Source organism: Paramormyrops kingsleyae, chromosome 20, assembly GCF_048594095.1.
Source record: "Paramormyrops kingsleyae isolate MSU_618 chromosome 20, PKINGS_0.4, whole genome shotgun sequence".
Classification (NCBI taxonomy): domain Eukaryota; kingdom Metazoa; phylum Chordata; class Actinopteri; order Osteoglossiformes; family Mormyridae; genus Paramormyrops; species Paramormyrops kingsleyae.
The window spans coordinates 489,445-633,623 of record NC_132816.1 but is presented as its reverse complement, the minus strand read 5'-3'; the positions used below and the strand labels follow the sequence as shown (position 1 = coordinate 633,623).

Sequence of the window (144,179 nt, the reverse complement as noted above, 5' to 3'; positions counted from 1 at the left end):
GTGTGGTGTTTTGTCTGCATCCACCGGGTGCCGAGCAGGGGACTGAGCAGGGGGGGTTGGTGCGTTAAGGTCCCAAACACTGGGTCTGAGTGGGTGGGTTACCTGATGGAGTGTGAGCGTACGCTGTACCGTGGTAAGGTCCGTGGCTTTGGAGAATCTGTAGAAAAGGGCTCGGAGAGAGCGATGCTGTGTCTGGTGCGGTACCGTGGTAAGGTCCCATGGCTTTGGATAATCCGCAAAGGACTCGGAGAGAGCGATGCCGGAGAGCTGAGAGTTGTGCTGCGCAAGACTGAAAGAAACCCTGTGAGAATGAACAAGTTGGAGCTAAGAATGAGAGGAGGAGCTGGGTCTGACGCTATCCTCCAATGAACGCTTAGCGGCAGTTTGTGTGTGTGTGTGTGTGTGTGTGTGTGTGTGTGTGTGTGTGTGTGTGTGTGTGTGTGTGTGTGTGTGTGTGTGTGTGTGTGCGTGTGTGTGTGTGTGCGTGAAAGCCGACACCCCCCTGCAGCAGTAGCAGTTTGGCCTTGTGTTTTTCCTCATGCAACCTATGTACATCCCGATAGGTCAAATCCCGGTCAAACTGTAATTTGGGCCACACATCAAGTGTGACATTTTGTATTTCAGTAAATTTTGTTTGAAATTTTGTCTTTTCCCCCCGACTCCCCGCCACACATCAAGTTTGACATTTTGTATTTCAGTAAATTTTGTCTTTTCCCCCCGACTCCCCCCATACCGTCTGCGCAGTTAAAACGTACATCGAAATAGACAACAGATAAAACTTGACAGGACGTATATTTCTCCTTAAATAAATCCTAAAAAGTAACCAACCGCTGAAATTTTTAGTATGCCGAGCAGGGTTTCCCTCCTTTGGTAGACACAAGTACCCCACACCCAGTATCATCAAGGCATTGCCCTACTGGAAAGAGAAAACTACACGGGACCTGCATATAGTGAGTATATTATTTCTTTTATACGTATAATAAAAACGCTATTCATTAAAAATAACTTATTCTAATAATAGGTATTCTCTGTTTTTTCTATGTACAAGAGAGACGGCGTGGACCGGTCAAGAGAAAATCTACGCAAGACCTGAATCAGCAGGAATGGACGGAACAACACCCCCCTCCTATACCTGAAGCGCTATTAAATGAAATAGACAACATCAACAACGCTAATAATGATGAAAATGATGCGGTTTACTTTGCTCAACATGACTCGCCACCCGCAGCGTCTGGTGAAGCGACGGCCCAAGAGCCCTGTTTGCTACCATCCTTAGAGACATTATTAATAACCTTCCTGTGCTGTTAGGGTCGGCACCGACCCGTTTTTTAAGTTTAACATGCATAAAAGCACCACATACATTTGTGCATACTCTTAAAACAAAAGGCTCCATATTGAACCTTTTAGATTGGTACATATATGACACTCCTTGGACATTCTCAATTAAAAGAAATGGCACCTTTTTGAAGGCAATGGTTATATTTCCTCTGCTTAGAACCCCTATAGTTCTATATAGCACCCCAAGACCCCTTTTTTCTAAATATATACTGCATCAAAGCTTTTTGACTTTGTCAGGAATCTCTATTTAAACTAAATAAATTAAAACAAAATCAAGGTAAGGCATCCCCACACATGTAAGGTAAGATAAGACCAGTTCAGTTTATTTATATAATTCTCTAGAGGTTTATTTTATCATTATTTTTTATTGAAAACGAGAGGAATGCTGTCAAAAGAAAGGTCCACAAAGCCACACCAAAAATATTAAAACCAATATTTTCATGGATAAGGAAGCCTAACAAGGTAACCAAGAAGTAAGAAACAAATTGGATGATAAATAACTGTTTTGAGGGTATCTTATGGCTGATGTAAGACACGTGCTGCTTGACACCGACCCGTCTAACATAAGAGACAGGAACAGAAAGCTAACATAGGCCGAAGGTTAAGCGTGTTAAATGAAAGGCAGCGGGATAATTCCCCATAATGCCGCACTATAACAAAATCAAACGCGACGTGAAAATGTTTAATAGACCTCAATAAAAATGTCAGGGACGTCTACGACAAACGCAGATTGTTGACTAGTGGGGAAACTGCCTTTTGGATACCGAACTGTAAAAACTAGCAGCATCGCAAAAAGGGTGTTGTAAGTCTTTAAAAATATTTCATCGAATGAATTTGTTAGTGTAACATGAAAGTTTTTTCAAAGTAAGATGTACAGATGTTTTAAAATGTAACATATGAAAGTTTTTTCAAAGTAAGATGTAGGCCTACAGATGTTTTAAAATGTAATATGAAAGTTTTTCAAAGTAAGATGTACAGATGTTTTAAAATGTAACATGAAAGTTTTTCAAAGTAAGATGTACAGATGTTTTAAAAAATGTAACATGAAAGTTTTTCAAAGTAAGATGTACAGATGCTTTAAAAATGTTCGGGTGTTTTATTTTCTAGACGCGTTGTACAAAAAAACGTTTTGTTATGTGTACGCAGCGCAAGCATGTTTGTACAAAGTTTTATGCATTCATTTTGCGAATCAGTTTTGAAATCTAATATGAACGTGGCTTTTATTTTACAAAAACAAAGTTGCAAAAAATTTGTAGGCTCTTTATCAAAGCAGATTTTGTTAATATAACATAAAGTTTTTTTTTTTTATTATTTTCAAAGTTGCACAAGGGTTTTAAGTACACGTGTGTTTTATTTTTCAAACTTGTACAAAAACGTGTGTGTACATTTATCAAATAAGTTTTAAAATGTAACATGTACAGGTATTTTATTATTCAAAATAAAAGTTGTACATACATTTTGTTATACGTATGCAGCACGGTCATGTTTTTAAAATGTACTAATTTTTGCGGGGTGGTGGGAACCTCTCGTGGAATCTATCAATCTTTAGCAGCTTTTGAACCCTGAGCCACACGGGGACTGGGGCTTTTAACCGTGAGACTCGACACCTACACATTAGATCCGTACTTCAGCAATGGTTCCCATGTACCCAGTGTAGGGTCAGGTCCATCGCAAGACAATGTCTCCGCCGTGAGAGAACGATCCACCAGCATTGTGTGTATCAACGAATCTGTAACCATTCTTTCCATTTATTATATGCTGAGTTTTCCAAAATTGTTTTTTAGCTGAAGCATAAAAAGCTGTAACTTCGAGTGCACCTGGTTTAATAGCATTTTATTTATAACAGTAGGAGCTTGTAAACTGCATTTAGCGGTCGCATTAAAACACATTAAAAACTTTAAAGAATAAAGCCTTAGTTATTTTTAATAAAGACGGCTTTCTAGTAAATGGTTTTCCTACAAGGTGATCCCGTGGCCTATACTTAAGACATCCGGGCGCCTGATTTGAGATGTTTACTGAGGACGGTATGTTAAGTTAACAGTAGTGACTGAGTTTTTTTTGCACTATTTGTTTATTGTTTGTTGTGTGTTCTACAGCTGTCATCGCCGTGGATCGGCTCTACGTGGATGGACAGCTCTACCGCGACCCTAACATCACTCCCTGGTTATATTAACGCCACCCCAGATAAGAACCTGTTATATTTTTCTTCTTTTCCCAAATCCTCTTCTGTTTAATCTAGCTTATACATGTTAATTCGCTAATTTAATGTTATGTCATAACAAATACACTGCCTTCAGTCTCCGCAGCGCTTCAGTCCTAACAATGTTTTCGTTTCTATGTTTCTTACTTACACCCTTACTCGCGTGCCCCTTTGTATGTCTTTTTCACTTCTCCCTGCTTTCCCTGCACCGATCACCTGCTTTAAATTTCTACTCAATCACACACAACACCCTCGATTTTTACACATCTGCACGACATGATAATGTACATATGTACTTAGCTTCACCACAACCACTCCGACCTTATAGTGCACACAGACATATAGGATACACACGCACACAAGCGCTCACACGCTCGTTCGTATCTGACTCATTTGCACGTGCAATATTAGCTACACACACATGTCTATGGGCACACTAAGGTTTGTCTCATGGAATGTGCATGGAGCTGGCTCCAGAGAGAAGAGGTTAAAAATATTTAGCCAGCTTAAAAAACTACAGGCAGACGTTGTTTTATTACAAGAGACTCATAGACCTGCCACAGCTACAGATGAACTTAAAACACCTGAGTTTCCTAATGTGTTCTCAGCCTGTTATAACTCTAGGCAAAGGGGAGTAGCAATTTTAATACATAAAAATGTTAATTTCACATTACTCAACACAATTATAGATCCAGAAGGTAGATTTATAATCATTAAATTGTCTATACTTAACAAGAAGTTATGTATTGTTAGTATATATGGTCCAAATGTTGATAACCCTTCATTCTTCCACGTTTTCTTTACCGCACTCTCTGAACACCTAGATAGCGCACTCGTTCTTGGGGGCGATCTCAATTTCGCACTAAATAAAGAAATGGATAGGCTCAGTACAGCTGCTCAGCGCAATTGGGAATCCATAAATATAGTTAAGCAGTACATGAGTGACTATGGTCTTCGTGATGCATGGCGTTCTCTTCACCCCAACCGTAGGGAATATACTTTCTTCTCACACGTCCATCACTCTTACTCTCGTCTGGATTATTTCCTAATCAGTAGCTCACTGCTGAGTGACATTTCAGACACTGAGATACACCCTATAGCTGTCAGCGATCATGCTCCTGTATCTTTAACCCTAATAAATAAGAAAGCCATTCCACCAATTAGAAACTGGAGATTTAATACATCATTGCTTAAAGATGGAGATTTTATTAACTATTTCAAAAAAGAGTGGGCTTTATATTTAGACTATAATGACCTGCCTGGAACATCAGCATCTGTTCTCTGGGAAGCAGGCAAAGCTGTGATGAGAGGTAAAATAATCTCATTCTCATCGCATAAAAAGAAAAGAGAAAACAAGTATATTCAGGAATTAGAAGAAAACATCAAATCCTTAGAAGAAGCTTATGTATCATCCCAGGAACAGGAAATGCTGAATAAAATACGTAAAGCAAAATTAGAATTAAATGAAATTATTCATAAAAAAACACAATTCTTAGCACAAAGACTTCGCTGGCAAAATTATGAATATGGTAATAAATCAGGTAGATTTTTAGCTAACCAGTTAAAAATAAATAAAGAAAAAACAACTATATGTGCTGTTAAAGACTCAACTGGGGATACAGTATATGACCCTGATAGAATAAACAACACTTTCAGGGACTTTTACAAATCTTTATACTTACCACAGATAAACCCATCTAAAGACGAAATTGATCAGTTTCTTGATAGTATAACCCTTCCGAAATTATCAGATAATCAAACGATAGAACTGGATTCTCTGCTGACACCAGGTGAACTCCAGGAAGCTTTGAACAGTATGCCCAATAATAAGGCTCCAGGCCCAGATGGATTTCCAGTAGAATTCTATAAAGAATTCTGGACAATTCTGTCACCAACATTCTACAGAATGTTGCAGGAAACCAAGGAAAATGGTAGACTACCACCAAATATGAATTCTGCCAACATTAGTCTCTTGCTAAAACCAGGCAAAGACCCTATATTGCCTACCAGCTATCGTCCAATATCACTTATTAATGTTGACCTTAAAATAATCTGCAAAGCTCTCTCAAAAAGAATAGAGAAGATAACCCCTCACATAATTCATCCTGACCAAACTGGTTTCATAAAAGGGAGGCACTCATCAACAAACACACGTAGATTACTCAATCTGATAGACTATTCGTGCAATAAAAACCTTCAAATCATAATATTGTCTCTAGATGCAGAAAAAGCATTCGATAGAGTTAGTTGGAGTTTTTTATTTGCAACATTACACAAATTTGGTTTTGGAACCTCTTTCATAAACTGGTTAAAAATATTATATAGTTCCCCAACAGCATGTGTTAGGACAAATGACCAAACATCCTCTAGCTTCTGTCTCAAGAGGGGCACCAGGCAGGGTTGCCCTCTGTCCCCCTCACTGTTTGCAATTTTTATTGAACCACTAGCAGCAGCAATTAGACAGGCTATAGTGATTAAAGGCATCAAATGCAAGAATGTGGAACATAAGGTCAGTCTTTATGCGGATGATGTGTTACTTTTTCTCCAGCATTCACAAACCACTCTCTCTGAGGTAATTACATTAATAAACTCTTTCTCAAGAGTCTCAGATTATTCAATAAACTGGTTAAAATCTACAGTTCTTCCAATTAACTGCTCCTTTCAGAACTCTTCCTCCACTCCACTGCAATCTGGGGATATTAAATATTTAGGTATTAATGTTTCACCTCGGCTGGCAGACTTAACTAAATTAAACCACATCCCACTTTTAAAGAAGGTAGAGGATGAGATGGTTAGATGGAAGTCCCTGCCCATATCACTCATGGGAAGGGTTGCATCAATAAAAATGATGGTGTTACCAAGAATTAATTATTTATTTGCAATGATTCCAAGTAAACCATCACCTGACTGGTTTAGATCTCTGGACTCCGCCATCTCTAAATTCCTTTGGAAAGATAAACCACCGCGTATTAGCCTAAAAACGCTGCAAAGGACCAAGGACAAAGGAGGACTAGATCTGCCTAACTTTCACCACTACTTCTTAGCCAACAGGCTTCAAAACATCTCAGGATGGCTAAAACATACCTTCTTAGATGAACCTTGGCTAGACGTAGAACAGGCTCTATGCAATAACATAGACATTTCGGATCTACCATTCATTAGCTCAAACATTAAACGACATGAATGCTTCAAAAGCATCAGTATCAGCTCTTCTCTGACAGCATGGTGGGAGTTTCTTAAAATGACTGAGTCTTCATTAATCCCATGCAAACGTACTCCCATCTGGAACAACCCTGACATACTACTAAACAATAATATCATAAATTTCCCGGATTGGAGTTGTAAAGGTATTAAATACTTGGAACATATATTTGAAGAAATAGACTTTATCCCCTTTGACTTATTAGTTAAAAGACATGGGATTAACAAGAATAGATTTTTAGAATATCAACAAGTTAAATCTATAGTAAAAAGGAAATTCAAGTCTACTCAAATCAAATTACAAATACCACCAAGGGTGGCAGAATTCCTTAATCTCAAAACCCCCAAATTACTGTCTAAAATATACAGGACACTTTCTAAAATGGATGATTCAATATCCCTTCCTATTGCAAAATGGGAGGCAGATTTATCAATCAGCTGGAACCACAATTTCTGGTCTAAGACATGCTTAAAAACCTTTGAACTGATTAGAAGTCCCAATTTACAATTAATACAATACAAAATCCTGCATAGAGTGCACTATACAGGGCATCGGATGTTCAGGATGGGTTTTACATCTTCTAACAACTGCTCACACTGTCAAGGGGATACACCTGACAATTACATCCATGCTCTTTGGTTCTGTCCACCTGTTCAGATGTTTTGGCGCAGGATTTGTGAGGACTTATCAAAGTGTCTGAAATGTACCATTCCAGCCTCTCCTTCAGTCTGCTTGTTGGGTGACTTAGATGGTGTCACTACCGACATTAACACAACCCACATGGCTTTCACCGCTTTATGCATTGCTAAGAAGACTGTCCTCATGAACTGGAAAAATAAAAATAACCTTAATATCAACCAATATAGAGAGAGTTTGCTGGACCATACTAGTCTTGATACAGCTTCTGCCGCCACATTAGACCAATCTCTCTGGGCTCCTTTGATCAGCTCCATCACCTAGTGGCGGTGGGGGGTCGCAGGTTTGTCCCGCTTCGGTCTTTGTTGTTGGTGTGGGGGGGGGCCTATGGGCTTGGGGTGTCTGGGGGTTCCCTGGGGGGGGGGGGGGTTTCTGGGGGGGTTCGGCGCTGGGACTGCGGTCCTGGCCTGGATGGGGCTTTGGTGGCTCTTGGGTGGCGTCTTTCTGGTGGCTGCATGCAGCGCTGCTGGGGTAGCCTGTGCCGGCGGACGTAGGGTACCAGCCTGGCGGCCGTGCTGCTCCTGGGTGGGTCCGGGGCGGGCTTGGGGTTCTGGGGGCGCTCTGCCTCCGGGCTGGGGTTCCGGCTGGGCTGGGGGGGCTTGGGTCCTGGTGGGTGGGTCGCCGGGGTGTGGGCTGGCGCGTGCACTGGGGCCCGGCCCCGGCGCGGGGACCTTCGGCGCATTGGAGGGGCTGGGGGCCTCTTTAGCTGGTGGGGAGGTTGTTACCATCTGCCCGCAGGTGGTCCCTGCCTTAGGGGTATCCACTCTGCGGGGGTGGGGGGGAATCCAATAGAGTAGGAGAATGGACCAAACCTGGGTGTCTGTTGTCTTATGTAGTCTGGGAGTTGACTGAATGGTGGGGTGGGTGTAGTTTTTCCCTCTGTGGTGGGGTCTGGTTGGCTGCCCCGGGCTCTGTGGTGCCCGGTGGTGCCGCTGCTCTGGGCCCCCGGACTGGATGGGCCTCGGCTCTCCCGCCCTGGGTGGATTTCGGGGAACGGGGGTGCTTATGGGGGTCAGCGGGGGGGCTGGCTCCAGAGGGGGGGTACTTTGCCCCCCCCGATCCTTTCCTCCCCATCCCTAAATGCTTCCCTCCTCCCGCTCCGTCACCCCAACACACATATAGGGCTTTGAGGTGCAGGTGCGTCGCTGGGATGCAGGGGATTCCTCCTCTGTCCTCCCGTGGCCACCTGTGTCTCAATCACACATCACAACTTAGACACTCTCATTACTTACTCTCTCATGACACATACATTTAGGGCCTTGGGGGTGGGCACAAGGAATGGCGTCCAGAGGGCGGTCTGTTCATTCAGCCTTACCTCTGGTGCCAGTGCCCACTTCTCAATTTTAAGTTGCATATAGACATTGAGGGTTCTGGGGAGGGGCCGAGCTGACACCAGCTGCTGATTGGCAGAGGGTGGTTAGCACCATGCCCTTCCCCTGTTTTAAAGCACTTTAGAACAACACGCACCAACACCACATATGAGCGGGCGGAGGGAAGCATGGGGTCTTTTCACACCCCCGTTCTCTGTTCACCATCTGGGGCCGGGGGCTGGGAGGAGCTGGCCGTCCGGTCGGGGTCTGGGCTGGTGGGCTTCTCGGCTGCTGTGGGGTCCGGGGTGGTCTTCTTGTCCCCATGCCAGAGGAAAAAAGGGATCCATCTCCGAGGTCTGGTGGCGGATTGCCCCTCTGGGGGCGGTGGTGCCTAGATCTCGGAGTATAGAGTATATATGGGGAGTGTGAGTGTGTGTACGGCGTTCATTTCTGTGTCTTCATGTTGGGCGAATGGGTGAATATTTGTTTATGTGTGCATGAGGGTGGGAACGTATGCTTGTGTATGTGTGTGCCTGTCTGTCTATACGTATGTGTCAGGTTGGGTCTTAGACTCCACCTGAAATAACATCTCAGGCTCTATTACCCCCCGCCACACTCCCTGCTGGTGGATGAGGCCCCCGGCCGCCGATGCGTTGGTGGTTCTCGATGTCTGGGGCTGGATGCTCTGGTGTGTGCTGGCTCACTCTCGGCGGTTGCCTGCCGGGGCCTGGCCCTTCCGGCTCTGTCGGGGCCCTGGCTGGGGGGTGGGGGGTCCCTTGGATCTCTGGGCCCGGGGTCCGGTCTGCCCTGGTGTGGCCGGCCGCCGGCGGGGCCTGCGTGCTCGTCGCCACGGCCCCCTGGGGCTCCTGTGATGTGGCTGCCGGATGGCCCCCCTCCGGAGCGCTCCTCTGCCCTTTTCTCGGTGGGGGCTGCAATTGTCCCTGCGTTGGTCCTCCTGGGGTTCCCGTGCCCTGGGGGGCCTCTGGATATCTGGGGCCCGGGTCTCCCCCGTGTCGACTTCATGTCCTGGGTGGGCGGGGCTGTGGCTCCCCACACACACTACTAGACAATTACTTGGAGAAACCTTAGGAACACCAGCGCGCTGACACACAGGTGTGCACACAGGTGCTCACGGACACGTGCTCACGGACACACACTGTCTTGATCGGCTGTTGTTTCTGGGCATGGGTTGTAAGGCTGGTTGTGTGTGCTGTTCAACAACATTTAACGTTTGATGGTCGTTGTGATTAGTACAGATGTTGTATGTTGTCTTTCTCTTTTCAACAGACATGGAAGCAGATTATCTGTTTTGTTTTTTTTCTTGGTGTTTTTGTTTTTTTTTGTTTTTCTTTTGTTTTTTTTTTTTTCTGTTTTCTTTCCATTCCTCTCTCTCCCTCTCTCTCTCTTCCCTCCTTCTCCTTTGTCCCCCCCCCCCTCCTTCTTTTGAGGAAGTAAATAAAAATATAAAATAAAATAAAAAATAAATAAATAAATAAATAATAATTTAAAAAAAAAAAAAAAAAAAAAAAAATAGATACAGTCCCCCGCAGAGGGGGGGTGGAGGAGGGAATATATTAAAAAAAAAAAAAAAAAAAAAAAAAAAAAAGAGAATGTCCAAGGAGTGTCATATATGTACCAATCTAAAAGGTTCAATATGGAGCCTTTTGTTTTAAGAGTATGCACAAATGTATGTGGTGCTTTTATGCATGTTAAACTTAAAAAACGGGTCGGTGCCGACCCTAACAGCACAGGAAGGTTATTAATAATGTCTCTAAGGATAGTAGCAAACAGGGCTCTTGGGCCGTCGCTTCACCAGACGCTGCGGGTGGCGAGTCATGTTGAGCAAAGTAAACCGCATCATTTTCATCATTATTAGCGTTGTTGATGTTGTCTATTTCATTTAATAGCGCTTCAGGTATAGGAGGGGGGTGTTGTTCCGTCCATTCCTGCTGATTCAGGTCTTGCGTAGATTTTCTCTTGACCGGTCCACGCCGTCTCTCTTGTACATAGAAAAAACAGAGAATACCTATTATTAGAATAAGTTATTTTTAATGAATAGCGTTTTTATTATACGTATAAAAGAAATAATATACTCACTATATGCAGGTCCCGTGTAGTTTTCTCTTTCCAGTAGGGCAATGCCTTGATGATACTGGGTGTGGGGTACTTGTGTCTACCAAAGGAGGGAAACCCTGCTCGGCATACTAAAAATTTCAGCGGTTGGTTACTTTTTAGGATTTATTTAAGGAGAAATATACGTCCTGTCAAGTTTTATCTGTTGTCTATTTCGATGTACGTTTTAACTGCGCAGACAGTATGGGGGGAGTCGGGGGGAAAAGACAAAATTTACTGAAATACAAAATGTCAAACTTGATGTGTGGCGGGGAGTCGGGGGGAAAAGACAAAATTTCAAACAAAATTTACTGAAATACAAAATGTCACACTTGATGTGTGGCCCAAATTACAGTTTGACCGGGATTTGACATATCGGGATGTACATAGGTTGCATGAGGAAAAACACAAGGCCAAACTGCTACTGCTGCAGGGGGGTGTCGGCTTTCACGCACACACACACACACACACACACACACACACACACACACACACACACACACACACACACACCCAAACTGCCGCTAAGCGTTCATTGGAGGATAGCGTCAGACCCAGCTCCTCCTCTCATTCTTAGCTCCAACTTGTTCATTCTCACAGGGTTTCTTTCAGTCTCGCGCAGCACAACTCTCAGCTCTCCGGCATCGCTCTCTCCGAGTCCTTTGCGGATTATCCAAAGCCATGGGACCTTACCACGGTACCGCACCAGACACAGCATCGCTCTCTCCGAGCCCTTTTCTACAGATTCTCCAAAGCCACGGACCTTACCACGGTACAGCGTACGCTCACACTCCATCAGGTAACCCACCCACTCAGACCCAGTGTTTGGGACCTTAACGCACCAACCCCCCCTGCATGCAGACAAAACACCACACTCATAAGCACTCTACTCAATATAAAATAATAATAATAATTAAATAATAATAAATGATTAATTAATAATAAATAAATATTATAATAATAAATAAATAAAAAAACCTCTCCCAACGTCACAGCCAGGACGGAACCGCCCATCCAGTGAACTTTTGACCCGTGACCTTTATGACCTTTGGGTCATAAATCTTTTTGAAAGAAGCGGCATTCTCCATCTCTCTCCCCCCCAATCCCACTTTAGAGCTGCTGTTAGACAAGGCACATGTGGCAAGTTTGGGGACATATTCACGCTGAGCCGGCAGATTAGCATTGGGGGGCAGGTGTAGCTCAGTATTCTGTGCCTTCCAGCTGAAGGGTGTTGGTTCAAATCCCAGGCCGAGCAGAGTATCTTCACCTTTAGGTCCCTGAGCGAGGCCCTTAAGACCTTATTGCTCCAGGAACTGTCTGATTCTGCTTTCTCAACAATGTACACTGCTTTTGATAAAAATGTCATCTTATTGTTAAAAGAAATAAAACAAATAGTAAGTGATTATTAAGACATTGGAAACTGAGCGGCGTGTATGATCACATTCATATCTGTTTTACAGTTGCTGTTTCCCCTCCAAAATGGAGGATGGACAGTTCCGGAATGTAGATGATATTGCGGAATTGATCGCTGCAAAAGTGAGATAGTTTCCACCTCCCTGTTCTGCATCAGTAAATCAAGATGCCATGTTTATAGGCCATGTTAACGACCGTGAGGTCGCCTTCTCTTCCCCAGTGAGCTCCTCGCAGGATCCTGGAGCGGCGAGATAAGGTGGGAACGCCAAAAGAGAGGGAACAGACCCCCCCTTCAGCTGTGCGGGCCGTTAAAAACCCAGAATGCTCTGCTCATAGCGGCAGCTTGTTGCTATGCAGGCCGCTGTCCCTCGTGTCCAGTCCACTGATGGATGACCTGTTTCCCGAGCGCTAACCTCCTCCCCAGTTTCTCCACCCCCCCCCCCACCGAATGCTTTATGATTACTTGCTCCCTGACCACCTATTACCCACAGCCATCCAGCCATCGCCCATGGCAATGTGCTACCCATCACCTGTGGCAACACACCACCTCGGTGAGGGGTCCCTCCCCCTGCCTCGCTTTCTGTATTTAACAGGTGGTCTGTGCAATGCGGAGAGACCACGTGCTGATTCCTATCAGCATGAAGCGTGCTGATCTTCGTTACCCATCAGCCTTTGCTGCAAGGTCAGGATGCATACCAAGGAGCAGAAAAAGGAACCGTGACAGAGCGAGTGATTCAGCAGGAGCGTGAGGGCATCCCTGTGCGCTCATGGGGGGGAAGAGGCTTGTTCTCAGAGAACTTCCTGTTTCCTCTCCAGCTGCTCTGCTTTTCCAAGGCCATGATAAGGCACCTGCATGAACAAGGCGTCTCATGGGGAGAGCCAGCCACAGACGCACAAAGTGCTGATGGAGGTGCTCGAGGGGAGCTGCCAGGAGCGTGCAGAGCTGCGAGAAGAACAGGCAGTCAAGCTTGAGAGGAAAGTCAATAACGTCCCTCCCCATACTGTCCTTTCCCAGATACATCACTTCCCTACGCACGTACTCATACCTGCCCCCCCAGACGAGGTTGAAAACGTCTCTCGTCAGGCCTCTGTGCATGAAGCTGGGCAAAGGGTACACATGTGCAAGGTAGAGCAGGGTGGGAAGAATATCCACTTTTAAGGCCAAAACCGTATACCTTGGAAGGACAGGGACCTGGACTTCCAGAGTCTGATTTTCCGCCTGGCGATCGCCAACCGCTCCTCCCAGTTCAAATGGGCGGCACCATCCGAGAGAAAGTTGACCCCCAACACTTTGAGAGGTCCGTCACAGAGGGTGAGACCACCTGCGACGTCCTCCCTCGCCTTCCAGCTGCCAAAATACTTGGCCACCGACTTACTGAGGTTGAGCGTCGCGCCGGAGGCCCTACCGAACGCATGAACAAGGCTCATGGCATGACCGAGAGACTGATCCAAGCAGAAGAAAAGGGTGGTGTCGTCTGCGTACTGGGTCAGTTTAACAGTTTTCCCCCGACTTCCTGGGATAAGAAGGCCATCGACCCTGGAGTGGGCGCGAATGGCGCACGCCAGTGGCTCTATATAGAGCGCGTAGAGGAGGGGTGAGAGGGGACATCCCTGCCTCACTCCACTCAGCTGGGGCACCAAGTCACTCAGGAAGCCATTGATAACAACATGGCTCCCAACTTCGTTATACAAAGTGTGTAACCACCCCAGGTAATTGGGTCCAAAGCCAAACTTACCCAATACTTGAAACAGGAAGCGGTGATCTACCCGGTCGAAGGCTTTCTCCTGATCCAAGCTGACCAGCAGGAGAGGGAGGGTCCTGTCCTCCACCCAGGCGATGGCGTCGCGGATGAGATGGAGGTTCCACATCGCCGACCGACCCGGTACTCCACACGTCTGATCGCTATGAACCAGATGAGCCATGGCCTTCTTCAGGCGTTCGGTAAGGGTCTTTGCGATGAGCTTTGTGTCTACACAAAGCATGGTCAGGGGCCTCCAGTTGCCAAGGTTGGCCCGATCGCCCTTCTTGTGCAACAAAGAAAGGACCCCTGACCTCATGCTCCTAGTGAGCTGAACGTCCTCTACAACCTGCAGTAATTCCAGCCTGAGGACATCCCAGTGACGGTCACCAGTCCCTGAGGCACCAGTTTGATTGATTGATTGATTGATTGATTCTTTTATTGCTGTTGCAATTCACCATGTCACTAGTCACAAGTACCAGCGAAAAGCAGGACATCAACCCGACCATACATACGCAAACATTATAGGGGGGCAGACAGGTCAGGAAGACAGGGGACTGTAGGAAAACTCAGAGAAACAGATTACGTGAGGAGAGTGGAGGTGAATAAAAAAAACAGCCCCCAGACTGTACTCTAGTAGGGAGTACAATATAGGAACAGAAAAAAACACCTCAGCAGTAAGCACATAGTCACCACATCTCACAACACTAAAGTCGGGAATTGCAACAGGGGAGGGGAATGGGGAGGTGGAGGTAGTCCAGCATAGACAAACAGCCGTCCGTTCCTGCAGCCAGACGGCGCTGTACAACCGCTCGTTCACGCTGGGGGTATGAAGCGGCGAAGGCGTGGGATGGGGGTAGGGTGTCCTTGTGGTTGGGGGAGAGGAATGCAAGAGAGTCTCACTGCCTTGTTCTTCAGGGGGAGTTGTTGAGTTCAGCAGAGGCCTTGGCCAAGGCCCTTGCTGATTAGGGGGGAGCCAAAAGCAGATAGAATGGGGTTGTTTGGGTTTTCAGGCGAGAAACTGTAATTTCGCAGCTCCTCTAATGTCCATGCTGGTCTCCGCCATCCAAATCCTTTGCAGAGCCGTGAGCCTCTCCGTGATGTTATCAAATCTGCGGTCCATAATCACGGTGATGTTATTAAATCTGCGGTCATTAGAGACAGTGATGTTATCCAGTTTGCGATCTATAGCCATAGTCTGGGCGCCAACAGCTCTGCCAAGTCTGTCAATCATCCCGGCCAGCCTAGTTGGGCTTTGAGCGGCTGTCACCGTTTTCTTCAATTTCCGATAAGTCAGGGCAATGCCTAATCTAATCAGCATCAGACCTGTAATCATGGTTCCGAATAGGTAAATGTCTTCCTTGTCCTCCACGGAAAGAGCTGCCAGACACACGACCCTCCACTTCTCCCATCCGTCCATCGTGTAGCCAGCTGCGTATGTTCCTGCAGGACAGTCAGGTTCCCCTGAACCTGGGCTTCTCGTCGAGAAGATGGTGTCAATTGCGTTGAGAGACCAGTTGATCAAATCCATGCCACTGGCTTCGCTGTCTGTTCTGAATTCTGGTGACACCCTATGTGAGAGCAGAACCCCATCGCACTGTCGGGTCAAGTTCATGTGAGCACATGGGGAGCAGAACTGGTTCTCGCTCAAAGAATTTTCTTCCACTGTTGATTGTCCTGTATTATTTATTGTTGCTGTCTACTAATGTATAAATGTTTTTTTGCTGTCTAAATGCATGTATTCAAGAGAGCAGGAGGGCATCATCATCAGTGATGACGAGGACACTGCCTTCTTGATTATGTTAGACCTGCCCTATAGCCAGGGAAGGATCGATGAGGTAGGACTTTGCTGGCATTCACAGGGCCTGTTAATGCAACCCTCCCTGTCACCATGTTGGTTGGGCTGCTCCAGGCTGTGTTATCTAGCCCCGATCACTGTTCCCTGTACCCAGGCTCCACTGGATTTGCAGACATGAGCTACTGCCCTCACCAATGAGTGCTTGAGGCTCTGGAAGATCCAGCTACTACCCACTGGAATATGAGAAAAATTAGTGAGTCTGCAATCCCGCCCCTCCATGAGGGGGTTTTTTATTGGTCGGTGATTAAAGGCAGGCCTGTCTCAATAGCTGTGGAAATGATCCTCTGTCATGGCCTGTTAGGTCTGTTGGGCATTTTGCTAGTGATGGAAAGTATGGCTTTGACACCCTTTGAGTGGGAAAACTCCTACTCTCAATCAAATATATGATCAACAGCACACTCTGTGGTTATGCACTTTCAAATTTCTTTGTAAGTATAGTTTTTTCATATCTTCCCCCAGGAAAATCCTGAGTGTCTTATTTGCAGAATGGATTTGTCTGAATATAGTGGAGAAATTGCCCTGCATAACCTCAGGAGAGCCAGCCTCTACCTCATTGCACATCTATCTAGACAGTTTTTTCAAAGAAATTTGGCTGCAGCATTGGAGTGATGTGAGTGTGACCTCAGCAAGCCAGACTAAATGGATGTGAATCATACAGGAGAAGAATATATACATCAGAATCAGCTTTTATTGCCATTCAAAGCACTTGACATGATAAGAACTAAACACAGTTTCTCAGGTCTAAACTATAAATAGATAAAAATACAATACTAGAACAAAATATCTAAACTGGGTAAAAAAACCTCTGAAGTAAAAAAGTAATGTATAATATTGCAAATTGTATGGCAGAACAGCAGCGACTTAATGTGATCAGTGCAAGTTGCAAGGGTAAGTGACAGAGTGACATCAAGGCATGTTACTACAGTGAAAGATGTTCAGTTCATTTGGGTGGTGGAGCAGTTTAACAGTCTAACTGCAGTCTTAACATTACATCTTAGCAATGAAACACAGTCAGTCTGAAAAAGTGAAAAAAAACTTACATGCTACAGCACTTATGGCGTATAAAATGTTATACTAGACCTAATATGTAAACTTTTATGGAGGGCTGACACACACGGGAAACTCCTGTATCTTTTACCTTCAAAAAACAAAACTTTATTAACACTTTTCTACATCGGCTTAGCTCACAGCTGCTTCCCTTCGGTCATCAACACAAACTCATTTACATATGTACAGTTGACAACTGAGAGCACATTTTTCATTTATGCTAACAGACTTTCATGTTTTTGTATGAATTAAACATTTTATGTTTATAAACCACACTTTTCTGCAAATTAGATTTTGTTAAATATTGTACTATATATTCTGCAAATCGGCCTGCACTATTACAACACACTGCCCTTTCTCCAATCTGTATCTTTCAGCCTGAAGTTATTCTCAGTCACATCAAAATGTTTTGGGGTAGTTAAAGACTTTTTTATTTTGCAAATTGGGTAATCTGGGAAATCTGGGAGAGTTTTTCATCTTCAGCTGTATGATTCATGGGTTCTATGCAGAGATAAATTGGTGATCTTGTTATAGTGCAAGAAAGCAGAGGTAAATTGAATATGAAAGATATTTAAACCCTTTCAATCTGACAGTTTAAACACAATGTGCTGAGACATAATACAGTACATAGACAGAAATCTGTTATACGATGGATTCATTGCTCCCACCCCCAACGGCTGGATGGAAATCCAGCCACTTTCTTGAGGATGATGGCCAGTACTGGCATGACAGAGCTTGCGGTGTGGACCTTTTGTGCTTTCTTCAGGTCTTCAGGTGGTTCTTCACCAGTGTTTTGTCAATTAACCCTCCAGAGGGCTTGACAGCTAACCCCAGCGTCCTGGGGCAGCCCCCTCGGCCCCTCAGGCTCCACAGCCACTGCTCAAGGTGATTTCTCTCTATCTGGTTGGTTGTTCCAGCGCTCACAGCGCTTTAGCCACAGCCACCTAGATGCGGTCTCAGCTCGTTTAGTGATGTTTGACACTAGACGTCTTCTGTTGAGACCTCTGATGTCAAGCCTGGACAGGGCAGTCCAAAGAGACTGCCCGGGGAATCCTCGGCAGCCTACCTCTACTGGCAAATTCCAAGAACACCATCCCACCTGTTGACATTCGTGGATGAGGGCCTGGTACTTCCCAAGCTTTCTCTCATGGTCCTCCATCCTCTCCTCCCATGGCACAGTCAGCTCAAGAAGAACCACTTGTTTAGTTGTTCTGGACCACAGGACTATGTCTGGTCTGAGAGTTATAATCTCCTCTGGAAACTTAAGTTGTTTCCCGAGGTCAACCCTCATGTCCCAGTCAGCAGCAGATGTTAAAATTCCTGTGGCCATTGATGTTGTATTAGAGCTCTTCCTTGCCTTAACTAACCTAATGAGGCTGGGTGCTGTCGACCCTCAGATGTTGTGGGCCTTCCTTCTCTCCTCCTCCAGACCTGTGGCCAGCTCAGCCAATATCTGATCCTGCCTCCATCTGAACTTGCCGTCTGCCAGACTAACTTGACATAATGACAGCACGTGTTCAAGGCTTGCTGGTCACCCACACAGCTCTCACTCTGGGCTGTAAATCAGCCCCCAACAATGGAGAAATAAAATGAAATATATTTATATGGCAAGTGTTGTATGGACAGAGACGTACAGTAATGGATTTTGGGTAAGCAATGAATGTGGTATAATGGATTTTTGGTAAAGTGCTGAATATGCAGCAATGAATTTTTGTTAGTTGAAGATTTATTGCAGTTATGACTTCAGTACAGAGAGAGGGAATGTTATCTCATTTAGAAAATCCAGATGTAAGCCCTTTGTCACTAGTGTTATACCCAACCTGGAGTCACACTCATGTAGCTTAAAGACACAAGATCCTGGGTCTCCAGCTACTGATGGTGAAATGACTGGACTTCCTGTCTGACACCCAAACTTAAAGGGTTTCCTAAGCCACTAGAATTTGAAAAGTAAGTGTGAGTAATAAACTAGTGAGATGGGGTAAATGATGTAACTAGCACGGTGCCTCCACTGAGGAAATATTTTATCAGGGCCCCTGGCATTAATATATATCCCCAGAAATTAGATAATTAAATGTGTAATGACTATGGCTTGTCCTAAATAAAATGACTCGGCAACAATATATGGTTACTTAACATACAAACATTTATTTACTCTTTTCCGTGAGAGCATGTGTATATATTTAAAACAAACAAAAGAAAATAAATAATTAAATATATATAGTTTTACTCCCTGTGCACATACAACTAAAGTGTAACAGTCAAACCCTATAAGATTTTTCCCTGCACTTCAAGGAATGGTTCAAAGCTTCTACAATAATCAAATTTCTGAGTCGTTATATGCCGAATGGTACCAAATATGTAACAAATGTTTACATTTATTGTAACTAGGCTTTACACAGTCAATATGAACACAAATCACAAACTATCCATTTAACTATCACATGAACAGAAATGGTATCATATTAACCCAACCAAGCGCTTGGAATGCAAAGCTAACCACGTTGGGGCCCAGTTGCTGCGTTGGTGCACATGTAGTCTGTCAGTGAGTTTATCGCACTAGTTCACGCAGGTTGCTTTAACACAGTCCCACATCGCCATCCTTCACGGGTTTACGTTCCAATGTCCGAGTACTCAGGCAACCTTGATTGTGGCTGTGCAGTCACGCGCTGATCCGAGCCACGCTGTGGGAAGATGTCCAGGCGAGCTTCGTCGTCATTTTAAGAATTAACAAAAAAAGAAAAAAAAAAAAAAAAGAATACCGAACTACAGTGCATAAGGCAAGTGACCTAAACTTCCAGTCTCTAACTGCACTACAATATTTTGGCCAAACTTGAAAGTAAAGTCTCCAAAACAGTAGTTTGCCGAGCGAGTCCTAAGAGGGTGAGAAAACCATCCTCGCACTCTAATCGTAACCCTCTAAGGGAAAAAAAACAAACAAAAACAGGGCAGTGTGGGAAATTGAGTCCTACTGCTAAATGTAGTGTGACGAAAAGAAATGGTGCAATAAAACATAATTCTAAAGAACCCTACACACTCCCCCCACCAAATCGCAGCATGCCCCCATGCTGGCCTATTCAGTGTCCTAAGTTAGGATTAGGACAGATGATACACTGAGTGCATACGCAGGGTTAGGCAACTTAAGGTAAGTTCCATATAAAGTGTGAGGAATACACCACCATGCATGTGATCTATTAAATTGGTCTGGAAATTGCGTATTGTCAGTGTGAACTAAGTAGACATTACATGACTTTTGGGTCAAAACGGTTTCCCTAGTGGGCTCTCCTAAAGCACCATAAGTAAGCCTTTGCGCGGCTTTTCGTTCTATTCCAGATCTCCTAACTACAGGTGAGTGATCAGTACTTCCTTCACTTAATTGGCCCAAAGAGACATCCTCCAACCTACAATCCTGTTTCATTATCATATCTTTGAGAGCTACCCCATTATCCTCATCTGGTAGTGCTGCGGCAGATTCATACCCTCCGGCCTCAGACTCAGCTGAGTCAGGGTCAGTAATAGGCTCAGACTCTATGACTGACATATCAGCGGTGTGTTCAACCTCTACCCCTGAGAAATCTATGGTAGTCTCTATGGCATGTGGTTCCGCTGTAACTGGAACGGACCCATCCTGCTCTATGAGCACTAATTCCGGAGCGCCCGGTCTGGCAGTCTCAATCACGTCCATATCTCTCAAATAATATCCTAATTCAGACTCTGAGGCTGAGGAACAGAGTTCTCTCTGAGGCTCACCAGACATGGCGTCAGAATTTTGTGAAGCAAAACCATCTCTTTTTTTAGCCTTCCTACGCTTAACAGCTTTTGGGGAACATGTGGCCATTGGCTCACTCTCAGCACTCAGTCTAACTTCTTGTCCCAAAGGCAGAATGTGATTTCGGTGCATCACTTTCACATGTCCACTGCCATCTACTGGTCTCAGTCGATACACAGGGAGACTGGACATCTGGCTCTCAACCACGTAAGGACTTGAGCCCCAGCGATCAGCTAACTTCTGCTTTCCCTTTAGGCCTAAGTTATGAATGAGGACCCTATCTCCAGGATTCAGGCAATAGTAGCGCACTTTCTGATCAAATCTTTCTTTGTTTCCTCGATTCAACCTGGCAGCAGTAAAATGGACTGCATTTATACAGTATAGTGCTTTTCTACTCCGATGAGTACTCAAAGCGCTTTACAATTTATGCCTCACATTCACCCATCCACACACACATTCATACACCAGTGGCGGAGGCTGCCATGCAAGGTGCCAACCTGCACACTGGGAGCAATTTGGGGTTCAGTGTCTTGCGCAAGGACACTTTGATGGGATCAGGAAGAACCAGGGCTCGAACCTGCAACCTTCCAGTTGCCGAACGATAGCACTACCTCCTGTGCCACCATCTTCAGTGCTCTGAGCCAACTCGTATACTGCCTGGAGTTCCTGTCTCATTTTTGACACATACTTGGTATACGAGACTGATGATGTTCCATCTGCAGACACGCCAAAGTAAAAATCCACCGGCAGTCTTGCTTCCCTTCCAAACATAAGGAAGTGAAAATCCGGTGGCTTTGTTTGGAGTACAATTATAGGCATGCACAAGATGGGCTATATGTTGACACCATTTCTGCTATTGACTCGGTTCAGGCATTCCTAACATATCCAAGTGTCCAGTTGGTCAGAGCACCTTTGATCAACTGCTCCATTCACGCTCTATTCATGCCCTCAGCATTAATGCTGCCTTTTAATAGGGCTCGAAGAAGCGGCTTATCCAATCGATACAAGAACACAGACAGCTTTTCTCCATCCTCTTGATAAGTGTGCCTGAACTTGGCTGGCCTTTAAAAATCTGATAATGTCAGCAGCAGGCCCTGTCAAACTTACTGTACAACAATGCGCTGCCTCTTAACTGCATCATTACACTGCCACTCACTCATCATTTGAGTAGCCTGATCCATCCAAGCATCATCACCTAATGGAACAGGTTTCACTCCAGAGAACAACCTCAACTTCTTGTAACTAGGCCCATCACCGGGCCCTTGACAACACTTGTCAACTAGCCTACCAATAGTATTTACTAAATCCATGTTCTGGTCTGGTTTCAGACATGGGTCATTGGAAAGAATGGCCCTGACATCCTTTAAGGGTTTTGCCCTCTTGCTGCAGTATTGTCAACAGTTTTGAGTGGAAATCTGAATCAAGTTCTGGAGTAAGATGTTTAACAACATGCACAGTCCAAGGCCCTGCTTCTCCTTCAATGCCTATTTCTGGGGCCACAGTGCAAGACTCTAAATCAGTACTAGTTTCTACTAGTATGAACAGCCTACATCCAGTAGCGTCTCCACGTATTGTAGTGTGGCCAAAGGCTTTTACTGTGCTCAATACTTTCAACACAGTGTCATCCACTACATCTAAGGGCACGTCACCAACTACAATGTCATGGGAGAGGTTAATATTCTCTTCTCGACTCCACTCAACAGCCTTAGTAAGCACCATTCTGTGTGCAACAAACAACAGTGCCACACAATAAAATAAACTTTATCGTTAACAAACGAGCTTACTAATATAGTAGCAAAAAATACACATCAAATTATCCCAAACTGACAAACAGGAAAGAATCCCAGCGGTGCTTCCAAAACGTAACCCCTTTGTCACTAGTGTTATACCCAACCTGGAGTCACACTCATGTAGCTTAAACACACAAGATCCTGGGTCTCCAGCTGCTGATGGTGAAATGACTGGACTTCCTGTCTGACACCCAAGGGTTTCCGAAGGCACTAGAATTTGAAAAGTAAGTGTGAGTAATAAACTAATGAGAAGGGGTAAATGATGTAACTAGCGTGGTGTCTCCACTGAGGAAGTATTTTACCAGGGCCCCTGGCATTAATATATATCCACAGAAATTAGATAATTAAATGTGTAATGACTATGGCTTGTCCTAAATAAAATGGCTCGGCAACAATATATGGAGAGCTAACATACAAACACTTATTTACTCTTTTCCATGAGAGCGTGTGTATATTTAAAACAAACAAAAGAAAATAAATAATGAAATATAGATTTACTCCCTGTGCACATACAACTAAAATGTAACAGTCAAACCCTGTAAGATTTTTCCCAGTACTTCAAGGAATGGTTCAAAGCTTCCACAATAATCACATTTCTGAGTAGTTATATGCCGAATGGCAGCAAATATGTCACAAATGTTTACATTTTATGTAACTAGGCTTTACTCAAACCAAAAACTATCCATTTAACTATACCTCCAGAAACAGTTAGACTAGTAATTATGCTGATCACTATGAAAAACGCACATATTTCTTCCACACAATCCTCATCACATGAACAGAAATGGTACCATATTAACCCAACCAAGCACTTGGAATGCAAAGCTAACCACGTTGGGGCCCAGTTGCTGCGTTGGTGCACATGTAGTCTGTCAGTGAGTCTACCGCACTAGTTCACGCAGATTGCTTTAACACAGTCCCACATCGCCATCCTGGTTTAAGTTCCAGGGACAGATGAGCTGAGACTGGATCACGCAGGGTAAGTTGGATCAGGGCTGCATAACAGACAGAGAGTTAATGCTCAGTATGTGGCCACATGTGGGAGCAACAATAGCTCACACTGAATGTGAGGTCTGTCTGTGTTTTTATTGAAAGCAAGGCAGGTGCTGGCATTCTTACAAGGGGGAGGCGTGGCGACAGGGGACCAATGGGTCTTGGGCCGCTGACTGGCTGAGGTCCCCAGGAAGGCAGTCTGAGCCCCGGAACACTGGAGAACCCAGACCAGGAAGTAGGGATCCAGAAATGGGGCTGCAACACAGAAACCAGGACACTCACAGATAATCCCAAAAACATGACACCTGTTACACAGCGTGCTGCAACAAAATATAATTATTTACAAATGAGGTTTCCTGGGCAATAAGTGAAAGTATCCATTTTTTGTATCACACATTAATAAGTATCAAACTTTTATTGAAAACTTTTGTGCCTCACCTGTATCATAAAATATTCCCGGCTATATAATGATGCAGCTTGGAACAAGGGCTCCAACGTGAGGTGCAAAACCAAAAGGCAGGACCGTCGTGTCTTTGGTGACCTTCCTGACTTTCGGCACGGCTGACCTGCCTGGCATTAGCATATACAGGAAGGCAACCATTAGCATACATTTGATCTGTACATTTAACTTCCTGTCGTTTTTGCAACCGGCACCTTCAGTCAATTTCATCCACCCATTTTAACCACTTAATATAAAATTTAATATGACATCTTACCCACAGAGGGAGATCCGAGGTCCTGAGGCCTTCCTCTAGGGTCAGAATCACTTGGACCTTCCTGTGGATCAGGGCAGCAACTATTATCCTTATGCTGTCCATCCCACGTTCGCTTTGAGCCTCTTCTTTTGAGAGAGAGAAGGATCAGCATTAATAGCCAGAAGTTTCTGCTCTTAATAGCACAGATGTCTTGATGTTACCATAATTGGTGTCAAAAACCATCATTTCCAAACAAGGTCTTGTGATTTACAGTTAATGTTCTGGAATAGAATACATGTGATGCAAGAATGAACAACCACAAAATACGTGAAATACTCAGTATAGCACATCTGTAGGAGTAATGAATTAAAGCACACGATTAGGCTGTGTGTGCAGGTTTTCATTCTACCCAAGAAGAACCTACTTCTCATTGATCCGGACCTGGGGTCCATCCTGTTCCAGTTCTCTGCCTTGTGCACTGGCTGGAAAACGTAGCAGACAACAGTAAATACTTGACGCTAAGCGTCTCTCTAGGCCTGCTAGACTGAGCTAAGACTTTGACGTCTATCTCTGCTCTCTGTGTTTCAGTAGGATGTAAAAGGCTCATTAATGGCTGAGAGATCCACACAAGACAGCGAACAAGGAACTGGGGGAAATCTCAATGAATCAATGGATGGATTGCAAAATGTACAATGAATACAAAATTGGACTTTTTAAGAATTATTTTATTTAATTTTTTTTTTAATTGCCCACCACCACCCCCCCTCTTCAGAGGACAACTTTATTTTACATTAAATTCAAAAGCAAAGAGTGTTGCTGCTCCGAACTCACCCGTCCCGTGGAGGAAAAAAAAAAAAACAGGGGGGATACAGAAACAACAATCGTAACGAGAACAGACATAAATCACCATGGGGAGAGAAAAGAAAAAAAAAAAAAAAGGAAACAGAGGTATACAGAAAAAAAAAAACTAATAATGTCGGTGGGATGGAGAAAATGAAGTGTAGGGAAATACAGAATACAAACAACCATAAGAAAAATAACACTCATTACAAGGACATCAAACAACAAACATTATAACATCAGTAATAATAATTATAATGAATAATGTGACAAATAGGTATTATATATATATGTAGCATACACACACGTGATCCTACCCTTATACATGTATATTTCAATTCCTATGTCTATAACACACACTAAAAAGTAACAATAATAATGATATTGATCGCTCAACCATTCTTATATGTATGTGTAAGTGTAGGTGTGAACTGATTTGTCATTGGATGTGCTGGCATATGATGCCGTCGGGGGAAGCGACAGCACCCCCCCCCCCCCACAAGGCCGAAGGCGAAGGCAGGAGAAACCAGGCAAACGAGGCCACCCTGCCGTCCCCCCCGCCACAAGGGCCCACGGCCATGTGTCCCGGAGACAACCACCCACCCAACCCAGGAGGCAGCCCGCGAGGGACTAAAGGGGCGCCAACCCCCGTACAGGGAGGCCCGCAGAGGGAGGACAGGCGGCGAGCCCCCCAGCCCCACCCGCAACCCCCCCACCGAGGCAGGCGGGTCCAGGGCCGAAGGGCCCCACCAACCGGAACCACCACCCCCCCCCCCCCCCCGGCAGACGGCCCCCCACACACCGGGGGGGCCCAGCCCCGCCAGCCCGTCCCCCAGCAGGACGGACCGCCGCCCACCGCAGCGACCCGGCACACCTCCCCCCCGACACTGCAGGACGATCCAAGGGGGGCCCATACAAAGAGCCCCCCCCCACCCGGGAGCGAACCCGCGGCGACCGGGGAGCGGCAGACACCCCGCCCAGCCCAAACCGAACCCCCCAATCCGCCTAGCAGGGCCCAGAGTGTCCGAAGATTCCCCGGACTGCCCGCCAGGGCCCCACCACGGCACAGCAGAGCCAAGCACCACCCGGCCGGCGGCCCAAGAGAGGGGGCCGCCCATACCCGCACAGGGCCAGAGACAGAGAGTTAGGGGGGGCCCCTCAGCCCTCATCCCCTCCCCGACCCATGTTGGTGTGAAGTGTGCATGTACATGTGTGAGAGAGTTATGTGTTTATGTCTACAATGCATTAAAATTAGTGGGTGCAGTTCGGGTAAATATTTTAAGAATATTTAAGAAAAGTGCTCAGTGACAACAATTCTAGGAAGACTAATGTAAATTTAAAATTTAAAAACTACAGAAAAACTGGCATTTAGAGCTCATACTTACACTCTGGGCTCCCTGCGTGCTCAGAAGTACAGGGTTCCTGGTTCTGGCCGGTCATCCTGCTGCAGAGCATGCAGGCGATGGGTAGAGCTGATGGCCCCCGGGGCTGCAGAAAGCCCTCCCTGCCGTAGTGCCGCTGAGCCCCGCTGTGATGTTCGGGGCGCTCCCGTTTCCACAGAGAGTGGGAGGGTACGATGGCCATCACCTGCATGGGGACACGGACATACAGGGATCAGATGGCAGAACGTGACTCACTGCGACACCAGCGACACCACTTATGATAACAGTTGTTTGGTATCTGCCCCCAAAGACAACAGTGAGCAAACAGCCCTTAGCTTAGCTTAAGTTACAGTAAGACAGAGAAGGTCATTAATGATGAGAAACCCTTCCCTCTGCTCTGAGATATTTCAAGCCTCATGGTGGCTTAATGGCATTTACTTGTATTAAAGATCAGGCAACATACTGTACCTCCGCACAGCAGCGGCGGCTCACAGCAGTCCTGTACTGCATCCGTGCCCAGAGCTGGTCCTTCTGCTTGATGAAGGTGGGAAACAGACTTCTCCAGTTTTCACCCAAGGCCCAGGGGAAGATCTCGAATCTGTTTCCATCTTCTTCCTCCTCCATCATGTTAGCAAGATAGCTGGGGAGAGGAAGAATTCACTATTCCAAGATCCATTGGCTGGCTGACCTCCAACAATTTCATCCAAGACTTTTCCTCACGCTGATGGAGGAAATTGTTTTTGTTATTATTTTAACATCCATCTATATTGCACACCATAGCATGCCGTCACTTACAGGGCGATGAAGAAGTTCATCCTTGTCTGCTCACTGGGAGTGAAGTAAGCTCTCTTAAAGTAGATGAAGGTCATCGCCAGAAGGTACTGAGGTGAAGAGCAAAGGGATGGAAAAAGTAGTCTCTGCATTGCTTACAGTGATTAATGTAGCAAAACCAATGCATGATAGTTACCTTGTCAGTCATCTTGTAGCAGGCATCCATGCGAAGGAAATGCTGGATCAGGTCATCATCTGAGGGCATCAGGAAATATTATTAGTACTACATACTTTTTTTCTTCAATATTTGAATTCGTCCAGTATACATAAAGCAGGCACATACTGTTCTTGTAATGAAATGCATTTTATTTTGATGTTATATTTTCATTACAAAAAAGCAGTTTAAAAGATCATTTTAAATGGCCGCTTCCTCACGCTGGAATTAATCTAACCCACCTAGCAGTGCGAAGAAAGCAGCCATATCCTGCTGGTCGATGATGATGGCGGGACCCCAACATGGCAGGGATTCCTCTTGCTGCTCCCTGCCGCTGTTGTCCTGTCTGGACGAACCTTGTGCCTCTTGCTGACTGAGGTATCGGCGTCTGAAGTGCGCGTGCCTCACCATCCCTGCGGAGCAGCGCGGAGGCAGTGGGGTAACTCCGCTAGGGGGCGCACTGACAAAGTGTTAGCCGACCTGTGTTCTAATGCCGGCTTGGGTTGTAAAGCAGGTGAGTTACGTGGTGCAGCTAACTGGCTAACATCCCCTATTAAAAATGTTTGTATTTAAATATGAGACAAATATGTTGGGTTTTTTTCTCGCGCTGACTACGCATAATACTATGGCACAGCAAGATACGTAGTAAACCTCGAATTTCGCGCTAATTAAGCTGAACCTTCAGATGAATATTATGGCATTACATAAAGAACACATTGTTGAAACCTTACTTTAACTGCAAGGAGCTTGTTGTGAAAGAATGGTTAGCTGTCTTCTTTCTGGTGGTCTTCCTTGAAGTAAAATAAAAATGACATGAAAACTGTGATAGAACTTTATAAGCAGAGTAATTTTTAAATTAAACACTCGATTTGGATGAAAAGATCAATGACAACTAATATCTGTTTAGTAAAACCTTTAAACACTTTACTCTTTACACTGCATTTTAAAAAAAGAGCAAAATAACGAAGACGGACACCAGGCAGGCGGTAGGAACCAAACCCGTTTGTAGAGTTGATCCCAGCGAAGCGAGGCGGTTTCAGAGATGATTACTGTACCTTTTGCTGATCACAGGGAATCCCGCTCTACCTTACCAATCTGGATCTTCTTCTTGTCGATGTTATTTCGCTCAAATGCTGTTCTCTCTCAATCTCTGTAAACGTCTGCTCAAGTAAACGTCTCCACAGTGCTTTTCGCTACAGTTCAGGTTCGAATCCCGCAGCTGTATCCATGGCAACGGCCCGCGACGCGCTATATATCTTGTGTGTATTATTCAAAAATAAATGATAATAATATTTGTGATCCTGATAGGCTGTTCCCCATATTAGCAATGCGTATTGCTTTTCTATGTCTTAAATGTAGTTTTAAAAATTAAAATCACCTTTTGATGGAATAATTACATCTAATACTAAAGCAAGTCATTGTGGTTACCCTATGTACACGTTTTTGCATTTTAGATATTCAGAGTTTAGATTTTTGATTGACAGATTTATATTTATACAGTTTCATGACGTTTTGAGCACAAAATATAAAGTTAGTAGTAAAGTTAATGCCCTCTAAGTGGATGCAAATTCTTAGCTTTTAAAAATAATAAAATTGAGTATAACAAATGTTGCTGTTTGCTGTAAACAACTGAATAATTTTATATGAATTATAACTTAGGTTTGAGTCTGGATGTATTAATTATACAACAGTCTTGCTATTTGTTGCATAACTTATAAATTCAATTTCTGGATAGACTTTAAACAGCATGTAAAGGAGGTAAAAAGATTTTTTGTTAATGTGTTGCCTGATGGCGCTGTTATCAGACTCTGTTGTGGTAATGGGTGAGGATGCTGTGTTCGTGATCAGAAGGTCACCGATTCAAATTCTGTGGTCGGCAGAGAGATTGTCACATAGCGGGAAGAAAGGAAGCAAAGGCAAAGATGGGGAAAATCAAAAGGGGCTTTATTTAGACAAAACGGCAGGTAAGGTGGAAGGAAAAGGAGCACAGGGGGCCAAAAACAGGGTACGCATGATTAGACTGTAACACAGGGCAAACCAGGGAGCACAAGTAGGCAGCAAGAACATAACATAACATCACACACATAAGAATATAATGAGCAGACTGGGGAGCTCAGGATGAGGAGGCACTTAAATACATCACAGATGAGGGAGTAAACGAGAGGCACCTGGGATCGTCCACACAGGGGCTGAAACGAGAGACAAGGACTGCGGGGTGTCACAGAACCCTCCCCAGCGCATGTACTCCGGGCATGCGAGGTCGGCCGGAGAGGGGATCATTACTAGGCGGACGGATGAGGGAAACTCACACCAGGGAAAAAACGACAGACCAGATGCTAGAATACAAGACCAGAGGGGGACAGGGACCCGGGACCCAGGACAAGAAGATATTTTATTGTCATAGTAAGTGCAATGCATAGTAAATCTTACAATTAAACAGAATCCAAGGCATAAAATAGAATCCGAGAATAAAATATGTACACATACCATGTATACACACAATATATATTTAAAATTTGGTTAGTGAAGAATATAGGTGGAGAGAGACGGAAAGCCTCAATTAATATTAAAAGTGGGCACTGTAAAAGGCCTACTAGGATGTTGGGTTATAGCTCTAGGTGTGTGGAGTTTAGGTCAAGGGAAGTGATGCTATGATTATACAATTCCTTGGTAAGAGCCCACCATGAATATTATGTGCAGGTTTGGTCACCATACCTTAAGAAGGATATTCCTGCCTTGGAAAAGGTGCAACGCAGGGCTACGAGAATGATTCCTGGTCTTAGAGGAATGTCTCATGAGAAGAGGTTAGCTGAGCTGAATCTGTTTAGCCTCGAGCAAAGGAGACTAAGAGGGGACATGATCCAGGTGATATCCGTGGCTATAAGTGGAAATTAGTGGGAGAACATTTTAAAATGAATTTGAAGAAGCACTTCTTTACATGGCGTGTACTTAGAGTATGGAATAGTCTTCCTGCTAGTGTAGCGCAAGCTAAAACCCTGGGTTCCTTTATATCAGAGCTAGATAAGGTTTTAACAACTCTGAGCTATTAGTTAGGTTCTCCCCAAACGTGCTTGATGGGCCTCCTCTCATTTGTAAATTTCTTATGTTCTTATGCTGTAAAATCCAATAAAGGCTATTGAGAAGGGCATTAATACTTTTGGACATGACATTTTTTGCATTCAAATCTAAATAAAACACTTGAAGTGGTGGCAGTGGATTTTACAGTGCTGCAACCAGCTTCTGATGGTTGAGAAAATGTACAAGTAGTGACTAATATGTATAGAAAATTCATTCAGGCTTACTTGACTTAGGATCGGAAGGCAGACACCACTGCAAAAGTCTAAGAGTGGTTTATGAAGTATGGTGTCCCGAAGAGGCTGTACTATGATTAAGGCTGAAATTTAAAAACAAACGTGACTGCAGACTGGGGTGAAAAAGACTCGTATGACACCGTAGAGATCTCAAGGAAATGTAAAAGGTAAAACTGGGCACTTCATGACCTGTTGCGCACGCTTCCAACTGAAAAAAAAAGATGGTGGCCTGAAGATTTGGTCTGAGTTAGCGGATGCATGTAATGTCTTTCCACATTCTATTACAAGGCGTTTGGATAATTTTTTTACTCTTTGGCACGCTGGCACGCTTCCTCATGAATAGTGAACAAGAAAAAGCCATGCACTCTAGAACTAAAGTGAAAGTACTAACCCCTCAGACAGCATTCTCTTCTACCAGCTTCTCCATAGAGATTCCGACACAATCATCAAAGACACAGAACCATGGAAAAATTCCCATGTTCTTTAACTGCTTCATGCTCAGAAGAGAATGCCATACTTCCTCATCATGGCCAGCATGACCAAACACTTTCATAATGCATTTCTCCAATCAGAAACTACAGAAATGATCCCTTAAAGTAGTCTTAAAATAGCAGCTTCATGCTTGCAGACTCCTCTGAAGATTGAAGCAGTTTCATCCACGGTGTCTCTGGTCTTCAACAACGTGACCTGGCTTCATCTTCCTTTGTATATACTGCAGGATGGCCCCATTGAGCCACTCTTGAAAGTTGATATATACTTAAAGAAACTGCGTCAAACGCATTTTATGTGAAGTGGCTTGCATTTTAATTTACTTCAGAAAGACGTGCGTTTATAATTCTCCTCTGCTCTCTGTATCACGCATGGCGGAGTTCCGCCCCAATGTGCGCGTACAGATACGTGCATATACACACAGGTGAGCAGACTCCCACCACCTGAGAGAGAGAGTGCGTCGGAAAATGTCACGTCAACGACCCGGTCAGCAGTGTAAACTGTGAGAGGGACTTCTCAACCATGAACAGGGCAATACATTTGTTTCACAATGGGATTTCTACTTTAAACTATTACTATTTTAAGCTATCAGCTATCACTTTTAAAGTCTAACAGTTAATGTATTTGCAGGTCAAGACAAACATCTGCAAAAGGCTGCAAGGAGACCATCTAGCAGCCTGCATGCGGATCTCAATAAATGGGTCAGATGTTTTTGACTTCCCTTATCTAGAGGCTCTAGAAATGTTCTTCCAGAAGCCCACAAAGATACATTGCAGTAACAAAAGCTGCACACTTTGCGGATAGTTGTCATAAAAAAGAAATGTTTTGATGTTTAGTTCAGTTGTTATATTGACTTCTGTCATTAAAAGAAACGCATGAACACCATGAATCCTGTCGGTGTTTGTCTGCCCCCCCAAAAGTTGTAAACCTGGGTAAAACACTGTTTGGACACATGTTATAGCAATGAATATGACAGCAATGGGGAAAAATCAAGACATTTCAAATCATTAAAAACGGTTCAGTCTTTTTAATCTCATTGATTGCCACTGCCTCAAGAACCAGTAACCAGGCTGAGTAGCGGCAGGTATCGCTGATATGTTGATGGAGAGTCTCAGCCACAGGTGTTAGAATTGTTGATTATATAACAGCCCTTATGAGCAATGGGGCAGATGACAGAAATGAAATAAGGTTGAACAAGCAATAAGCACTTTAATAACATCACCCATACCTGCGCCTACCAAACACCCAAAGATAATTTACATCTACTTCAGAGAACAGTCAACAGCTGCTTCATAACAGTCAATGAGAACCAAGATCTGAAGCTGTCTACTCAGACTTTCCAAAAAAGCACATTGGAATTACCCTAGAATTGGTAGTGTATTTACAGAGGAACGGAACGTTGCGTCCCTGTCAGTTGCTCTGGGGAATCAGGGAAAAGGGACATTTCCACCGTCTCCCTCAGAAGTGATTTGGAGACGAAACGCAACGTACCGTGTCCATCTGCTCAGGTTATTTCTGCTTAATGCAGGTGGGTAGAATGTTGATAAGTTGCTAGTATTTCTCTCATAACTGGGCTCATCCAGACCCCCCAGTCTAACCTCACTCCCTCTCCTGCCTCAGGCTTTGCCCTGAACCTGCCTGGTTTCGATTCCCTCCTTGTCTTCACCCTGTCCTGTCATCTTGCCCTAGTCTGTTCCCCCTGTGGTTTGCACTGATGTCTCTGTTGCTATGCTGGTGGTCCTTCCATGTGTCAGTCCTGTTCCTGTCTTTTTTTCTGCCCAGTCTGTTGTCCTTTCAGTCCTTCGCTCTGCTTCTGTCCATCTCAATGTCCTATCTTGTCCTGTGGTGTCATCTGTTGGGTGTTCTCATTAGTGTCTGCTGTCATCCCTTTGGTGTAATGGTTGCCTGTTCTGTTTGCCTGGTGCTATTCCTAATTCCTTTTGTCTCCCTAGGTCCATGGTCCTGTGAGTCTGCTTGTCTGGTAATCGACCCTGTCCAGTGTCCATGGTCCTGCCCCGTGTCCTGGCCCCATGTGCGCTTCCTCCCGCCTGGAGCTTGTTAGTCTTACCTGCCCTCTTGTTAACCAGTCACAGCTGCCTTGTGTTTGCTCCTTTGTTAGTCATGTATATTAGTGTCTTTTAGTCCTGTGCTCTCTGTTTGGTCACTCTTGTATGTCCACAGCTGTGTACCTGCCTTGTGTACTTCAATAAATACCCCAGCTCAGGGAATTCAGACTGCAGCCTGCCTTTGGGTCGTGCCTTGCTTGCATGTCATGACAGGTTGGACTCATTCAGTTGCATGATTCCAACTGTGTAAGTTGCTGATATGAGCTTTTGGGAAATGTACCCAGGGAACTGCCAGAGTTGGAGAGTGGAGACCTCTTGCATCTGAGCCCCTCCATTAAAGCTTATAATAATATATCTACTTTCTTCTTAATATGTTTACTTATCAACACCGCTGATTTTCAATCATTTTAAAGTTAATTGGGGATATATAATTAACTAGTTCTTTCTGGTTACTGTTAACTTTGCACTGTCTTCTCTTCATTGTGCCTCTTCTGTATCTACAGTATTAGTCTATTGTGGTAGAAAAATTATAAATCAAGGACTTAGAATAAAAGTCTGGACCTCTTAGTTTGGTGAGTAAAGAAAATCTCTTTTATTCCAGCAAGTTCAGCAAAGCGCTCCCATCACACTCTGGCACTTGGTACCAAGTCACACCCGGCACACAGAGCAACCAGTAGATAAAACATAACTCCCAGGACTTCTAAGTCCTGATTGGTCATGAAACATCAACAAACTAAGCTGCGGTGGGCGGCGGCCCGTCCTCCCGGGGGACGGGCTGGGGGGGCTGGGGCTCCCCCGGTGTGTGGGGGGCCGTCCGCCGGGGGGTGGGGGGGGTGGTCCCGGTGGGTGGGGCCCTTCGGCCCTGGACCCGCCTGCCCCGGTGGGGGGGTTGCGGGTGGGGCTGGGGGGCTCGCCGCCCGTCCTCCCTCTGCGGGCCTCCCTGTGCGGGGGTTGGCGCCCCCTTAGTCCCTCGCGGGCTCCCTCTCGGGTTGGGCGGGTGGTTGTCTCTGGGATGCGTGGCTGTGGGCCCTCGTGCCGGGGGGGCAGTAGGGTGGCCTCGGTTGCCTGGTTCTCCTGCCTTCGCCTTGGGCCTGGGGGGGGGGGGGGGGTGCTGCCGCCTCCCCTGACGGCATTAAATGCCAGCACATCCAATGACAAATCAGGTCACACCTACACTTGCACATGCATACAAGACTGGTTGAGCGATCAATATCATTATTATTATTACTTTTTAGGGTATGTTATAGATTTAGGAATTGAAATATACATATATAACGGTACGATTACGGGTGTGTATGCTACATATATATAATACCGATTTGTATTAATTATTATTAGTATCACTGATGTTGTTATAATTCTTGTTGTTTGATGAGTGTTATGTTTCTTATGGTTGTTTGTATTCTGTATTCCCCTATACTTCATCTTTTTTCCATCCCGCCTACATTATTAGTGTTATTATTTCTGTATACCTTTTTTTTTTTTCTTTTCTCTCTCCCCCTCTCCCCATGGTGATTGATGTCTGTTATTGTTACGCTGTTGTTTTTGTACCCCCCCTGTTTTTCTCCTTTTCCACGGTACTGGTGAGTTCGGAGCGGCCACAATCTTTACTCTTGAATGTAATGTAAAATAAAGTTGTCCTCCGAAGAGGGGGGGTGGTGGTGGGCAATAAAAAAAAAACAAACTAAGCTGAAACGTATAACAAACACAATTCTCCTGCTCCATTGGTTCACCTTGGTAGCAAGGTAAAGTCCACCCATTGTACGCAACTTACTGGAGACAGCCTCGGCTTCTAGACTCTACATGAGATATGTATATAGATATTAATTATATGACATTGAATCACTGTTAATGTTTGGGTGTTCCATTGATTAATGATTAACACATTGACATATTGTCCCTGAATCACTGAAAATACATGGTTAACATATGATTAGTATGATGCGATCAAATGCGCAACATATTATATATTGACTACTACTATTCCATTAAGCTATAACTCTTTGTGCACAAGTTGGGGTGGCTTCGAGTCTCTTCCTGCAAGTGGTTTCTCCCCCTCTTTGCTCCACTGTCTGCCTCTCCAAGGTCCAAGCTTCTGCGGAGCCACCTGCAGGCAGCTATTACAAAGTGAGGTCACACAGTATTCAAAACAATCTCTTCTGGCCTAAGGCCTAAGACATAACAGACCCAATATGCCTCCCCTCCCGGGCCTACTAATGTCCAATATTACTTCCACACTATCAGGACAGCTTGCTGACCGGGATCCGCTATAGGAGAGGTAAGAAATTGGTCTTTTTTTTTTTGTTTTTTTTTTTGCATTTTGGACGACGTTGGCACCAAGCAAAAAACTGGCTTTGTCTTAATATTAAGCTAAATATTTTTTGCAATATGGGATTTTGATACATGTATTTAGGTGACCTTCAGTTTATCATATCTTAACTAACTAACTCCAGCTCTGTTTTGGGATTCTGAAATTGCACCGGCGTGCTCTGCTTGCTGCACTGTCCTCTGTTGACTGGTTGCATTAATGACAGATCACAATAAAGGTAGGTTACAATATCTTGGCTGTCAAGTATCCAAATAGCTAGAAATAAACATTGATTTTGTGGATAAATTGATATAGTTTAGATTTTGCCTGTTACGGTGGCAGTTAACACGTTTGTCAAAGTCTGAGACGTCTGTATTCCTGCATGTGCAGTGATTTGATGGCCAGTCACTCTGATACAGATGCAGAGATGAGTGGAAGAATTGGGGAACATAAGAACATAAGAAATTTACAAACGAGAGGAGGCCATTCGGCCCATCAAGCTCGTTTGGGGAGAACTTAGCTAATAGCTCAGAGTTGTTAAAATCTTATCTAGCTCTGATTTAAAGGAACCCATGGTTTTAGCTTCCACTACAATAGCAGGAAGACTATTCCATACTCTGACTACACGCTGTGTAAAGAAGTGCTTCCTCAAATTTGTTTTAAAATGTTCTCCCGCTAATTTCCACTTATGGCCACGAGTTCTAGTATTTAGACTAATATTGAAATAGTCATTTGGCTGAACGGCATCCAGACCCGTTAGAATCTTATAGACCTGAATCATATCCCCCCTTAGTCTCCTTTGCTCAAGGCTGAACAGATTCAGTTCCGCTAACCTCTCCTCGTAAGACATTCCTCTAAGACCAGGAATCATTCTCGTAGCTCTTCGTTGCACCTTTTCTAAGGCAGCAATGTCCTTCTTGAGGTATGGTGACCAAACCTGCACACAGTATTCTAGGTGGGGTCTTACCAAGGAATTATATAAGTGTAACATCACCTCCCTTGGCTTAAACTCCACACATCTAGAGGTATAACCCAACATTCTGTTCGCCTTTTTTATTGCTTCCCCACATTGGCGAGAGTGGGACATGGAAGCATCAACATACATACCGAGATCTTTCTCGTAATCAGCTACCTTTATTTCAGTGGAACCCATAAAATATCTGTACTGTATATTTCTGCTCCCTGCATGGATTACCTTACATTTATCTGTGTTAAATTTCATCTGCCAAGTATCAGCCCATTCGCTAATTAAATCCAGATCCCGTTGGAGCCTCTCTGCTGCTAGATTAGTATCTGCTACCCCGCCCACCTTAGTGTCGTCTGCAAATTTAACCAGTTTACTGTATGTATTCGTGTCAATATCATTAATGTAAATTAGGAACAATAGTGGTCCTAAAATTGAACCCTGCGGTACCCCACTATAAACGGAGGCCCACTGTGACATAGTGCCTCTAATAACTACTCGCTGCTTCCTATCAGTTAGCCAGTTTTTGATCCAAGCTGCCACAGTTCCTAAAATTCCTGCAGCTTTAAGCTTTAACAAGAGCCGTTTGTGGGGGACAACATCAAAGGCTTTCTGGAAATCTAAGTAAATCACATCATAGGCCTTTTTGTGATCAATTTCACTTGTAGCTTCCTCAAAGAACTCAAGCAGATTCGTTAAGCAGGATCTACCTCTCCTAAATCCATGTTGGCTATCCTTTATAATGTTATTTGCATCTAGGTAATCTACCATTTTCACTTGAATTATAGCTTCCATTATTTTTCCAGTAATGCTAGTTAAACTGATTGGCCTATAGTTTGCCGGATTACTTCTATCCCCTTTTTTGAATATGGGTGTTATATTAGCATGCTTCCAATCTGATGGTACCACACCCGCAGATAACGATTTCTGGAATATTAAAGTCAAAGGTTGGCTAATAATATCCCTCATCTCTTTCAAGACTAAAGGTAAGATGCCATCAGGCCCCTGCGATTTATTTATTTTGAGTTTAGCTAGGCTTAGTATCACATCAACCTCAGTTATACATATATTGGTCATAGACGATGCTGTATTCGTATTAATTGGTGGTAAGTTACTTGTGTTCTCTATTGTGAACACCCTTGAAAAATAATCATTAAACTCATTTACCATATCAATTTCGTTATCAATTATAAGGCCCTTACTATCCTGCAAATTAGTGATTTCAGCTTTTAGTGCTCTCTTGGAGTTAAAATATTGGAAGAAACCTTTACTGTCATGCTTAGCCTCCAATGCAATTTTTCTTTCTACATCCCTCTTTGATAGCCTAATGTCATTTTTTAACTCTGCCTGTAGACTTAGATACTCCTGCTTGATTTTGAAATCATTAGTTATTTTCCAGTTGTGGAACAGAGCCCTTTTCCTCCTGACTTTATTCTTAATTTCCTTAGTAAACCACCTTGGTTGTCGTTTCCTAGATTTAGTTTTGCTGGAAACAGGTATGAAGTCCTCTTGCACTTGCAACAATGTGCTTTTGAAAAATTCCCATGCCTCTTCTACTGTTTTGCTATTTAACTCTGTCCAGTTTACAGTTTCTAATTTCCGTCTCATACCATTAAAGTTAGCCTTCCTAACATTGTATACTTTTAATTTAGACTTTGCTCTTTGGACACTAAAATTAACCTCGAATTTAACTATGTTATGATCACTACCGTACAATGGGTCTAAAACCTCTAATTTTCCAATCCTATCCTGGTTATTACAAAAAACGAGATCAAGAAGGGCTTCTCCCCTGGTAGGAGTATTAACAAACTGAGTAAAAAAACAATCCTGTACTAATTCCACCATCTCAAGTTCATTTACAGAAGAGCCAGAGACTGTGTCCCACTGTATCCCAGGTAAATTAAAATCACCCATAACCACCACATCATTTTTATTACTCATAATCCTGATATCATCATATAATATTCTGCTTTCCTCTACAGCTACATTAGGTGCCCTATAACAAACCCCGACAATTAGGCCATTTGAATCTTTAGCATCAAGTTTGATCCATACAGGTTCTGAATTTTTATTTTTATCAGTGAGATCCCTTGCCTGCAAGTTTTCTTTTACGTATACTGCAACACCACCTCCCTTCTTGCCTATCCGGTCTCTACGGAACAACGTATAACCATCCATATTATATTCATCACCATCATTGTCACTCATCCATGTTTCAGTTATTCCTATAATGTCGTAATTGTCTGAAGAAATTAAAGCCTCTAAGTCATTAATTTTGTTTCTAATACTCCTAGCATTCAAATACAGACCACTAATGGTAGGCCTTTTACAGTGTCTACTTTTAATTTTTATTTGGGCTTTCCGTCTCTCCCCACATAAATTCTTAACTGACCTCCCTGCCCCCCCAGTCCCTAGTTTAAACATTCCTCAACTATTCTGCACATACGCCTCCCCAATACACTGGTTCCCCTATGGTTCAGATGCAACCCGTCCGGCTTGAACAGGTCCCACCTGTTCCAGAAGGTCTTCCAGTGCCCCATAAACCTGAACCCCTCTTTCCTACACCACCATTTTAGCCACGCATTTAATCCCCTTATCTCAGCTAATTTTGCCTGACTTGCACGTGGCACGGGAAGTATTCCAGAGAATACCACCGTGGATGTTCTGCTTCTAAGCTTATCCGCGACTTCTATAAATTTATCTTGCAGAACAGCCCTTCTGCCCTTTCCTATGTCATTGGTGCCAACATGCACCACGACCACTGGATCCACCCCGGCTGGGGCCAAAAGCCCCATTGGGACATTGGCTTCAAGAGGTGGAGGAATCCCACACCCCAGTGGCACTGTACCATGCATGTCTGCTGAATGAAAGTGTACTCGTGACAGCTCCAGTGACGGTCACCAGTCCCTGAGGCACCAGTGCCACTGGCTTCGCTGTCTGTTCTGAATTCTGGTGACACCCTATGATGAGAGCATAAGCCCATCGCACTGTCGGGTCAAGTGGCAGAAGTTGTCACTCATGTGGACAGATCCACGCGACGATGTGGAAGCTGCCCCAAGTTCATGTGCTCACATGGGGAGCAGAACTGGTTCTCGCTCAAAGAATTTTCTTCCACTGTTGATTGTCCTGTATTATTTATTGTTGCTGTCTACTAATGTATAAATGTTTTTTTACTGTCTAAATGTTTGTATTAAAGAGAGCAGGAGGGCATCATCATCAGTGATGACGAGGACACTGTTTTCCTGATTATGTTAGACCTGCCCTATAGCCAGGGAAGGATCAATGAGGTAGGACTTTGCTGGCATTCACAGGGCCTGTTAATGCAACCCTCCCTGTCACCATGTTGGTTGGGCTGTTCCAGGCTGTGTTATCTAGCCCCGATCACTGTTCCCTGTACCCAGGCTCTACTTGATTCTCAGTGATGAGCTACTGCCCTCACCAATGAGTGCATGAGCCTCTGGAAGATCCAGCCACTACCCATAGGAATATGAGAAATATGAGTGGGTCTGGAATACCGCCCCTCCATTAGGGTGGCCCTTATTTTTGAAGTATTGAAAACTCTTCCTCTGACCCTGTTATATGTTTCCAAATAATAAAAAAAAAATTCTGGTAAAGTTTGAGGGCAATATACCAATTGTAACAGGTTGCTCAATGGTCAGCTAATCAGTGCTATATGACAAATAGGCCGTGTTAACCACTATAGTCACAATAATGACAATATACAGTATTATAGTGGGAATTACACTTCTGGTCTGTTCAGTATTCATATATTTCATGTAGGGTACCATAGTATAGGCCTACTTTATTGATGATCTCTGTTGGGCCTTGTCTGAGTATATTCATCATCAACCAAAGCCACAGTGAACAAACAAGGCTTACATAAATTAGTACTGAGTCTACTGACTGTATCAAAAGACCTATTTAATGTTGTATTTAGTGTCAGAGCATCTAGTAGGGTTAGCGCTATTTGACATGAAGGTACCGAATGACACCAAGGTCCTAATGGTTGCTGCAATGAATGAAGTTCAAAGTGACAACAGTGCAAAGCAGAAAGCAGTTGTTGATCTCCACTCTGTTGCAAATATGGACCTTCAAGACTTCACAACCAAAAGCACAGTTGAACTCCTAGAAGCCTTGCAAGTTTCGAAAGAATTCTTGAGGACTCCACCATCTACATGGCTAGAAAGAGATGATTTCCAGGATGGAGCAAAAAAAGCTGCTGCTCTCTCTGTAGTGAATGATCATGCAGAAAGAGCAGTAGCCTTGGTGCAAGATTTCAACAAATCAACAAAGAATGAAGAGCAGCTGCAGTACCTGCTACAAGTGATAGCGGATCATCGGAAGCAGTACCCAAATGCCACGAAGACTGCACTAATGAAGACTTGAACTTTGCCAATTGCACATTATAATATATAATTTCTCCAATTTACACTATGTATTAACAGAGACTAATTGTGATTTGTCACTTAGTAGTTTAAAATAAATATGATTCATGTTTCTCAATTTCTCATAGCTATTGGTTTTTGTATCTGTAGAATTATTGCGTGATTGGCCAGCCTTATGTTCCTGGCCTTTGAGCAACCTGTAGAATTTGTTCAAATGTAAAAAAATTTTAGGGGAATTATTTTCAATATAAAAGGAAAGATTCTAGAGGGTCAGAGTAATAAAATTCAAACTTTTATTTTTTTCACTATATAATAAGGGCCACCCTACCCTCCATGAGGGGGCTTTTTATTGGTCGGTGATTAATGGCAGGCCTGTCTCAATAGCTGTGGAAATGATTCTCTGTCATGGCCTGTTAGGTGTTGGGCATTTTGCTAGTGATGGAAAGTTTGGCTTTGACACCCTTGGAGTGGGATAATCCCTGCTGTCAATCAAATATATGATTAACAGCACACTGTGTGGTTATGCACTTTCAAATTTCTTTGTAAGTATAGTTTTTTCATATTTTCCCCCAGGAAAATCCCAAGTGTCTTATTTGCAGAATGGACTTGTCTGAATATAGTGGAGAAACAACCCTGCATAACCTCAGGTGAGCCAGCCTCTACCTCATTGCACATCTATCTAGATAGTGTTTTCAGTCAAATTTGACTGCAGCATTGGAGGGATGTGAGTCTGACCTCAGCAAGCCAGATTAAATGGATGTGAATCATACAGGAGAAGAATATATACATCAGAATCAGCTTTTATTGCCATTTAAAGCACTTGACATGATAAGAACGAAACACAGTTTCTCAGGTCTAAACAATAAATAGATAAAAAGTACAATACTAGAATAAAATATCTAAACTGGGTAAAAATAAAATTAACTAGTATAAAACCTCTGAAGTAAAAAAGTAATGTAACATATTGCATAATTGTATGGCAGAACAGCAGCGACTTTAAGTGATCAGTGCAGTGAAATAATCTGTTTTCCTTACTGAGATGAAAGATATCTGAGTCTCATTTCTTTTACTTTAGTCTGAAACATTTAAGTATAAGAACATAAGAACATAAGAACTATACAAACGAGAGGAGGCCATTCGGCCCATCGAGCTCGCTTGGGGAGAACTTAACTAATAGCTCAGAGTTGTTAAAATCTTATCTAGCTCTGATTTAAAGGAACCCAAGGATTCAGCTTGCACTACGTTATCAGGAAGACTATTCCATACTCTGACTACACGCTGTGTAAAGAAGTGCTTCCTTAAATCCAGTTTGAAATGTTCTCCCGCTAATTTCCACCTATGGCCACGAGTTCTTGTATTTGAACTAATGCTGAAGTAACTATTCGGTTGAACAGCATCCAAACCTGTTAGAATCTTATAGACCTGGATCATGTCCCCCCTCAGTCTCCTTTGCTTGAGGCTGAACAGATTTAGCTCAAATAACCTTTCCTCGTATGACATTCCTCTAAGACCAGGAATCATTCTTGTGGCCCTACGCTGCACCTTTTCTAAGGCCGCTATGTCCTTTTTAAGATATGGTGACCAAACCTGTACACAATATTCTAGGTGAGGTCTCACCAAGGAATTGTATAATCTTAGCATTACCTCCCTTGACTTAAACTCCACACACCTGGAGATGTACCCCAACATCCTATTGGCCTTTTTTATTGCTTCCCCACACTGGCGAGAATGAGACATGGAAGCATCAACATACACACCAAGGTCTTTCTCATAATCAGCTACCTTTATTTCAGTAGGTCCCATAAAATACCTGTACTTTATATTTCTGCTCCCTACATGGAGTACCTTACATTTGTCTATGTTAAATTTCATCTGCCAGGTGTCAGCCCAGTCACTAATTAAATTAAGATCCCGCTGTAGCTGCTGAGCCGCTAGTTCAGTATCTGCTACACCACCCACCTTGGTGTCATCTGCAAATTTCACCAGTTTACTGTATATATTGGTGTCTATATCATTTATGTAAATTAGGAACAAAAGTGGTCCTAAAATTGAACCCTGCGGTACCCCACTATGAACGCAGGCCCACTGTGACATCGAGCCTCTTATAACTACTCGCTGCTTCCTATCCGTTAACCAGTTATCAATCCAAGTCGCTACAGTTCCTAAAATACCTGTCGCTTTGAGTTTAAGTGAGAGCCTCTTGTGGGGAACAACATCAAAAGCCTTTTGGAAATCTAAATAGATGACATCATAGGCCTTCTTATCATCAACTTCCTGAGTAGCTTCCTCAAAAAACTCCAACAGATTTGTTAAACAGGATCTACCTCTCCTAAATCCATGCTGGCTATCCCTCAAAATGTTATTTGAGTCCAGGTAATCTACCATTTTCTCTTTGATTATAGCCTCCATAACTTTACCAGTTATACAAGTTAGACTGATTGGCCTATAGTTTGACAAATTACTTCTATCCCCTTTTTTGAAAATGGGCGTTATGTTGGCATGCTTCCAATCAGAAGGTACCACACCTTCAGATAAGGATTTTTGAAACAGTAATGTTAAGGGTCGGCAAATAATATCCCTCATCTCTTTTAACACTATAGGTAAGATGCCATCAGGGCCCTGTGATTTATTTATTTTGAGCTTAGCTAGGCTTTGCAAAACATCAGCTTCAGTTATATATATATTAGTTATAGACGATGTTGAATTAGTAATAAGAACTGGTAAGTTACTAGTGTCCTCGACAGTGAATACCCGTGCAAAACTATCATTGAACTCATTTACTATGTCAATGTCGTTTTCAATTATAAGACCCTTACTATCCTGCAGATTAGTAATTTCAGCTTTTAGAGCTCTTTTAGAGTTAAAATACTGGAAGAAACTTTTAACGTCATCCTTAGCCTCCAATGCGATCTTCCTTTCGACATTCCTTTTAGCTCGTCTAATGTCATTTTTTAATTCAGCCTGTAGATTTAGATACTCTTGCTTTATTATGTCATCATCAGTTATTTTCCATCTCTGGAACAAAGCCCTTTTCCTCCTTACTTTATACTTTATGTCCCTATTAAACCACCTAGGTTGCAATTTCCTAGATTTATTCTTGCTAGAAACAGGTATGAAGTCCTCTTGTACTTGCAATAATGTGCTTTTAAAAAATTCCCATGCCTCTTCAACAGTTTTGTTATTTAACTCCATCCAGTTCACGGTTTCTAGTTTTAATCTCATACAATTGAAGTTAGCCTTCCTAACATTATATATTTTTGATTTGGACTTTGCTCTTCGGGCACTAAACTTAACCTCAAATTTAACCATGTTATGATCGCTACTGTCAAGTGGTTCTAAAACATCTAATTTACCAATCCTGTCCTGGTTATTAGACAAAACAAGATCAAGAATGGCATCTCCCCTGGTAGGGGTGTTAACAAACTGAGTAAAAAAACAATCCTGTACTAATTCCACCATCTCAAGTTCATTTTCAGAAGAGCCAGCAACAATGTCCCACTGTATCCCCGGTAGATTAAAATCACCCATAACTACCACATCATTTTTATTGCTCATAATCCTAATATCACTGTATAACAATCTGCTTTCCTCAGCAGCTACATTGGGTGCTCTGTAACAAACACCGACAATTAGGCTATTTGAGTTTGTAGCATCTAATTTTACCCATATAGCTTCCGTACTTTTACTTATATCAGTAAGCTCCCTTGCCTGCAAGATTTCCTTTACATATACTGCAACACCACCTCCCTTCTTACCTATACGGTCTTTACGGAACAATGTGTAACCATCCATATTATATTCTTGTCCATCCTTATCACTCAACCACGTTTCAGTTATTGCTATAATATCATAAGAGTCCAATGAGATAAGAGCCTCTAAATCATGAATTTTATTCCTAATACTCCTGGCGTTTAAATACAGACAACAAAGGGTAGGCTTATTACAGTGCCTACTTATAATATGATTTTTTTGGGCTTTCCGTTTCCCCCCAGTTACATACTTAACTAACCTCCCTGCCCCCCCAGTCCCTAGTTTAAACATTCCTCAACTACTCTACAAATACGCCTTCCCAGTACACTGGTTCCCCTCCGGTTCAGATGCAACCCATCCGGCTTGAACAGGTCCCACCTGTTCCAGAAGGTCCTCCAGTGCCCCATAAACCTAAACCCCTCTTTCCTACACCATCCTTTTAGCCACGCATTTAATCTCCTTATCTCAGCTAACTTAGCCTCACTTGCGCGTGGCACGGGGAGTATTTCGGAAAATACCACCATGGACGTTCTGCTTCTAAGCTTATTGGCGACTTCTATAAATTTATCCTGCAGAACAGCCCTTCTACCCTTGCCTATGTCGTTGGTGCCAACATGCACCACGACAACTGGATCCACCCCAGCTGGGGCCAAAAGCTTGTCCACACGATCTGGAAGGTCTCCTACCTGGGCACCAGGCAGGCAAGACACCGTACGGGACCCTCTATCACGCGTGCACACATAACTGTCTACTCCCCTAATAATTGAATCCCCCACTACCACAACCTCCCTCTTTCTGGGGGGAGGGGGCTCCTCAGTGCCCAAGGGCCCACCTGCTTCCCCAGTCCCTTCCGGCTCTAAAGCTGGAAACACCTGAAACCTGTTAGACACAGACACCTCAGGTGATGCCGCCTCTGTAACGTGTGTACGCCTTTTCCTGCGTCTACGACCTACGGTCACCCAGCTCTCTCGACCTCTCTGCTCTTCATTCTCCCTCCCCCCCGTTAGTGGCGTACACACCGTCTCCCTAAACGGCGTATCAACTAGCTCATCTAACTCACTGTTGCATTGGATGCGAGCCAGTTGCTCCTCAAGGTCGCGAACCTTGACCATGAGTGAGTCCACTAGCTTACATCGCTCGCAGATGAAGTCCGACTGGACACTAACGTCCAGAAGGGCAAACATCTTGCAAACGCAACACTGAGCTGGCCCCATAATTAACTAACTCACTATGACCCCGTACTCCCAGCCCAGTAAATTTATATAGTGTATTTAACTATAAAGATTAATTTGCGTAACAATAAATGCAGTAACGTGCGGAGTACACTAAAATAAGTTATTACTTGTGTTAAAACGGAACTTAATTATTATTTTATTAAAAATTTTAAACCTGATAAACTTACTACTACTTACCAGAAGAACTTCTGCCTGAACCAAGTATGAACTAAAAACAAGGCGAAATCGAAGTTGCTCTTGGGAGGTCGAAAAACCACAAAAACCCCCTCACAGCAGGCTACTGCCGGAGCGGGAAAAAAGTGGAAAATGTCCTCCCGGCCCCGACTGGCGACCGAGCAAAGCTCAGGAGCAACTGTCCTTTTCCGACGCTTGGTAGCGATACCGACGTTAGATGTTGTTAGTTATAATCGCCCCGCGGGTGTTCGTTACGGAGTTTAAACGCGGACAGAAAAACGCCGCGCACGCGACACCCGCAGCTCTCCGTCGGTAATAATCGCGCTGTTGATTAACAGACAGGACAGACAAGCACTCACGCTGACCGAAATAAGAACAATAAATAGAAATAAACAGCCACCCACGTAAACAGGTAAAGCACACAAACACTCAAAACACTCCAAAAAAACAATCCCAAACAATCGCTGCAGCTCAACACCACTCTCTCGCAGCAATCCCAGCAATCCTCGCAGCAATCCCAGCAATCCCTGCGCCTCTATCGAGGAACTGAAAAGGAGTATGTGAAAAGGACTTTCATGTTTTTGTATGAATTACACATTTTATGTTTATAAACCACACTTTTTTGCAAATTAGATTTTTTTTTTCTTATATAAACTAAAACAAAGAAAACTGATCTATATATTCTGCACATCGGCTTGCACTATTACAACACACTGCCATTTCTCCAATCTGTATCTTTTAGCCTGAAGTTGTTCTCATTCAGATCAAAATGTTTTGGGGTAGTTAAAGACTTTTTGTTTTGCAAATTGGATAATCTGGGAAATCTGGGAGAGTTTTTCATCTTCAGCTGTATGATTCATGGGTTATATGCAGAGATGAAATTGTGATCTTGTTATGGTGCAAGAAAGCAGAGGTAAATTGAATATGAAAGATATTCAATCTGAGTTTAAACACAATGGGCCTCATTCACCAATATTTTCTTAAGAATTCTCTTAAATATGTTCCTACGAAATTTAAGAACAACCTACGTCGGATTCATGACGTGCTCTTAAGTAGCAAAATTGTTCACACCTTTGTTCTTAAGAATGATGAATCCCATGTCTTCGTAACTAAAAGCGCGTGCCAGTTTGTCCTAATTAGCATAGGGAAACGCCCTGCCATTTCCCATAAAAGGGCATGAGATTGTTGGGCCGTGTGCAAGGAATGGCGAAGGGACGCGCAGGCTGTCAGCCTCTTGGCACTAAGAGGAAAAAAAACTTAAGTAATGCTGAAGTGGAAGTATTAATATAGTAAAATCCCATTATAGTAGACCCGCTTATAACAGAAGATCATCCATAACGGACGAGGTTCGCTGGTCCCAGCCATGCGCCTTTAAGAACATGCAGAAAAAGCATTGGATATAGCGGACTGGCATATAACGGACAAACAATTTGGTCCCCAGGGCTGCTTTTAGCTGTACTTTTTTTTGGCTATAATAATAAATAATAATAGATACTTTATTGATCCCTGTGGGGGAAATTGTTTTTACGCCTCCCTCAACTTGCTCTTTGTAGAGTAAGCTGTCTGTGAAGGGCAGCCACCTGTAGTGGTGCCCAGGGAGCTGGGGGTTAAGGTGGTAAATTGAATATGAAAGACATTGTGCTGAGGCTGGGTTTGAACGGGTGACCTTGCGGTTACAAGCACATGGAGCTCCGCCGATAATCAGGCGCATGGCGTGCCAGTGATATCCAGCGCAGAGTCGGGATTATTAATAGTCACGCATCTTATCAGGTAAAGTTGGATTACTACATGTACAATATAATAATCTATACCACAAGTGTATCTGCTGGGGTGTGGCATGAGTAAATGGTGTCCTGTAGTTGTGTTCTGGGCATACAGCAACTCTGGATATAACGGACTTTGGATATAATGGACTGTTTCTCCAGGTCCCTTGAAATCCGTTATGACTGGATTATACTGTACAGGAGGTAAATGCAAATAGACACCTTATTTAGCAGCGTAAAAAGTGGATATAAAGCCCCTAAGAAAGCTGACGCATGGAAAGATATCACCTTCTCTGTGAACGCTGTGTGCCAAATACGTAAGGAATAATTGACGACGGGCCGTTGAATTATTAGAAAAATAATGCACACCCGAGGTGGTGATGCGGCCACGACGCGAAGCGGAGTGATATGGAACTGTAATGCGGTCAAGAGAGCTGTGTTAATTTCACATTACTCAACACAATTATAGATCCAGAAGGTAGATTTATAATCATTAAATTATCTATACTTAACAAGAAGTTATGTATTGTTAGTATATATGGTCCAAATGTTGATAACCCTTCATTCTTCCACGTTTTCTTTACCGCACTCTCTGAACACCTAGATAGCGCACTCGTTCTTGGGGGCGATCTCATTTTCGCACTAAATAAAGAAATGGACAGGCTCAGTACAGCTGCTCAGCGCAATTGGGAATCCATAAATATAGTTAAGCAGTACATGAGCGACTATGGTCTTCGCGATGCATGGCGTTCTCTTCACCCCAACAGTAGGGAATATACTTTCTTCTCACACGTCCATCACTCTTACTCTCGTCTGGATTATTTCCTAATCAGTAGCTCACTGCTGAGTGACATTTCAGACACTGAGATACACCCTATAGCTGTCAGCGATCATGCTCCTGTATCTTTAACCCTAATAAATAAGAAAGCCATTCCACCAATTAGAAACTGGAGATTTAATACATCATTGCGTAAAGATGGAGATTTTATTAACTATTTCAAAAAAGAGTGGGCTTTATATTTAGACTATAATGACCTGCCTGGAACATCAGCATCTGTTCTCTGGGAAGCAGGCAAAGCTGTGATAAGAGGTAAAATAATCTCATTCTCATCACATAAAAAGAAAAGAGAAAACAAGTATATTCAGGAATTAGAAGAAAACATCAAATCCTTAGAAGAAGCTTATGTATCATCCCAGGAACAGGAAATGCTGAATAAAATACGTAAAGCAAAATTAGAATTAAATGAAATTATTCATAAAAAAACACAATTCTTAGCACAAAGACTTCGCTGGCAAAATTATGAATATGGTAATAAATCAGGTAGATTTTTAGCTAACCAGTTAAAAATAAATAAAGAAAAAACAACTATATGTGCTGTTAAAGACTCAACTGGGGATACAGTATTTGACCCTGAAAGAATAAACAACACTTTCAGGGACTTTTACAAATCTTTATACTTACCACAGATAAACCCATCTAAAGACGAAATTGATCAGTTTCTTGAGAGTATAACCCTTCCGAAATTATCAGATAATCAAACGATGGCACTGGATTCTCTGCTGACACCAGGTGAACTCCAGGAAGCTTTGAACAGTATGCCCAATAATAAGGCTCCAGGCCCAGATGGATTTCCAGTAGAATTCTATAAAGAATTCTGGACAATTCTGTCACCAACATTCTACAGAATGTTGCAGGAAACCAAGGAAAATAGTAGACTACCACCAAATATGAATTCTGCCAACATTAGTCTCTTGCTAAAACCAGGCAAAGACCCTATATTGCCTACCAGCTATCGTCCAATATCACTTATTAATGTTGACCTTAAAATAATCTGCAAAGCTCTCTCAAAAAGAATAGAGAAGATAACCCCTCACATAATTCATCCTGACCAAACTGGTTTCATAAAAGGGAGGCACTCATCAACAAACACACGTAGATTACTCAATCTGATAGACTATTCGTGCAATAAAAACCTTCAAATCATAATATTGTCTCTAGATGCAGAAAAAGCATTCGATAGAGTTAGTTGGAGTTTTTTATTTGCAACATTACACAAATTTGGTTTTGGAACCTCTTTTATAAACTGGTTAAAAATATTATATAGTTCCCCAACAGCATGTGTGGCAGTAGGGTGGCCTCGGTTGCCTGGTTCTCCTGCCTTCGCCTTGGGCCTGGGGGGGGGGGGGGGGTGCTGCCGCCTCCCCTGACGGCATTAAATGCCAGCACATCCAATGACAAATCAGGTCACACCTACACTTGCACATGCATACAAGACTGGTTGAGCGATCAATATCATTATTATTATTACTTTTTAGGGTATGTTATAGATTTAGGAATTGAAATATACATATATAACGGTACGATTACGGGTGTGTATGCTACATATATATAATACCGATTTGTATTAATTATTATTAGTATCACTGATGTTGTTATAATTCTTGTTGTTTGATGAGTGTTATGTTTCTTATGGTTGTTTGTATTCTGTATTCCCCTATACTTCATCTTTTTTCCATCCCGCCTACATTATTAGTGTTATTATTTCTGTATACCTTTTTTTTTTTTCTTTTCTCTCTCCCCCTCTCCCCATGGTGATTGATGTCTGTTATTGTTACGCTGTTGTTTTTGTACCCCCCCTGTTTTTCTCCTTTTCCACGGTACTGGTGAGTTCGGAGCGGCCACAATCTTTACTCTTGAATGTAATGTAAAATAAAGTTGTCCTCCGAAGAGGGGGGGTGGTGGTGGGCAATAAAAAAAAAACAAACTAAGCTGAAACGTATAACAAACACAATTCTCCTGCTCCATTGGTTCACCTTGGTAGCAAGGTAAAGTCCACCCATTGTACGCAACTTACTGGAGACAGCCTCGGCTTCTAGACTCTACATGAGATATGTATATAGATATTAATTATATGACATTGAATCACTGTTAATGTTTGGGTGTTCCATTGATTAATGATTAACACATTGACATATTGTCCCTGAATCACTGAAAATACATGGTTAACATATGATTAGTATGATGCGATCAAATGCGCAACATATTATATATTGACTACTACTATTCCATTAAGCTATAACTCTTTGTGCACAAGTTGGGGTGGCTTCGAGTCTCTTCCTGCAAGTGGTTTCTCCCCCTCTTTGCTCCACTGTCTGCCTCTCCAAGGTCCAAGCTTCTGCGGAGCCACCTGCAGGCAGCTATTACAAAGTGAGGTCACACAGTATTCAAAACAATCTCTTCTGGCCTAAGGCCTAAGACATAACAGACCCAATATGCCTCCCCTCCCGGGCCTACTAATGTCCAATATTACTTCCACACTATCAGGACAGCTTGCTGACCGGGATCCGCTATAGGAGAGGTAAGAAATTGGTCTTTTTTTTTTTGTTTTTTTTTTTGCATTTTGGACGACGTTGGCACCAAGCAAAAAACTGGCTTTGTCTTAATATTAAGCTAAATATTTTTTGCAATATGGGATTTTGATACATGTATTTAGGTGACCTTCAGTTTATCATATCTTAACTAACTAACTCCAGCTCTGTTTTGGGATTCTGAAATTGCACCGGCGTGCTCTGCTTGCTGCACTGTCCTCTGTTGACTGGTTGCATTAATGACAGATCACAATAAAGGTAGGTTACAATATCTTGGCTGTCAAGTATCCAAATAGCTAGAAATAAACATTGATTTTGTGGATAAATTGATATAGTTTAGATTTTGCCTGTTACGGTGGCAGTTAACACGTTTGTCAAAGTCTGAGACGTCTGTATTCCTGCATGTGCAGTGATTTGATGGCCAGTCACTCTGATACAGATGCAGAGATGAGTGGAAGAATTGGGGAACATAAGAACATAAGAACATAAGAAATTTACAAACGAGAGGAGGCCATTCGGCCCATCAAGCTCGTTTGGGGAGAACTTAGCTAATAGCTCAGAGTTGTTAAAATCTTATCTAGCTCTGATTTAAAGGAACCCATGGTTTTAGCTTCCACTACAATAGCAGGAAGACTATTCCATACTCTGACTACACGCTGTGTAAAGAAGTGCTTCCTCAAATTTGTTTTAAAATGTTCTCCCGCTAATTTCCACTTATGGCCACGAGTTCTAGTATTTAGACTAATATTGAAATAGTCATTTGGCTGAACGGCATCCAGACCCGTTAGAATCTTATAGACCTGAATCATATCCCCCCTTAGTCTCCTTTGCTCAAGGCTGAACAGATTCAGTTCCGCTAACCTCTCCTCGTAAGACATTCCTCTAAGACCAGGAATCATTCTCGTAGCTCTTCGTTGCACCTTTTCTAAGGCAGCAATGTCCTTCTTGAGGTATGGTGACCAAACCTGCACACAGTATTCTAGGTGGGGTCTTACCAAGGAATTATATAAGTGTAACATCACCTCCCTTGGCTTAAACTCCACACATCTAGAGGTATAACCCAACATTCTGTTCGCCTTTTTTATTGCTTCCCCACATTGGCGAGAGTGGGACATGGAAGCATCAACATACATACCGAGATCTTTCTCGTAATCAGCTACCTTTATTTCAGTGGAACCCATAAAATATCTGTACTGTATATTTCTGCTCCCTGCATGGATTACCTTACATTTATCTGTGTTAAATTTCATCTGCCAAGTATCAGCCCATTCGCTAATTAAATCCAGATCCCGTTGGAGCCTCTCTGCTGCTAGATTAGTATCTGCTACCCCGCCCACCTTAGTGTCGTCTGCAAATTTAACCAGTTTACTGTATGTATTCGTGTCAATATCATTAATGTAAATTAGGAACAATAGTGGTCCTAAAATTGAACCCTGCGGTACCCCACTATAAACGGAGGCCCACTGTGACATAGTGCCTCTAATAACTACTCGCTGCTTCCTATCAGTTAGCCAGTTTTTGATCCAAGCTGCCACAGTTCCTAAAATTCCTGCAGCTTTAAGCTTTAACAAGAGCCGTTTGTGGGGGACAACATCAAAGGCTTTCTGGAAATCTAAGTAAATCACATCATAGGCCTTTTTGTGATCAATTTCACTTGTAGCTTCCTCAAAGAACTCAAGCAGATTCGTTAAGCAGGATCTACCTCTCCTAAATCCATGTTGGCTATCCTTTATAATGTTATTTGCATCTAGGTAATCTACCATTTTCACTTGAATTATAGCTTCCATTATTTTTCCAGTAATGCTAGTTAAACTGATTGGCCTATAGTTTGCCGGATTACTTCTACTTTTTGAATATGGGTGTTATATTAGCATGCTTCCAATCTGATGGTACCACACCCGCAGATAACGATTTCTGGAATATTAAAGTCAAAGGTTGGCTAATAATATCCCTCATCTCTTTCAAGACTAAAGGTAAGATGCCATCAGGCCCCTGCGATTTATTTATTTTGAGTTTAGCTAGGCTTAGTATCACATCAACCTCAGTTATACATATATTGGTCATAGACGATGCTGTATTCGTATTAATTGGTGGTAAGTTACTTGTGTTCTCTATTGTGAACACCCTTGAAAAATAATCATTAAACTCATTTACCATATCAATTTCGTTATCAATTATAAGGCCCTTACTATCCTGCAAATTAGTGATTTCAGCTTTTAGTGCTCTCTTGGAGTTAAAATATTGGAAGAAACCTTTACTGTCATGCTTAGCCTCCAATGCAATTTTTCTTTCTACATCCCTCTTTGATAGCCTAATGTCATTTTTTAACTCTGCCTGTAGACTTAGATACTCCTGCTTGATTTTGAAATCATTAGTTATTTTCCAGTTGTGGAACAGAGCCCTTTTCCTCCTGACTTTATTCTTAATTTCCTTAGTAAACCACCTTGGTTGTCGTTTCCTAGATTTAGTTTTGCTGGAAACAGGTATGAAGTCCTCTTGCACTTGCAACAATGTGCTTTTGAAAAATTCCCATGCCTCTTCTACTGTTTTGCTATTTAACTCTGTCCAGTTTACAGTTTCTAATTTCCGTCTCATACCATTAAAGTTAGCCTTCCTAACATTGTATACTTTTAATTTAGACTTTGCTCTTTGGACACTAAAATTAACCTCGAATTTAACTATGTTATGATCACTACCGTACAATGGGTCTAAAACCTCTAATTTTCCAATCCTATCCTGGTTATTACAAAAAACGAGATCAAGAAGGGCTTCTCCCCTGGTAGGAGTATTAACAAACTGAGTAAAAAAACAATCCTGTACTAATTCCACCATCTCAAGTTCATTTACAGAAGAGCCAGAGACTGTGTCCCACTGTATCCCAGGTAAATTAAAATCACCCATAACCACCACATCATTTTTATTACTCATAATCCTGATATCATCATATAATATTCTGCTTTCCTCTACAGCTACATTAGGTGCCCTATAACAAACCCCGACAATTAGGCCATTTGAATCTTTAGCATCAAGTTTGATCCATACAGGTTCTGAATTTTTATTTTTATCAGTGAGATCCCTTGCCTGCAAGTTTTCTTTTACGTATACTGCAACACCACCTCCCTTCTTGCCTATCCGGTCTCTACGGAACAACGTATAACCATCCATATTATATTCATCACCATCATTGTCACTCATCCATGTTTCAGTTATTCCTATAATGTCGTAATTGTCTGAAGAAATTAAAGCCTCTAAGTCATTAATTTTGTTTCTAATACTCCTAGCATTCAAATACAGACCACTAATGGTAGGCCTTTTACAGTGTCTACTTTTAATTTTTATTTGGGCTTTCCGTCTCTCCCCACATAAATTCTTAACTGACCTCCCTGCCCCCCCAGTCCCTAGTTTAAACATTCCTCAACTATTCTGCACATACGCCTCCCCAATACACTGGTTCCCCTATGGTTCAGATGCAACCCGTCCGGCTTGAACAGGTCCCACCTGTTCCAGAAGGTCTTCCAGTGCCCCATAAACCTGAACCCCTCTTTCCTACACCACCATTTTAGCCACGCATTTAATCCCCTTATCTCAGCTAATTTTGCCTGACTTGCACGTGGCACGGGAAGTATTCCAGAGAATACCACCGTGGATGTTCTGCTTCTAAGCTTATCCGCGACTTCTATAAATTTATCTTGCAGAACAGCCCTTCTGCCCTTTCCTATGTCATTGGTGCCAACATGCACCACGACCACTGGATCCACCCCGGCTGGGGCCAAAAGCCCCATTGGGACATTGGCTTCAAGAGGTGGAGGAATCCCACACCCCAGTGGCACTGTACCATGCATGTCTGCTGAATGAAAGTGTACTCGTGACAGCTCCAGTGACGGTCACCAGTCCCTGAGGCACCAGTGCCACTGGCTTCGCTGTCTGTTCTGAATTCTGGTGACACCCTATGATGAGAGCATAAGCCCATCGCACTGTCGGGTCAAGTGGCAGAAGTTGTCACTCATGTGGACAGATCCACGCGACGATGTGGAAGCTGCCCCAAGTTCATGTGCTCACATGGGGAGCAGAACTGGTTCTCGCTCAAAGAATTTTCTTCCACTGTTGATTGTCCTGTATTATTTATTGTTGCTGTCTACTAATGTATAAATGTTTTTTTACTGTCTAAATGTTTGTATTAAAGAGAGCAGGAGGGCATCATCATCAGTGATGACGAGGACACTGTTTTCCTGATTATGTTAGACCTGCCCTATAGCCAGGGAAGGATCAATGAGGTAGGACTTTGCTGGCATTCACAGGGCCTGTTAATGCAACCCTCCCTGTCACCATGTTGGTTGGGCTGTTCCAGGCTGTGTTATCTAGCCCCGATCACTGTTCCCTGTACCCAGGCTCTACTTGATTCTCAGTGATGAGCTACTGCCCTCACCAATGAGTGCATGAGCCTCTGGAAGATCCAGCCACTACCCATAGGAATATGAGAAATATGAGTGGGTCTGGAATACCGCCCCTCCATTAGGGTGGCCCTTATTTTTGAAGTATTGAAAACTCTTCCTCTGACCCTGTTATATGTTTCCAAATAATAAAAAAAAAATTCTGGTAAAGTTTGAGGGCAATATACCAATTGTAACAGGTTGCTCAATGGTCAGCTAATCAGTGCTATATGACAAATAGGCCGTGTTAACCACTATAGTCACAATAATGACAATATACAGTATTATAGTGGGAATTACACTTCTGGTCTGTTCAGTATTCATATATTTCATGTAGGGTACCATAGTATAGGCCTACTTTATTGATGATCTCTGTTGGGCCTTGTCTGAGTATATTCATCATCAACCAAAGCCACAGTGAACAAACAAGGCTTACATAAATTAGTACTGAGTCTACTGACTGTATCAAAAGACCTATTTAATGTTGTATTTAGTGTCAGAGCATCTAGTAGGGTTAGCGCTATTTGACATGAAGGTACCGAATGACACCAAGGTCCTAATGGTTGCTGCAATGAATGAAGTTCAAAGTGACAACAGTGCAAAGCAGAAAGCAGTTGTTGATCTCCACTCTGTTGCAAATATGGACCTTCAAGACTTCACAACCAAAAGCACAGTTGAACTCCTAGAAGCCTTGCAAGTTTCGAAAGAATTCTTGAGGACTCCACCATCTACATGGCTAGAAAGAGATGATTTCCAGGATGGAGCAAAAAAAGCTGCTGCTCTCTCTGTAGTGAATGATCATGCAGAAAGAGCAGTAGCCTTGGTGCAAGATTTCAACAAATCAACAAAGAATGAAGAGCAGCTGCAGTACCTGCTACAAGTGATAGCGGATCATCGGAAGCAGTACCCAAATGCCACGAAGACTGCACTAATGAAGACTTGAACTTTGCCAATTGCACATTATAATATATAATTTCTCCAATTTACACTATGTATTAACAGAGACTAATTGTGATTTGTCACTTAGTAGTTTAAAATAAATATGATTCATGTTTCTCAATTTCTCATAGCTATTGGTTTTTGTATCTGTAGAATTATTGCGTGATTGGCCAGCCTTATGTTCCTGGCCTTTGAGCAACCTGTAGAATTTGTTCAAATGTAAAAAAATTTTAGGGGAATTATTTTCAATATAAAAGGAAAGATTCTAGAGGGTCAGAGTAATAAAATTCAAACTTTTATTTTTTTCACTATATAATAAGGGCCACCCTACCCTCCATGAGGGGGCTTTTTATTGGTCGGTGATTAATGGCAGGCCTGTCTCAATAGCTGTGGAAATGATTCTCTGTCATGGCCTGTTAGGTGTTGGGCATTTTGCTAGTGATGGAAAGTTTGGCTTTGACACCCTTGGAGTGGGATAATCCCTGCTGTCAATCAAATATATGATTAACAGCACACTGTGTGGTTATGCACTTTCAAATTTCTTTGTAAGTATAGTTTTTTCATATTTTCCCCCAGGAAAATCCCAAGTGTCTTATTTGCAGAATGGACTTGTCTGAATATAGTGGAGAAACAACCCTGCATAACCTCAGGTGAGCCAGCCTCTACCTCATTGCACATCTATCTAGATAGTGTTTTCAGTCAAATTTGACTGCAGCATTGGAGGGATGTGAGTCTGACCTCAGCAAGCCAGATTAAATGGATGTGAATCATACAGGAGAAGAATATATACATCAGAATCAGCTTTTATTGCCATTTAAAGCACTTGACATGATAAGAACGAAACACAGTTTCTCAGGTCTAAACAATAAATAGATAAAAAGTACAATACTAGAATAAAATATCTAAACTGGGTAAAAATAAAATTAACTAGTATAAAACCTCTGAAGTAAAAAAGTAATGTAACATATTGCATAATTGTATGGCAGAACAGCAGCGACTTTAAGTGATCAGTGCAGTGAAATAATCTGTTTTCCTTACTGAGATGAAAGATATCTGAGTCTCATTTCTTTTACTTTAGTCTGAAACATTTAAGTATGTGAAAAGGACTTTCATGTTTTTGTATGAATTACACATTTTATGTTTATAAACCACACTTTTTTGCAAATTAGATTTTTTTTTTCTTATATAAACTAAAACAAAGAAAACTGATCTATATATTCTGCACATCGGCTTGCACTATTACAACACACTGCCATTTCTCCAATCTGTATCTTTTAGCCTGAAGTTGTTCTCATTCAGATCAAAATGTTTTGGGGTAGTTAAAGACTTTTTGTTTTGCAAATTGGATAATCTGGGAAATCTGGGAGAGTTTTTCATCTTCAGCTGTATGATTCATGGGTTATATGCAGAGATGAAATTGTGATCTTGTTATGGTGCAAGAAAGCAGAGGTAAATTGAATATGAAAGATATTCAATCTGAGTTTAAACACAATGGGCCTCATTCACCAATATTTTCTTAAGAATTCTCTTAAATATGTTCCTACGAAATTTAAGAACAACCTACGTCGGATTCATGACGTGCTCTTAAGTAGCAAAATTGTTCACACCTTTGTTCTTAAGAATGATGAATCCCATGTCTTCGTAACTAAAAGCGCGTGCCAGTTTGTCCTAATTAGCATAGGGAAACGCCCTGCCATTTCCCATAAAAGGGCATGAGATTGTTGGGCCGTGTGCAAGGAATGGCGAAGGGACGCGCAGGCTGTCAGCCTCTTGGCACTAAGAGGAAAAAAAACTTAAGTAATGCTGAAGTGGAAGTATTAATATAGTAAAATCCCATTATAGTAGACCCGCTTATAACAGAAGATCATCCATAACGGACGAGGTTCGCTGGTCCCAGCCATGCGCCTTTAAGAACATGCAGAAAAAGCATTGGATATAGCGGACTGGCATATAACGGACAAACAATTTGGTCCCCAGGGCTGCTTTTAGCTGTACTTTTTTTTGGCTATAATAATAAATAATAATAGATACTTTATTGATCCCTGTGGGGGAAATTGTTTTTACGCCTCCCTCAACTTGCTCTTTGTAGAGTAAGCTGTCTGTGAAGGGCAGCCACCTGTAGTGGTGCCCAGGGAGCTGGGGGTTAAGGTGGTAAATTGAATATGAAAGACATTGTGCTGAGGCTGGGTTTGAACGGGTGACCTTGCGGTTACAAGCACATGGAGCTCCGCCGATAATCAGGCGCATGGCGTGCCAGTGATATCCAGCGCAGAGTCGGGATTATTAATAGTCACGCATCTTATCAGGTAAAGTTGGATTACTACATGTACAATATAATAATCTATACCACAAGTGTATCTGCTGGGGTGTGGCATGAGTAAATGGTGTCCTGTAGTTGTGTTCTGGGCATACAGCAACTCTGGATATAACGGACTTTGGATATAATGGACTGTTTCTCCAGGTCCCTTGAAATCCGTTATGACTGGATTATACTGTACAGGAGGTAAATGCAAATAGACACCTTATTTAGCAGCGTAAAAAGTGGATATAAAGCCCCTAAGAAAGCTGACGCATGGAAAGATATCACCTTCTCTGTGAACGCTGTGTGCCAAATACGTAAGGAATAATTGACGACGGGCCGTTGAATTATTAGAAAAATAATGCACACCCGAGGTGGTGATGCGGCCACGACGCGAAGCGGAGTGATATGGAACTGTAATGCGGTCAAGAGAGCTGTGTTAATTTCACATTACTCAACACAATTATAGATCCAGAAGGTAGATTTATAATCATTAAATTATCTATACTTAACAAGAAGTTATGTATTGTTAGTATATATGGTCCAAATGTTGATAACCCTTCATTCTTCCACGTTTTCTTTACCGCACTCTCTGAACACCTAGATAGCGCACTCGTTCTTGGGGGCGATCTCATTTTCGCACTAAATAAAGAAATGGACAGGCTCAGTACAGCTGCTCAGCGCAATTGGGAATCCATAAATATAGTTAAGCAGTACATGAGCGACTATGGTCTTCGCGATGCATGGCGTTCTCTTCACCCCAACAGTAGGGAATATACTTTCTTCTCACACGTCCATCACTCTTACTCTCGTCTGGATTATTTCCTAATCAGTAGCTCACTGCTGAGTGACATTTCAGACACTGAGATACACCCTATAGCTGTCAGCGATCATGCTCCTGTATCTTTAACCCTAATAAATAAGAAAGCCATTCCACCAATTAGAAACTGGAGATTTAATACATCATTGCGTAAAGATGGAGATTTTATTAACTATTTCAAAAAAGAGTGGGCTTTATATTTAGACTATAATGACCTGCCTGGAACATCAGCATCTGTTCTCTGGGAAGCAGGCAAAGCTGTGATAAGAGGTAAAATAATCTCATTCTCATCACATAAAAAGAAAAGAGAAAACAAGTATATTCAGGAATTAGAAGAAAACATCAAATCCTTAGAAGAAGCTTATGTATCATCCCAGGAACAGGAAATGCTGAATAAAATACGTAAAGCAAAATTAGAATTAAATGAAATTATTCATAAAAAAACACAATTCTTAGCACAAAGACTTCGCTGGCAAAATTATGAATATGGTAATAAATCAGGTAGATTTTTAGCTAACCAGTTAAAAATAAATAAAGAAAAAACAACTATATGTGCTGTTAAAGACTCAACTGGGGATACAGTATTTGACCCTGAAAGAATAAACAACACTTTCAGGGACTTTTACAAATCTTTATACTTACCACAGATAAACCCATCTAAAGACGAAATTGATCAGTTTCTTGAGAGTATAACCCTTCCGAAATTATCAGATAATCAAACGATGGCACTGGATTCTCTGCTGACACCAGGTGAACTCCAGGAAGCTTTGAACAGTATGCCCAATAATAAGGCTCCAGGCCCAGATGGATTTCCAGTAGAATTCTATAAAGAATTCTGGACAATTCTGTCACCAACATTCTACAGAATGTTGCAGGAAACCAAGGAAAATAGTAGACTACCACCAAATATGAATTCTGCCAACATTAGTCTCTTGCTAAAACCAGGCAAAGACCCTATATTGCCTACCAGCTATCGTCCAATATCACTTATTAATGTTGACCTTAAAATAATCTGCAAAGCTCTCTCAAAAAGAATAGAGAAGATAACCCCTCACATAATTCATCCTGACCAAACTGGTTTCATAAAAGGGAGGCACTCATCAACAAACACACGTAGATTACTCAATCTGATAGACTATTCGTGCAATAAAAACCTTCAAATCATAATATTGTCTCTAGATGCAGAAAAAGCATTCGATAGAGTTAGTTGGAGTTTTTTATTTGCAACATTACACAAATTTGGTTTTGGAACCTCTTTTATAAACTGGTTAAAAATATTATATAGTTCCCCAACAGCATGTGTTAGGACGAATGACCAAACATCCTCTAGCTTCTGTCTCAAGAGGGGCACCAGGCAGGGTTGCCCTCTCTCCCCCTCACTGTTTGCAATTTTTATTGAACCTCTAGCAGCAGCAATTAGACAGGCTATAGTGATTAAAGGCATCAAATGCAAGAATGTGGAACATAAGGTCAGTCTTTATGCGGATGATGTGTTACTTTTTCTCCAGCATTCACAAACCACTCTCTCTGAGGTAATTACATTAATAAACTCTTTCTCAAGAGTGTCAGATTATTCAATAAACTGGTTAAAATCTACAGTTCTTCCAATTAACTGCTCCTTTCAGAACTCTTCCTCCACTCCACTGCAATCTGGGGATATTAAATATTTAGGTATTAATGTTTCACCTAGGCTGGCAGACTTACCTAAATTAAACCACATCCCACTTTTAAAGAAGGTAGAGGATGAGCTGGTTAGATGGAAGTCCCTGCCCATATCACTCATGGGAAGGGTTGCATCAATAAAAATGATGGTGTTACCAAGAATTAATTATTTATTTGCAATGATTCCAAGTAAACCATCACCTGACTGGTTTAGATCTCTGGACTCCGCCATCTCTAAATTCCTATGGAAAGATAAACCACCACGTATTAGCTTAAAAACGCTGCAAAGGACCAAGGACAAAGGAGGACTAGATCTGCCTAACTTTCACCACTACTTCTTAGCCAACAGGCTTCAAAACATCTCAGGATGGCTAAAACATACCCTCTTAGATGAACCTTGGCTAGACGTAGAACAGGCTCTATGCAATAACATAGACATTTCGGATCTACCATTCATTAGCTCAAACATTAAACGACATGAATGCTTCAAAAGCATCAGTATCAGCTCTTCTCTGACAGCATGGTGGGAGTTTCTTAAAATGACTGAGTCTTCATTAATCCCATGCAAACGTACTCCCATCTGGAACAACCCTGACATACTACTAAACAATAATATGATAAATTTCCCGGATTGGAGTTGTAAAGGTATTAAATACTTGGAACATATATTCGAAGAAATAGACTTTATCCCCTTTGACTTATTAGTTAAAAGACATGGGATTAACAAGAATAGATTTTTAGAATATCAACAAGTTAAATCTATAGTAAAAAGGAAATTCAAGTCTAATCAAATCAAATTACAAATACCACCAAGGGTGGCAGAATTCCTTAATCTCAAAACCCCCAAATTACTGTCTAAAATATACAGGACACTTTCCAAAATGGATGATTCAATATCCCTTCCTGTTGCAAAATGGGAGGCAGATTTATCAATCAGCTGGAACCACAATTTCTGGTCTAAGACATGCTTAAAAACCTTTGAACTGATTAGAAGTCCCAATTTACAATTAATACAATACAAAATCCTGCATAGAGTGCACTATACAGGGCATCGGATGTTCAGGATGGGTTTTACATCTTCTAACAACTGCTCACACTGTCAAGGGGATACACCTGACAATTACATCCATGCTCTTTGGTTCTGTCCACCTGTTCAGATGTTTTGGCGCAGGATTTGTGAGGACTTATCAAAGTGTCTGAAATGTACCATTCCAGCCTCTCCTTCAGTCTGCTTGTTGGGTGACTTAGATGGTGTCACTACCGAGATTAACACAACCCACATGGCTTTCACCGCTTTATGCATTGCTAAGAAGACTGTCCTCATGAACTGGAAAAATAAAAATAACCTTAATATCAACCAATATAGAGAGAGTTTGCTGGACCATATTAGTCTTGATACAGCTTCTGCCGCCACATTAGACCAATCTCTCTGGGCTCCTTTGATCAGCTCCATCACCTAGTGGCGGTGGGGGGTCGCAGGTTTGTCCCGCTTCGGTCTTTGTGGTTGGTGTGGGGGGGGCCTATGGGCTTGGGGTGTCTGGGGGTTCCCTGGGGGGGGGGGGGGGGTTTCTGGGGGGGTTTGGCGCTGGGACTGCGGTCCTGGCCTGGATGGGGCTTTGGTGGCTCTTGGGTGGCGTCTTTCTGGTGGCTGCATGCAGCGCTGCTGGGGTAGCCTGTGCCGGCGGACGTAGGGTACCAGCCTGGCGGCCGTGCTGCTCCTGGGTGGGTCCGGGGCGGGCTTGGGGTTCTGGGGGCGCTCTGCCTCCGGGCTGGGGGGGCTTGGGTCCTGGTGGGTGGGTCGCCGGGGTGTGGGCTGGCGCGTGCACTGGGGCCCGGCCCCGGCGCGGGGACCTTCGGCGCATTGGAGGGGCTGGGGGCCTCTTTAGCTGGTGGGGAGGTTGTTACCATCTGCCCGCAGGTGGTCCCTGCCTTAGGGGTATCCACTCTGCGGGGGTGGGGGGGAATCCAATAGAGTAGGAGAATGGACCCAACCTGGGTGTCTATTGTCTTATGTAGTTTGGGAGTTGACTGAATGGTGGGGTGGGTGTAGTTTTTCCCTCTGTGGTGGGGTCTGGTTGGCTGCCCCGGGCTCTGTGGTGCCCGGTGGTGCCGCTGCTCTGGGCCCCCGGACTGGATGGGCCTCGGCTCTCCCGCCCTGCGTGGATTTCGGGGAACGGGGGTGCTTATGGGGGTCAGCGGGGGGGCTGGCTCCAGAGGGGGGGTACTTTGCCCCCCCCGATCCTTTCCTCCCCATCCCTAAATGCTTCCCTCCTCCCGCTCTGTCACCCCAACACACATATAGGGCTTTGAGGTGCAGGTGCGTCGCTGGGATGCAGGGGAGGTATTCCTCCTCTGTCCCCCCGTGACCACCTGTGTCTCAATCACACATCACAACTTAGACACTCTCATTACTTACTCTCTCATGACACATACATTTAGGGCCTTGGGGGTGGGCACAAGGAATGGTGTCCAGAGGGCGGTCTGTTCATTCAGCCTTACCTCTGGTGCCAGTGCCCACTTCTCAATTTTAAGTTGCACATAGACATTGAGGGTTTTGGGGAGGGGCCGAGCTGACACCAGCTGCTGATTGGCAGAGGGTGGTTAGCACCATGCCCTTCCCCTGTTTTAAAGCACTTTAGAACAACACGCACCAACACCACATATGAGAGGGCGGAGGGAAGCATGGGGTCTTTTCACACCCCCGTTCTCTGTTCACCATCTGGGGCCGGGGGCTGGGAGGAGCTGGCCGTCCGGTCGGGGTCTGGGCTGGTGGGCTTCTCGGCTGCTGTGGGGTCCGGGGTGGTCTTCTTGTCCCCATGCCAGAGGAAAAAAGGGATCCATCTCCGAGGTCTGGTGGCGGATTGCCCCTCTGGGGGCGGTGGTGCCTAGATCTCGGAGTATAGAGTATATATGGGGAGTGTGAGTGTGTGTACGGCGTTCATTTCTGTGTGTCTCCATGTTGGGCGAATGGGTGAATATTTGTTTATGTGTGCATGAGGGTGGGAACGTATGCTTGTGTATGTGTACGCCTGTTTGTCTATACGTATGTGTCAGGTTGGGTCTTAGACTCCACCTGAAATAACATCTCAGGCTCTATTCCCCCCCGCCACACTCCCTGCTGGTGGATGAGGCCCCCGGCCGCCGATGCGTTGGTGGTTCTCGATGTCCGGGGCTGGATGCTCTGGTGTGTGCTGGCTCACTCTCGGCGGTTGCCTGCCGGGGCCTGGCCCTTCCGGCTCTGTCGGGGCCCTGGCTGGGGGGTGGGGGGGCCCTTGGATCTCTGGGCCCGGGGTCCGGTCTGCCCTGGTGTGGCCGGCCGCTGGCGGGGCCTGCGTGCTCGCTGCCACGGCCCCCTGGGGCTCCTGCGATGTGGCTGCCGGATGGCCCCCCTCCGGAGCGCTCCTCTGCCCTTTTCTCGGTGGGGGCTGCAATTGTCCCTGCGGTGGTCCTCCTGGGGTTCCCGTGCCCTGGGGGGCCTCTGGATATCTGGGGCCCGGGTCTCCTCCGTGTCGACTTCATGTCCTGGGTGGGCGGGGCTGTGGCTCCCCACACACACTACTAGACAATTACATGGAGAAACCTTAGGAACACCAGCACGCTGACACACAGGTGTACACACAGGTGCTCACGGACACATGCTCACGGACACACACTGTCTTGATCGGCTGTTGCTTCTGGGCATGTGTTGTAATGCGGGTTGTGTGTGCTGTTCAACAACATTTAACGTTTGATGGTCGTTGTGACTAGTACAGATGTTGTATGTTGTCTTTCTCTTTTCAACAGACATGGAAGCAGATTATCTGTTTTGTTTTATTTTTTATTTTTTTTCTTTTGTTTTTTTTCTGTTTTCTTTCCATTCCTCACTCTCCCTCTCTCTCTCTTCCCTCCTTCTCCTTTGTCCCCCCCCCTCCCTCTCCTTCTTTTGAGGAAGTAAATAAAAATATAAAATAAAAGATAAATTAATAAATAATAATTAAAAAAAAGAAAAGAAAAAATAAATAAATAAATAAATAAATAGATACAGATAAAGTAGTCCCCCGCAGAGGGGGGGTGGAGGAGGGAATATTAAAAAAAAAAAAGAGAGAGAGCTGCCCGGAACTACGTTCGCCGTGCGTTTCCCTGAAAATAATTGCACACCTCAGAACGTTCGTCGGCCAATCAGATTCAAGCATTCAACGGTCCCGTAGTATAAATGTAAATAACATGCATTCCCTTCTCAGAGCACGATTGGCAAGCTCTTCAAGAAGTAACAGAAATGCCATTTTGATGGCAAGGCCAATGCGCAGAAGCAGACCTATTTAAAATTTGCATGATCGCCGTTACTACCATGAAAATAATTTTTATACTTTAAAATTATTTTTTACATTTTACTTTTATAAATTATTCAAATACTATCATTTTATCAACTGCAGAATGAACAAAACTGCTATAACCGATTATTTTGAACAAACTATCATTACTGAAATGTGCATACGAATGGTCTTGAGCACTGTTGCCAACTCCTCAGCAAGGAAAGTCGCTATTGGCCGTACCAAAAGTCGCTAGAAGTCGCTAAATGATGTCATCGTGTTATTTGCATAACGTGCATGTTCATTATAATGGACGCCGTAGGAGTGGGGAGTGGAATAATGTCGTGTGAGAGACAAAAAGTGGTAATAAAATCACAATTCCAACCCTCCTCCTTTATCCGGGCTTGGGACCGGCAAAAGTGACCCCAAAGAGACACTCTGGCGGAGTTACTTATTCTTGAAAAGTGTCATTTAATTGTTCACTTGGTGGAGTTTTTGGCAATAAGCCAGGGCAGGATAAGCCAGTGGTGGCTTCGTGCATGCGCGATTCATTTGCAGTCTGGATGCGGAAGGGTGAACGTCTCCTGCTCTGACTGCAGCTGGGCGGGGCTGCTGCGTGAGGACTATCAGCCTGTGCATGCTTTGGGACGGGAGGGGAGCCCACGGCAGCACCCGTCTCCAAAAGTCTCCAATATCACTAGAAAAAATCTCTAGATTTGTCGCTAGTCGCTTTTTTGAAAACGAGTCACCAGAGAGGTCTAAAAACTCGCTAAATACACTGGATTTTTGTAAATATTTCAAAAACTACATAATGGAATAGGTCCAATTTTAAAAATCTGGTTCCCAAACTTGTTTTCTACATGTGTGCCCAATTTCATATCATTTGATGCAGCCCAACAGGTTTTACGGAGGAAAGAGCAAATGGTGCAACTGGGAGCTTTTCCTATCCAAAACCTAACCTAAACTAATCTGAAACTTATCCAAAATGGCAATAGTGTAACTAGCAGTGTTTTTTGGGGTAGCAACTTTCTTTCTAAATGCATTACCACTTATTGGTCATAAGTAACAATTTGTCACACATCATCACCACACATTTGTAGGAAAATCTATATTTTATTCACACGACTTGTGCCAAACTTATCCAAAACCTATCCAAAACCTATCCAAACTGGCCACAGTGTAACTAGCAGTGTTTTTTGGGGTAGCGTCTTTCTTTCTAAATGCATTACCACTTATGGGTCATAAGTAACATTTTGTCACACAAAATCACCACACATTTGTAGGAAAATCTATATTTTATTCACACGACTTGTGCCAAACCTATCCAAAACCTATCCAAAATGGCCGCAGTGTAACTAGCAGTGTTTTGGGATAGCGTCTTTCTTTCTAAATGCATTACCACATATGGGTCATATGAAACATTTTGTTTCTAACCATAACCCTGCATAACTGTGCCCAAACAAAGCCCGACAAGTGCCCCGCATAACTGTGCCCAAACAAAGCCAGACAAGTGCCCCGCATAACTGTGCCCAAACAAAGCCCGACAAGTGCCCCGCATAACTTTGCCCAAACAAAGCCGACAAGTGCCCCGCATAACTTTGCCCAAACAAAGCCGACAAGTACCGTACATAATGTTGCCCAAACAAAGCCGACAAGTACTGTACATAACTTTGCTCAAACAAGGCCGACAAGTGCCCCGCATAACTTTGCCCAAACAAAGCCCCGCGTAACTTTGCCCAAGTGAAAGCCAAAAGCGCTGCATTACTTTGCACACTTCAAAGCTTGACAAAGGCGATGCGGAACTTTTCCCAATGTACCACAATACAAGTGTTACCAAAGCAAATGTTAATTGTAATTTGCTGACTCACGGAATTATAAAAATCTATAGAATAAAAGAGTAAAATGTAAACTGTAAATAAATGTACTTATGTCGAGCGTTGCATCCTCTCCGCGCAAAAAAGCGTCCTCCTCCATCGAATCAATGGATAAAAGCGACACTTTCTTCCCCCGAACCACTCTTCAAAATCATCTTCTGTGCTTTCTCAACAGTGAAAGTCATCCGAGCCATTTTTCTTCAGTCAAAAAAGTTGTTGTCCGAAAATAACTGGGTAAACTCACGGAGACTACGTGCGCAATGCGTAATCGAGACACTCCCACAAATACTGCACCTGCAGAGAATAAGTTGCGCATTCATGTCCCCAGCGCGAAAAACAATGCCCAATCAGCACATCCCATACCATTTTGCAAACATTAGACACACCTCTATTGGATGAAGCAAATGACACTGTAATTTGATGTTCATGTAAAAAGTTTATTATGGTGAAACATAACCATGGGCAAAGGTTCAGTGCGTAAAAAATAATGTGCTAGCAGGGAAGCAGAGCATATATCTGAAAAAATACTTGACAATGAAGGATTACAGTGATTGATTTATGTACATAAGAGATCAAGCTTTCAAACGAGGGTAACTTTGTCATTTTATTCATTGGTTTTCTTCTAAAACTCCGAAGATGAAAAACATTGCACGAATGTACAGAATGCCGACTGTCATTTTTCCGCGATGAGTGAGCAAGCTATTTGAGAGCATTACAGTCATATTTATGGAAAAATGCGTGTTTTGTCTTAATACTGTGACGGTTTATGAAGTATTGGCCGTGAAAGAAATAGTTTGAAGTGCTTAGTTTTCATTTTATTAACACTTATATTTTACTTCCTGACACTCGACCCGTTTAAAGATGGCTACCATGGTCATTTTATTTTTACTTGTTACAAAAAAACCATGGCACAAAAATTGCGCAACTTTGTACAGATATTATCTGAAAGGTTTTTTGTAGTGTAACAAGCCGTTTTTGGTTGATTTGATACATTTGTTTCTTTTATTAAACGTCATTTTTTTTTGTTATTGAAAATCCGGACGTATGCGTCCGAACCACTAGGCGGCGACAGTGAAAGAGTTAAATTAAGTGTAAGTTTAAAGATATTCAATCCCAGTGTGGCCACTCTGAACTCAGCCACCCTGGTACCGTGTAATAAAATAAAAGGCAAGCGGGTCCAGGGCCAAAGGGCCCCATCAACCAGGAAGGGCGGGGGGCCAGAGACAGAGAGTTAGGGGAGGCCCCTCAGCCCCCATCACTTCCCCGTACCATTTTAGTGTAAAGTGTATAGGTATTTGTGTGAGACAGTTATGTGTTTATGTCTATGATGCATTAAAATTAGTGGGTGCAGTTCAGGTATGAGGGCCCTACTGCTGGCAGACAGCGGAGTCCCTCATCCCCCTCCCCGCCCCTCAAGGCCCTAATGTAATATGGACTGTGTATATGACTAAAGTGCAAAAAACGGGCGAGCAGTTGAGGCACGGGTACCCCACCGCTGGCAGACGGCAGAGCCCCACCTGCCTCAACCCACCTTCTCAGCCCTAATGTCATGTGGTGTCTAATATGCAAGTAAAAATTGAGGGGCTGTGTCTCAGCACACTTCCCCACTGCCCCTCAAAGCCCTAGTGTCGTGTGAAATGTGGTGTCAGGCCCAGGGGAGCAATAAGGGCGTGCCAGGAGTGGACCCCCCCCCTGCACCGGGACCAGATCCCCGACTAGTTCCGATTAGTCCCCATCCCCGACCACACACCGCCGGCAGGGGCGGCCAACCGGGGTGCTCAGGGGCGCCACAGGCAACCCGGCAGTAGGGGTCCCCCCCCCCCCTCAGGAGCAGACCATCCAGCTCATATTTAATTGATCGCTATCAGTATGCCCATGTGAACGACGAATCATCCAAGGCCACCAATGTCACACATAGTGTCCCACAGGGATCAGTACTGGGCCCACTACTGTTTACCCAATACATGCTACCTCTTGGTAACATTATTAGAAACCATGGCGTTGGGTTTCATTGTTATGCAGATGATACACAATTTTATAAATCTGTTAACTCTGATGATACATCACTCCTATCTCGGTTAGAAGACTGTCTGTTAGATATCCGGTGCTGGATGGCAAAAAATTTCCTAAAGTTAAACACAGAAAAAACTGAAGTACTGGTAATTGGTCCCAAGGCTGCAAGAAATAAGTTTCACCACCTCAGCATTAGTGGCCTTCCTACACAACCTAACACGGTGGTCTCCTAGTTGATTCAGATCTATGTTTTGATGCTCACATAAGAAGTATTACTAGAACTGCGTTTTTTCATCTACGGAACAAAGCCAAGCTTCGTAAGATGCTCTCACTTCGTGATGCAGAAAAATTAATACATGCCTTTGTAACTTCCAGACTGGACTACTGTAATGCCCTCCTGTCTGGTTGCCCGTCTGGATCCTTACATAAACTTCAGCTGGTACAGAATGCAGCAGCCAGAGTTCTCACAAGCACTAAAAAATTTGATCACATTACATGAGTCTTATCCTCCCTTCATTGGTTACCAGTTAAGTCTCGGATTGACTATAAAATACTGCTATTAACGTATAAAGCACTGAATGGCCTTGCACCAGAATACCTTAGTGATCTGAAAAAAAACTTAATAAATAAATAAATAGATAGATACAGTCCCCCGCAGAGGGGGGGTGGAGGAGGGAATATAAAAAAAAAAAAAAAAAAGTGATCTGCGCTTACTTCGTTCTCACGGCGCGGGATATCTGTTAGTACCTAGGGTAGAAAGAGCTACGGCAGGCTGCAGAGCTTTCTCCTACAGTATAGAGCTCCTCAGCTGTAGAATGGTCTTCCACCAGATGTGCAGGTTTCAGGCTCATTCTCAATATTCAAGTCTAGACTAAAAACACACCTGTTTAGTTTAGCTTATAGGGACACTAGTTCTAGCTAACTCCTCACTCCCAGTTAGACCTATAGTGTGAGGTGTAGAGCTGGGTGGGCATCGGTGCCATTGGCTTTGGATAAACTGAATTGACAGTGCTGTCACTCTAGCTTCACAATCGCTTGTGGGATTGGAGTGCTGACATTTCAGGGACTCCCAATGCCTGCATTCCTACTTGCCTCTCCCTCCTACTTATGCTGTCATAGCCATATCTTCTGGAGCTTGCACATTGCACTTCACATTGCACTCATCTAACTTTTAGCACTGCCTATAGTCTCCCCTACTTTGACATATTTTATTTCCCCTACTCCTCCTGGAGGGTGCTGCCTGGAGACCTCAATCTATCAAGAAGTCCAGCACACCCTGCAACATGTGACGTCGCCACTACCAATGACGTCCGTGCATCCAGCTCACCGTTCTGGCTGTGTCATCTTGCATGTATGACCCGCTGCCTGCCTTCTGGTTGCCTGGCAATTGGAGGGAGCATTGGCACCGGCTGTCATCTCCCCCCTGCTCCCCGGTTGTGTCTGAAATTTTACTGTATTTTAATCTCCCTGCTGGCCCTTGGAGGATGGGCTCCCCCTTTGAGTCTGGTCCCTCCTAAGGTTTCTTCCTTCTCGGGAGTTTTTCCTTCCCACTGTCGCCTATGGCTTACTCACTGGGGGCTTTGGGTGGGGATGCTGTAAAGCGCTTTGAGACGATGTAATGTGATAATGCGCTATACAAAAATAAATTTGTTGTTTGTTTGTTTGAAAGACAGAAGCATAGTCGGGGTGGAGGAGCAGGACGGTCTGGAAGTCGGCAGGGTCAATCCTACACAGACGAGGACTCGGCACTGGAGTGGACATGGAACAGGAATCGGGGGCAGATGAGCTGCGACTGGAGCACGCAGGGTAGTTTGGATCAGGGCTGCATAACAGACAGAGAGTAAACACTCAGTATGTGACCACATGTGGGAGCAACAATAGCTCACACTGAATGTGAGGCCTATGTGTGTTTTTATTTAAAGCAAGGCAAGTGCTGGCATTCTTACAAGGGGGAGGCGTGGCAAGAGGGGACCAATGACTGGCTGAGGTCCCCAGGAAGGCAGACGGAGCCCCGGAACACTGGAGAACCCAGACCAGGAAGCAGGGAACCAGAAATGGGGCTGCAACACAGAAACCAGGACACTCACAGATAATCCCAAAAACATGGCACCTGTTACACAGCGTGCTGCAAAAAAATATAATTATTTACAAATGAGGTTTCCTGGGCAATAAGTGAAACAATCCATTTTTTGTATCACACATTAATAAGTATCAAACTCTTACTGAAAACTTTGTACTTTTGTGCCTCACCTGTATCATAAAATATTCCCGGCTATATAATGATGCAGCTTGGAACAAGGGCTCCAACGTGAGGTACAAAACCAAATGGCAGGACCGTTGTTTCTTTGGTGAATCTTTAAATCAGTTTGAAACTTGTTTAAAAACGGTTGCAACTCAATGCCATGCGGGTTTTAAAAAATATTGAGAAAGTATTAAAAAAGGTATTAAAAAGTGTTAAATTTATCCTCTGGATTTCTGTATATACCCTGTGTCCATCTCACGTTCGCTTTGAGCCTCTTCTTCTGAGAGAGGGAAGGATCACCATTAATAGCCAGAAGTTTCTGCTCTTAATTGCACAGATGTCTTGATGTTACCATAATTGGTGTCAAAGGCCGTCATTTCCAAACAAGGTCTTGTGATTTACAATTAATGTTCTGGAATAGAATACATGTGATGCAGGAATGAACAACCACAACATACGTGAAATACTCAGTATAGCACATCTGTAGGAGTAATGAATTAAAGCACATGATTAAGCTGTGTGTGCAGGTTTTCATTCTACCCAAGAAGAACCTACTCTTCATTGATCTGGACCAGGGCTCCATCCTCTTCTGGTTCTCTGCCTTGTGCACTGGCTGAAAAACATAGCAGACAACAGTAAATACTAACGCTAAGTGTCTCTCTAGGCCTGCTTGACTGAGCTAAGACTTTGACCTCTATCTCTGCTCTCTGTGTTTCAGTAGGATGTAAAAGGCACATTAATGGCTGAGAGATCCACACAAGACAGCGAACAAGGAAGTGGGGGAAATCTCAATGAATCAATGGATGGATTGCAAAATGTACAATGAATATAAAATTGGACTTTTTAAGAATATTTAATCAAACTGCTCAGTGACAACAATTCTAGGAAGACTAATGTAAATTTAAAATTTAAAAACTACTGATAAACTGGCATTTAGAGCTCATACTTACACTCTGGGCTCCCTGCGTGCTCAGAAGTACAGGGTTCCTGGTTCTGGCCGGTCATCCTGCTGCAGAGCATGCAGGCGATGGGTAGAGCTGATGGCCGCCGGGGCCGCAGAAAGCCCTCCCTGCCGTAGTGTCGCTGAGCCCCGCTGTGATGTTCGGGGCGCTCCCGCTTCCACAGAGAGTGGGAGGGTACCATGGCCATCACCTGCATGGGGACACGGACATACAGGGATCAGATGGCAGAACGTGACTCACTGCGACACCAGCGACACCACTTATGATAAGTCATTTGGTATCTGCCCCCAAAGACAACAGTGAACAAACAGCCCTTAGCTTAGCTTAAGTTACAGTAAGACAGAGAAGGTCATTAATGATGAGAAACCCTTCCCTCTGCTCTGAGACATTTCAAGCCTCATGATGGCTTAATGTCATTTTCTTGTATTAAAGATCAGGCAACATACTGTACCTCCTCACAGCAGCGGCGGCTCACAGCAGTCCTGTACTGCATCCGTGCCCGGAGCTGGTCCTTCTTCTTGAGGAAGGCGGGAAACTGACTTTTCCGGTTTTGGCCGAAGGCCCAGGGGAAAATCTCAAACCTGTTTCCCATCTCTTCCTCCTCCATCATGTTAACAAGATACCTGGGGAGAGGAGGAATTCACTATTCCAAGATCCATTGGCTGGCTGACCTCCAACAATTTCATCCAATACTTATCCTCACGCTGATGGAGGAAATTGTTTTTGTTATTATTTTAACATCCATCTATATTGCACACCATAGCATGCCGTCACTTACAGGGCGATGAAGAAGTTCATCCTTGTCTGCTCACTGGGAGTGAAGTGAGCTCTCTTAAAGTAGATGAAGGTCATCGCCAGAAGGTACTGAGGTGAAGAGCAAAGGGATGGAAAAAGTAGTTTCTGCATTGCTTACAGTGATTAATGTAGCAAAACCAATGCATGATAGTTACCTTGTCGGTCATCTTGTAGCAGGCATCCATGCGAAGGAAATGCTGGATCAGGTCATCATCTGAGGGCATCAGGAAATATTATTAGTACTAGATATTTTTTTTCTTCAATATTCGAATTCGTCCAGTATACATAAAGCAGGCACATACTGTTCTTGTAATGAAATGCACTTTATTTTGATGTTATATTTTCATTACAAAAAAGCAGATTTAAAAGATCATTCATGCTGGAACTAATCTAACCCACCTAGCAGTGCGAAGAAAGCAGCCATTTCCTGCTGCTCGATGATGATGGCGGGACCCCAACATGTCAGGGATTCCTCTTGCTGCTCCGTGTCGCTGTAGTCCTGTCTGGACGGACCTTGTGCCTCCTGCTGACTGAGGTGCCGGCACCTGTATCCAGTATTTGAATTCGTCCAGTACACATAAAGCAGGCACATATACTGTTCTTGTAATGATATGCATTTTATTTTGATGTTGTATTTTCATTACAAAAAAGCAGATTTAAAAGATAATTTAAAGCTCTTCCTCATGCTGGAACTAATCTAACCCACCTAGCAGTGCGAAGAAAGCAGCCATTTGTTACGACCCCCAGGGATAATTTACGCCCTATAGTGGGCGGATGTTTCTGTGGGGGGGTGTGTCATTCTGTTCCTGGCCCTGCCCCCTGTTACATCACCTTCCCCTCTATTTTGATTGGCCGGGTTTCCTCCTATGTCCTATAACCACTTCCTTTATAAGGCCTGTCCAGGCCAAGAACAGGAGACCATTTGCTTTTGTGATTTGTTTGATACTTGCTGTATGACTGATGATTTATTGTGCTTGACTCTTTTGCTGTTTGACCATTGATTTCTGCTTAGCCCTTTTTTTGGATTTGTTTGCTGTGGATTTTGTTTTGTAACTATCTGTAAATATTTGCACCCATTGAGGTTCACTGTGGGTAGCCAGGGAAGTAGGGAGCACAACGCCATTTTGCTTTGATTAAGTTTTCTCACTGTTTTGGAGTTAGTCAGGGAGATAGGTTAGTTTTGTGTACTTTTGTTTTCTTTTATTTCGGTTAGGTAAGAGGTATCTCTTTTGGTTCCAGTTAGAGGTGTTTTTGTTTGTTATTTTGGCCTTGTCGGCTTCTGAAGTGGTTCCCACTATTAATAAACCCACTAGAAATACCAAAGCAGTGGTCTCACTCCACTTTTTGTTGTGCCTGACCCTACACCGGGACATAACACCATTTCCTGCTGCTCAATGATGATGATGGCGGGACCCCAACATGTCAGGGATTCCTCTTTCTGCTCCCTGCCACTGTTGTCCTGCCTGGACGGACCTTGTGCCTCCTGCTGTCTGAGGTACTGGCGTATGAAGTGCGCGTGCCTCACCATCCCTGCGGAGCAGCGCGGAGGCAGTGGGGTAACTCCGTTAGGGGGCACACTGACAAAGTGTTAGCCGACCTGTGTTCTAATGCCAGCTTGGGTTGTAAAGCAGGCGAGTCACGTGGTGCAACTAACTGGATAACATCCCCTACTAAAAATCTTTGTATTTATATACGAAACAAATATTTTGGGTTTTTTTTCCCGCGCTGATTAAACGTAATACTATAGCGTAGCAAGATACATAGTAAACCTCAAATTTCGCGCTAATTAAGCTCAACCTTCAGATGAATATTATGACATGACATAAAGAACACATTGTTGAAAGCTTACTTTAACTGCAAGGAGCTTGGTGTGACAGAATGTTTAGCTGTCTTCTTTCTGATGGTCTTCCTTGAAGTACAAGAAAAATGACTTATGAAAACTTTGACAGAACTTTATAAGCGGAGTAATTTTTAAATTAAACACTGGATGAAAAGATCAATGACAACTAATATCTGATGAATAAAACCTTTAAACACTTTACTCTTTACACTGAAGTTTAGGCAGGCGGTAGGAACCAAACGCGCTCATTTGTAGAGCTGATCCCAGCGAAGCGAGGCGGTTTCAGAGATGATCACTGTACCTTTTGGTGATCACAGGGAATCCCACTCTACCTTGCCAATCTGTATCTTCTTCTTTTCGATGTTTTTTCGCTGAAATGCCTTTCTCTCTCAATGTCTGCGCAGGTAAATGTCTCCACAGTGCTTTTTGCTACAGTTGAGGTTCGAATCCCGCAACTGTATCCATGGCAACGGTCCGCGACGCACTATATATCTTGCATGTATTATTAAAAAATAAATGATAATAATAATTGTGATCCTGATAGGCTATTTTTTTATTTTTCACATGCTTTTGTCCAAAGCGATATACCACTGAGGGGGATAACACATCACAGGCATACAGCTGTCTAAGGTACCAGTGTTGCTAGGCTGAGCTCCCAGTGAGTGACAGTATAATCCACTCAGATACTGCTCTCTGCTTTATACAGCCATTACCCCCAGTACTCACTGTATTGCACAATCCCCAGCATCTTCTCCCAGACTCTTATCTTCAGAGACCCCAGGTGTTTGGCCACATCTATCAGTGCCCCTGAAGGCAGCTCTGGGTCCTGCAGTGAGCACTGGGCTCTGCAAAGACAGTGACAGGCAGGAGTCAATTGATGCTGTGGGGTCTGAATGGAGCCAAACAGATAAGAGGAAGGTGGCTGAGAATCGGCAGCATCATTAACTCCACTCAGTCCAGAAAACCTCCTGATTGGATTAATTAAAGACTGTGTTTGACACTGTGAGAAGTGATTGAAAATATGCAGTTACTAAGTATTACATACCTTTCTTTGTTGTCCTTGTAGGACTGAAAAAGAAGAAAATACAAATATTGCATAGTTTTCCATGGTAAACCATCAGACACCATAAAGAGTGAAATTTCTAGGCAGAAATATCACTGAGATGTTTTAACTCCTTATATCTGCGTTAGTCATACAGCAGGTCTACTTGTCTCAGCCGGCAAACACGCAGAACAAAGTAGGAAAATCATCTCCTACCTTCAAGAATGAGATGTCCTCAGCTTCCATGGCCTTCTCAATATCCCTGATCTTCTCTGACAGGGTGGAGACCTGTTTGGAGATGTTTTCTATCTTCTGTTTCAACCTCTGGCTCTTCTGCATCTCTTCCCTTCTCAGATCAGCCAGTCTGGCCTCCTCTTCCTTTCTCAGGAATTGATGGAGTTTCTCAAATTCCTCCTTTATCCTCTTCTCAGTGTGCTGGGACTGACTCTGAAACTGAGAAATGCTGTGTATATCTGAAGGTGATTTTCACAGTGAAGTTTTAGATTCTCAGAATACATCTCCATACCTTGATATGTTTGTTTTCTCACACTCTTGTTTAACGTTTGTACTGTAAACTTCTCCAGATTTTCTTTTAATAGAATCAGTGAAGCCCTGAGGTCCTACTGAGATAAAACATACAGAAGTATAATGAGACACACATTCAACATATCGCTGACAGGTTATACACAACTTGCTTCTTGTAATCTATTGTTCTGAATTAAAATTACAGCCATCCAGCTTCTATGACTTCCTGGAGCCAAACCCAGGAAGTACAGGGCACTTAGCAGGGGACATCGAGGAAGTATAGGTCACTTGGCAGGGGACACCCAGGAAGTACAGGTCACTTGGCAGGGGACACCCAGGAAGTACAGGTCACTTGGCAGGGGACACCCAGGAAGTACAGGTCACTAGGCAGAGGACACTCAGGAAGTACATGGCACTCAGCAGGAGACACCCAGGAAGTACAGGGCGCTGTGCAGGGGACACCCAGGAAGTACGGGTCACTCGGCAGGGGACACCCAGGAAGTACAGTGCACTGGGCAAGGGACATACAGGAAGTACAGGTCACTCGGCAGGGGACACCCAGGAAGTGATGCACACACACAAAGCACACACACACACTATAGGTAAATTAGGTGTCACGTCTTGCCCATCCTGTCTACCACACCCGCATGTTTTCCTCCCCAGTGTGGCTGTAACAAGCCACGCCTAGTGCTTGTCATTCTTAGCTTTCCTTCATGCCCCCATGTTAATTACTTTCAGCTGCTTTCTGATTTCTCCATTGTTATTCATGCCTTTAAAATACTCCCTAGTGCTGTGCTCCTCAGTGCGGACATTTTCGCTTGTCCACACCTCAGTCTCAGTGATCCCTGCGAATCCCCTGCAGGGTTTGCTCTAGACTAAACTGCATCTGGGTCGTGCTTCTGCCACTAGGCATGACATTAGGTACAGTAGGTAGTGATTGTGTATACTGCAGAATTTAATAAATTTTGGGCTGTTTCAATGTTTATTTAACATTGAAGATATACTAGCAAACAGCTAATGACCACAGTGAAACATAAAATATATAGAAAATAAGCAGACCTGTATTATGTATATTTACAAGCTCCCACAGTATTTAGAAAACTGGCAGTGAGTCGTGATCCCACTTCTCAGTCACCAGTAGCACACAGTACAAGGTCACTATGTCAGGGTCAGGTCCTGTTGTTTCCAGTCTTTCGTGTCCCTTCCCCATTTGGCCAGCAGGTGTTGCTGGCCATCCTGTCCCTCCTGTGAGTCTTTGTGTTTTCCCCTGTTCCCTGTCAGCTGCATGGCTCTACATGTTAAGCATGTGGCTACCTGCAAATCCCTTTGTTGCATGTTGGTATCCCACCCCCTCTGTTTTTGTATTTTTTTCCCTATTGTTTCATTTGTATGAGTTTTTCTAGTTCCTGTGTCTTGTGATTTGTATTTGGTTTTGGTTTCATGCTTTGTGTCCGTGCTTGTGTTTCTACCTGCCTGTTATTCACCTAGTGTAGATTCTGTTTCGTTGTTTCTGTCAGTGTCTTAGTTTTCCCCTCCCAGTCCCTGAGTTAATTAGTTCCACCTGTTGCCTGTTCTTGCACATGCTCTTGTGTGTTTTCCTGATTGCTCGTTGTCTTGCACCCTCCCCGATTGGTTAATTGTCTATGTCTCACTCCTGCTGTCTCATTACCCAATTCAGTTTTTGTATCTAAGTTCCTGCCTGAGTTCAGTTCCCCAGTGGTTCATTGTTGTTGGTTTGCTGTTTGATGTTTGTTGCTGATGTTGAATGTTGTCATTTTGTAGCCTGCCCGCCCGCCCACGCACCCACCCCTTGTTTTCCCTGCCCCCCCCCCCCCCCCCCCTTGTTTTCCCTGCCCCATTTGTAGTTAGTCTTTGTTTATCCATTTTTTGCTTTTGACCCCTCGTGGTCCGTTCATTTTTGTAGTGTTCCTAGTGTTTTCAGTTTAATAAACCCCTGTTTCCCTGCAAGCCGCAAGTGGGTCGTCCACCTCTCTGCCTGCATCATACCTCGCCATCGCCCCAAGTCTGCCCTGGTCCATGACACACTAAAGTGAAAATGAAGTTTTACCTCCACAGATAACAAAGCAAAATTGTAGAGTAAAATCCCATTATAGTGGACTCGCTTATAACGGAATATCATCTATAATGGACGAGGTCCGCTGGTCCCGGCCTTGAGCCTTTACGAACATGCAGAAATAGCATCGCATATAGCGGACTTGCATATAACGAAATTTCACTTATAACAGACAAACAATTTGGTCCCCAGGGCCGCTTTTAGAGAAGGATCATTAACGGAGGACTTCTTCTTGCATACTGGACACTCCTGAGATTTCTTCTTTTCCCAGAACTTCTGCAGAAAGGCCCTAGCAATGCTGTGGCTGCACTTCAGGATAACGGGATCCTTGAGGATGTCTAAGTCGGCAGAACAGCAGAGCTCCTCATCCAGAGATGAAGCTTCAGCAGCCATGTTACAGATTCAGTAAGTGCACTTTTTATTTTTACTGTGTCACTTTCACTTCTGTGTTAAGATGCACATCTGGGATAGTTAGACATCTATTTGAACAATATTTAGAACAATCTATTTTTATAGGGCAGTCAAAAACATTTAAACATAGGTGTTGATTTAGGGTGGGGGACAGAGGGGAAATGTCCCCCCAATGTTGAGATGGGGGGAGTATAGATTCAAGATTCAAGATTCAAGATTCAAAGCGTTTATTATCATATGTACAGAAAAGTAGTATTTCTCAGTACAATGAAATTCTTACTTTGCTGTCCACTCACAAATGCCAGGTTAAATTAAATTACAAGTACAAAAGAGCATACTTGAGAAAAATAGTGCAAAAAGAGCTTAAAGTGCAAAGTGACCTGTTGTGCAAATGAGGTAGGTCATGATATGCAAAGTGATCTGTTATGTAAATGAGGTAGGTCGTCTATTTAGGAGTCTGATTGTAGTGGGGAAGAAAGAGTTGTTTAGCCGGGATGTTCTAGATTTCACACTTCTGAACCTTCGTCCCGAGGGCAGGAGTGTGAACAGTCCGTGTTGGGGGTGTGTCGGGTCTTTGAGGATGGAGGCAGCTCTCCTCAGTGCTCTGCGATGGTAAATGCTCTGCAAAGAGGGCAGTGGAGTCCTAATGATCTTCTCCGCAGTTGTTATCACTCTCTGCAGGCGTTTGCGGTCCATAGCAGTTGTGCTGCCATACCATGCGGTGATACAGCTGGTCAGTGTGCTCTCCACAATGCAGCTGTAGAAATTGCTGAGGATCTTGCATGACATGCCAAACTTCCTCAGCCTCCTCAGGAAATACAGCCGCTGTTGAGCTTTCTTGACCAGCTGTGTGGTGTTCAGTGTCCAGGTGAGGTCCTCACAGATGTAGATGCCCAGGTATTTAAAGCTGCTCACCCTCTCCACTTCAAGCTCCCGGATAAACAGTGGCAGGCGGGGGCTCCTCGTCTTCCCCATGTCCACTATCATTTCCTTTGTTTTGTCAGTGTTGAGGGTGAGGTTATTGTCCTCACACCATGATACCAGGCCGGCCACCTCTCTCCTGTAAGCCGTTTCGTCCCCTCCAGTGATGCGACCGATCACTGCAGTGTCATCCGCGAACTTCAGGATGATGTTGTCCTTACTGGTGGCGACACAGTCGTGGGTGAACAGGGTGTAGAGGATGGGGCTGAGGACACAGCCCTGCGGGACGCCAGTGTTTGTAATAATGCTGGCTGAAGTCCTGTTGCCAATCCTGACAGATTGAGGTCTGCCAGTCAAAAAGTCCTGTAGCCAGTGACAGAGGGTGGTGTGCAGGCCGAGCGTGGTCAGTTTGTGGGTGAGTTTGTGGGGTATGACTGTGTTAAAGGCAGAGCTGTAATCAACAAAAAGTACCCTAATGTAGGAGTCTTTGTTTTCCAGGTGGGAGAGGAAGTAATGAAGGACAGCAGCGATAGCGTCTGATATGGACCTATTAGGCTGGTAGGCATACTGCAGAGGGTCCAGAGTGTCTGGGATGTTGCTCTGGATGTAGGCCAGCACCACTCTCTCAAAACATTTTGCAATGATAGGAGTGAGTGCAACTGGTCTATAGTCATTTAGGCAAGTGGCTGGGCTTTTCTTGGGGAGGGGGACAATGGTTGTTGTCTTGAAGCATGTGGGAACGGTGCTTCAATTCAATATAATCATATATAATATAATTCTTGGTTTACAAAAACATAAAACACAAGCAAAAAATGGATAAACAAAGACTAACTACAAATGGGGCAGGGAAAACAAAGGGGGGGGGGCAGGGAAAACAAGGGGTGGGTGCGTGGGCGGGCGGGCGGGCGGGCGGGCAGGCTACAAAATTACATGTGCTACTGGTGACTGAGAAGTGGGATCACGACTCACTGCCAGTTTTCTAAATACTGTGGGAGCTTGTAAATATACATAATACAGGTCTGCTTATTTTCTATATATTTTATGTTTCACTGTGGTCATTAGCTGTTTGCTAGTATATCTTCAATGTTAAATAAACATTGAAACAGCCCAAAATTTATTAAATTCTGCAGTATACACAATCACTACCTACTGTACCTAATGTCATGCCTAGTGGCAGAAGCACGACCCAGATGCAGTTTAGTCTAGAGCAAACCCTGCAGGGGATTCGCAGGGATCACTGAGACTGAGGTGTGGACGAGCGAAAATGTCCGCACTGAGGAGTACAGCACTAGGGAGTATTTTAAAGGCATGAATAACAATGGAGAAATCAGAAAGCAGCTTAAAGTAATTAACATGGGGGCATGAAGGAAAGCTAAGAATGACAAGCACTAGGCGTGGCTTGTTACAGCCACACTGGGGAGGAAAACATGCGGGTGTGGTAGACAGGATGGGCAAGACGTGACACCTAATTTACTTATAGTGTGTGTGTGTGCTTTGTGTGTGTGCATCACTTCCTGGGTGTCCCCTGCCGAGTGACCTGTACTTCCTGTATGTCCCTTGCCCAGTGCACTGTACTTCCTGGGTGTCCCCTGCCGAGTGACCCGTACTTCCTGGGTGTCCCCTGCACAGCGCCCTGTACTTCCTGGGTGTCTCCTGCTGAGTGCCATGTACTTCCTGAGTGTCCTCTGCCTAGTGACCTGTACTTCCTGGGTGTCCCCTGCCAAGTGACCTGTACTTCCTGGGTGTCCCCTGCCAAGTGCCCTGTACTTCCTGGGTTTGGCTCCAGGAAGTCATAGAAGCTGGATGGCTGTAATTTTAATTCAGAACAATAGATTACAAGAAGCAAGTTGTGTATAACCTGTCAGCGATATGTTGAATGTGTGTCTCATTATACTTCTGTATGTTTTATCTCAGTAGGACCTCAGGGCTTCACTGATTCTATTAAAAGAAAATCTGGAGTTTACAAACGTTAAACAAGAGTGTGAGAAAACAAACATATCAAGGTATGGAGATGTATTCTGAGAATCTAAAACTTCACTGTGAAAATCACCTTCAGATATACACAGCATTTCTCAGTTTCAGAGTCAGTCCCAGCACACTGAGAAGAGGATAAAGGAGGAATTTGAGAAACTCCATCAATTCCTGAGAAAGGAAGAGGAGGCCAGACTGGCTGATCTGAGAAGGGAAGAGATGCAGAAGAGCCAGAGGTTGAAACAGAAGATAGAAAACATCTCCAAACAGGTCTCCACCCTGTCAGAGAAGATCAGGGATATTGAGAAGGCCATGGAAGCTGAGGACATCTCATTCTTGAAGGTAGGAGATGATTTTCCTACTTTGTTCTGCGTGTTTGCCGGCTGAGACAAGTAGACCTGCTGTATGACTAACGCAGATATAAGGAGTTAAAACATCTCAGTGATATTTCTGCCTAGAAATTTCACTCTTTATGGTGTCTGATGGTTTACCATGGAAAACTATGCAATATTTGTATTTTCCTCTTTTTCAGGCCTACAAGGACAACAAAGAAAGGTATGTAATACTTAGTAACTGCATATTTTCAATCACTTCTCACAGTGTCAAACACAGTCTTTAATTAATCCAATCAGGAGGTTTTCTGGACTGAGTGGAGTTAATGATGCTGCCGATTCTCAGCCACCTTCCTCTTATCTGTTTGGCTCCCTTCAGACCCCACAGCATCAATTGACTCCTGCCTGTCACTGTCTTTGCAGAGCCCAGTGCTCACTGCAGGACCCAGAGCTGCCTTCAGGGGCACTGATAGATGTGGCCAAACACCTGGGGTCTCTGAAGATAAGAGTCTGGGAGAAGATGCTGGGGATTGTGCAATACAGTGAGTACTGGGGGTAATGGCTGTATAAAGCAGAGAGCAGTATCTGAGTGGATTATACTGTCACTCACTGGGAGCTCAGCCTAGCAACACTGGTACCTTAGACAGCTGTATGCCTGTGATGTGTTATCCCCCTCAGTGGTATATCGCTTTGGACAAAAGCATGTGAAAAATAAAAAAACAGCCTATCAGGATCACAATTATTATTATCATTTATTTTTTAATAGTACATGCAAGATATATAGTGCGTCGCGGGCCGTTGCCATGGATACAGTTGCGGGATTCGAACCTCAACTGTAGCAAAAAGCACTGTGGAGACATTTACCTGCGCAGACATTGAGAGAGAACGGCATTTCAGCGAAAAAACATCGAAAAGAAGAAGATACAGATTGGCAAGGTAGAGTGGGATTCCTTGTGATCACCAAAAGGTACAGTGATCATCTCTGAAACCGCCTCGCTTCGCTGGGATCAGCTCTACAAACGGGCGCGTTTGTTCCAACCGCCTGCCTAAACTTCAGTGTAAAGAGTAAAGTGTTTAAAGGTTTTATTAATCAGATATTAGTTGTCATTGATCTTTTCATCCAGTGTTTAATTTAAAAATTACTCCGCTTATAAAGTTCTGTCAAAGTTTTCATAAGTCATTTTTCTTGTACTTCAAGGAAGACCATCAGAAAGAAGACAGCTAAACATTCTGTCACACCAAGCTCCTTGCAGTTAAAGTAAGCTTTCAACAATGTGTTCTTTATGTCATGTCATAATATTCATCTGAAGGTTGAGCTTAATTAGCTGTCACTCACTGGGAGCTCAGCCTAGCAACACTGGTACCTTAGACAGCTGTATGCCTGTGATGTGTTATCCCCCTCAGTGGTATATCGCTTTGGACAAAAGCATGTGAAAAATAAAAAAACAGCCTATCAGGATCACAATTATTATTATCATTTATTTTTTAATAGTACATGCAAGATATATAGTGCGTCGCGGGCCGTTGCCATGGATACAGTTGCGGGATTCGAACCTCAACTGTAGCAAAAAGCACTGTGGAGACATTTACCTGCGCAGACATTGAGAGAGAACGGCATTTCAGCGAAAAAACATCGAAAAGAAGAAGATACAGATTGGCAAGGTAGAGTGGGATTCCTTGTGATCACCAAAAGGTACAGTGATCATCTCTGAAACCGCCTCGCTTCGCTGAGATCAGCTCTACAAACGGGCGCGTTTGTTCCAACCGCCTGCCTAAACTTCAGTGTAAAGAGTAAAGTGTTTAAAGGTTTTATTAATCAGATATTAGTTGTCATTGATCTTTTCATCCAGTGTTTAATTTAAAAATTACTCCGCTTATAAAGTTCTGTCAAAGTTTTCATAAGTCATTTTTCTTGTACTTCAAGGAAGACCATCAGAAAGAAGACAGCTAAACATTCTGTCACACCAAGCTCCTTGCAGTTAAAGTAAGCTTTCAACAATGTGTTCTTTATGTCATGTCATAATATTCATCTGAAGGTTGAGCTTAATTAGCGCGAAATTTGAGGTTTACTATGTATCTTGCTACGCTATAGTATTACGTTTAATCAGCGTGGGAAAAAAACCCCAAAATATTTGTTTCGTATTTAAATACAAAGATTTTTAGTAGGGGATGTTATCCAGTTAGTTGCACCACGTGACTCGCCTGCTTTACAACCCAAGCCGGCATTAGAACACAGGTCGGCTAACACTTTGTCAGTGTGCCCCCTAACGGAGTTACCCCACTGCCTCCGCGCTGCTCCGCAGGGATGGTGAGGCACGCGCACTTCATACGCCAGTACCTCAGACAGCAGGAGGCACAAGGTCCGTCCAGGCAGGACAACAGTGGCAGGGAGCAGAAAGAGGAATCCCTGACATGTTGGGGTCCCGCCATCATCATCATTGAGCAGCAGGAAATGGTGTTATGTCCCGGTGTAGGGTCAGGCACAACAAAAAGTGGAGTGAGACCACTGCTTTGGTATTTCTAGTGGGTGTAGGATTACAAATTTATAAATGGTTCAGTCTGGCTTCCAACATAACAGGGTATGAACTGAAAGAGATAGGCACATTGGATTTGCAGTTGGAGGTAAGGATGGGGGACATTCTAATAAGATCAAGTCTGGGGGCCCAGGTGTCTGAGACATTAACATTTAATCTTTATGAACTTCCTGATCACTGGGTAGGGGCCCAAAGTAAAGGTGAATGCTAATCTCAAGGCCAGGCTATGCCTTTGTCGCTATGATAATGTGAAGGTCTGAGTGATACTATCAGGCTAATTAGATTAGCACCTGGAGAGGCATTTGAAAGGCACTGTTATGCTGATGAAATCAGGGCTGGGAAACTTCCAGGCTGATTCCTGGAAGTTACTATGCTTTGTTTAGTTGGTCTCCACCTCTGTGTATCCCTCCCCCCTTGAAACGTATAAACTCTGCCGAGCTGAGTTTTAGTCAGACTTGGATGACTACAGCGACGCATGGCGAGTTCTCAATAAAGAGGAACTTCGGCCGGAAAGATATCCCAACGTCTCCTGGTCTCTGCTTCGACAAAGGAAAAAGTTTCCAACAGTTTTGGTGCCGTGACCCGGATAGAGCTCCTCACCTGAATCCAGATTGAAACTTTAAGCTTCAAGAACTGACTTCATTCCAGACAGAATTTTTTTTGTACAACCAAGGATTGGTGAGTGCCACTCTACTCAAAAGAACCTTTAAGACCAGTACAAATTCGTCATCCTCTGCGCTGTCAGGGAAGAGTTAACAGGCTGCTGTAGGGTTTGGTTAACTAAGTTATCCTCTAAAAAGTTTCTTTTAGAGATGAAGGTTATCCTCTGTTCAGGCAGGGAAGATTAGAATTACGTTCTAATATTTGTGTGTTATCCTCTGTTCAGGCAGGGAAGATTAGAATTACGTTCTAATATTTGTGTGGTATCCTCTGTTCAGGCAGGGAAGATTAGAATTACGTTCTAATATTTGTGTGTTATCCTCTGTTCAGGCAGGGAAGATTAGAATTACGTTCTAATATTTGTGTGTTATCCTCTGTTCAGGCAGGGAAGATTAGAATTACGTTCTAATATTTGTGTGGTATCCTCTGTTCAGGCAGGGAAGAGTAGCATTATGTGCTAATATGTGTGTTATCCTCTGCTTTGCCAGGGAAGATTAACAATAGTTGATTTGTGTTAACAAGCGTAACAGGCCTCTGTTGATCAGAGAGGTTTTAGTGTTTTGATGGTGTGGTAGCGAACAAATTCACAAAATGTTCAAGAAGAATGCTAGACTGATCCCCACCACTAAAAAGGGTGGTCTTGCGACTCCTTCATGGTCTGATAGTGAATTCAAATCACTGTTAGGAGTGCAAATTAACCTAATAGTTACTGAGAAAGTGAGACAAGAACTAACTCAGAAGTATGAGATCCATCCAGACAAGACTTGGTCTGTAGATGAGTGTAAAAAGGTATTAGGAGCATGTATTCGCAAGAAAAATATAAAAGGCATTATCTGTTGCCATAGAGAATTTAGTTTAGCACTAGGTACACAACAGTCCCAGCGTATCTCAGAGCTAGAGGAACAGATCCAGGAGCTCCGTGCGGGAGTATCCTTTTTGACTAAAAAATTGAACCGCAACAAAGCTTCAGTCAGAACTGATGTGGAGGAAGTTAGTCAGCCTGATAACAACTATCCTGACCTACAAGATTTCTTTGAAACCAATGTAGCCATCCAATCAGTAACTGATGTGCCTGTAAATTCAGTGGAGGTATGTGGTGCTAAAAGGAGATCTCAGGGGATTGAGAGAATTGAAAGCGTTACTCCCAACGCTTCTGTTGTACAAGTACAAACTGTTACTAAATCACTAGGACCTAAGGATATAGAGAGACTATCCCAGAGCTTACCCTCAGCACACACTAATTTTTCTGAATTTAGAAGAGCTTTGATCAGCAAAATGCGTCTCTACAACATGTCATTAGAAGAAGTCACACAGCTGATGTCACAAATTCTAACTGAATCTGAATTCAACCGTTTTGAGTCTGCTGTGACTTCTGAACTGCAACATGCCAGTAAAGGTGATTTGAGAGAAGGTGTTTTGAAAATTCTAAAGGACATCATGGGACCCAAGGTAGACTGGTCCAGAATTATTAACTGTGTGCAAAAGAGAGAAGAATCTGTAAATGAATATACTGAAAGGTTTTGTCAGTCAGCTGTAACTTACAGTGGAATAATTGAGGATTCTGAAAGTGTGCTTGATGATAAGGGACCCCTAGTCCGCATCTGGTCAGATGGCCTTATAGCCGAGAACAGAAAAGCATTGCCATTCCTAGATCTAACCTGGTCTAGCATGACTCTCAGAGCTAACCTCGACAGGTTAGCGGCATGGGAAAGGGATGCTGATGTTAAGGCAAAGGTGAGAGTAGCAGCAGCTACGTTTAGCACCAGTGCCAGAGAGAGAGTTGAATCGTGTTGGCAGACTCCACCAGAAGGTGGACACACAATCATCCCAGGTCAGTGGGTCATGATAATATCATTTAGAAACAAGCCATTAGAGCCTAAGTGGCACGGACCACATCAAGTGATGTTGATTACAGCAGCTGCAGTGTTGTGTCAGGGAAGGAAAACCTGGACTCATGTGTCACACTGTAAAGTTGTTCCCCCACCGGCAGGGATAGGATAGGACACACGGACCAGTGAGGAGCCCAGGGAAGAACCGACTGCAACAGGCATCGGGGGCCAAACCCTGCGGTGAAGACTCCCACATAGGCCTTCCCCATCTACTAGGCCATCCTGACCTCACTGCTCTTTAGGTGTCTCGGGAATTAAGAGATAGGAAAAGAAGGAAAGATAGTAGACACAGATCGAACAGAGGATACAACCTTAGTGTTGGCAAGTTTTGTACAACAGATACTGCTCTGTCGTCTTTTGTTTTCTTTCTTACTCTGTGCAGATACCACTTGATGGCTGTCCCGGGACCCATACACACTGACCTCCTCACCGGCAAAGGAAGCCACAACTTCTGACCGACTACTAGACCCACTACCGAGCCAACTGTCACAGAAGAGAAAATAAATAATAAAATAAAAAAAAAATATTTTAAAAATACACAACGCAGAGAATCACATACGAGAACGTCAGTCATCTATCAACATGATCAAGATTGCCGTACTAGTAATCATCATGGACATTGCACAAGCTGTAGACTCCAGAAACAACATCTTCTTAGAATTGATGAGCATGTCAAGAAACGCCTTGTTGGCTGGAAAGGACATTTGCATGCCACACCCACCGTCAGTAGGCGCAGGAATCCCATGGGTGGCACATCCCATCTCCAACTGTGACACATGTACTTTACTAGAAGTTGATACCAGTGAAATATACAACAAGAGTACATGTCACAACATCACAATTCCTCCAACTTCTCCATGTTGCGTTCCTGGATTATCATCCTGCAACCTAACTTCAGCTACTCCAATCATGACAGATCTACTCTTACCAATGACTTTTCCCTGGTGCATGGAAAATTACACTCCAGCCTTGACTCCACTGGGTGAAATTCCTCGGGAGCATTGCAGCCTTGTGGTCAGAATGAGAACAGAATCTCACGTTGACATCACTCCATCAGCTAGGGGAGAGGAAAAGGACTTAGAAGGGTGTCTTCATAGGACATCAGCTCTACCAAAACTCTTTGCAATAAATCAGTGGTGTATGATTCCTCCACCACCTGGCACATTTTGGTTATGTGGAACTTCTGTCTACAACATCCTACCCAGCCAATTCAATGGCAGGTGCACCCTGGTTTATGTTCTGCCGGCTATCAGAGAAAATACACACTCCACTTCAAGATCTTCCCATCTACATAATTCAGCCCCTACATTTAACAGAGAAGATAACTGCATTCCAGGACTCACTTGTGCACAAACATGGTGGTCAAGAACCCTTGGAGCATTAATCCCATCTTATGGTGTCATACAAGCCCTTGATCAAGTCAGAAGCTTATCAAATTCAGTACAGAAACTGGCTAATGATACAGCTTTGGCCCTGGGTAACATCACAGACACCCTAGCTTCGCACAAAATAATGATCTTACAAAACAGAGTAGCTTTGGATTACATCCTTGCAGTGCAAGGGGGAGCCTGCACGGTTATCGGCCCTGAGTGCTGCACTGGGTTAATGGATCCAACGGAGGACTTGAACAAAATCCAACAAGACATTCTGGATCTTTCAACAAAATTACACCAGATGACTGAAGATAATTCTTCATGGTTCGGAAACATGCTAGGGAAACCCTGGCTGTGGATCAAGGAAATAGCAATTCTGCTGTTGTTTTTCCTACTGGTGTATTATCTATGTGTCCACAGTATCAAGTGTTTCATTCAACGAATAACCCGCACCCATCAAGAAGAAATGACAGCTCCAACCAGAAAAGACTATTATCCATAAGAACTTCACAGACTCTGTCTAAATGTTTTTGTTTTTCTTTTCCTTTATGTCATTATGGCATTCATCACTGCCATCAACAACAGAACAAGTGCTATGTGCCTGTAACGATCACAAGTTACAAGAATTAAATGTCTAAATTTGTATGTTGTGAGAGTTATTAGAACTCTCAAAGGGGGAATTGTAGGATTACAAATTTATAAATGGTTCAGTCTGGCTTCCAACATAACAGGGTATGAACTGAAAGAGATAGGCACATTGGATTTGCAGTTGGAGGTAAGGATGGGGGACATTCTAATAAGATCAAGTCTGGGGGCCCAGGTGTCTGAGACATTAACATTTAATCTTTATGAACTTCCTGATCACTGGGTAGGGGCCCAAAGTAAAGGTGAATGCTAATCTCAAGGCCAGGCTATGCCTTTGTCGCTATGATAATGTGAAGGTCTGAGTGATACTATCAGGCTAATTAGATTAGCACCTGGAGAGGCATTTGAAAGGCACTGTTATGCTGATGAAATCAGGGCTGGGAAACTTCCAGGCTGATTCCTGGAAGTTACTATGCTTTGTTTAGTTGGTCTCCACCTCTGTGTATCCCTCCCCCCTTGAAACGTATAAACTCTGCCGAGCTGAGTTTTAGTCAGACTTGGATGACTACAGCGACGCATGGCGAGTTCTCAATAAAGAGGAACTTCGGCCGGAAAGATATCCCAACGTCTCCTGGTCTCTGCTTCGACAAAGGAAAAAGTTTCCAACATGGGTTTATTAATAGTGGGAACCACTTCAGAAGCCGACAAGGCCAAAATAACAAACAAAAACACCTCTAACTGGAACCAAAAGAGATACCTCTTACCTAACCGAAATAAAAGAAAACAAAAGTACACAAAACTAACCTATCTCCCTGACTAACTCCAAAACAGTGAGAAAACTTAATCAAAGCAAAATGGCGTTGTGCTCCCTACTTCCCTGGCTACCCACAGTGAACCTCAATGGGTGCAAATATTTACAGATAGTTACAAAACAAAATCCACAGCAAACAAATCCAAAAAAAGGGCTAAGCAGAAATCAATGGTCAAACAGCAAAAGAGTCAAGCACAATAAATCATCAGTCATACAGCAAGTATCAAACAAATCACAAAAGCAAATGGTCTCCTGTTCTTGGCCTGGACAGGCCTTATAAAGGAAGTGGTTATAGGACATAGGAGGAAACCCGGCCAATCAAAATAGAGGGGAAGGTGATGTAACAGGGGGCAGGGCCAGGAACAGAATGACACACCCCCCCCACAGAAACATCCGCCCACTATAGGGCGTAAATTATCCCTGGGGGTCGTAACAAATGGCTGCTTTCTTCGCACTGCTAGGTGGGTTAGATTAGTTCCAGCATGAGGAAGAGCTTTAAATTATCTTTTAAATCTGCTTTTTTGTAATGAAAATACAACATCAAAATAAAATGCATATCATTACAAGAACAGTATATGTGCCTGCTTTATGTGTACTGGACGAATTCAAATACTGGATACAGGTGCCGGCACCTCAGTCAGCAGGAGGCACAAGGTCCGTCCAGACAGGACTACAGCGACACGGAGCAGCAAGAGGAATCCCTGACATGTTGGGGTCCCGCCATCATCATCGAGCAGCAGGAAATGGCTGCTTTCTTCGCACTGCTAGGTGGGTTAGATTAGTTCCAGCATGAATGATCTTTTAAATCTGCTTTTTTGTAATGAAAATATAACATCAAAATAAAGTGCATTTCATTACAAGAACAGTATGTGCCTGCTTTATGTATACTGGACGAATTCGAATATTGAAGAAAAGAAATATCTAGTACTAATAATATTTCCTGATGCCCTCAGATGATGACCTGATCCAGCATTTCCTTCGCATGGATGCCTGCTACAAGATGACCGACAAGGTAACTATCATGCATTGGTTTTGCTACATTAATCACTGTAAGCAATGCAGAAACTACTTTTTCCATCCCTTTGCTCTTCACCTCAGTACCTTCTGGCGATGACCTTCATCTACTTTAAGAGAGCTCACTTCACTCCCAGTGAGCAGACAAGGATGAACTTCTTCATCGCCCTGTAAGTGACGGCATGCTATGGTGTGCAATATAGATGGATGTTAAAATAATAACAAAAACAATTTCCTCCATCAGCGTGAGGATAAGTATTGGATGAAATTGTTGGAGGTCAGCCAGCCAATGGATCTTGGAATAGTGAATTCCTCCTCTCCCCAGGTATCTTGTTAACATGATGGAGGAGGAAGAGATGGGAAACAGGTTTGAGATTTTCCCCTGGGCCTTCGGCCAAAACCGGAAAAGTCAGTTTCCCGCCTTCCTCAAGAAGAAGGACCAGCTCCGGGCACGGATGCAGTACAGGACTGCTGTGAGCCGCCGCTGCTGTGAGGAGGTACAGTATGTTGCCTGATCTTTAATACAAGAAAATGACATTAAGCCATCATGAGGCTTGAAATGTCTTACTGTAACTTAAGCTAAGCTAAGGGCTGTTTGCTCACTGTTGTCTTTGGGGGCAGATACCAAATGACTGTTATCATAAGTGGTGTCGCAGTGAGTCACGTTCTGCCATCTGATCCATGTATGTCCGTGTCCCCATGCAGGTGATGGCCATGGTACCCTCCCACTCTCTGTGGAAGCGGGAGTGACCCGAACATCACAGCGGGGCTCAGCGGCACTATGGCAGGGAGGGCTTTCAGCGGCCCTGGGGCCCATCTGCTCTACCCATCGCCTGCACGCTCTGCAACAGGAGGACCGTCCAGACCCTGGAACCTTGTGCTTCTGAGCACGTAGGGAGCCCAGAGTGTAAGTATGAGCTCTAAATGCCAGTTTTTCTGTAGTGCATAGCTTGTCAGTTTTAATGCACTGCAACTTGATTCAGTTTTTTTCTTTTAAATTTACATTAGTCTTCCCAGAATTGTTGTCACTGAGCACTTTTCTTAAATATTCTTAAAAAGTCCAATTTTATATTCATTGTACATTTTGCAATCCATCCATTGATTCATTGAGATTTCCCCCACTTCCTTGTTCGCTGTCTTGTGTGGATCTCTCAGCCATTAATGTGCCTTTTACATCCTACTGAAACACAGAGAGCAGAGATAGAAGTCTTAGCTCAGTCAAGCAGGCCTAGAGAGACACTTAGCGTTAGTATTTACTGTTGTCTGCTACGTTTTTTCAGCCAGTGCACAAGGCAGAGAACCAGAAGAGGATGGAGCCCTGGTCCAGATCAATGAAGAGTAGGTTCTTCTTGGGTAGAATGAAAACCTGCACACACAGCTTAATCATGTGCTTTAATTCATTACTCCTACAGATGTGCTATACTGAGTATTTCACGTATGTTGTGGTTGTTCATTCCTGCATCACATGTATTGTATTCCAGAACATTAATTGTAAATCACAAGACCTTGTTTGGAAATGACGGTCTTTCACACCAATTATGGTAACATCAAGACATCTGTGCAATTAAGAGCAGAAACTTCTGGCTATTAATGGTGATCCTTCCCTCTCTCAGAAGAAGAGGCTCAAAGCGAACTTGAGATGGACACAGGGTATATACAGAAATCCAGAGGTTAAATTTAACACTTTTTAATACCTTTTTTAATACTTTCTCAATATTTTTTAAAACCCGCATGGCATTGAGTTGCAACCGTTTTTAAACAAGTTTCAAACTGATTTAAAGATTTATAATGTTACACAATTTTGGCCTGTACAACAGAATTTAAATAGGGAACATGGGTCAACAGAATAAATTTAGTGACTGTGATTTTGAAAACATCTTGCATTTAACTTCTTCAGTCACAAGTCCATATCTTTATCCACTAGGCTATTCGTGGCAAGTGCCTTAATTGTTTGGCTTTTTCTTCAATGAGTTTGTCGATTTGCACCAGTTGACCAACTGCTCTCATCCATGCATTCCTGATTTATGAGTTGTGCATCGCATACTGTATGCGAAAAGAGAGCGCTGACTGTCATTATCATAAATTTATCACGCTGATTTAAACTCTTGGTGTGTAAACCTTGTAGTTGCCTGCAGGCATCTTACGTTAGCAAGATAAGTTTGGTGATAATTAATGCAGCTAGCGAATAACTTACATAAAAACCTACTACTTGGGGTTGCAATAAGTTATCGTATTGACCAGTAAACGACAAGAAACATAAATAACACAATCAACAAAAATCTGCTGCCAAGTCAATCAGTACTTGTACTGATCGCTTGCTCCATTTTGATCGCGGTTCCCGAAGAGAAATCTATGGCTCATCCTGCTAGTCCCGGATGTAGAGGGTTGAATTTCGGATCGTATTTTAAACCACTGAAATTGTGGCAGCGTATTTGAAACAGCGAAAATAACGGGACTGAATATTGTAAAGCAGAAATAAGAGGACTGAATGTTACTGCTTGAATAATAAAGATGTGAATAAAACACATGGGATATTTTCAACTGAATTTGTTCTTTTGAAATTTATTTTGAAGCGAAATTAAATGAAATGAATTCATGTGGTTGAATTATAAACATGCACTTTAAAATACGTATCTTTTGGAACTGAATTTTGGAAGCCGAATATTTTTGTACTGAATATTTAAGCAATGAAATTACGATTGAAATGTTTTCAGTTGAAATGTTCAATGTTTAAATGTATGCACATATTAAATTACAGTCCCCAAAAATTCAAAGCGTCATTAATGCTGTCACGCCCCGCTCCGTCCGCTCCCGATGTGTGCCATGCCCACCTCGTTACCTCGTGTTCAGCCCTAATTGTGATCGCCTGTGTCCTGTTAAGTCTAGCTTGTCTTGTGTATTTAGTCCTCGTCTGAGTCAGTCTTCCCCAGACTTGTCATTGTAGTGTCCGTCGATGCCCGTACCTGTCCGTCTGTCTCCGAATAAACCCCGTTTCCCTAACTCCTGGCTGCTACTCGCCTGCTTCCTTGCTCGCCTCCCCGTCTGGCGTGACAGAATGACAAGTCTCCCCACCAAGCTCAGCGCTGTCAGGGACGAACTCCCTGTGGATGAAGAAGTCCTTCACTGGACCAACCTGCTGGAGCTCCGTGATGATCCGGTAGCGCGCCCGCTAGTAAAGGAGTGTTGGAAGCTCTTGAAGAAGAGAGACGATCACGGTGAGAAACAGCTTCTCGTAAGGGTGGAAGAACCCCTTCGTCGGCTAAGGGAGAGAGCGGCTGTTTGGTTGTCCCCGCTGGGATATACCTCCTGGGAGCCGCCCCCCGACTCACCTTCGAACGCCCTCTCCGTCTTGGGCAAGACGGCTAGAGCTCCAGCCTCCGGCGCCCAGCAAAGGACGCGTCGTCCACAGCGCACGACTGAGCTTAAAGCGGCTTCGGCCGCTCAACCCCCCAGCTCCAGAAGGAACCGGCGTAAGCAATGCCGAGCGCGGCGTGAGGAAGAGGCAGCGCTCTTTCTAGGAGCCTGCTCCCTTACGCCCGCTGGGGAAGACGCCGCTGATGCCGGTACGCCTCACGTTGAGGAAAAGCCACCTCCGTTAGAGGCTTACGGCTTCCGGCCGGCGTGCCTGGGCCACGGAGGAATACGCGCCGTGAGGGACGCTATTCCCCGCGTTCCAATAGCCCTTAAAGGGACAGCGCCGACGTGCTCGGCATCCCTCCTGCCGGCTCCGGACCTGCCCGCGGCACCGCCGGCTGCAGCTGTCGCCGATCTGCCCGCGGCACCGCCTGCTGCAGCTGCCGCCTCTCTGTCCGCGGCACCGCCTGCTGCAGCTGCCGCCACACTGCCCGCGACACAGCCTGACCCGCCTGTCCAGCCTGACCCGCTTGTCCTGCCTGCTGCAGCTGCCGCCGCTCTGCCCGCGACACCGCCTGCTGCAGCTTCCGCCGCTTTGCCAGCGGCACCGCCTGACCCGCTTGTCCTGCCTGCTCTTCCTGCAGTCCCTACAGCTGTCACCACTCTGGCTGCGGCAGCCAGATTTGGGCAGTGAGTTCCAAAGGGTGGGGGCAGCAATGGAGAAGGCTCTGTCCCCTCAGGTTCGGAGCTTGGTCCTACAGGGCAGGAACAGGAGGTTCGAGCTGGATGAGCGTAGGGAGCGAGATGGAGTGTGGTGATGGAGCAGGTCTGTGAGGTAAGAAGGGGCCAGGTTGTGGAGTGCTTTGAATGTGATGAGAAGGATTTTGAAGTGGATGCGCTGAGGGACGGGGAGCCAGTGAAGCTTTTGGAGGACAGGGGTGATGTGTTCACGTGAGCGGGTTTGGGTAAGGAGCCGGGCAGCGGAATTCTGAATATACTGTAGTCTGTTGAGAGTTTTGGATGGTGAACCGTAGAGGATGCTATTGCAGTAATCGATTCTGGATGTGATGAATACGTGGATGAGAGTTTCAGCGGCAGAGAAGGTGAGTGATGGGCGGAGACGGGCTATGTTTTTAAGGTGAAAGAATGTAGTCCGGGTTATGTGCTTGACGTGGGGTTCAAATGAAAGAGTGGGATCTAGGAGTACACCGAGGTTATGGATGAGTGGGGATGGAGAGAGTATGGTGTTATCAAAGTGCACAGTGGAATGTAGTGAGGATTTGGTGATGTTGTGTGGACCGATGATGATGAAGTCTGTTTTGTCGCTGTTTAGTTTGAGGAAATTATGATTCATCCAATTTTTAATGTCTGTTAGACAGTGGGAGAGAGTGGAGTGGATGCTGGGGTTGATGGATGTTGTGGAGATGTAAAGTTGGATGTCGTCAGCGTAGCAATGAAAGCGGAGACCGTGACGACGAATGATATTGCCGAGAGGGAGGATGTAGAGAATGAAAAGGAGAGGACCAAGCACCGAACCCTGGGGAACCCCCTGCTGCACGGGGGCTATGGTAGATGAGCAATGATTAATGTGGATAAACTGTTGCCGATTTGTGAGATAGGACTGGAGCCAGAAGAGAGCAGAGCCGGTGATGTTCAGTAAATTTTTGAGGCGAGACAGGAGGATGGAGTGACTGATAGTGTCGAAGGCTGCAGTGAGGTCCAGGAGGATGAGGATGGAGAGGTGGCCAGAGTCAGAGGAGAGGAGAAGGTCATTAGTGATTTTGAGTAGAGCTGTTTCGGTGCTGTGTTTAGGACGGAATCCAGACTGGAATGGTTCATAGAGACTGTTGAAAGTAAGGTGGGTTTGGAGTTGGGCGGCAACTACACGTTCCAGGATTTTAGACAGAAAGGGGAGGTTGGATATGGGATGGAAATTAGCACAGTTGTCGGGGTCGAGGGTAGGTTTTTTGAGAATGGGGGTAATAGCAGCCAGCTTGAGAGACTGTGGAACAGAACCGGAGGAAAGGGAGGAGTTTATAATTTGGGTGATCAGTGGAGAGAGAACAGGAAGACAGGCTTTGATGAGAGGAGAAGGAATAGGGTCCAAGGAACATGTGGAAGTTTTAATGCCAGAAAACAGTTTTGTCAGGTGAGCAGGGGAAATGGGTGTGAAATGAGAGAGCTGTTGATGGGGCGGAGGAGGATCAGGTGGAACAGTGTGGGAGGAGGAAAGGTCAATTGAACTGTAAACAGAATCTATTTTGGACTGAAAAAATGATTGAAATTGATTGCATTTGTCAGTGGTGAAGGAAGATGAGGTAGTATTGTTAGGCTTTAGGAGTGTGTTTATTGTGGAAAAGAGAGCTTTAGGGTTATTGGAACCTGAGTAGATGAGGTTGGAGTAGTATTTGGACCGGGCAGAGTTTAATGTGTCTTTGTATTGCTGTATGTAATCTGTGTAAATTTGGAGATGAACAGTTAAACCAGATTTCTTGTACAGTCTCTCAAGCTGGCGCTTACGAGACTTCATTTGATGAAGTTCAGGAGTGTACCAGGGGGCAGTATAAGTGAAAGAGACGGTTTTAGTTTTGGTGGGGGCCAGTTCGTCAAGACAGTAGGAGAGGGTATTATTGTAATGAGTGACAAGTTCAGAAGGGTTATCAGACAGAGGGGAAGGGAAGGTAGGCAGTTTAGAGGAAAGAAGAACAGAAAGAGCAGTAGTGTCAATGGATTTTAGATTTCTGAAGGTTATTGTACGTTTTGCTTTATGGACTGTGAGTGGGATTTGTATGTTAAAAGTTATGGCAAAGTGGTCAGATATGCAAAGATTATGGCTGGAGAGATTGTTGATTGTGGGACCATTGGAGCAAACCAAATCAAGAATGTGACCATGAGTATGAGTGGGGAAATTAACATATTGAGTAATGTTGAAGAATTGAAGAAGGTCCATGAATTCAGCAGCGGGTTTGGAGTTGACATTGTCAATGTGGAAATTAAAGTCACCAAGCAGAAGGATGGAAGATGATATGGCACTTAACTGAGTCAGAAAATCTGTGAGGTCTGTTATGAATGAGGGGTCATGTTTCGGCGAGCGGTAAATAACAGCAGTTACAAGTGGAGATGGACCGGACAGTTTGAAAGCAGTATATTCAAATGAGTGAAAGTTTGAGAGAGAGAGAGGGGTTAATTTAATGTCTTTTTTAAAAATAACAGCTGAGCCGCCGCCATGCCCTTTAGAACGGGGGTTTTCAACAAAAGTGAATCCAGGGGGTGTGGTCTGATTTAGGGAGAGATAGTCCATAGGTTTATGCCAGGTTTCAGTCAAACAGAGAAAATCCAGTTTATTGTCTGTGATGTATTCATTTAAAATGAGTTCCTTATTGCTGAGGGAGCGGGTGTTGAGGAGGGAAAAGTTCAGATGACGTGAATTTGCAGTGAGTTGTGATGCGCGAGGAACAGGGCGGAGGTTGGACCTACTCACGTATAGGTTGTTGTGATGACGCAATGCGGAAGTATCAGAGCGGTAGGACCAGATGGACGGGATGGCGTCCACAGATGAGCTGTGGTAAGAAAAAATACGTCCAGATCCCCGATGTGAAGGACGGGAGCTGCGGAGGAGTCCAAGCTGTTGGAGAGAAGCAGCGCAGTCCGGGAGGCAGCGGTTGTTGAGCTGGCGAAGGGTAGAGGCGGAGTACTGCAGCAACGGCGGCATTCTCAAACACTGCAGTGGTCCCACAAACTCCCCGGGCTGCAGGTCAGCAGACAGCTCCTCGGGGGGGTGGAAGCCGCTGCGTCCAGCGCTCCTTCACTCTCCGTAAAACGGCCCTTCGTCTTCCTCACGGTCCATGAATTTACGGAGCTGCCGAAACTACTCTCCCGTCTGCTCCTCCACAAAGCAGCCTGTGGCTGGAACCGAGCTTCCACACCTCCGCCACGGAGGACGGCAAAACAGCCGATCTCGTGAAGGCGAGAGCGAGAGCCCGCGTTTCGCAGGTACAGCTTTACAAAAGGTGTTATCCAGGTAAGTTTGTAAAGCGTTATAAAGTAATAAAACAACTCCCAATAAAACTGAATAAAACTAGGTAAAACAAATAAAACTGAATAAAACTCGGAAAACAAACAAGCCGCAGAGCTTCAAAACATACACCGGAGAGCAGCGGCAGTCAAACACGCCAGCATTTCCCAGCATTAAGTGGTTAAAATGGGTGGATGAAATTGACTGAAGGTGCAGGTTGCAAAAACGACAGGAAGTTAAATGTACAGATGAAATGTATGCTAATGGTTGCCTTCCTGTATATGCTAATGCCAGGCAGGTCAGGCGTGCTGCAAGTCAGGAGGGTCACCATGGAAACGACGGTCCAGCCTTTTGGTCTTGCAGCACACGTTGGAGCCCTCGTTCCAGGCTGGATCGTCGTGCAGCCGGGATTTTATATGATACAGGTGAAGCACAAAAGTACAACGTTTTCAGTAAGAGTTTGATACTTATTAATGTGTGATACAAAAAATGGATAGTTTCACTTATTGCCCAGGAAACCTCATTTGTAAATAATCATATTTTTTTGCAGCACGCTGTGTAACAGGTGTCATGTTTTTGGGATTATCTGTGAGTGTCCTGGTTTCTGTGTTGCAGCCCCATTTCTGGTTCCCTGCTTCCTGGTCTGGGTTCTCCAGTGTTCCAGGGCTCCGTCTGCCTTCCTGGGGACCTCAGCCAGTCATTGGTCCCCTCTTGCCACGCCTCCCCCTTGTAAGAATGCCAGCACCTGCCTTGCTTTAAATAAAAACACACATAGACCTCACATTCAGTGTGAGCTATTGTTGCTCCCACATGTGGTCACATACTGAGTGTTTACTCTCTGTCTGTTATGCAGCCCTGATCCAAACTACCCTGCGTGCTCCAGTCGCAGCTCATCTGCCCCCGATTCCTGTTCCATGTCCACTCCAGTGCCGAGTCCTCGTCTGTGTAGGATTGACCCTGCCGACTTCCAGACCGTCCTGCTCCTCCACCCTGACTATGCTTCTGTCTTTCAAACAAACAAACAACAAATTTATTTTTGTATAGCGCATTATCACATTACATCGTCTCAAAGCGCTTTACAGCATCCCCACCCAAAGCCCCCAGTGAGTAAGCCATAGGCGACAGTGGGAAGGAAAAACTCCCGAGAAGGAAGAAACCTTAGGAGGGACCAGACTCAAAGGGGGAGCCCATCCTCCAGGGGCCGGCAGGGAGATTAAAATACAGTAAAATTTCAGACACAACCAGGGAGCAGGGGGGAGATGACAGCCGGTGCCAATGCTCCCTCCAATCGCCAGGCAACCAGAAGGCAGGCAGCGGGTCATACATGCAAGATGACACAGCCAGAACGGTGAGCTGGATGCACGGATGTCATTGGTAGTGGCGACGTCACATGTTGCAGGGTGTGCTGGACATCTTGATAGATTGAGGTCTCCAGGCAGCACCCCCCAGGAGGAGTAGGGGAAATAAAATATGTCAAAGTAGGGGAGACTATAGGCAGTGCTAAAAGTTAGATGAGTGCAATGTGAAGTGCAATGTGCAAGCTCCAGAAGATATGGCTATGGCAGCATAAGTAGGAGGGAGAGGCAAGTAGGAATGCAGGCATTGGGAGTCCCTGAAATGTCAGCACTCCAATCCCACAAGCAATTGTGAAGCTAGAGTGACAGCACTGTCAATTCAGTTTATCCAAAGCCAATGGCACCGATGCCCACCCAGCTCTACACCTCACACTATAGGTCTAACTAGGAGTGAGGAGTTAGCTAGAGCTAGAACTAGTGTCCCTATAAGCTAAACTAAACAGGTGTGTTTTTAGTCTAGACTTGAATATTGATAGTGAGCCTGAAACCTGCACATCTGGTGGAAGACCATTCTACAGCTGAGGAGCTCTATAGGAGAAAGCTCTGCAGCCTGCCGTAGCTCTTTCTACCCTAGGTACTAACAGATATCCCGCGCCTTGAGAACGAAGCAAGCGCAGGGGGTTGTACGATGTCAGCAGATCACTAAGGTATTCTGGTGCAAGGCCATTCAGTGCTTTATAGGTTAATGGCAGTATTTTATAGTCAATCCGAGACTTAACTGGTAACCAATGAAGGGAGGATAAGACTGGTGTAATGTGATCAAGTTTTTTAGTGCTTGTGAGAACTCTGGCTGCTGCATTCTGTACCAGCTGAAGTTTATGTAAGGATCCAGACGGGCAACCAGACAGGAGGGCATTACAGTAGTCCAGTCTGGAAGTTACAAAGGCATGTATTAATTTTTCTGCATCACGAAGTGAGAGCATCTTACGAAGCTTGGCTTTGTTCCGTAGATGAAAAAACGCAGTTCTAGTAATACTTCTTATGTGAGCATCAAAACATAGATCTGAATCAACTAGAAGACCAAGATTTCTAACCACCGTGTTAGGTTGTGTAGGAAGGCCACTAATGCTGAGGTGGTGAAACTTATTTCTTGCAGCCTTGGGACCAATTACCAGTACTTCTGTTTTTTCTGTGTTTAACTTTAGGAAATTTTTTGCCATCCAGCACCGGATATCTAACAGACAGTCTTCTAACCGAGATAGGAGTGATGTATCATCAGAGTTAACAGATTTATAAAATTGTGTATCATCTGCATAACAATGAAACCCAACGCCATGATTTCTAATAATGTTACCAAGAGGTAGCATGTATTGGGTAAACAGTAGTGGGCCCAGTACTGATCCCTGTGAGACACCATGTGTGACTTTGGTGGCCTTGGATGATTCGTTGTTCACATGGGCATACTGATAGCGATCAGTTAAATATGAGCTGGATGGTTTGCTCCGGAGGGGGGGGATCCCCTACTGCCGAGTTGCCTGTGGCGCCCCTGAGCACCCCAGTTGGCCGCCCCTGCCAGCTGTGTGGGGTCGGGGATGGGGACTAATCGGAACCAGTCAGGGATCTGGTCCCGGTGCAGGGGGGTGGCCCACTCCTGACACGCCCTTATTGCTCCCCTGGGCCCAACACCACATTTCACACGACACTAGGGCTTTGAGGGGCAGTGGGGAAGTGCCCTGAGACACAGCCCCTCAATTTTTACTTGCATATTACACACATGACATTAGGGCTGAGAAGGTGGGTTGAGGCAGGTGGGGCTCTGCCATCTGCCAGCAGTGGGGTGCCCGTGCCTCAATTGCTCGCCCGTTTTTTGCACTTTAGTCATATACACAGTCCATATTACATTAGGGCCTTGGGGTGCGGGGAGGGGGATGAGGGACTCCGCTGTCTGCCAGCAGTGGGGCTCTCATACCTGAACTGCACCCACTAATTTTAATGCATCATAGACATAAACACGTAACTGTCTCACACAAATACCAATACACTTTACACTAACATGGTACGGGGAAGTGATGGGGGCTGAGGGGCCTCCCCTAACTCTCTGTCTCTGGCCCCCCACCCTTCCTGGTTGATGGGGCCCTTTGGCCCTGGACCCGCTTGCCTTTTATTTTATTACACGGTACCAGGGTGGCTGAGTTCAGAGTGGCCACACTGGGATTGAATATCTTTAAACTTACACTTAATTTAAAATAATGGGGAGGTGGTGATGGGCAGAAAAAAAAACAGCTCCCCCCCCCCCCCAAGTAGTTCTACTCAGTGTTGCCAACTTAGCGACTTTGTCGCTATATTTAGCGAGTTTTTAGACCTCTCTGGTGACTCGTTTTCAAAAAAGCGACTAGCGACAAATCTAGAGATTTTTTCTAGTGTTATTGGAGACTTATGGAGACTCTGACGTGGAAGCACCGAGCAGCGGGTGCTGCCGTGGGCTCCCCTCCCGTCCCAAAGCATTCACAGGCGGACAGTCCTCACGCAGCAGCCCCACCCAGCTGCAGTCAGAGCAGGAGATGTTCACCCTTCCGCATCCAGAATGCAAATGAATCGCACATACGCGAAGCCACCACTGGCTTATCCTGCCCTGGCTTATTGCCAAAAACTCCACCAAGTAAACAATTAAATGACACTTTTCAAGAATAAGTAACTCCGCCAGAGTGTCTCTTTGGGGTCACTTTTGCCGGTCCCAAGCCCGGATATAGGAGGAGGATTGGAATTGTGATATAAAAAAACAAGAATCGACAAAAGAAAGTTCATTTGTAGTTCTAAACGTATTTAGGGTGTTTTTAACCACCTTTTGTCTCTCCCATGACATTATTCCTCTTTCCTACAGCGTCCATTATAATTACATGCATTATTACATTATGCAAATTAGGCGATGACATCATTTAGCGACTTCTAGCGACTTTTGGGTCAACCAATAGTGACTTTCCTTGCTGAGGAGTTGGCAACAGTGGTTCTACTGTTGAACAGTCTGGTTCTTCCCAGTCTAAGACTGGATTTTCTAAATGAGATAACAATCCCTCTCTGTGTACTGGAATCATAACTGCAATAAATCTCTAACTAACAAAAATTCATTGCTGCACATTCAGCACTTTACCAAAAATCCATTATACCACATTCAGTGGTTAACCAAAATCCATTACTGTACGTCTCTGTCCATACAACACTTGCTATATATATATTTCATTGTATTTTTTCTATCTGTGTATTATGTCTCAGCACATTGGGCCTCATTCACCAGCCGTTCTTACAAACAAATTTGTTCTTAAACCCCACGTACATAATTTTTTTTTTTACGAAGATTCTGACATTTACCAATGTTTTCTTATCTGAATTTGTTCTTCGCTAAGAACAGAATCTACGCACACTCAAGAGCAGTGTTGCCAACTTAGCGACTTTGTCGCTATATTTAGCGAGTTTTTAGACCCGTCTAGCGACTTGTTTTCAAAAAAGCGACTAGCAACAAATCTAGCGACTATTTCTGGTGTTATTGGAGACTTTTGGAAACTCTGACCTGAAAGCACGCATCGTCCTTACTCTTCTCACCGAGCAGCGGGTGCTGCCGTGGGCTCCTCTCCGTCCCAAAGTGCTCACAGGCGTACATTCCTCGCGCAGCAGCCCCGCCCAGCTGCAGTCAGAGCACGAGATGTTCACCCCTCCGCGTCGAGACTCCAAATGATCGCGCATGCGCGAAGCCGCCGCTGGCTGGCCTTAGGGCGGGATATTAATTTTCTTTGTCTAAAATAAATGACTGCACTAAAATAAATCACAGATTTGATTCACACAGCCTCAGTCTGGTGCCTGACGATGTTCTACACCTTTTTGCCACATCAGCTGCTTACTCATTTAAGTCAGCTCCCTCAGTTGCTGAACCTAACGTATAGAGAACCTTTACCAAAATGATGACCCACACTTTCTGTGAGCCAGCACAGCCTGTTTGTATGTGGAGGGGCATCATTTTCTTACAATGCTATTGACAGTTTTTTTCTATTTTCCTTTTTTGGTCCATTTAGATTGTTAATGTAGATTTTATACAAAAAATGTTATGGTTAAAAATGTTCACTGTTGACTTGTTTACTGTAACTTGTACACTTAAACTTAAAATAATAATAATAAATAAATAAATAAATAAATAAATAAATAACTCCAGCAGAGTGTCTCTTTTGCCGGTCCCAAGTCCGGATAAAGGAGGAGGGTTGGAATTGTGATATATAAAAAAACAAGAATAAAGGTCATTTGTAGTTCTAAACGTAGTTAGGCTGTTTTTTTTTTTTTTAATAACACTTTTTGTCTCTCCCACGACATTATTCCTCTCCTACGGCGTCCATTATAATGAACATGCACGTTATGCAAATAAGACAATGACGTAATTTAGCGACTTCTAGCGACTTTTGGGACGGCCAATAGCGATTTTCCTTGCTGAGGAGTTGGCAACAGTGCTCAAGACCATTCGTATGCACATTTCAGTAATGATGGTTTGTTCAAAATAATCGGTTATAGCAGTTTTGTTCATTCTGCAGTTGATAAAATGATAGTGTCACGATCGGACGGTAGGCGAGCCGGGAAGCAGGCGACAGCAGCCAGGAAGTCAGGTAACGAGGTTTAATTGGCGAAAGACAAGCACGCAGAGACATTCACGGACAATACAATGACAGATCTGGGGAAGACTGACTCAGACGAGGACTAAATACAAAAGACAAGCTAGACCTAACAGGATACAGGTAATCACACTCAGGGCTGAACACGAGGTGGGCGTGGCACACATCAGGAGCGGACAGAGCGCGGCGTGACAGATAGTATTTGAATAATTTATAAAAGTAAAATGTAAAAAATAATTTTAAAGTGTAAAAATTATTTTCATGGTAGTAACGACGATCATGCAAATTTTAAATAGGTCTGTTTCTGCGCATTGGCCATGCCATCAAAATGGCATTTGTTACTTCTTGAAGAGCTTGCCAATCGTGCTCTGAGAAGGGAATGCATGTTATTTACATGTATTTGGCACACAGCGTTCACAGAGAAGGTGATATCTTTCCATGCGTCAGCTTTCTTAGGGGCTTTATATCCACTTTTTACGCTGCTAAATAACGTGTCTATTTGCATTTACCTCCTGTACAGTATAATCCAGTCATAACGGATTTCAAGGGACCTGGAGAAACAGTCCATTATATCCGAAGTCCGTTATATCCAGAGCACAACTACAGGACACCATTTACTCATGTCACACCCCAGCAGACACACTTGTGGTATAGGTTATTATATTTTATACTACGGGACCGTTGAATGCTTGAATCTGATTGGCTGATGAACGTTCTGAGGTGTGCAATTATTTTCAGGGAAACGCACGGCGAACGTAGTTCCAGGCAGCTCTCTTGACCGCATTACAGTTCCATATCACTTCGCATAGTTAACTGTAATAACGGGAATTAGCATACAGTACCTATACAGCACACAGGACTAACAAAAACAACATGACAGACGATTTTCCGAAAGTAAATTTTAATATTTACGGTGAATATGAAACTTTCAACAACTGGGCTGCAGCAGTATTAGACAGTCCAGATGAAAAACAACATAAACGGAAGCGGACATCAAAGGCAGCCGGCAACAACATAAGACATAAAACGATCAGCGAAGAACAGCTAGACATACTCGAGGGAGAAAAACACCAAAAAAACAACAGCTAATGACGTTTTGGAACTAGCAAAAGAGTCGTTGGATGAGATGCGGAAGAAATAATCCTACTCACAATAGCGATTTAAGTAGAAAAACCGGACGAATCCCTTGAAATATGTCATCTGATCGATGTCTTGAGGTGTGGCAACCGTAGTATAAGCGGAATAATTGACTCCGGACCGTTGAATTATTAGAAAAATAATGCACCACCTCGGGTGTGCATTATTTTTCTAATAATTCAACGGCCCGTCGTCAATTATTCCTTACGTACATGTGGTCATCCAGCTTTACCTGATCAGATGTGTGACTATTAATAATCCCGACTCTGCGCTGGATATCACTGGCACGCCATGCGCCTGATTATCGGCAGAGCTGCATGTCCATTATAGCCGAAGAAAAGTACAGCTAAAAGCGGCCTGGGGACCAAATTGTTTGTCCGTTATAAGTGAAATTCCGTTATATGCCAGTCCGCTATATCCGATGCTTTTTCTGCATGTTCTTAAAGGCGCATGGCTGGGACCAGCGAACCTCGTCCGTTATGGATGATCTTCCGTTATAAGCGGGTCTACTATAATGGGATTTTACTATATTAATACTTCCACTTCAGCATTACTTAAGTTTTTTTTCCTCTTAGTGCCAAGAGGCTGACAGCCTGCGCGTCCCTTCGCCATTCCTTGCACACGGCCCAACAATCTCATGCCCTTTTATGGGAAATGGCAGGGCGTTTCCCTATGCTAATTAGGACAAACTGGCACGCAATGGGATTACGAAGACATGGGATTCATCATTCTTAAGAACAAAGGTGTGAACAATTTTGCTACTTAAGAGCACGTCGTGAATCCGACGTAGGTTGTTCTTAAATTTCGTAGGAATATATTTAAGAGAATTTTAAAGAAAATATTGGTGAATGAGGCCCATTGTGTTTAAACTCAGATTGAAAGTGTTTAAATATCTTTCATATTCAATTTACCTCTGCTTTCTTGCACCATAACAAGATCACAATTTCATCTCTGCATATAACCCATGAATCATACAGCTGAAGATGAAAAACTCTCCCAGATTTCCCAGATTATCCAATTTGCAAAACAAAAAGTCTTTAACTACCCCAAAACGTTTTGATCTGAATGAGAATAACTTCAGGCTGAATGATACATGTCACGGTTGCGGAGAGGCGAGCTGGAAAGCAGGCGATCGGGAGCCAGGAAGTCGGGTAAACGGGGTTTATTCGAGGAAGACGGGACCGGGGAATTACAACAGGCAACATTAATGACGAGTCTGGGGAAGACGGACACAGACGAGGACTAAATACAAAAGACAAGCCAGGGATAACGAGCCACATGTGAGAACAATCAGGGCGAAACAGGAGGTAATGAGGTGGGCGTGGCACACATTGGGAGCGGACGGAGCGGGGCGTGACATAACCCCCCCCCAAAGGCGCGCACACCGGGCGCGCCCGAGAGGAGGCGACGGACGGGACGAAACCGGGGAACAGGACCTGAAAGACAAAAAGCAAAACATCAACGGGGAACCGGAAACAAGACAGAGACACAGAACAGGAACAAGGACGAAAAGAAAGACAGGACCTGACAAAGGACAGGGAACGCGGACAGACAAACCAAGAAGGGAGACACAGAAGGGGAGAAAGGCGGAACAAAAGGGCCAGGAGTGAACGGAGGAGGAACAAAGGGACGAGGAGCAGAAACAGGCGGGACCAAAGGAAAGGGAGGCGGAAAAAGGGGAGCCCGAGGGAGCCCAGGCGGGCGACGGGCAGCGGCCGGAGGGGCCGCAGGGGAGAGGGAGAAGGGAGCAGGAGGGGACCACCCAGGGGCCAAGGGAACGGGACGAGGGAGTGACGGAGGGGACACGGAGGGAGCAGGAGGGAACACCGGTGCAGGCAGGCAGAAGGGGGAAGCCGCGGCAGGCGGAGGCGCAGCCGGAGCCGGCGAAGGCGCCGTCCGACGCCCAGCCAGAGCAGGGGGGGCCGGAGGCGACCGACATGGAGCCGGAGGAGGGACCGAGGCAGCCACCGAGCTACAGCCAGGGGCCGAACGGGCGAGCCAGGGGGCAGGGAGGGCGGGACCCGGACCCGACGCCTGTGTCCTCTTCCCTTACGGGACACTGAAAGGCGGGGTCCCGGGTGGTGTTGGCCTTGTCGGGGCAAGGGCGAGGGAGTCAGGAAGGAGGTGCCCGAGGGTGTAGACTCGGGCAGAGCAGGGGGCGTGGCCGTAGGTGATGCAGCCGGAGCCGCGGGCGGGGCAGCCAGAGCCGCGGGCGTGGCCGCAGACGGGGCAGCCAGAGCCGCGGGCGTGGCCGCAGGCGGGGCAGCCAGGGCCGCGGGCAGGACTGGAGAGGCGGCCTCAGGCAGGGCCGCGGGCAGAACGGGAGAGGCGGCCTCAAGCAGGGCCGCGGGCAGGACAGGCGAGACAAGCAGTTCAGGTGCCGGCAGAACAGGCAAGACAGGCAGTTCAGGTGCCGGCAGGACAGGCAAAACAGGCAGTTCAAGTGCCGGCAGGACAGGCAAAACAGGCAGTTCCAGTGCCGGCAGGACAGGCAAAACAGGCAGTTCAGGTGCCGGCAGGATGGGCGCCGCCGTCACGTGGCTAGCAAGGGGCACCTCGGCATGCACCTTCGTCGTGCGGCCAGCAGGGGGCACCGCGGCGGGTGCCGCCATCCCGCGGCCAGCAGGGGGCACCGCGGCGGGTGCCGCCATCACGCGGCCAGCAGGGGGCACCTCGGCGGGTGCCGCAGCCAGAGTGGTGGCAGTTGTAGGGACTGCAGGCTGGACAGGCGGGTCAAGCAGGACAGGCGGGTCAAGCAGTACAGGCGATGCCGCGGGCAGAGCGGCGGCATCAGCAGCAGGCGGTGCCGCGGGCAGAGCGGCGGCATCAGCAGCAGGCGGTGCCGCGGGCAGAGCGGCGGCATCAGCAGCAGGCAGCGCAGCCGCAGGCAGATCGGTGGCGGCAGCAGGCAGCGCAGCCGCGGGCAGATCGGCGGCGGCAGCAGATAGCGCAGCCGCGGGCAGATCGGCGGCGGCAGCAGCAGGCGCAGTCGCGGGCAGATCGGCAGCGACAGCAGCAGGCTGCGCAGCCGCGGGCAGAGCGGCAACAGCAGCAAGCGGTGCCGCGGGCAGAGCGGCGACAGCAGCAGCAGCAGCAGGCGGTGCCGCCATCACGCAGCCAGCAGGGGGCACCTCGGCGGGTGCCGCAGCCAGAGTGGTGGCAGTTGTAGGGACTGCAGGCTGGACAGGCGGGTCAAGCAGGACAGGCGGGTCAAGCAGGACAGGCGATGCCGCGGGCAGAGCGGCGGCATCAGCAGCAGGCGGTGCCGCAGGCAGAGCGGCGGCATCAGCAGCAGGCGGTGCCGCGGGCAGAGCGGCGGCATCAGCAGCAGGCAGCGCAGCCGCGGGCAGATCGGTGGCGGCAGCAGGCAGCGCAGCCGCGGGCAGATCGGCGGCGGCAGCAGATAGCGCAGCCGCGGGCAGATCGGCGGCGGCAGCAGCAGGCGCAGTCGCGGGCAGATCAGCAGCGACAGCAGCAGGCTGCGCAGCCGCGGGCAGAGCGGCAACAGCAGCAGGCGGTGCCGCGGGCAGAGCGGCGACAGCAGCAGCAGGCGGTGCCGCGGGCAGAGCGGCGACAGCAGCAGCAGGCGGTGCCGCGGGCAGAGCGGCGACAGCAGCAGCAGGCGGTGCTGCTGGCAAATCCGGATCAGGCAGTTCCGGAGCAGGCAGGAGGGGTGCCGAGTGCGTTGGCGCTGCCCCTTTAAGGGCTCTCGGGACCCGGGGAATAGCGTCTCTTACGGTGCGAATGCCGCCGTGCCCCAGACGCTCCGGCCGATAAATAGAAGCCTCTACCGTAGGCGGCTGCTCTCCGGGGACGCTGGCTAGGCGGGCAGCGGCTATGTCATCCCAGGTGGGTGGTGAGCCCTCGTACTCATCGGCTGGGAGCAGAGTGCAGGCTCCCAAGCGGAGCGTTGGGATCGCCTCCCGTCGCTCGGTGAGCCGGTGCTGCAGGCGGCGGAGGCACTTCCGGGCTTTGGTAAGCGGGTATGCCTGCCCCGACGGGCGCTCCTTCTGGAGCAGGTCCCGGCCCCGGCTAGCCAGTTCCAGGGCTACCGGGTCCTCCTGGACCTCAGGCTGGGATTGCCAGTACACGAAGGTTTGCAGCAGTCCGAGCCGCTGGTGCTCGGAGTGCTGCTTCATGCTTTCGCGGAGACTCGTCATTCTGTCACGGTTGCGGAGAGGCGAGCTGGAAAGCAGGCGATCGGGAGCCAGGAAGTCGGGTAAACGGGGTTTATTCGAGGAAGACGGGACCGGGGAATTACAACAGGCAACATTAATGACGAGTCTGGGGAAGACGGACACAGACGAGGACTAAATACAAAAGACAAGCCAGGGATAACGAGCCACATGTGAGAACAATCAGGGCGAAACAGGAGGTAATGAGGTGGGCGTGGCACACATTGGGAGCGGACGGAGCGGGGCGTGACAATACAGATTGGAGAAATGGCAGTGTCTTGTAATAGTGCAAGCCGATGTGCAGAATATATAGAGCAGTTTTCTTTGTTTTAGTTTATATAAGAAAATAAAATCTAATTTGCAAAAAAGTGTGGTTTATAAACATAAAATGTGTAATTCATACAAAAACATGGGAGTACTTGTCACATACTTAAATGTTTCAGACTAAAGTAAAAGAAATGAGACTCAGATATCTTTCATCTCAATAAGGAAAACAGATTATTTCACAGCACTGATCACTTAAAGTCGCTGCTGTTCTGACATACAATTGTGCAATATTGTACATTATTTTTTACTTCAGAGGTTTTATACTAGTTAATTTTATTTTTACCCAGTTTAGATATTTTATTCTAGTATTGTACTTTTTATCTATTTATTGTTTAGACCTGAGAAACTGTGTTTCGTTCTTATCATGTCAAGTGCTTTAAATGGCAATAAAAGCTGATTCTGATGTATATATTCTTCTCCTGTATGATTCACATCCATTTAGTCTGGCTTGCTGAGGTCACACTCACATCCCTCCAATGCTGTAGCCAAATTTGGTTGAAAACACTGTCTAGATCAGGGGTGCCCAAAGTGGGGCCCGCGGGCCAAGGTTGGCCCGCCGTACTATTTAGATTGGCCCGCCAATGAATATCTAAAATTTTAAATTATACTGTACTAAAATTTGTTTCAAAAATTCTTAAAGCAAGAATCCCAATGTAGCTATCCGTGCGTTTACTTTTTAGTGTACGTTGGCCTAACTAATATACAGTCGAACCCGGTTATGTCGCCGGACTAGGGGGTTGCCAAAAAGCGTCGAGATAACCGATGATCGAGATAACCGAAAACCAATATGGCAGCAATATACTGTATTAAGATATGCTTGAAATGTATTTATGTGCGTTAATAAATTAGAATGTACATGCACGGGTTTTTGGCGTTGCCGTGATTTGTTTGATGACGCGATCGGCATGCTATAAAAATGCACATACATGTCGGCTAACAACAAAAGGCATATGTGCACCAACTAAAAGCGGAGATTTACCAGTATACAATAAAAACCACCGTCGATTCTCGATACAAAACTTTAATTATATTATCCAACACTGCAAACACAAAGATCGCTCACAAAATCACAAAAAAACCTGCGGGGTGTAATTCGTTGTTACAAAAAGCAAATCTGCAGTGTCAAAATTACATTCACAAGTCATTTCGCTCTGACAGCTCTGAAATGTATCGTACACGCAGTTAATATGGTTTCTTTACAAAGTCTAAAATGCTTAGTTGCTTTTTGCCTTTAACAGTCTGCTTGAAAACAAATGCTTCGATATTATTTATGCTGTCTAAAACAGTCCATCCCCTACAAAAGAACCATACTGTCAAATTTTTTGTAGCATTTCTATCACCTCACCGGCAGAGGGAATTGGTTCCAAATCTTCGTCCGCATCTTCTTCATCTTCGTTGTCATTGCCGCATGCAGATATGCTTGGCTTTGGTTTTGATGGGGATTTACCTAGATCGCGTTTCACCTGCGTTGTTCAGCGAATTACCATGCGAATGCGATTTGAATACGCGCTGTTTAGCACTTGTGATACATTTTAAAAAGCCGGCGATTAGTTACGGGGATCGAGGTAACCGATGTTAAGTGGCGATTTTGGCCCTCTTTCGTGCTCGAGATATTAGGGTTCGGCGACATAAAAGAATCGACATAACCGATGAGAAATGCTATTGCAATAAGGGAATTTGGCGGTTCCACTTCAAAAACGTCGACTTAATAGGGTTGGCGAGTTAGCTGAGGTCGAGATAAGTGGGTTCGACTGTATTATACAGTCCTCACTCATGGTGCTTTGATTACATTTGAAATATCTAAGACTAAAATTGAAATACAAGCAACTATAAGGGTAATGTAGAGTATATCTGTGCACATATGTACATTTCCACACTTCATAAATAGTCATATTTTAACAATTTACAAAAAGTCCCATGAGTCTTTGCTTATATTGTTGCTACTGTTGTTGTGTTGCTGTTGGACATGCACTCTTTGACATTTTGCACTACATGTGATTACAAAAGTTTAGACGTGCTCTAAATGCCTATATATGACTTATTTGTCATATTTTGTTTAATATTATTTACACAGAAAGGAAGGTTAGATAACTGTTTGATAAATAAAAGTAGCCTATTTTACTTTAGTATTAGTGTATGTATTTTGTGTAAAATATTACATTTGGCCCGCGGTCCTCCGATAGATTTTCATTTTGGCCCACTAAGGGAAAATGTTTGGGCACCCCTGGTCTAGATAGATGTGCAATAAGGTAGAGGCTGGCTCTCCTGAGGTTATGCAGGGTATATTCAGACAAGTCCATTCTGCAAATAAGACACTTGGGATTTTCCTGGGGGAAAATATGAAAAAACTATACTTACAAAGAAATTTGAAAGTGCATAACCACACAGTGTGCTGTTAATCATATATTTGATTGACAGCAGGGATTATCCCACTCCAAGGGTGTCAAAGCCATACTTTACATCACTAGCAAAATGCCCAACACCTAACAGGCCATGACAGACGATCATTTTCACAGCTATTGAGACAGGCCTGCCATTAATCACCGATCAATAAAAAAGCAGGATGGAGGGGCGGGATTGCAGACTCACTCATTTTTCTCATATTCCAGTGGGTAGCGGCTGGATCTTCCAGAGCCTCAAGCACTCATTGGTGAGGGCAGTAGCTCATGTCTGCAAATCCAGTGGAGCCTGGGTACAGGGAACAGTGATCGGGGCTAGATAACACAGCCTGGAACAGCCCAACCAACATGGTGACAGGGAGGGTTGCATTAACAGGCCCTGTGAATGCCAGCAGAGTCCTACCTCATCGATCCTTCCCTGGCTATAGGACAGGTCTAACATAATCAAGAAAAGTGTCCTCGTCATCACTGATGATGATGCCCTCCTGCTCTCTTTAATACAATCATTTAGACAGTAAAAAAACATTTATACATTAGTAGACAGCAACAATAAATAATGCAGGACAATCAACAGTGGAAGAAAATTCTTTGAGCGAGAACCAGTTCTGCTCCCCATGTGAGCCATGCTCACATGAACTTGGGGCAGCTTCCACATCGTCGCATGGATCTGTCCACATGAGTGACAACTTCTGCCACTTGACCCGACAGTGCGATGGGCTTATGCTCTCATCATAGGGTGTCACCAGAATTCAGAACAGACAGCGAAGCCAGTGGCACTGGTGCCTCAGGGACTGGTGACCGTCACTGGAGCTGTCACGAGTACACTTTCATTCAGCAGACATGCATGGTACAGTGCCACTGGGGTGTGGGATTCCTCCACCTCTTGAAGCCAATGTCCCCAATTCTTCCACTCATCTCTGCATCTGTATCAGAGTGATTGGCCATCAAATCCCTGCACATGCAGGAATACAGACGTCTCACACTTTGACAAACATGCAAAAACTGAATAAGTTAACTGCCGCTGTTTTTAAGCCACCGTAACAGGCAACATCTAAACTATATTAATTTATCCACAAAATCAATGTTTATTTCTAGCTATTTGGATACTTGACAGCCAAGATATTGTAATCTACCCTTATTGTGATCTGTCATTAATGCAACCAGTCAACAGAGGACAGTGCAGCAAGCAGAGTACGCTGGTGCAATTTCAGAATCCCAAAACAGAGCTGGAGTTAGCCACCAAGATATGATAAACTGAAGGTCGCCTAAATATATGTATCAAAATCCCATATTCCAAATTCCATATACAAAAAACAATTTCTTACCTCTCCTATAGCGGATCCCGGTCAGCAAGCTGCCCTGTTAGACTAATACTGTAGATACAGAAGAGGCACAATGAAGAGAAGACAGTGCAAAGTTAATAGTAACCAGAAAGAACTAGTTAGAACATAAGAACATAAGAACTATACAAACGAGAGGAGGCCATTCGGCCCATCGAGCTCGCTTGGGGAGAACTTAACTAATAGCTCAGAGTTGTTAAAATCTTATCTAGCTCTGATTTAAAGGAACCCAAGGATTCAGCTTGCACTACGTTATCAGGAAGACTATTCCATACTCTGACTACACGCTGTGTAAAGAAGTGCTTCCTTAAATCCAGTTTGAAATGTTTTCCCGCTAATTTCCACCTATGGCCACGAGTTCTTGTATTGGAACTAATGCTGAAGTAACTATTCGGTTGAACAGCATCCAAACCTGTTAGAATCTTATAGACCTGGATCATGTCCCCCCTCAGTCTCCTTTGCTTGAGGCTGAACAGATTTAGCTCAAATAACCTTTCCTCGTATGACATTCCTCTAAGACCAGGAATCATTCTTGTGGCCCTACGCTGCACCTTTTCTAAGGCCGCTATGTCCTTTATAAGATATGGTGACCAAACCTGTACACAATATTCTAGGTGAGGTCTCACCAAGGAATTGTATAATCTTAGCATTACCTCCCTTGACTTAAACTCCACACACCTGGAGATATACCCCAACATCCTATTGGCCTTTTTTATTGCTTCCCCACACTGGCGAGAATGAGACATGGAAGCATCAACATACACACCAAGGTCTTTCTCATAATCAGCTACCTTTATTTCAGTAGGTCCCATAAAATACCTGTACTTTATATTTCTGCTCCCTACATGGAGTACCTTACATTTGTCTATGTTAAATTTCATCTGCCAGGTGTCAGCCCAGTCACTAATTAAATTAAGATCCCGCTGTAGCTGCTGAGCCGCTAGTTCAGTATCTGCTACACCACCCACCTTGGTGTCATCTGCAAATTTTAGTATATATAAGTTTACTGTATATATTGGTGTCTATATCATTTATGTAAATTAGGAACAAAAGTGGCCCTAAAATTGAACCCTGCGGTACCCCACTATGAACGCAGGCCCACTGTGATATCGAGCCTCTTATAACTACTCGCTGCTTCCTATCCATTAACCAGTTATCAATCCAGGTCGCTACGGTTCCTAAAATACCTGTCGCTTTGAGTTTAAGTGAGAGCCTCTTGTGGGGAACAACATCAAAAGCCTTTTGGAAATCTAAATAGATGACATCATAGGCCTTCTTATCATCAACTTCCTGAGTAGCTTCCTCAAAAAACTGAGGAAGGTAATCAGTCAGGAAAACTGAGTCCAGGTAATCTACCATTTTCTCTTTGATTATAGCCTCCATAACTTTACCAGTTATACAAGTTAGACTGATTGGCCTATAGTTTGACAAATTACTTCTATCCCCTTTTTTGAAAATGGGCGTTATGTTGGCATGCTTCCAATCAGAAGGTACCACACCTTCAGATAAGGATTTTTGAAACAGTAATGTTAAGGGTCGGCAAATAATATCCCTCATCTCTTTTAACACTATAGGTAAGATGCCATCAGGGCCCTGTGATTTATTTATTTTGAGCTTAGCTAGGCTTTGCAAAACATCAGCTTCAGTTATATATATATTAGTTATAGACGATGTTGGATTAGTAATAAGAACTGGTAAGTTACTAGTGTCCTCGACAGTGAATACCCATGCAAAACTATCATTGAACTCATTTACTATGTCAATGTCGTTTTCAATTATAAGACCCTTACTATCCTGCAGATTAGTAATTTCAGCTTTTAGAGCTCTTTTAGAGTTAAAATACTGGAAGAAACTTTTAACGTCATCCTTAGCCTCCAATGCGATCTTCCTTTCGACATTCCTTTTAGCTCGTCTAATGTCATTTTTTAATTCAGCCTGTAGATTTAGATACTCTTGCTTTATTATGTCATCATCAGTTATTTTCCATCTCTGGAACAAAGCCCTTTTCCTCCTTACTTTATACTTTATTTCCCTATTAAACCACCTAGGTTGCAATTTCCTAGATTTATTCTTGCTGGAAACAGGTATGATGTCGTCTTGCACTTGCAATAATGTGCTTTTAAAAAATTCCCATGCCTCTTCAACAGTTTTGTTATTTAACTCCATCCAGTTCACAGTTTCTAGTTTTAATCTCATACAATTGAAGTTAGCCTTCCTAACATTATATATTTTTGATTTGGACTTTGCTCTTCGGGCACTAAACTTAACCTCAAATTTAACCATGTTATGATCGCTACTGTCAAGTGGTTCTAAAACGTCTAATTTACCAATCCTGTCCTGGTTATTAGACAAAACAAGATCAAGAATGGCATCTCCCCTGGTAGGGGTGTTAACAAACTGAGTAAAAAAACAATCCTGTACTAATTCCACCATCTCAAGTTCATTTTCAGAAGAGCCAGCAACAATGTCCCACTGCATCCCCAGTAGATTAAAATCACCCATAACTACCACATAATTTTTATTGCTCATAGTCCTAATATCACTGTATAACAATCTGCTTTCCTCAGCAGCTACATTGGGTGCTCTGTAACAAACACCGACAATTAGGCTATTTGAGTTTGTAGCATCTAATTTTACCCATATAGCTTCCGTACTTTTACTTATATCAGTAAGCTCCCTTGCCTGCAAGTTTTCCTTTACATATACTGCAACACCACCTCCCTTCTTACCTACAGTATACGGTCTTTACGGAACAATGTGTAACCATCCATATTATATTCTTGTCCATCCTTAACACTCAACCACGTTTCAGTTATTGCTATAATATCATAAGAGTCCGATGAGATAAGAGCCTCTAAATCATGAATTTTATTCCTAATACTCCTGGCGTTTAAATACAGACAACAAAGGGTAGGCCTATTACAGTGCCTACTTATAATATGATTTTTTGGGGCTTTCCGTTTCCCCCCAGTTACATACTTAACTAACCTCCCTGCCCCCCCAGTCCCTAGTTTAACCCTCTGGAGCCTAGGGGTAGGAAACACGCTTTCACTGACTGGGGCATGATCACACATTTCTTCAAATATCATAAACTTAATTCATGGCAAATAAATTATTTCTTATATATTTGTTTTGCCATTACACTCATCTGTATTTTAATATATATTGTAAATATGTCAGATTTTTGTTAAGTTTGAAATTTGACATCAAAGTATAGACATTGCAAAATGCAGTTTGGAACACTTGCAGAAACATTATAAAAGTACATAGTAAGCAATGCTGGCAGTTTGTTTTGATCCCAGATATCTGATCACCAAAGTCTTGGCTACATGAAGATGACTAAATTGTGTAGATGCAACATTCATTTGGATAAATAAATAAGAAAAACCTAACTCATGTCACTATTTCTGGCTCCTTTCATTGAATATGTAGCAACTTTCTTGTGTATGAATGAGCCATTGTCACCTGGCCACGTCCCCAACCCCCTTTTATGGCGCTGAAGGGGATGTATCTGGATCGCGTTTCACCATTGCGCTGATAATCAAATTACCATGCGAATGCGATTTGAATACGCGCTAATGCGGCTATTTAGAATGTGAATAGCGATCTTCAGGTGAGAGCGGCACTACACGCCCCCCATGCAGGTAAAACAAAGTAAAATGACATGGTTTATTTTTTTGCTGATTTAACCTAATTAAAAAAACTTTAATACTTCCGACAATGCACGTTTTGAAAAGAAGACAGATTACGGATTTAGCCAGCGTTTTTTTCATGATTCTACATTAAGATTTCAGCGAGATATAAACTGAAATAGACGCGAAAAGTACGCGATGTCGCCGACGACATACTCGACCCCAGAGAGTTAAACATTCCTCAACTACTCTACAAATACGCCTTCCCAGTACACTGGTTCCCCTCCGGTTCAGATGCAACCCATCCGGCTTGAACAGGTCCCACCTGTTCCAGAAGGTCCTCCAGTGCCCCATAAACCTAAACCCCTCTTTCCTACACCATCCTTTTAGCCACGCATTTAATCTCCTTATCTCAGCTAACTTAGCCTCACTTGCGCGTGGCACGGGGAGTATTTCAGAAAATACCACCATGGACGTTCTGCTTCTAAGCTTATTGGCGACTTCTATAAATTTATCCTGCAGAACAGCCCTTCTACCCTTGCTTATGTCGTTGGTGCCAAAATGCACCACGACAACTGGATCCACCCCAGCTGGGGCCAAAAGCTTGTCCACACGATCTGGAAGGTCTCCTACCTGGGCACCAGGCAGGCAAGACACCGTACGGGACCCTCTATCACGCGAGCACACATAACTGTCTACTCCCCTAATAATTGAATCCCCCACTACCACAACCTCCCTCTTTCTGGGGGGAGAGGGCTCCTCAGTGCCCAAGGGCCCACCTGCTTCCCCAGTCCCTTCCGGCTCTAAAGCTGGAAGCACCTGAAACCTGTTAGACACAGACACCTCAGGTGATGCCGCCTCTGTAACGTGTGTACGCCTTTTCCTGCGTCTACGACCTACGGTCACCCAGCTCTCTCGACCTCTCTGAATCTCTCTTCATTCTCCCTCCCCCCCGTTAGTGGCGTACACACCATCTCCCTAAACGGCGTATCAACTAGCTCATCTAACTCACTGTTGCATTGGATGCGAGCCAGTTGCTCCTCAAGGTCGCGAACCTTGACCATGAGTGAGTCCACTAGCTTACATCGCTCGCAGATGAAGTCCGACTGGACACTAACGTCCAGAAGGGCAAACATCTTGCAAACGCAACACTGAGCCGGCCCCATAATTAACTAACTCACTATGACCCCCTACTCCCAGCCCAGTAAATTTATATAGTGTATTTAACTATAAAGATTAATTTGCGTAACAATAAATGCAGTAACGTGCGGAGTACACTAAAATAAGTTATTACTTGTGTTAAAACGGAACTTAATTATTATTTTATATAAAATTTTAAACCTGATAAATTTACTACTACTTACCAGAAGAACTTCTGCCTGAACCAAGTATGAACTAAAAACAAGGCGAAATCGAAGTTGCTCTTGGGAGGTCGAAAAACCACAAAAACCCCCTCACAGCAGGCTACTGCCGGAGCGGGAAAAAAGTGGAAAATGTCCTCCCGGCCCCGACTGGCGACCGAGCAAAGCTCAGGAGCAACTGTCCTTTTCCGACGCTGGGTAGCGATACCGACGTTAGATATTATTAGTTATTATCGCCCCGCGGGTGTTTGCTACGGAGTTTAAACGCGGACAGAAAAACGCCGCTCACGCGACACCCGCAGCTCTCTGTCGGTAATAATCGCGCTGTTAATTAACAGACAGGACAGACAAGCACTCACGCTGACCGAAATAAGAACAATAAATAGAAATAAACAGCCACCCACGTAAACAAGTAAAGCACACAAACACTCAAAACACTCCAAAAAACAATCCCAAACAATCGCTGCAGCTCAACACCACTCTCTCGCAGCAATCCCAGCAATCCTTGCAGAAACACTGTGTGGATATAGTCGCTCTTTGGCTTGACATTTTTTGTATGTGTTGCAGACATCACAACTGTCCACCAATTCTGTTATACTCTGTGACGTTCCAGGCCAAAATAGCACTTCTCTCGCTCTCCGCCTACAATTCTCAATACCAAAGTGACTTTCATGAATTCACTTTAGCATCTCCTTTCTCATTGTCCCTGGCACAATGAGCCATTCTGCTTTAAATGCAATTCCATCTACTACTGAAATTTCCTCTCTGTAATTCCAGTAATCATGTATTTGTTTTATTGCTTCATTCTTCTTTTCAGGCCATCCATTTAATACCATTTCTACGAGTTTTGTTAAGATGACATCATTTTTCATTTCCTTTTTTAATTCTTCCAATTTATCATTTGATACAAGCAAATTTGACATTACCATGTGCACCTGTGCTTCTGTTTCTTTATCTGGTGAAGCAGTCTCTGGTAGGTAAGCTCTGGATAATGCGTCTGCTATGTGCATTTTTTTACCTGGCTCGTAGAGCACTTTCACTTGATATTTCTGAAGTCTCATTAACAGTCTCTGTATTCTAGCTGGAGCGCTACTCAATGGCTTTGGTATGATTGTCTCAAGTGGTTTGTGATCAGACTGCACTTCAACCCCTCATCCATACACATACTGATGAAAACGCTCCATCCCGAATACAATTGCCAACATCTCTTTTTCTATCTGAGCATAACACTTCTGCAAGTTATTTCCTCTACTGTTGGCAGCTGGTAGTGTTCTCTCATTGCTGCTTTATTGAGATCACGGGGGACTAAACAAATTCTTAGCTTCCCATTTGACTTTTCTACAATTACAATAGGGTTGACCCACTGAGTTGGTTCTTCAATCCTATTTATTACTTTCATTTTTTCCATTTTATACAGTTCTGATTTTAGTTTTTCTCTCAAGGTGACTGGAATTTTTCTAGGTGGGTGTACTCTCGGAGTCACACTCTTGTCAATTCTGATTGTGTGCTCCCCCTCTAAGCAACCTATACCCTCAAACACATCAGCATATTCCTTGAAGACATCTATTTTGTCACTTTTGCTTAGTGTCATTACTCTCTGTACCAGCCCCATTTGTTCACAAGCATGAACTCCTAATATCGGCCTCACATTTGATTTTACTACAATAAATTCCAATATATATGTTTTGTTCTTGTGTTTCACTGTCCAGTTACACTTCTATGTGTATAGATTCTATGTGTCAGAATAGTGCCATATGTACTTGTATGTGTACTTTCCAATTTGCACCCGTAAAAAGAAATTTGCTCGCACTGAACACAATTTTCATTCGCAAAAAAAAATATTTTGCAAATACAAGTCAATATTTTTTGTAAACGCGAAACCAAACATCTTCATAAAAATATTTTTTACAAAGATAGAATGATTTTCAAGTACAAAACCTGTATTGCAAATCCAAGTCCTCCTGCAAATACCAACCTGCGAGTGCAAATTCACACTTGCGCATATAAATAATTTTGGCACTAATTTGCCTAGCGCTTTGCAGATAAATATTTGCTCGCAAAGTCACCAATCAAATTAATTCATTTGCTAGCCAATCATAAAGCTGCAGGTAAGGTAGCAACCAATCCTGGCCTTCCAGTAAAAAAAACCGCTGAAGAAGACGAAGGTACCAGAGCAGGACTCTTGTACGGGAAAATGGACAGTAGTCAGCACGGGCCGGTGAGTTCTGTTTTGAATAAATGCGACTACCGATGTACAGAATAAATTACACAATCTAGCAGTAATGATATGGTAACGCCTTGTCAAACTACGATGCAATAAATTTGTTTACTGATGCTAAATCTATTTTTAGCTGGGTGTTTGAGCTGACATAACGTTTTTAAAATTACCAATAAACTTTTTGAATGCTAACAATTAGTGAATTGAATTGCTAACGATTAGTTGTTAAATCTGTGTTTTGATACTAGGTCTGCTAAGACCATGTTTTTTTTATTCGTGATGTCTTACACCGTACGTAGCTATAATAATAACGAATAGATATGTTAGCTAAATATGAGTGCTATAGTATTTTATTCTAATCATGCAGTTACATTAGCACATAAAACAAGTAATTCATGATACAGTACTTATCCAGTAATATGTTTATGGTACTATGCAGGGCACCAGTGGTGTTGAGCAGGCAGTAAGGGCAATGATGTCTGTCATTGCCAACACTTTGGAGGAGTCAAATAGGAGATCAACGTCTGCACAAAGGATTCCTTCACTTGTGACAGGCACACAGAACCAAGCATCTGGTTCTGCCAGGCCTGAAATGAGTGGCAGTGTACAGGTCCAGCAAGAGATGTGCAGGTTACAATAGTTTTCTTAGAGGTTAATCATTCGTCACATGATATCTGATTCAAACTTTATTGCTATTTCAATTGTTCTCAAGATCCTTTCCAGGGCTGTTCAGAAAAGATGGACCTGTACGTGGAAAACGGAGGTTATCTACACCTACAAACTATATAAATAACAGTCAGCCTTACATTCTGTGCACTACCGGGACCAACTACAACCACCCTTACAGCGGCAGATGAAATGCATCTTATTCAGGAAGAATTGGGAAGAAGCTAGTGTCTCTGCCTGAGGACAGCTCACATGATGAGGTAAATGTCTATTGTGCTTAATGCTTCCATCCATTGTCCAACCTGCTTATCCTATTGGGTCATGGGGGGTCTGGAGCCTATGCCAGAAGCAATGGGCACGAGGCTGGGAACAACCCTAGATGGGGGGCCAGCCCATTGCAGGGCACACTCACACATGCACACCTAAGGGCAATTAAGCAACACCAATTAGCCTCAGCATGTCTTTGGACTGTGGGGGGAAACTGGAGTGCCTGGAGGAAACCCCCTGACGACACGGGGAGAACATGCAAACTCCACACACATGTGACCCAGGCGGAGACGCGAACCCAGGTCCCAGAGGTGTGAGGCAACAGTGCTAACCACTGCACCACCATGCCACCCCGTGCTTAATGCTTAATAATACTATTTGCATGCTTTCTTTGCGTTCTCAATAATTACTAATTTCATATGTACACTGTGTTCTGTAGTTATGCTTCAACAATATGACTACCATAATGCATACACTGTTAAAAAAATCCGTAAATTTAGGGGTCCCTTTACCGTGGATTTGCAACGGATTCGCTCCGTTTTGCGAAATACGGAAAGTTTGCTGTTGCGCAAGGCAGTATGGGTAGAATTTTCTCCCCCAGCCAGAATTTTCCGACGCCATTACACTCAGTGCGGTCAGTGCCTGCCTAAAGTTCTGCGAGTCACATGGAAAGTTGGATACAGGTTGGTTGTGTGTAATGAGAATAGGAATGGAGTGCCACCTCTCAAACAAAATATATTGAGTTAAACATGTTAAACACATGATAAGCACGTTTTCTGCTCATTTACGTCTGCATGGCGGGCGTTCTGTTCTGGCACCCCTAGCCGGACAGTCGCCTTTCCGCCATGAAAAGTAGGACAAATTATTAGTTGGTTAATTTTGTCTCGAAGGTTTCTAGGTTTTTAGCAGCATTCCAACCGGAGCTATCGTAAGTACCGGTATGTCAAAAGCCCATTTTTTGTTCCCCCTCGTACATTAAATTGGTCTCGATAGGCAGTTGGTAGTCGTGTGCGTTTCATGTCGACATCTGAATGTGTGGACGTTTGCTGCTAGCTGCGTTAGCATTAGCCAGCCGCCTGCGCTTCATAAGTACGTCAAAAGCCTATTTTTTTTCCTCCTCGTACATGAAATTTGGTCTCGATAGTCAGTTGGTAGCCGTGTGTGTTTCATGGTAACATTTGAATGTGTGCGTTTTGCGTTATTTTGAAGCGTGGGTGGACGACGGCCCGTTTGCCCAGCTAAAGTTAACGTTAGCCCATAAGTTGGGTGTGCGCGCGCGCGTGTGTGTAAATTAGCCACGTGTGTGTATTGTTATAGCTCGCTGTGTTACGTTAGCATACAACTGAAAATGGCAATAATTAAAAGGGGTGATGATTAAGTAGAGATCTAGAATCAGATTTCCCCTGTGATTATAAGACTTTCCATTCCCTAAAGTGAAAAAAGCAGTGAGGAAAACATTGCAGCCCAAAGAGTGGCCCATGCAGCCCAAAGCAGATTGCTTATTTGAAGGTAACTGAAAAGTGAATGTGCTTCACTGTGCTGATCTGAATTTATTGTTTTCATATTGATTCTGTCTATCCTTCACTTGGCAAATTCAATCGCTTAAAAATGTTGACTTGTAACATTTGTGGCTTTAATGCCCGGTCTTCGGCTGATTACTTGAAACACTGCCGAACACACAGAAATAATAATAATGTTTTTTTTTTATGTGGCCATAGGGATTGCAGAAGGAAGCTTAATACATACAGTAGCCTTGCTGTGCATATGTCACGAGCACATGTAGACAGAAGGAGCACACAAACATGGAACCGTAATGTGTCTGTACAGTTAAAGTGCTCGTTTAATTTTTGCAGCAGTGAATACCGGTATGCTGATCTTAAAACTTTAAAGTGTCATTTGAGTAGTCACATAGATGAGGGTTTGACTGTAACATGTCCCTTTGATGAATGTTGTAAGACATTCAATGTAAAGTCATCCTTTTTAACGCATATTTCCAGATACCATAAAGGGTGGGATGTTACCAAGATAGCCCCAGTTCATATATGTGAACTAACAGAACGGTCTTTCCAAGGTGAAGGATCACATATAGAACCTGTAGAACCTGAAGAACCTGAAAGTTTTAACATTGATGCAGAACAAAGTGATAGTTTTTGCAGTGATCAAGTGAAAGACAACTTCACAGAGAGTCTTGCTCAGTTTTACTTGGGTTTACAGGCAAAATACTTGGTCCCAGCCTCCACAATAACAGAAATAGCAAATGAAATGAGAACTATAAGTGATATTCAACAGGAATATACTGTGGATGCACTAGCCCGTGAACTGGGGCAGTATGGTATTCCAAAGGAGACTGTAACATCTCTTGAGAATAGTGTATACGAGGCCTATGCACAAGGCATTACATGAAAAGGGTCATTTAACTACGCAACACAAGAGGCTGAAATATTACAAGTCACACTATGACTATGTTGAACCTGTTGAAGTCTTTCTTGGACGCAATCGCAGTGGCCAGAAGAGGCACTATCATTACATCCCAATACTGGAAACCCTCAAAGTAATTCTGAAACGGCAAGGTTTAGATCAGCACAGTCCTAGTTCAAATTCTGATGTACTCTGTGATGTCACTGATGGGTGGGCCATCAAATCCAATGCCATGTTTTCCTCAGACCCAGACAGTTTAAAGGTAATGCTCTTTCAGGATGCTTTTGAGGTGGCTAATCCACTCGGATCTGCCAAGACAAAGCATAAAGTATTGGCTGTCTACTTCACACTAGGAAATTTTCATCCACACCAACGATCAACTGTTGATCAGATACAGTTGGCATTACTCTGTGTAGAGAAAGATTGCAAATACTTTGGAATGGATAAGATTTTCAATAAGCTAGTGTCAGACTTGTGTGAGCTGGAGGAAAGGGGCATATCTTTCAATGGAAAGATATATAAAGGCACTGTTGCGTGCATAATGGGAGATAATCTGGGCTCCCACATGATTGGTGGCTTTACAGAAAATTTCAGCACAGCTCAGTATTTCTGCAGATACTGTTTGGCAACAAAAAGTGAATTTCAGTCGAACCCTCTCACAGTTTTCACTCATAGAAATCCAACTGATCATAATGAGACTGTGCGGTTTCTGGAAAGTAACGATGAAGTACACACTCATCACGGTGTTAAATGTGACAGTGTTTTCAACAAACTATCCAACTTTCATGTGTGTCAGCCAGGCTTACCAGCTTGTTTAGCTCATGATCTGTTTGAGGGGGTAGTAGATTATGATTTGTCATTGTTTTTGCAGTTCTTAATCATAACGCAAAAGTGGTTCAGGTATGAGGTTTTTAATGAAAGAATCAAATCATTTCCTGGTGAAAGCAGCGACAAGCTAAACACTATTCCCACTACAGGAGCAAGGCTTGGAGGGCATGCAGCTCAAAACAGGTGGCTTTTGAGATTCTTGCCTGTTTTGGTGCATGACACAATTGAAGATGCTGATAATGAAGTATGGGGACTTGTACTACTTCTAAGGGAGCTTGTTGAATTTGTCTGTGCACCTCGGCTCTCAGAGTCGCAGATTGCTTTCATGAAGGGACTGATTGAGCTGTATGTGGAATTGAGGAAAGAGTTATTTCCAAGAGTTCAACTTAGACCGAAACACCACTATCTGCTTCACTATGCACACTTGACTTTACAATTTGGCCCACTCATATATACTTGGACAATGCGCTTTGAATCAAAACATTCTTATTTTAAAAGATGCATTAGGGCAAGTAAGAACTTCATAAATGTAACCAAGTCTCTGGCTGAACGGCACCAGTTGCTTCAGGCTTATCAGTCTTGTGGTACCTTGTTTAGTCCCCAGGTTCATGTCTCAGACTCAATACGGTTCTATCCAGAGCTCTATGACCAGAACATAAAGACAGTGGTTGAAGAATTTGATTTGAACTCAAGTAACTCAGTTGTCACAGAGAGAGTACAGGTTAAAGGCACTACATATGCAAATGGAATGCTGGTCTTACTGAGCTATGCCAAAGGTCAACTGCAGTTAGGACAAATAGCAAGCATTTTTGTAAAAAATGAAACTATTGTCCTACTTTTGCTTCGAGGGAAAACTGCCAGGTGGATACCTGAGCTTGGACTCTATGAACTTAATGAAAATGCTTCTGACCTGTTCAGTTGCCATGATTTGAACAAACTTGATGATTATCATCCACTTTATTCTTACCAGAGAGGTACTCGGTGGCTCATTCCTCTTAAACACACACCAACATGGAACTTGTGAAAAACTATGTCAAGAAAGCAATGCCATCACTCAGTAGCGATCAGATGGATACACTCATGGCTAAACTGGAGGAATTAGGAGTGCTCTCTGTAGATGACCTGAGCCTTGTGGACCCGGAGGACATTAAAGACACTCTGCCATTCATTCAGTGCAAAAGATTCGTCAGAGCTGTCAAAGCATTGGAAGCAGGTGAGTTTTTGCCCCTCTGTTTTAATGCAAGTTTTCTGAAACTACAAAGGTTTATTCAAAAAATGCAAAAAAAAAAGGTTGCCATCAGCTGTACAGTACATGGCAATAACTACCCTATAATTGGTTTTCATAATTAGGTCCATTTGTATTCCTGGTGGACCCAAACTGGACATTGAGGACCAATGTATTAATTGATTTGTAACAATCGTGATGTGTTTAATTTATGGAGATGTTTGTCATGTCATCCATAGATTCACAAGCTCCACCGCAGTTCACCAGGCCTGGCCCCTCATCAACACCTGAGCCACAGAGGTTTCAGCTGCCCTCAACACCACCTGAGACAGCCGACTCCCCATCCCAAGACACATATTCTGTACCATGGCACAAATTTCCCTCAAAAGTCATGGATGAGTTGCGTGAAAAGAAGTACATAATGGGGAAAGAGAGACGAGAGATGGTTCGGATCGTCGCTGAAGATTACCTCCATAAACACCCAGGAAGACCTGGTAGACAAAAGCTGAGGGAACTCGCCAGTATGATTGTAGGACAATATCCTGCCTCCTTCAAGCTGACAGAGCCGTTTGGAAACAAACCTTTTGCAAAAGATGGTTCTGAAACTCTCTTTCGTCAGCTGGAACACAGAATTGAAAATATGAAGAGGCCACAAAGCTCACTGAAGAGGCGAGCAGGGGGTGAAAATTCAACAAAGAAAAGGCCCAGGAATTCAGATCTGTATGGATGTGTGGCGTGGGATCCAATCATTGAGGGGACTGTGTGTAGAGAAGACCTGCTGTCTAAACGAGATGACTTGAAACGTGCCTTTCAAACCCGGGATCTTCAGGTGGGTCTGCAATCATCCATTACAGATACAGATACAGAAAGCTTTATTAATCCCCGAAGGGCAATTCAGTTTCTACAGTTTGACTAACTGTTTGACTGTTTGTCTAACTGCCTCATATCTTTAGGAGTCATCTGTTCGAAAATTGATGACTGAAACATATCCCATTCAGCGTGAAATCCTCAACGATGATACCCCTATTACCGTTGTAAAGGACGAGTGGCCATTCCTGTTTGAAGTTCCTCACCTGTTTGATCATGCATCTAAACTCCTTGGCTTCTCTGTACAAAACAAGCTGGCACAGGTGTGTTGTTACTGTTATTATTATGATTGTGCTGTGCTGCTCCATTTGGAGAGAATTTTGTCTTTATTAATCAATCAAAAAAAGATTTGCAACCAAAAAGAGAGTTGAGACCAAAAAAGATAAACTGGCAACCAATCAAATAGAATAAATTGGATGAACAATCAAATAGAATAGATTTGAGACCAAAAATCAGGAAGTGGCAACCAAAAAAGCAGAACATTTGAGATCAAAACAGAAAAGGTTGCAAATGAAAATGAAATAATACGATTTTTTCTTTTTTTCTTTTTTTTTTCCAAAATTCTCTCCATAGCTCCAAACGAAAATGAGTGTTAGTCTTATGTACCTGTACAAAATTAACACCTTGAACCTTGAACAGGAACTTTCCAAAAAAGAAAAGGGGATCAATGACTTCCTTGACTCCAAAGGGGTGAAGATGGGCGAAGGTCCAATACAGCTCATCTGTGGCATTACAAAATACTTCAAGGAAGACTCTTATAAACTCTTCCACAAAAAAGAGGTAGATGTTTTAGATTTTAAACTGTGTGCAAGATAATTATTTGCATCCAGTGGTGAACCAAGTAACCAACCACAGTAAGAAGTATAGATTCCCCTAATTGTGCTGCTGAGATTCTCTATAAACTCTCTCTCTATAAACTATTTACATTAATGTCTGTGCTTAATGGCTACCTCTGTCTGATGAAGACACTAGCAGATAGTCAATTTGCCAGCAGGTTTGTGTGCACTGGAAACATTAATTCATGTGTCATGTCTGTCACCAAAACAGATCTCTGCAGATCCTGAAGTCGAACTCCCAGTGACCCCATGCATCCTAGTCAGAGGTTTGTAGTTAAATCTTTTTTGAATCCCAGCAAGCTGTTTTATAAGCTGTTGTTTTGTCGTATTTATTAAAGAAATGTTTTGCTTGCCTTAAAATATAGGATTTTTTTTTTTGTATATGGTACATGGTTTTTATCTGTGTTTAAGGTGACCAGCAATTCAAGATTGCTGTTGATGGGTTACTTGTCAATGACCACATCACCTCTCCCATTGTGGCCTTGAGCTACGTCTTCTCCATGTTTTATGTCTGCAACGTCCAATACCCACCGGAGATGGCTTTTACTCTCGAATTCATGCAAAGGTAAGCACTCATTGTTTGGAAATACTTGTCACATGTAAATGTGACTTTGCCGTGCCTTTCTGCACCCGACCTGCTTTTTGTGAATCTACACCAAACCCCTTTGTCTGAGATGTACAAGCTTAAAATGTGTCGCCACATGCTGTGAGCTTTTAGATCAGCTGTTATTGGCTTATGATCCCCCTGAATGTGGATTTGTTTGTAGATTTCATAGCTCCCTGTTGAAGACTATTGTTGGAATAACTGTGTCATATTTTTTTAAATGGCAGGTAACATGCTTTTTGCTTTACATAGTGTCCTAAGTCAATCAAAAACAAAACAAACATAACATGATTCTAGTTGGGAAATGGAGCAAAAACATATTTTTCTGAGAATGGTTTCTTGACACAAAATTCGTTTGAGCTATCTCTTTAAAACCATTAGCACCTGAGACCAGGTTATGTCAGTGTTGGTCAAACCTTTTCATGTCAAAGACACACAAACTGAAATGTATTTGGCTGCAGACTCCAACCTCAAAATATGTTGTTCCAGGGACCCCCCCAGAAGCAAAGACTAAACATATTCATTTAAAAAATAATACATGCTGGATTCATGCCCAAATGTTGATGCTTTGATGTGTAACATGCACTGAATGTCACAGTTGCTCCACTCCATGTTTGAATAACCCCCAGGACAGTCCGTGTTCAAATGTGCTGTTACACCTTTTGATAGGACGATGTCAACTGTGTTTTCTATCCCCTTCTGTGTTCTGTGCATTTATAATATCCCTGCATACACGTTGAGGATGCATGCTGTCATGTGTTGGTGATAAGCAGACTTCTCGCCCTTGCAAACATTTCTGTATATGCGCAGTGTGAATGCATGTGTCTTGAAAAGACAAAGGAAGAGATAAGCTTAGCCACTGGCACCAGCACCACAACAACATTGGGTACTAGACAGATGGTCTACAAGAATGATAGAGAGGTTAACACATAGGGGCATATTGAAGAAAACAAATGTATGATTTTATTGAACTGCTCCACTCCTGTCAAGCCACACTACACGTGCAAACTTTGTCTGCATATCACTATTATTATTATTTTTTTAATTTCTTTGGGATCAATCCTGAGCGAGGCTCCAAGGCAGAGAAGAAGGGGAAGAAACGGCACTTCATTCAGGTGTGCAAGCTGGTTTCTCAGCTGAAGGAATTTGAGTGCAAGCAGAAGGAATCTGAGTGGGCCATTTGAGCTGTTCTCAAAGCTCAGAAAATACCTTTTTGGACTGAATGTACACACACACACACACACACAAAGGCAAATCCAAAAACATGGGGCTTGGGAGTAGAAATACAGATTTTTACAGTATTATGTGAGTTCAGATGTTTTAACTAGATGCCCACAACACACATGCTGCAGTTTCAAATCCCCCATGTTAAGGGGGAGGGAAGGTGGGCAATATTTGTCATTCCAGGTAGAGCTTTGCCTGTCAATGTGGAGTTGGAGGTGTAAGTTTTAAGTTGTTTTAAGTTTTAAGTTGTTTTAAGAGTTTTAAAAATCTCTTTATGGCATGTTGCACAGAGTCATCCTTCTAAGGTCATGGTTGTTATTGCTGCACTGATGTTTTATAGAAAAGTTGTATAATGTAATACTTCTAATGTTCTATTTGTTTTTTGTAGAAAGTTCAGACACTGGTTGCAGAGCTCTGCCTGTCGGTGTGATATGTGGAGTTGGAGGTGTAGGTTTCTGCATCCTCCTGGAGGGGGCTCCTCATTTTGCACTGACAGGTGAGACAGCAACAGCAATGCTGGCAGTTTTATTGTCTTATTTTGTCAATGTCTTTAACAAATCAATTTGTTATTAATGCCTGTCAGCCTGTGGGTGCTAAAAAGTTGCTAGATTTGGCAGCTCCCTGTTAAAAGGACATGGCTGTAGTTCTTTGAGAGAGCAGCTGGTTTATGTATGTAAAATTGCTCTGAATGTGAAGGTGATGTTCTGAATGTTTTAATGGTTGTAATGTAAATATTGCAATTCATTCACCACAAAAAATGAAATCACTTTAAAGCACTGGCAGCTGTTAAAGGAAATAAATAATTGTTGTGATTCTACATTTGTGCTTTATTGATGGTAAACGGTATAGAGAACTGTACGGAATTAAACATTTTAGGATGACTGAAGTGTCCATAAATGGTACGGATTGAGTACTTAAATACTATGGAATATTCCATTTAAGGTTTGATGGAAGTGTCCGTAAATGGTAAAGAAAAAGTCAGGTAAATCTACGGAAATATCTGTTATAGGGTTAACGGAATTGTCCGTACAATAACGCAAAAATTTACAGAAAATACGGAATTTTCCATTTTAGGTTTGACGGAAGTGTCCGTCAATGGTACAGAAAAACTCAGGTAAATCTACGGAAATATCCGTTTTAAGGTTTACGGAAGTGCCCGTACAATAACAGAAAAAGTGCTGGTAATTAATTACCAGCACTTTTTCAGTTTTTTTACGGATTTTTTTTTAACAGTGTAGTTAAATAGCATTTTTACATGACAAAAGTATTTATGAAGCTAATTTATTCTGAACAGATTGTTAAACTTCTGGAGATTGAGTATCCTAAACTGGGGAACATCACAGGTGGATGGATGCTTTATAAAGCCACAGGTAAGAATTCTGCATAATAGAATATATAATATATACTGTATATACATATATTGTAATTTTTTAATAGTTTGTGATATTTTGTGTTGTTTTCAAAAATAGTACTAGCACTAACATGGTACTAGCATTTAAACCATTTTCTGGAATCATACCAGAAAATTCTTAGTGATTTTTTAAAGTGACCTTGTAAAGTTTCTGTGTTTGACAGCTGATGAACGATGAGCAGTATGCATTCAAAAGTAAAAGTAAAATTCCAAAGTAAACCACAAATAATAACCAATTAAATAACTAGGAATGATGGTTGTTGTCAGTGGCATTTGTAGATCAAGTCAGAGTAATATGCTAGGTAATATGCATAAGTATGATTACAAAGGTGCCAGGTATTTTTAGTCAATAGGATCATCAACAGTTGACTTTTGTTATTAAGTGGACGCACTTATAACATGCTTCCTGAAACTGGGATAAAATGGTGTCATTTAAAGCTTATAATATATGTACATTATTTGTACTTCTTAAAAATTATTTATAACATTTTAATAAATAGGAATTTACATATTTTCACAGGTGGGACTGGTCATAGAAAACTTCAAATTATCCCTCTAGAGTCAGAGGGGTATTCTGGAAAGCAGCTCAAAATGTTGACAAATGCAGGGAAAATCGTTTTGTATGTAGCTCCACTACAGGAGGAGATGGACCTGAGTCCTCTTCCTCCTGATGCTCAAGAGTTTGCTAAAATGCCCAAAAAACCTGCAAGAGATGTGGCATGTATATGCCTCTTCAGTTGTTGGCATCTCATGTGGACAACTGTGAAGTAAGTAACATGTAGTCTGTAAATTAGAATAGATAAAGTTTTGTGTTTTTTTTTTGTTATATATGGCCCATATATGAATCAATAAAACATACTAAGAATCAGCATTATTTAATGTGTGTTCAGGGTAACAGCCTTGAACATGATGTTTCCCCTGAGACTCCTGTTACATCAGAAGGCACTAAGGTAATAGCATAGTTATTAGTTTACAGGGCTAGACATAAGGATTTAGGAGGGCACAGCCACTTTGGCCTTGGCTATTCATATTTTTTCTAGGGCACAAGGCCATTAAGCCTGGGCACAAGGCCAAAATCTGGAGTAAATTAGCTAGTGTGCAGTGGTATTGTTTTTTGTGAAGTCATTGACAAATTAAAAATTTTAATTTGAAAAAATGTTTTTTTCATTTATTTAAATTTCATAGGACACCTCGGGCCTTGTGGAGGAATTTTATTTCCATAAAGGATGCATTTTTTTATTTTCAAAAAAGCAGAAACTTTCCAAAAAGGCATTGGGCTAATACTGAGTCACCAATTACTGTAATTACCAAGTTTAGACAACCTACGCAATACGACCTTCGATTTGAGACAGAATATATATATATATATATATTTATAGATATATATATAGCTTTATTTCAAAAAACAAAATCCAACAATAAAGGAGCCGTCAATATTTTTGTATTTGTTGGCTCAGAACACCCGTATTCTTTTAGTGTACATGACAATTGACTTCCCCAACCCGTGGAGGAGTGGAGGAGTTTAAGTATCTCGGGGTCTTGTTCACGAGTGAGGGTAGGCGGGATCGGGAATTGGATAGACGGATCGGAGCGGCGTCTGCAGTTCTGCAGGCGCTTAACCGATCCGTCGTGGCTAAGAAAGAACTGAGCCAAAAAGCCAAACTCTCGATCTATTGGTCCATCTTTGTCCCTACCCTCACCTATGGTCATGAGCTATGGGTAATGACCGAAAGAACGAGATCGCGAATACAAGCGGCCGAAATTAGGTTTCTCCGCAGGGTGTCTGGGCTCTCCCTTAGGGATAGGGTGAGAAGTTCGGATATCCGGGAGGGCCTCGGAGTAGAACCGCTGCTTCTTCACGTCGAAAGGAGCCAGTTGAGGTGGTTTGGACATCTGGTGCGGATGCCTCCTGGGCGGCTACCCGGAGAGGTTTTCCGTGCCTGTCCTACAGGGAGGAGGCCCCGAGGCAGGCCCAGGACTCGCTGGAGGGATTATATCTCTCGGCTGGCCTGGGAACGCCTCGGTGTCCCCCCCGAGGAGCTGGTGGGGTTAGCTGGGGAGAGGGAGGCCTGGGTGCCTCTGCTGAAGCTGCTACCCCCGCGACCCGAACCCCGGACAAGCGGAAGATGATGGATGGATGGATGGATGGACAATTGACTTGACGTTCGTTTTTTGCACACTGCACGCTACCAGTCCTATATCCTCCCAGCAGAGCTTGGTACTTCTCTGAGTCAAATCTGCTCTGCCTCGGCAAATGTTTTTTTACAACACCATCTGACACTTACCTGAACAAAGTAGATAATTTGCAACATTTTGCGGCAGTAGCCGCGAGTTCAGCTTGCTTTCTTTTACGTTCTCGATCTTTGCGAGGCATGGTGACAGCATAAGCAGCAGACGACAACTACACGATGATTACCGAAGAGGACACCTATCTGTTATTCGGAAACCGTCGGATGGCTTTTCCAATCAAAAACGTAACCCCCCGATGATGCACCATTGTCATTGCTGTGGCTCCATAGTAGGCTGGACGATACATACCGTACCAGCCAATCATGCGACGAACACATGATCGTATTAGTCCAGAATTCATTGCGGTTCATTCAGTAGTTGGGAATTACGAGATGTGCGGGTCGACCTCGTTTCTCGTATCTTAGGTTAGGTTCGGGTTCAGTACAGATGCATCGATTGTTGACGAGGTAAAGTGGACTGTGTCGTGCGCAAGTCTTTTGTGTAATGAACGTTACTTTCGGTAAAAAGGGTGCATACGGCCAGACAAACATTAAAGGCAGGCCAATCTTGGCCGTAAGGTACTTCAATTTTGAGGAGGCGTGCGGCCAATTTTGAAAGGTATGACGGCCATTGGCCGCGGTGCCGCGGCTTATGTCTAGCCCTGAGTTTATAATTTAATGTATATTTTTCATATAGTCAACATAAAATATATTGACTTGAAAACACTTCTTTTTTCTGACTGGGTTAAAATTTTCACACATAAATAATTCCTTATTGTCTCATTAAGAAAAAACAGTAACAAAATATGTCTTTAGTGCCTTACTAACAAAAAATAGTAATGATCAGATATGTGTTGTTCTGATATCTAGTGTGATATTGTTTTTTGCATAGAAAAATAGCCCCGTACAGTGCCCAATTTGCTTAAAGGACTTTACTGCTGATGAAATAGAGACACATGCCAGTTTTTGTGATGAGGGGTGAGTTGTATATAATGTTGTACGCAATGTTGGATGCCTTTTAAGTAACAGTAGGCTACAGCATCACCTTCTATGTATTCAGTAGATTTGATTTCAACAGATATCAGCCTTCTACAAGTGGAAACGTTGACATGCATCCTTCACCTTTACACAGTGTTTCAGACATGCAAGGTGTGTTTCCTTAAAGAATTCTCCTCCTCCCCTTCCTAAAGATTTCCAATTACCAGCTAAGGTTTATCTGAATTATTGGCATTAAAGGGGTATTTATGATGACAACATTTAACATACTTGTCATATTTTTGAATTCTTTAGAATGGATGACCACATCAGACCCCAAGAGAGCTGCATTGCTTTTTACTCGAGAATTACTGTGCAAGGCAGAGAGACATGCTGAACCCCTGTGTTTCACTTTGGACATTCACAAGAGTGTTGAGGAACAAGACCATGCTATTCTGTTCTTCTACAAAAAAGGCAACGTCAACTGGGCATCTCCTCTTCAGTGCAAACTAAGAGGTATTGTTTAAAAACCATTTACCACTTTTATGCTAATTCAAATAATATTTTGGTGCATTATAATCCACATAATTTATATGATCTAACAGGTGATTCTAACTGTTGGTGAAGGTGTGAACCGTTATGTCCTCTCTACCATCTGTCATAAACTTAGAAATGGATTCCACGTTAACTTAGGTACTTGCAGACATTCTTAAATGTGTATATTTTTGTGTGTGTTCACACGTTGAAGTATTTACAAAACTAACAACTTCTCTTACAGGTAACATGGATGCTACTAGGCTGTTTGAGGGAGAGCAGGGTCACCTTGTTGCAAGTACATCCTCTTTTCTGGTTGAAAGTGACTTGTTCTTAGTGGCTGGCAGGATGGTGGCACACAGTTTCTTGCACGGAGGTCCAGGTTTGCCAGGACTAAGTCCAGCAGTAGTCCATGTTTTAACAGGAGGTATGCCAGAGACAGCAACTTTAAAACTAGAAGACTGTCCTGATCTGGATGTTCGGGACACTCTACAACTGGTATGTTGCACAAGGGTAGCATTTATTAAACAATTACGTTGTAAATTAAGATTTTTTTTCCTGTATTTTCATAAAGCTGCAGAAAGATGACAGAATAACTGATCTAGAGAGGGAGAAAATTCTGGAGCTTTGTCTGTCATGGGATCTCCCTGGTGTCACAGACGGCAACAAGAAGTGGCTCTTCGAACGACTGCTCCTCCATGCTGTATTACCGATCTATTTTCTCACAGATGTTATAGTTTGAGCAATTGTGAACAATGTTACAAGTATGAACAGCATCATATTTATTGTATTCCTGACATATTTTTGAACAGATATATTTCTGAAATTGCTAAAATTAAGTTCCTATACTCTTTAGGCTTATTAGTCTTGATGTAGTTTATATCTTTGTTGTTAAGATGAATTATTATGAGTAAATATGACTACAGTTCTCTGTATAACCGATTCCTATGTCATGGACCTAATTTCCTATAGGTGTTAGGCCGGACCACACGTCAGCTAAAACAGATGCGCAACGGTCTGAAGGAGACAGGACTATGGCCACTTATCAGAGGAAGACCAGATGTGGTGGAACATATTTTTCCAAACTCAGAGTATGACTACTCTCCTCAGGTGAATATGCACCTAACCAGGCCTTTTCTATTTTTCGCATGCTTTATTTTTGCAATTATAAAATTCATATGTATTCTAGATGATACTGCAGCATATAGTGTGGCCCCAGAATTCTGATGAGGACGATGAGGATGAAGAGCTTGATGCAAATACCAGATCCCGCATTGCTGGCTACCTGCGTCAATTTATTGACAATGGTATTTAATTACATACTTTTAATTATTTAGCATAATTGGAAGCCTCTAATGTATTTCAATATAATATACACATTTGCAGCATGTACTACAGCAGTAGTGTAGTTATTTTCTACCAGAACATTTTGAATCACTTTGCAGCAATCACACTTTGTAATCGAAATGTTCTGGAAACTGTAAATGATGACCTTAAAATAATCTGCAAAGCTCTCTCAAAAAGAATAGAGAAGATAACCCCTCACATAATTCATCCTGACCAAACTGGTTTCATAAAAGGGAGGCACTCATCAACAAACACACGTAGATTACTCAATCTGATAGACTATTCGTGCAATAAAAACCTTCAAATCACAATATTGTCTCTAGATGCAGAAAAAGCATTCGATAGAGTCAGTTGGAGTTTTTTATTTGCAACATTACACAAATTTGGTTTTGGAACCTCTTTCATAAACTGGTTAAAAATATTATATAGTTCCCCAACAGCATGTGTTAGGACAAATGACCAAACATCCTCTAGCTTCTGTCTCAAGAGGGGCACCAGGCAGGGATGCCCTCTCTCCCCCTCACTCTTTGCAATTTTTATTGAACCACTAGCAGCAGCAATTAGACAGGCTATAGTGATTAAAGGCATCAAATGCAAGAATGTGGAACATAAGGTCAGTCTTTATGCGGATGATGTGTTACTCTTTCTCCAACATTCACAAACCTCTCTCTCTGAGGTAATTACATTAATTAACTCTTTCTCAAGAGTCTCAGATTATTCGATAAACTGGTTAAAATCCACAGCTCTTCCAATTAACTGCTCCTTTCAGAATTCTTCCTCCACTCCACTGCAATCTGGAGATATCAAATATTTAGGTATTAATGTTTCACCTAGGCTGGCAGATTTAACTAAATTAAACCACATCCCACTTTTAAAGAAGGTAGAGAATGATCTGGCTAGATGGAAGTCCCTACCCATATCACTCATGGGACGGGTCGCCTCTATAAAAATGATGGTGCTGCCAAGAATTAATTATTTATTTGCAATGATCCCAAGCAAACCATCACCTGACTGGTTTAGATCTCTGGACTCCGCCATCTCTAAATTCCTTTGGAAAGATAAACCACCGCGTATTAGCTTAAAAACGCTGCAAAGGACCAAGGACAAAGGAGGACTAGATCTGCCTAACTTTCACCACTACTTCTTAGCTAACAGGCTTCAAAACATCTCAGGGTGGCTAAAACATACCCTCTTAGATGAACCTTGGCTAGACGTAGAACAGGCATTATGCAATAACATAGAGATATCGGATCTACCATTCATTAGCTCAAACATTAAACGACACGAATGCTTCAAAAGCATCAGTATCAGCTCTTCTCTGACAGCATGGTGGGAGTTTCTAAAAACGACTGAGTCTTCATTAATCCCATGCAAACGTACTCCCATCTGGAACAACCCTGACATACTACTAAACAATAATATGATAAATTTCCCGGATTGGAGTTGTAAAGGTATTAAATACTTGGAACATATATTCGAAGAAATAGACTTTGTCCCCTTTGACTTATTAGTTAAAAGACATGGGATTAACAAGAATAGATTTTTAGAATATCAACAAGTTAAATCTATAGTAAAAAGGAAATTCAAGTCTAATCAAATCAAATTACAAATACCACCAAGTGTGGCAGAATTCCTTAATCTCAAAACCCCCAAATTATTGTCTAAAATATACAGGACACTTTCCAAAATGGATGGATCTATATCCCTTCCTATAGCAAAATGGGAGGCAGATCTATCAATCAGCTGGGACCACAATTTCTGGTCTAAGACATGTTTAAAAACCTTTGAACTGATTAGAAGTCCCAATTTACAATTAATACAATACAAAATCCTGCATAGAGTGCACTATACAGGGCATCGGATGTTCAGGAAGGGTTTTACATCTTCTAACAACTGCTCACACTGTCAAGGGGATACCCTTGACAATTACATCCACGCTCTTTGGTTTTGTCCACCTGCTCAGATGTTCTGGCGCAGGATTTGTGAGGACTTATCAAAGTGTCTGAAATGTGCCATTCCAGCCTCTCCTTCAGTCTGCTTGTTGGGCGACCTAGATGGTGTCACTACAGAGATTAACACAACCCACATGGCTTTCACCGCTTTATGCATTGCTAAGAAGACTGTCCTCATGAACTGGAAAAATAAAAATAACCTTAATATCAACCAATATAGAGAGAGTTTGCTGGACCATATTAGTCTTGATACAGCTTCTGCCGCCACATTAGACCAATCTCTCTGGGCTCCTTTGATCAGCTCCATTACCTAGTGGCGGTGGGGGGTCGCAGGTTTGTCCCGCTTCGGTTCTTTGTGGTTGGTGTGGGGGGGGGCATGTGGGCTTGGGGCGTCTGGGGGTTCCCTTGGGGGGGGGGGGTTTCTGGGGGGGTTCGGCGCTGGGACTGCGGTCATGGCCTGGATGGGGCTTTGGTGGCTCTTGGGTGGCGTCTTTCTGGCGGCTGCATGCAGCGCTGCTGGGGTAGCCTGTGCCGGCGGACGTAGGTTGCCGGCCTGCCGGCCGTGCTGCTCCTGGGTGGGTCCGGGGCGGGCTTGGGGTTCTGGGGGCGCTCTGCCTCCGGGCTGGGGTTCCGGCCGGGCTGGGGGGGCTTGGGTCCTGGTGGGTGTATCGCCGGGGTGTGGGTTGGCGCATGCACTGGGGCCCAGCCCCGGCGCGGGGGCCTTCGGCGCGTCGGAGGGGCTGGGGGCCTCTTTAGCTGGCGGGGAGGTTGTTACCATCTGTCCGCAGGTGGTCCCTGCCTTAGGGGTATCCTCTCTGCGGGGGTGGGGGGGAATCCAATAGAGTAAGAGAATGGACCCAACCTGGGTGTCTATTGTCTTATGTAGTTTGGGAGTTGACTGAATGGTGGGGTGGGTGTAGTTTTTCCTCTGTGGTGGGGTCTGGTTGGCTGCCCCGGGCTCTATGGTGCCCGGCGGTGCCGCTGCTCTGGGCCCCGGATTGGATAGGCCTGGGCCCTCCCGTCCTGGGTGAATTTCAGGAGAACGGAGGTGCTTATGGGGGTCAGCGGGGGAGCTGGCTCCAGAGGGGGGGTCCTCTGCCCCCCCCGATCCTTTCCTCCCCATCCCTAAATGCTTCCCTCCTCCCGCTCTGTCACCCCAACACACACGTAGGGCTCTGAGGTGCAGGTGCGTCGCTGGGATGCAGGGGAGGTATTCCTCCTCTGTCCCCCCGTGACCACCTGTATCTCAATCACACATCACAACTTAGACACTCTCATTACTTACTCTCTCATGACACATACATTTAGGGCCTTGGGGGTGGGCACACGGAATGGCGTCCAGAGGTCGGTCTGTTCATTCAGCCTTACCTCTGGTGCCAGTGCCCACTTCTCAATTTTAAGTTGCACATAGCCATTGAGGGTTCTGGGGAGGGGCTGAGCTGACACCAGCTGCTGATTGGCAGAGGGTGGTTAGCACCATGCCCTTCCCCTGTTTTAAAACACTTTAGAACAACACGCACCAACACCACATATGAGCGGGCGGAGGGAAGCATGGGGTCTTTTCACACCCCCGTTCTCTGTTCGCCATCTGGAGCCGGGGGCTGGCCGTCCGGTCGGGGTCTGGGCTGGTGGGCTTCTCGGCTGCGGTGGAGTCCGGGGTGGTCTTCTTGTCCCCATGCCAGAGGAAAAAAGGGGTCCATCTCCGGGGTCTGGTAGCGGATTGCCCCTCTGGGGGCGGTGGTGCCTGGATCTCGGAGTATAGAGTATATATGGGGAGTGTGAGTGTGTGTACGGCGTTCATTTCTGTGTGTCTTTATGTTGGGCGAATGGGTGAATATTTGATTATGTGTGCATGAGGGTGGGAACGTATGCCTGTTTGTCTTTACGCAGGTGTCAGGTTGGGTCTTAGACTCCACCTGAAATAACATCTCAGGCTCTATTGCCCCCCACCACACTCCCTGCTGGTGGATGGGGCCCCCGGCTGCCGATGCGTTGGTGGTTCTCGATGTCCGGGGCTGGATGCTGTGGTGTGTGCTGACTCACTCTCGGCGGTTGCCTGTCGGGGCCTGGTCCTTCCGGCTCTGTCGGGTCCCGGCTGGGGGGTGGGGGGGCCCTTGGTCCTCTGGGCCCGGGGTCCGGTCTGCCCTGGTGTGGCCGGCCGCCGACGGAGCCTGCGTGCTCGCCGCCACGGCCCCCTGGGGCTCCTGCGATGTGGCTGCCGGATGGCCCCCCTCCGGAGCGCTCCTCTGCCTTTTTCTGGGTGGGGGCAGTCGTCCCTGCGGTGGTCCTCCTGGGGTTCTCGTGCCCTGAGGGGCCTCTGGATGTCTGGGGCCCGGGTCTCCTCCGTGTCGGCTTCATGTCCTGGGTGGGCGGGGCTGTGGCTCCCCACACACACTACTAGACAGTTACATGGAGAAACCTTAGGAACACCAGCGCGCTGACACACACAGGTGTGCACACAGGTGCTCACAGACACGTGCTCACGGACACACACTGTCTTGACCGGCTGTTGCTTCTGGGCATGTGTTGTAATGCGGGTTGTGTGTACTGTTCAATAACATTTAACGTTTGATGGTTGTTGTGGTTAGTACAGGTGTTGTATGTTATCTTTCTCTTTTCAGCAGACATGGAAGCAGATTATCTGTTTTGTTTTTTTTTCTTTTCTCTCCTTTTTTCTTTCTTTTTTCTTTTCCTCTCTCTCCCTCTCTCTCTCTTCCCCCCTTCTCCTCCTTTGTTCCCCCCACCCTCCCTCTCCTTCTTTTGAGGAACCAAATAAAAATATAAATTAAATAAATAAATAAATAAATAAATAAATAAATAAATAAAATTAAAAATACAAATAAAGTACTCCTCCGCAGAGGGGGGGTGGAGGAGGGAGAAAAAAAATAGAAACTGTAAATGAGCAGTATTGTTCACTATAATTGTAATAAACTATAAAATGTTTTTTTTTTCCTTTAGCATCAGCCCATGAACTGAGAAAGCTTTTGAAGTTCTGGGTAGGCTGGGAAATTCTGCCAAAGGAACTTAAAGTGGAGTTCACCACCAGCTCTATGCCCAAAGCCTCAACCTGCTTTGAGACACTTCGGCTTCCAGGCCACTACACTGATTTTCCTTCGTTTCACGTTTCAGACAGACATGCAGACCTGCTTAAGTTCAGTAATGTACGGATTTGTGTTAGTCTAAATGTAAAGTTCAGGTTTGTTAAGCAGAAGTACCCAATATTGTACCCATATCGTTGAGCAGTATTTCTACATACTCTGACCAAAGAGTTCTGTTTAATTGGTAAAATATGTAGAAGTCGGTCTGGTGCTTTCCGGAGGTTCATTAAGGGTTGCAGCATAAAAGCTTTCTAGCTATACTGATTGTTCTGTTTTACTAATTTTCTTTTTTACCTATCAGCTGAAATGAAAATAAGCCCAGATCACATTTTTTTTAGAGATGTCCAGATTCCCCTGTTCCTCCAAATTGTGAAGGAGATTATAAAAGGTCCAGGTGACACCCATCCATACATCTCGCCACAGCCTTTCAATTCTAGGATGAACATTCAAACAGTATTTTTTATTAGTTTGTTTCTTCCCTTGGTTTATACATTCATCAACAGACTAATAATACACTTTGGTTAAACTAAAAAGTGTCTGAAAATCACATTCTTAAATGAATTCTACTTCTGTGATAAAGTACATAAGTATTTCCATATTCACTGCACTCATATACTCATAAAAATTCTTGGATACCAAAAATTTAAGTTTGTCAATCAGAAACAGTAGAACAAATACAGAGAATACTCCTCTAGGCAAACTGGTAAGTCTATGCAGAGGATGACAGCAACTTGGACATGTTTTAAGATAATAAATGGCAACACCAGTACCAGTGTGGAGACTTTGTTAATACATTGTTTTGTTTATTATTAAAGAGAGAAAGAGAGGAGTGAGAAAGTTTCAGTGTGACTGAAAAAAAGTTGGTTGGGGTTGTGTAGCATAGCCCAATAAAGCCATATGGCCAGTTTCCAGTATAATGTATTAACCTCATAGATAATAACCAAAGTCACTGGCAAAATCTTTTCAGGCCACAGTGACACATCAATGAATGTGTCACTTTATAATGTCCTTTAAAAAAGAGAACTCTTGTATGTCAGAGACCTTGTTTACATAAAGTTTTGTTTATATTTGTACCTTTGATTGTGCACACTTTTTCCAGCTATATAGCTGCCCTTTCCTGTTCCCCGTACTGTGAACATCAGCCTGGCAACATCCACATTCTCAGTGCCGTGGTCCCCCCGAACCCTGGAAATAAAATGCAATAAACAGTTGAATATAGAAAGCTGTATTACTGTTATTCTGACCTGTCTGCACTGGTAAATAGTAAACTAATCTAACCTCAGTGGAAAGCCATACTGCTGCACAGCTTGGTTAAAAAATCTCAGTGTGGTAGAGGCCAAATTGTTGTTCGCAGTTCCAAGACACATGATCTATATAACAGAACATGAGAACCATTCATTAGTAGCAACCAAATTACTTTGTGATAATTACAGCAATTAAGTGAACATTTTAGTATAACAACAAAACAAAACAACCAAACTTAATCCATGTTTAAAAATTCAAATTATTATTACCAACCTTCCTTGAAAATCCATCAATGCCGCCAAATATGACAATGTTATATCTACAAACAGTAAACAAGGAATGATTTCACTGAGCACTAAGAATTCCTCAGCTATGTTCCTGAGGTATATGTGCAACACAACAATGTATCAAAAAGGTGTCTTTATTTTCAGTAATGCTTACTTTACACTCACCGAATAAGCTTGTATGAATCTGCCGCAGCACTACCAGATGAGGATAATGGGGTAGCTCTCAAAGATATGATAATGAAACAGGATTGGTGGTTGGAGGATGTCTCTTTGGGCCAATTAAGTGAAGGAAGTACTGATCACTCACCTGTAGTTAGGAGATCTGGAAGAGAACGAAAAGCCACGCAAAGGCTTACTTATGTTACTTTAGGAGAGCCCACTAGGGAAACCGTTTTGACCCAAAAGTCATGTAATGTCTACTTAGTTCACACTGACAATACGCAGTTTCCAGACCAATTTAATAGATCACATGCATGGTGGTGTATTCCTCACACTTTATGTGGAAGTTGCCTAACCCTGCGTATGCACTCAGTGTATAGTGTATCATCTGTCCTAAACCTAACTTAGGACACGGAATAGGCCAGCATGGGGGCATGCTGCGATTTGGTGGGGGGAGTGTGTATGGTTCTTTAGAATTATGTTTTATTGCACCGTTTCTTTTCATTACACTACACTTAGCAGTAGGACTCAATTTCCCACACTGCCCTGTTTTTGTTTTTTTTTCCCCTTAGGGGGTTACAATTGGACTGCGAGGAGGGTTTTCTCTCCCTCCTAGGAC

General features: G+C 43.8%; 2 protein-coding genes, 7 long non-coding RNA genes, 1 other non-coding gene and 1 pseudogene across 13 annotated transcripts in view; 8 read left to right on the top strand and 3 right to left on the bottom strand.

Moving 5' to 3' along the window:
* Positions 1-2,651, top strand: part of LOC140581313 (uncharacterized) — a 3,800-nt gene extending 1,149 nt beyond the window's left edge. The window contains exons 2-3 of the long non-coding RNA XR_011984379.1: positions 875-950; positions 1,049-2,651. This is a non-coding gene — a long non-coding RNA (uncharacterized lncRNA). The remainder of the gene's footprint in view (positions 1-874; positions 951-1,048) is intronic.
* Positions 2,652-10,709: 8,058 nt separating this feature from the next.
* On the top strand, positions 10,710-13,487 carry LOC140581360 (uncharacterized). The gene is made up of 3 exons (XR_011984455.1): positions 10,710-11,657; positions 12,319-12,394; positions 12,492-13,487. It is a non-coding gene; the product is annotated as an uncharacterized lncRNA (long non-coding RNA).
* Positions 13,488-13,969: 482 nt separating this feature from the next.
* Positions 13,970-17,458, top strand: LOC111839677 (uncharacterized). Its single transcript, XR_002837158.2, has 4 exons — positions 13,970-14,213; positions 15,758-15,848; positions 15,963-16,061; positions 16,328-17,458. It is a non-coding gene; the product is annotated as an uncharacterized lncRNA (long non-coding RNA).
* A 1,577-nt stretch (positions 17,459-19,035) lies between these two features.
* Positions 19,036-28,559, bottom strand: LOC111839667 (speedy protein A-like). Of its 3 annotated transcripts, XM_072703887.1 has the most exons (12): positions 28,422-28,559; positions 28,098-28,157; positions 27,609-27,779; positions 27,349-27,407; positions 27,177-27,262; positions 26,850-27,021; positions 26,385-26,586; positions 24,584-24,641; positions 24,181-24,305; positions 23,903-24,034; positions 23,591-23,719; positions 19,036-23,466 (listed from the first exon to the last, which is right to left on the bottom strand). In XM_072703887.1, the coding sequence occupies exons 3-10, from the start codon at positions 27,775-27,777 to the stop codon at positions 23,925-23,927; spliced, it is 981 nt and encodes a 326-aa protein (XP_072559988.1). In that variant the 5' UTR covers positions 27,778-27,779; positions 28,098-28,157; positions 28,422-28,559; the 3' UTR covers positions 19,036-23,466; positions 23,591-23,719; positions 23,903-23,924. The 3 variants fall into 3 exon arrangements, with proteins under 3 accessions (XP_072559988.1, XP_072559987.1, XP_072559989.1); XM_072703886.1 differs by having other exon boundaries at positions 28,098-28,554; XM_072703888.1 differs by having other exon boundaries at positions 24,181-24,302; positions 28,098-28,554.
* A 2,507-nt stretch (positions 28,560-31,066) lies between these two features.
* LOC111839778 (small nucleolar RNA U3) lies at positions 31,067-31,281 on the bottom strand. Its single transcript, XR_002837187.2, has one exon. It is a non-coding gene; the product is annotated as a small nucleolar RNA U3 (small nucleolar RNA).
* A 40,167-nt stretch (positions 31,282-71,448) lies between these two features.
* On the bottom strand, positions 71,449-74,202 carry LOC111832720 (speedy protein A-like). The gene is made up of 7 exons (XM_072703967.1): positions 73,905-74,202; positions 73,661-73,719; positions 73,489-73,574; positions 73,162-73,333; positions 72,699-72,900; positions 72,304-72,361; positions 71,449-71,566 (listed from the first exon to the last, which is right to left on the bottom strand). The coding sequence occupies exons 1-7, from the start codon at positions 74,095-74,097 to the stop codon at positions 71,449-71,451; spliced, it is 888 nt and encodes a 295-aa protein (XP_072560068.1). The 5' UTR covers positions 74,098-74,202.
* An 8,112-nt stretch (positions 74,203-82,314) lies between these two features.
* Positions 82,315-96,417, top strand: LOC111843431 (uncharacterized; annotated as a pseudogene).
* Positions 84,935-90,281, top strand: LOC140581351 (uncharacterized). Its single transcript, XR_011984440.1, has 2 exons — positions 84,935-85,833; positions 88,087-90,281. It is a non-coding gene; the product is annotated as an uncharacterized lncRNA (long non-coding RNA).
* A 25,781-nt stretch (positions 96,418-122,198) lies between the features above and the next one.
* Positions 122,199-127,256, top strand: LOC140581304 (uncharacterized). The gene is made up of 3 exons (XR_011984370.1): positions 122,199-122,315; positions 126,539-126,781; positions 127,033-127,256. It is a non-coding gene; the product is annotated as an uncharacterized lncRNA (long non-coding RNA).
* A 3,462-nt stretch (positions 127,257-130,718) lies between these two features.
* On the top strand, positions 130,719-135,444 carry LOC140581333 (uncharacterized). Its single transcript, XR_011984400.1, has 5 exons — positions 130,719-130,820; positions 131,619-131,694; positions 132,256-132,502; positions 135,042-135,112; positions 135,254-135,444. It is a non-coding gene; the product is annotated as an uncharacterized lncRNA (long non-coding RNA).
* A 271-nt stretch (positions 135,445-135,715) lies between these two features.
* Positions 135,716-143,142, top strand: LOC140581332 (uncharacterized). 2 transcript variants are annotated; one of them, XR_011984399.1, is made up of 4 exons: positions 135,716-136,236; positions 136,445-136,582; positions 136,662-136,779; positions 141,730-143,142. It is a non-coding gene; the product is annotated as an uncharacterized lncRNA (long non-coding RNA). The 2 variants fall into 2 exon arrangements; XR_011984398.1 differs by having other exon boundaries at positions 135,716-136,582.
* Positions 143,143-144,179: the final 1,037 nt, after the last annotated feature.

What these genes read in the sequence shown, in the direction of transcription:
- LOC111839667 (XM_072703887.1), bottom strand. Translation starts at nt 27,777, where the DNA reads ATGGTGAGGCACGCGCACTTCAGACGCCGATACCTCAGTCAGCAAGAG. An exon ending in GCCGCCGCTGCTGTGCGGAG is followed by an intron (nt 26,587 to 26,849) that starts GTACAGTATGTT and finishes GTCCCCATGCAG; the next exon opens with GTGATGGCCATCGTACCCTC. An exon ending in CAGGTCCGGATCAATGAGAA is followed by an intron (nt 24,306 to 24,583) that starts GTAGGTTCTTCT and finishes CTCTCTCAAAAG; the next exon opens with AAGAGGCTCAAAGCGAACGT.
- LOC111832720 (XM_072703967.1), bottom strand. Translation starts at nt 74,097, where the DNA reads ATGTGCCTGCTTTATGTGTACTGGACGAATTCAAATACTGGATACAGG. An exon ending in GCTACAAGATGACCGACAAG is followed by an intron (nt 73,575 to 73,660) that starts GTAACTATCATG and finishes TCTTCACCTCAG; the next exon opens with TACCTTCTGGCGATGACCTT. An exon ending in ATGAACTTCTTCATCGCCCT is followed by an intron (nt 73,334 to 73,488) that starts GTAAGTGACGGC and finishes TCCTCTCCCCAG; the next exon opens with GTATCTTGTTAACATGATGG.